Source organism: Chenopodium album, chromosome 8 (genome assembly GCF_948465745.1).
Source record: "Chenopodium album chromosome 8, dcCheAlbu1.1, whole genome shotgun sequence".
NCBI classification, from domain to species: Eukaryota; Viridiplantae; Streptophyta; class Magnoliopsida; order Caryophyllales; family Amaranthaceae; genus Chenopodium; species Chenopodium album.
Window position 1 is genome coordinate 27,331,418 of NC_137841.1, and position 144,179 is coordinate 27,475,596.

At 36.9% G+C, this 144,179-nt stretch overlaps 2 protein-coding genes, 3 long non-coding RNA genes and 2 other non-coding genes across 10 annotated transcripts; 3 read left to right on the top strand and 4 right to left on the bottom strand.

The window, feature by feature from the left end:
* Positions 1 to 22,377: 22,377 nt before the first annotated feature.
* On the top strand, positions 22,378 to 22,484 carry LOC145556835 (small nucleolar RNA R71). The gene has a single exon (XR_014091929.1). It is a non-coding gene; the product is annotated as a small nucleolar RNA R71 (small nucleolar RNA).
* A 7,718-nt stretch (positions 22,485 to 30,202) lies between these two features.
* Positions 30,203 to 30,309, top strand: LOC145556834 (small nucleolar RNA R71). The gene has a single exon (XR_014091928.1). It is a non-coding gene; the product is annotated as a small nucleolar RNA R71 (small nucleolar RNA).
* Positions 30,310 to 37,498: 7,189 nt separating this feature from the next.
* Positions 37,499 to 40,079, bottom strand: LOC145555984 (trans-resveratrol di-O-methyltransferase-like). Its single transcript, XM_081617685.1, has 2 exons — positions 39,284 to 40,079; positions 37,499 to 38,262 (listed from the first exon to the last, which is right to left on the bottom strand). The coding sequence occupies exons 1-2, from the start codon at positions 40,076 to 40,078 to the stop codon at positions 37,957 to 37,959; spliced, it is 1,101 nt and encodes a 366-aa protein (XP_081473811.1). The 5' UTR covers position 40,079; the 3' UTR covers positions 37,499 to 37,956.
* A 10,500-nt stretch (positions 40,080 to 50,579) lies between these two features.
* Positions 50,580 to 51,608, bottom strand: LOC145555985 (uncharacterized). Its single transcript, XR_014091654.1, has 3 exons — positions 51,220 to 51,608; positions 51,010 to 51,089; positions 50,580 to 50,909 (listed from the first exon to the last, which is right to left on the bottom strand). It is a non-coding gene; the product is annotated as an uncharacterized LOC145555985 (long non-coding RNA).
* A 5,333-nt stretch (positions 51,609 to 56,941) lies between these two features.
* Positions 56,942 to 64,442, bottom strand: LOC145555986 (uncharacterized). 4 transcript variants are annotated; one of them, XR_014091658.1, is made up of 7 exons: positions 64,366 to 64,442; positions 64,172 to 64,264; positions 58,918 to 59,083; positions 58,769 to 58,841; positions 58,155 to 58,277; positions 57,550 to 57,728; positions 56,942 to 57,175 (listed from the first exon to the last, which is right to left on the bottom strand). It is a non-coding gene; the product is annotated as an uncharacterized LOC145555986 (long non-coding RNA). The 4 variants fall into 4 exon arrangements; XR_014091655.1 differs by having other exon boundaries at positions 57,550 to 58,277; XR_014091656.1 differs by lacking the exon at positions 64,172 to 64,264 and having other exon boundaries at positions 57,550 to 58,277.
* A 3,979-nt stretch (positions 64,443 to 68,421) lies between these two features.
* On the bottom strand, positions 68,422 to 72,215 carry LOC145555987 (uncharacterized). The gene is made up of 3 exons (XR_014091659.1): positions 72,096 to 72,215; positions 71,502 to 71,994; positions 68,422 to 69,477 (listed from the first exon to the last, which is right to left on the bottom strand). It is a non-coding gene; the product is annotated as an uncharacterized LOC145555987 (long non-coding RNA).
* Positions 72,216 to 116,581: 44,366 nt separating this feature from the next.
* On the top strand, positions 116,582 to 127,136 carry LOC145641794 (granule-bound starch synthase 2, chloroplastic/amyloplastic-like). Its single transcript, XM_081692755.1, has 8 exons — positions 116,582 to 117,311; positions 119,620 to 120,283; positions 121,460 to 121,524; positions 121,980 to 122,057; positions 122,150 to 122,257; positions 122,938 to 122,982; positions 124,653 to 124,826; positions 125,752 to 127,136. The coding sequence occupies exons 1-8, from the start codon at positions 116,964 to 116,966 to the stop codon at positions 126,706 to 126,708; spliced, it is 2,439 nt and encodes an 812-aa protein (XP_081548881.1). The 5' UTR covers positions 116,582 to 116,963; the 3' UTR covers positions 126,709 to 127,136.
* The last annotated feature ends 17,043 nt before the right edge of the window (positions 127,137 to 144,179 follow it).

The window sequence follows — 144,179 nt, forward strand, 5'->3', positions numbered from 1 at the left end:
AAAATATTCAATGACCAATCTACAATAACCAGTTATTCTAGTAACCAGGTTATTGAAAATTTCCCCAAAAAATTTCTCTCTCCTCATTATTTTATTATTATTCCACTTTCTCTCTCTTAATAACCAACTTCAATAACCAATGGCTGGGTATGCTCTAAATAATTAGAGACATTCCTTTTACTCCTACTTTACTCTATACTGAGCATGCCCAATGGTTAACCAATTGGGTTGGTTATTAGGAGAGAGAAACTGAAAAAATATTAAAAAATTGAAGAGAGACAAAAAGTTGGGGGAATTTTTCAATAACCTGGTCATTCTCATAACCGGTTATTTGAGGTTGGTTATGCAATAAAATATTGCAAGTGGGTGGTTTTTATGGCAACTCTTGATGACGTGACACAAGAGGATTGTGACACCTATTTCCTTAACTAATGGCTGAGATTTGCTTTGATTTTTATTATCGTTGTAATTTTGTAACGGGCATAACTTTTCAAATACCATTCTAAAAAAATAAATAAAAAACACCAACGGATTTATTTTAGTTTTCTCTATAAAATGAGCCCAATATTGAGGTATTTTGAAACAATTTTTTTATTGTGAATATTACTCTCTTTATTATCAAATAGTGTAAGAAATGAATATTCCAAAATCTAATAAAAAAAAAAAACCACACAAAATCTCAAAACTCATCACAACCCCTAACCGAGAATCAAGTATTAAAACCGTTTAAGAGAGCGACCCAAAGTTAATAGTTAATAATTTCAACATTTTTAAATAAAACATCCCGTTACAAACCAATAACCGATAAACCAACAGAAAACTGAACGAAAAACCCGAGTGACACTCTTAGTTATTATTATCGTATAAGTGTGACTTCGTTTTACGTGCATTGAGTGAAAAAGTGTCAACTATTCCCTTTTGTATCGTAAAGAAGGAATTCGAAAGGACATTTAATAACTGACGGCTTGTATGCCTGTGCAATTAAACAAATCTACCCTTCATTCCTCTGCAATCAGAAACGCCTTTTCATATCAATCTTCTTCTTCCATTGTTTTTACTTCAAAGCTTCAAACCTCTCCTATGGCAGGAAGCGATCATGAAACCTCGTACAATGATCATTACCGAAAATTCCTTGTAAAAAGAAAAGAAAATGTAAAGGGGCAGTTCATAGCATCCAGTCAAATTCATTTTCAACTAAAGCAAAAGCTTGAAACGCTTATGGAAGAGATGAGAGACATTGATGCTGAAATTGCTAAATGTGATAAGGAAGCGAGAAACAAAAACAAAGAACAGAACTCAAAAACTGTTGAGGATGGCAAAAATAAAGATAAGGATTTAGAAATTGGTAGCGATTTTAAGTCTCCGATTGACCTTGATAGTGATACGGATGAGGAGCCAGTCAGGAAGAGAAGAATTGTGTCTGTCAAAGGAAAGGGATGTGAAAGTAAGGGTGAGTGTAGTAAGTTTACATGACTTTGATTTAGACTATGAAGTTGTGGATTAATATATTCTTTTGTATAATTTTTGTTATTAGTAGTCATTTTCCATTTTGTAGATCTTTAACTTATGTATTATTTGCTTAATTATTTGTTGGTAAACTTGTGACAGTATGTTTTAATTCTTGGTGAATTGTAGGTGAATTGGAGAATTGTTGATTTTATTGCTTATATTTTGTTTGTTTGGTTAACTTGTGAATTGATTGTTGGTAAACTTGTGAATTTAGATTTTATAACATATTTAATTTTGAAATGGTCATATATATCTTTAAAATAACGAATTATTATAGCATTTATAAAGAAATAATCGTGACACAAAATTACAAAATATTTTGATTGGGATTTTGGGATCGGATAGTCATTTCAACTACATAATAGAGATGCATAAGATTGCATTAGATTGCAGTTGAAATCATAAAAGCAATTTCGGCTTAGGACGTAGGTTCTACACTTTTAAACACATGAAAAACAAGTGCAGATAACACCTAAACTAGAACTAGGTCTACATCAAATAAAAACTGATTTGATGTGCTTGACAACGTTATGAAATCACTGTGGGTTATGTGCCGACCACGGTTATGGATTGCTTTTGATGATATATCGAGTTCACTAGGCTTGGGGAAGACTTTGGAAGATTCCGACAGTGATGAGTACGAGTACTTTTAATTTAATTAGATCCAATGGTGTATAACTTCGACCTAAAGGTGATTATGGCTCGACCAAGTTAGTTATGAGCTTGTTGTATGCTTATAGTTGAAGTGGTAGCATAGGTTAATCTTATGGTTATTTCAGTATTGCCACAGTTTATGTATCAAGATGCTGGACAAACTTCGATAGTGCTTTAACCATAAATCCAAAACAGGGAATTAATTAGTAGTTTTATCTTTTTGCGAGAGTAGAGATCTTGATCATGATTGATTATAATAATATAATTTACTACTATTACTAATGTGAATATAGTGCCATAAAATATAATAGCCTTTTATGTAGTTAATCGTAATAAGCTATTTGGAATCAAGATAAGAGAAATCACAAAACAAAAATGGTATTACATGAAGTAGAGGGATGTGTGGTCACCTTCTGTTTCTCCCCTTTTTCTTCCCTTTTTTTTTCTTGAAGGAGGGTTGTATTGGTATTTGTTTAGGGCATAGTCAACAGTACACATATGCTATAGTGGTAGACCAAATAGAGCCTGCTAGCACTTGCATTCAGCTGGGAAGAAGGAAAATGAAATATAGAAAAAGGGTAGCAGGGACTTGTCTCCATCAGCCTCAACCGTCCAATGGATAAAACCATGCTCTACCCTCCTAGTGAGGCATAGACTGCAGCAATGTACTATGACCAATACCCCTATCTAGTACTTATTTTTTTTTTTTTACTTAACATTAATGATATCAAAGCTAGGGTATGTTAAAACTGTGATGTAAAGGCTTAATTTTAGTTGCTAGTCTTGCTACTCTCACTTGGTGATTATTATCCTTAACAAAAAAAATAACATAAAAAAAATTCAAAGACAAAGGACTTGAGTGTAATGTGTTAACTGCAAATGTCGAGATAATTCGATCTCGATTACCATTTACATATCCATATTAATTAAAATGGTGGGTGTAAAATAAAAGTACGTAGTTAAAAATAAAGACCCGATATTTCCCAAAATCCCTCATCATCAAATGCAAACTTAAATAATAACAATTAAGCAGACCTTGATCCTAAAAGTAGGTGTTAATATTCTCGGCATGTTAGTGTACGCATTAAGTTTGATCATTGATTGGAAGTGATATTCAGTTAGGGCAAGTAGTTGGGTCAATCATTGCCAATACATCTTACACTAACATTCACTTAAAGTTAATTGTGAGTTTAGTAAAACTTGATTAGGTTATTGCATATGTATAGCAATGGCAACCCTATTAGGGCACACTCAATACTTATTCCCGCCAAAAGTTTATGTTAGGTGGCAGCTTGGTATTGGGTGAGTATCATCATAAATAGTGGTGGAGGGAAAACTGTTATTTTCCCACCAAACTAGCAGCATCCTTTCTAAAAACCCTAAGCTTGCGAGCTGCTATCCCTTACAAAAGCATGGCAGGTGGTGCTCAAGAGAGGCTGGTGGGACAAATGAGAGCTGGCAAAGCCATGGCTGAGCTACGCCAGGCACTCAACTGCCCACCAGCATCATCCTCTCAGCCAGACCTACCAACAGGTCCTGTTCTTGAACAGGATGTGCGTATTCCTCTTGCAGATCGAAGGCCCTCTTCGGACACTCACACTGTCCTAGTGAAGAGCAGGCAGCGTAATGACTGGGGGGTTGTGTATGAGATGAGGGATGACGAAACCTTTGAAGAGATGTACCAGGATTACGCATCACGTGTGGATCTATTGCCTCATGATATTGTGCTGAAAAAAAATGACATAGTCATCTCACCAACCGATGTGGCTGCAAGCTTGAGGATAACATCTAGTGATGTCCTCGACGCTATTGGGGTGGTATGTAATCTCAATCGTACTTCATTAGTGTTGTTGTTATACTAAACAAGTGTAGTTAATTAGTTGTTTAGACTAATCCTGGGTTAATTTGGCAAATTTTGGTTGGCAGATTCCTAGAAGAAACATGAACACTAGGGTGAAACATTTTACCATGAGAAATACTTGTACTCCATACCACGAGGTCCAGGTGTGTGCAAGGCTTACCACAAAGCTGACTAGGGTATGCCAGAAATGGGGGCAGCAGGTGAACAAGGATCCCCGGAGCATTGTTTTGATGCATCAGGACGTGAGACTGAACAGGCGTCTGAACATTGGGGATGTAGGAATCAAGAACAAGGATTTTGTTTATGCGTTTCCGGAGAATTAAGGTGTGGCCTTTGTGGCTTTATGTTCGTCTAATGTGATGTGCCTTTTGGGATTTAAATGCAAGTAGAAAGTTTCATATGTAGTCACCCTTTTGCTGTAAAATATTGTGTCTGGTGACATTTAATCTCATGAATTTACCTATTTAGTTAATTAAGGTTGGTTTTTGAAGTTTTGATGTAATGGATCGACCAGAATCCTTAGAAACTAATTTTGCATCTAATGAAAATGAATGAAGTAAGTGACGTAGTTACTTACAACAGTGTGTAAGGTATTTGCAACTTACATTTTTATCCCTTCGGACTAGTTTTGTTACCAATGGAATTTGCTACTATGTTTGTGGCCATGGAGGGTCGGGTATGGTATTGTGGGTCTGGTTGGTAGACATTTAGTGAAAGAACCCTTTTGCATGATAATATTGATGGGTCTAAAAACAGGCTACACTTAAAATAGGCCCATATCACATTGGTTATGTTTGTTTTGGAGATTGGGCCAAACATTTTCCAATATTTTAATCAGGCCCATGTTGCAAAATGGTTACATACCAAAATTGTTCAACATTTTTTGTACAGACACCTGATTTGGTCATAGGTTATAGGCCCATATCGTTTTTTTTAACCAAAAGAATAAAAATAATTGCAAATATTTTGATCAAAATCTTAGATGCGGAACTACAAAATGAGGCAAATCAATGCTACGATTACATATAACAAGTAACAGAATGAGTTCTCCGAAACTAGTCAAGTGACCGAAGTTAGCACTTCCAGTACGAATAACACATGATGGTCTTTCCATGCCCTTAATTAAGTTTTAGATTCAACTAATAACTTGTTGAAAATGATTCAGACAAACAAAATCTTCACTTCAAAGTGAAACAAATATTGTCTTGATTGAAAACTTAAAGTCAGTGTCATCATTTGATACTTAAAACCACGACCCCAAGTCATGGTACTTAGTGATCAATCGTTAGGAGACTCGTACCAGTGCTCTGTGAGACCTTCCTCCGTGGCACCCCATGGGTCGAATTCATCACGTTCACCATCATCAGTGGCAGTGTTAAATTCAGCGTATGGGTTCTGTCTTGTTTTACTCTTCCTCTATTGTTACACAAAGCATAGTTAGTTGACTTTTAGTTGCATTACTAGTGAACAGCCTGTAATTGTTACATACTAAAATTACCGGTAACTTTGAAGCTTGTCCTGTGAAATTTCGGGTTGTTTGTCTTGTGACGACTCCGGGTTTTGAGGCCTAATTTTGAAATGGCCACATAACAGGCAATTAAGAGACTGGTAATAGCAAATGAAGACGCGATAGGACAAGTGAGGAGGGTATTTGAGGTTGTTACCTTTGCAGCTTTCAACTTACTGTGATTGTAGCCTAATTCAGCCAGGGTCTTGTGTCTAGATCCCTTAGGACGCCCCCTAGGCCTCTTTGCAGTTACGGGATCATGAATTACACAAGCAGAATTGTCAGTTCCGGTGTCTGGCATTAGTACTTGCTGCGGTGACTCGGTCACATGCTTACTGATCGGTGTGCTGCCTAATTCAGCCAGGGTCTTATTTTTTGAGCCCTTCGGCCGCCCACGACGCCTTTCTTAGCCCACAGGTTCATGAATTACAAATGCAGAGTTCTCGTTTCCTTCACCATGGGTATGGCTTTGAGGAGTTCCGGTGCCTGGCTTTGGTGGTTGATCTGGCTCGTTAACAGGCATGGGTGTGCTCCCTAATTCAGCTGGCCTCTTATTTTTGGAGCCCTTCGGCCGGCCACGATGACGTTTTGGACATAAGGGATTTGTAATCACAGATGTTGAACGTTTGTGATTAGTCCCACTTTCAGGTATCGCTGCCTTGGACACTGACTTTGGTGTACTGCTTGGCCCTGGCTGAGGATTAGATGATCCAATTTCAGAACAAGGGAATGCTGAACACTCAGTTGGAGCATTGGCTGCCAAGTGTTTAGCATGGCGTACCCTTATTTCCACTCGTATCTTTGACACTGCTGTGCGAACTGCCTCAACCGTATCATCATCCACCGCTGATGCCTCGTCGCACATAGCCTCGAGATCGTGAATCAGGTTGTTCCACCGCTTACATTCTTTGGTTTCACTGGGGTCGTGGTAAGCCACCTTAACTCGTGTGTGCCTCCTGGGAATATCCTTCCGCCAACGATCAAGTACATACTTTGATGGAATGTCTTTGACCTTGTTATCATCCCAAACTCTAATGATGTGCTTATAAAGAATATCATCCTTCTCAAACTTGCGACAGTCGCAGGTAGTGTCTTTCGTAATAAGATTGAAAACAAGAGAGTAAAACCTCCGGCGTTCAGTAATGATTTCTTCACTTTCTCCTTCAGGAACGATCCAAACTCTGTCTTCTAGAAGATAGTGTATTTCTGTTTCACTAACAACCCTCTCACCCTTAGGAACAACATAGAGCATCCTTGAACATTCCTTTTGCACTTCTTGAAACTTGGAATCTGTGTAGATTTTTTGGAAAAACTTCTCTGCTCTGAATCCACTGACAAGCCTCCTTATGTATTTAAAATCCCTTGAATCAGCATCTATCTCATCGGAGGTCCTCTTCTTCATAGCTTTGCAATATTTTTCAGGAAACTCACAAAGCTTAGTTTTACGCGTAACAAATCCGTCAAAAAACCTGTTAATACTCTCTACTCTTTGCGTTGTCTTCATACCATCCCAAAAGTACTCTTTCATGTAAGCCGGTATCCACATGTGCCTCTCAATGAACAACTCTTGTAGCCATTCATTATCCTCAAGCTTGTACAGCCTCATTGCATCACACCAACGACTGACAAATTCTTCAACAGTGAAACTTTCATATATTACTTCCTTCAAAGGGTTCTTGAACTTCTTATACCTATGAAACAAAACAAAGATAAAAATTAGGTGTATGGAACAGCAGGTTTTAAATGGGTATAAAACGAAGCTTACGGTAGGCTACTTACAATGCACAGCTTCCAAGTCTCTCAGGGAATTTCCTAAGTATATGCCATATACACCAACGATGACGTGTATTGGGCATAAGTTCAGCTAACGGCTTCCTCATTGCAGCTGCTTGGTCAGTGAGAATAGCATCGGGCGCTCTGTTCCCCATGCAGGCTAACCACTGATGGAATATCCAACGAAAGGTGTCGAAGTCTTCATGTGAAATTAGAGCACAACCTAGTAAAATGGACTGGCCATGGTGATTTACTCCCACAAAATTGGCAAATGGTAGCTCATACTTGTTTGTTAGATATGTGGAATCAAAACACACCACGTCTCCAAACTCCTCATAAGCCACCCGACTCCTTGCATCAACCCACAACACATCCTTCAGACGACCCTTCTTATCCAACCTATGGACATGGTAAAAGTTTTGATTATCAGCCTGCATATAATCAAAGTAATCCATCATTGCCTGTGCATCTCCACCGGCCATCTTCAGGCGCCTATGCTTGTAAACCTCGTGCTGCATATCCTTCACATTCGGCAAATTCTTGTTCTCCGTCCCTAAACACCCACGAATTTTCGAAACACTAACACCCTCCCCATAAAAATTAACTAACCGCTTTCGTACAGTTGAGGTCATTTTCTTCATACGATACTCTTTCACCAAATTAGCCATGCTTGGAGAAAGAATATGAGTATGTTCTAGGTGGACGGTTTTCAAAACCCATATGCCATCACTCGAAACACTGGCGTATATCCTAGCTAAGCAGAAACATTTCTTTGATTTCCTTTTACCACGTGCAAGCTCATCCTCACCAATGTCACCATTCACATTACCAGCAGAGCCACCAATATCCATTAACTTGGCCCTTTTCCTTGCCTCCCTCCTAGCCCTCATGTCTGGCGGGCCCCAACATTCACACTTCCATGTGATCCTGCTAATCGAATTGGAACTGTTAGGAGCAGCTTGCACCCTGCTAACCCCAAATCCACACTGCTCTGAATATGTTTTGTAATACAGCTCAATGTCCTGCCAGGACTTAAAAACCATACCGATTTTTGGAGGGTCAATAGTGGTTATCATACAGAACTCATTCGTTGACACATTAGTCTCAACGGTTTGAATTGTCTCATTTGGGGAGCACTTCTGCACTGGACTGTTAGCCGTATCATTTCTAGTGGGCAAAGGTGAAGTGTTTTCAATGGTCTGTGTAAGAGTGATGTTCTCCAAGGACTGTGTATTCGCGTCTTGACACCCTTCCTGTTCACTGCCATCAAGACCGATTTCAATCAAGTTTCCTACTTCATCACACCCACCTCCCATTGATCTTAATATCTGTGCACTCAAAACTTCACACCCCTCATGTTCACTGTCACTCCCATCTATACCAATTTCAATCAAATTACCCACCCCATCATCACGACCACCTCCCATTGAACTAAGGTTCTCTGAATTCAAAACACAACCTTCGTGTTGACTATATTCTACACTAACTTCCATCAAATTACCCGCCTCAGCACACCCACCTACCAAATTAACATCCATGTCCATCTACAAATACCATCTAATATCAAATACTAAACAGAAATTAACAAAATACATACCCAAGTATAGCAAAATGACAGCAGTAGCAAATTCATAGCAAAATCACAACTGCAAGTACACTAAATTTCGTAATTTTACCAAAATTATACGTCAACCCACAGAAACTCATGATATAGCAGCAAATTGACAAATTTAAGCAAACGCAAAGGAAATTCACATAACAAACTTTCACCAATGCCCTAATTCAACAACAGGCCACACAGATTAATAAAAATTGAACATTAAACCACAGAAATTCGTGATATAACTCCATGAAAAGTGGCGAAAGCAACATCAACAACACGAAAGATTGGGAGCTTAAATTGAGCTTAAATTACCTTAAATTGAGCTTGTCACCTACCACCACCGACACTACCAGGCGATTCGGCCAATGCAGAGCAACAATTGCAGGTTCTCAATTGAAGGTGTGAAGATGAAGATGGGAGCTTCTTCAATTGAAACTCGTGAGAAACTCAGGTGTTTAGTGGTGGAAGACTAACAGTGTGACTTAACGAAATAAATCGTGTGGCTGATGACGTGTAACATCTTTAACTGAAGTTGCCAACTCGTTGCCAACTGGCATGCCAAGTGTTCGTGAGAAACAATTGGGCCTGCTCATTTAAAATTGATTAAAACGAAGTTTTAATTTCTTAATAATATTAAGAAAAGGATTCCGTACAAAGCGCATTTTATCTTTTTATTGTCGCAAAACGACAAGCCTGTCACCAAACGACAGAGCTTGTCGCCATGCGTGATTCCTGTCAAATGGCGACAGGGAATTCCAATCCAAATTCTAATTTTTTTCTATCGTTTTCGGACTATTTTCTTATAAATAGGGGGTTGTATTTCCCCGTTTTTATTCATTCACAATCATCATCTAATCTATATTTTCTCTCTCTAAAAGCTAGAAACTTATTCTCTTTCTATTCTTTTTCTAAACTTCCCCCTCTTTCAAAATTCCAAATTCACAAGTTCTAGACACGCCTAGCCAAGTTTGAAGTTGCCTTCTCCCTGACGTGAAAGGTTGATATTTTCTGAGGGTTTGGTCTCAAATTTCTATTTCAATTATTTGATTTGATTGTTTGTTTTATTATTTTCCTTGAAGTTACTAACGCGTGTATTTTGTTATTAGAAAGAGATATGAGACATCCAAGTAAGTAATTTAATTACTTTTTTATTTATTTGATATAGAAATCATGATTTAATTATATTAATTCCTAGTACCATGTTAGGATGCGTTTATTGCTTTTTAGTATCATGTTTAGGTTGCTTCCTATTTCTAATGTCATGTTAGTATCATATTAGGGTTAAAGCTTTGATCTTTATTGTTTAGTGACATGCTAGGATTTGTTATTAATCTTGTTAGTATCATGCCTAGGATCTTGCCAATATTAGTATGCTTTCATGAGATTGAATATTATTATTATTATGATGATTGTTATTATTATGTTGCTTGATATATATTATTGTTATTGCTTGATCACGCATTTTAAGCATGTTTAAAGGGAATTTGTACTTGTAATCACGCTTAATAAGATAATTAATAATCTTGTTTAGGCTAATATGATTATAATTCAAATGATCGCCAATAATAGATTTGTTTGTGTATTAATATTCAACCAACATAGATTAAACAGGTTTAGGGTTAACCTATTGATTATATGTTAGTCAGAAAGCGCGCATGAATATGAGAAGAATAAAGTATAGGTCTATTATTAGGTCAGGTACAATCTATTTTAGGTTGGATTTGTACCTTCATCCCCGAATATCCTCCAGTCATTGTTCCAGACCACTTTGGAGTAATCTTCACCCTGTAAACGGTTTACAAGTTTCTAAAACCTTTTGGCGACTCTTTTACTCTATCTTCCTTCCCTTTGGATGCCACCATACTTAAGTGAGCATCTAACTCCCCAACATCCCAGCTGCCACCATTAAAATCAATCAGGTCACACACATGAAAAGTCGGATTGTGATTTGGTAGAGGGGTTGGTACATAGTGATGTCCTTTTTTCTATTCATTTCCATATATACATATATATATATATATATATATATATATATATATATATATATATATATATATATATATATATATATATATGTAAAAAAAAAAAAAAAGGTTCTTAAAAAATGTGTGTTACAAGTCTACTCAAATTATTATTATTATTATTATTATTATTATTATTATTATTATAATTTTTTTACAATTTACTCAAATTAATTTATAGCTATAATAAGTTGTAATAAGATTTGATAAATTAAGCTAATTTCAATAAATTTATGGTATATTACTTATGAGTTATGACATACGAAGTGTTTATATAACTTACTTTATATAAATAAGAAATAAGTAGCAATTAAGTGAATAGAACAAACCAACAAGAGTTGGCTCAAGTGGTAAGCAACTTGATGGCGCTTAAGAGAGGTCTCGGGTTCGAGCCTCACCATATGCCCAAACTCTTGTTGGGAGACTCACCCACCATAAGCCAGGTGTGCTACCCAAGTCGGATCTGGATGTAGTCAGGGCTAAGCTTCGGTGAACCGGGTGGGCATCCTAAAAAAAAGTAAATAGAACAAGCACGGCGCCAAGTTAAAGTGTTTATATAACTTTAATTTAGCTTACTTATTATATACACAGTGTTTATATAACTTTATTAATTTAAATTAGTTCACCGTGTGATGCACGGTTTGTTTGAATTTGTAGCAATTAAGTGAATTAGTGAATAGAACATTGCACTAAGTTAAAGTGTTTAATTTACCAGCTCCGCTGGCAAATTACGTTTTTCATGTTTCCAATTATAAACACAGAAAAATTGCAAAAATAAGAACCTCAAAGGGTATTAAGGCCATTGAAGAAAGCCTTGATGAAAGATGAGTTTCCTTCTTTTGTTGAATAATCGTTGTAGTTGGCTTCCAATTCATCATTTTCTAAAATAGGCTGGCTATCCATTGTATTTTCATTCAACTCTTGAGCCATACATATAGAATTTAGTAGTGTTATCTGTCAAAGAGACTTTTTTGTTTGCGTGTGGTGCAATTGAAATGACTTATATTGGTACAAATTCTTAAATGGACCTGGTTCACACTAATTCATTGTGGACCACTAACATTAAAAAACTATGGTTGTTTTATAAATCGAAAAAGGTCACTATAATAAAAAATAAAAAAATAAAAATAAATCACTATGTTGAAATAAAAGTCATTTTGGTAATATATAGGCTATAAGAGGTTAAATTTTTTTAATGAAATATTTTATATACTGCTTAATATGAATAATAAATGTCACTATGTTAAAATTAGGGTCATAACACGTACTTCAAGTTTACAATAATATTAAACGTTATACAAGTTTTAATAAAAGTTACTATGTTAAAATTAAGGTTATTATATTAAAAATAAGGGCCACTTTATTCAATATAATATTAGTTGTGTGTGTGTAAACCTCGGGTCCACAATCAATAATATTATTGTGGACCAGGTCCACGCAAGTCTACGTTAGAGTTTTTTGTAATATAAAATTTATTATTATGAAAAAAATAACCTTTTTAGTACAAAGGGTAACTTTTTTTTTTTTTTTTTGAAAGCTTTTTATTTTTATTTTTTTTTGTTTTCCACCCGGTTCACCCTTTAGGCTAATTCGGATTCGGGGATCAGTTATGGATGGTTAAGTTTCATTCCCCTCCCGATGGTTAAGTTCCATCCCTACTAAGTGTAATCCCAAACTCCTAATCACCACTACACCAACAACCAATTTTGAAAGTGTACAAAGGGTAACATTAAATACTTTTAACATAACTGTAAACCCGTACTACAAAAAAATAATGTACACCTACGGTTTTAGGGCTTGTTTGGCATCAGTTTTAGTCTTTAGTATCCTATTTTTTTTAAAACCAAAAATCAAAAACAGGAAACAAGAAAAAGGTGTTTCCACTTTTCTGTTGTCAGTTTTCAAAATGATCATAATTTTAATAAATTTATATAATTTTTGATTCATTATGGGACTCATATCATATACTTTTAGAAAACAAAAAAACCAAAAAACAGAAAACCACAACAATGTCAAACGAACCCTTAGAGAATTTTTTTTAAAATCTGCCTTCTGGTACAATCAATCAATTAGTACATGAAAAAATATATACAAAGCAATCATTGTATACAATCTGAACCAGGCCATATCCAACGAATTTAATAACAAAACAATTGAAAGAAAGAGATGTCAAATCTTCCATTCATTATTAATTAATCATTTGAAAACTAAACATTTTCCATTAATTGTCATTAAATTTAAAGAAAACTTATTGATTAATTTTAGGAATGACTATTCAATGGCTACAGAAAAATTGTGGCCATTGTAATTATTTTTAATCTTAACCATTTACTTTTAAAGACCAATCTTGTCCATCCATTCAATTGACTAAACATTTATCAAAATATAAGTTATCTTTGCAATTATGGTTTATAACTAACCTACATTCGGGCCGGAATTGAAGCACAATTTTATTTACCTTAATTAATAGGGAAGCTATGCTCGCAAAATACCTAGCCATATCCGAAATCTCTTTTAGTTTGGTCTTATGTCACCAATATAATTATTGACAACATAATGGATAAAATGTATAAATAAATACATCTAGGGGTATAAATGTCAACGTAATATTCTTAAAAATTCCAAAAAATGAACTAATCTCTATATATATTAAAAGTCATGGGAAGAATTGTAATCATTCCACGTGTCATAATTTTGTCACGTGTCGTCATGACTCATGACTTGATAAATTATGTAGGGTCATGTCATATTAAAACATATATCAATGTTTCCTTACAAAAATTCAATGTTCATAAATTCTAAATTTTTAATTGAACTTATATATATACTTCAATATAATCTCATTCTTTCATTTACTCATCCATAATTCATATAGGCTATATGTATTTAAAATATGTAACACAAAAATACATAGCAACATGTGTTTACCTTGAATAAATTTATAATGGTTGATAAAAATTCCTTTAACAAATAAAACAATCTGATATGAATTATAAAATTTAGTTTACTACAAATTTCCTGATGAATTTTAATTTAATAATGTTCAATAATATTTTAAAAAATGATTTCTTAAAAAACATTATAAAACCACCAAAAGATTTCACTTTAATTTATTATAATTTTTTATATACTAAAAATGACCGGGGCATCGCCCGGGCCTAAAACTAGTTACAATTTATAAGGACAAAGCAAATAAGTAAATAAACATTTTATATAATATATAAATGTCCACATACACACGCACTATTCATTAAAAACATATTAATGAGGGTATATATAAGTAAATATACATTTTGAAGGATATAATATGAATCACCTTATTTATAAGAGTAATCTTGCACTTTCCATAAGGTAGGGATTCAAACAATATTCTGTAAAAATAACTTTTATTCAACAAAATTAAGTTCAATTCTGCAAAAAAAAAAAAAAAAAAAAAAAAAAAAAAGAAAATGTTTAGTTAGTAAAAACTAGTTAATTTGAATGTCAAAAAGCTTTAATTAGTAAAAATCAGTAAGTTTAAATAACAACATATATATAGTCATATAGTCATGTTAGAGACTTAGAGGTGATCAAGATGGGTCCAGCCTACTGATCCACATTTTGGGGCGCCAAAGACACAAAAAGTTGGCCTGAAGTTTTGCCCAGCCCAGGCCATCCCGACATTAAATTTTTTGGGCAGGTTATATGATGGACATTCATTTTATACAGTTTTACAAGTTCATATTTTTAGCTTGAGATCGATTCTCATCACTTGCCCTTATGACTCTTTTAATGAAAAAAAATATTTTTAGCCTGGGCCAAAAATCCCACTATGCTCGATCTGAAGTTGGGCAAACGTTTTCATCTCGAACCTTGGCCAAACTTGAATTACGTGGCACATAAACATTCATATATTACTTTAGGGAAATTTTGATTTTTAACACCTTCAAATAACCACTTAATTGAATTTACCACCTCCAAAAAAAAAGATTTACTTTACGGCCACCAAAATTTCCAAAAATTCGATTTTACCACCAACTACCGGATTCCGTCCATGAATCCGTTAGTAGGGCCCACATTTTTGACGTTTCTTCTTCATCTTCCCCGATTTTCCATGTCAACCAACCTGCAACGAAATCAACTACCTCGTTTGGTCGGAATTTCATGTGGGTTTCGCGTCTGGGTGGTGGTGGTTTCGGGTTACGATGGTTTCACGTCTAGGTGGCGTGGTTTCTGGTCTGGGGTTAGGTTGGTTTTGGGGTTAGGTTGGCTGGTGTGGATTGCGGTGGTTTTCCGTCTGGGTGGTGGTGGTTTCGGGTCGTGGTGGTTTCTCGTCTAGATGGCGGTGGTTTCTGGTCTGGGTTTGGATGGTGGTGGGGTTGGTTGTAGCTGTTAGGCGGTGGCTAGGGTTTTGAGGTCGGAAATTGGTGGAAAGGGGTAGAAATCGGTGCGGCTATGGTGTGCGGTGCGGTGGTAGCGATTAGGTGGATGGGTTGGTCGTAGCTATTAGGTGGTGGCTAGGGTTTTGAGGTCGGAAATTAGTGGAAAGGGGGTCGAAATCGACGCGGTTGTGGTGTGCGGTGCAGTGGTAGCGATTAGGTGGTGGGGTTGGTCGTAGCTGTTAGGTTGTGGCTAGAGTTTTGAGGTCGAAATCGGTGCGGTGGATGTGGGTCTCGACGGTGGCTGGTAGCGGTTAGGTGGTGGGGGCTGGTCGTAACGGTTAGGTGGTGGGGCTAGTCGTAGCTGGTCCGGCGGTGGGGGTACTGACGGCGGCAGCAACCACTGGTTGCTTGATGGGGATTTTTTAAATTTTTTTTTGTTTTTTTTTTTTATTTTTTTTAAAAAAACTTACCAAATAATATGGCGACACGTGTGCAAGGTAGGCCCCACTAACAAATTTATGTACGGAATCTGTTAGTTGGAGGTGATTGGTGGTAAAACTGATATTTAATTTTTTTATGAGGTGGTAAAGGAAATGTTTTTTTTTTTTTTGAGGTGGTAAATTCGACAAAGTCATTATTTGAAGGTGGTAAAAATCAAAATTTCCTTACTTTAATACCAAGACAACTTCTTTATATATTCTTGATTAGTTATTGAAGAATTCCTCTTGACCTATCTAAAAACAAACTATATTCATAAAAATTTTCATACAGGGATAGGAATATTGTCGGTACCCTATGCCCTAGCTTTAGAAGGTTGGTTGAGTTTACTCTTGCTTCTTGTTGTTGCAACATCAGCATGTTACACAGGCGTACTGTTAAAGCGTTGCAAGGAAGCTAATTCAACCATTGATCGCGGGATAGATAAGTCGTTAAGCTACTACCCTAACCAAATTAATCATTTATAATACCTAAACCTACACTAAACTAGTTAGTGTCAAGTAAAGGGTCGAACCACTAGGGAAGCACGCTAATTCGACATCAAATATCACTAATGCAATAGTGAAAAGGGGATTGTTTTTGTTGGTTTTGTTGAGTAAGAATACTAAAACTACAAATAAAAAACAAGATGATAATTAAAATCAATAGAAAATGACGCTAGGGATACGGGGGTATCCAATATGATTAGAAAGAGGAGAATAATTTAATGGTGATTATCATGAAACGTATGCCAAAGAACACAAGATTCTACCTAAACAAGTCATTCTCATGCAATAGCCTAGGCAAATCAATGAAAGAGGTCTACACTAATAAGGATCATTCTCATGCATCCTATTAGTTACAATCAAATCAAGAGAATAAAGAAGCACAATCCATAAAAACTCCACTTTAATAACTCATTCTCATGCAATCATTAAAATAGAGGTGATCCTAATCTAGTTCAAATCACTTTCATGCATTTAAACTAGAAAACATCAAATAGAGTGCAACAATAATCCCAAGCTAATAAAAATCATGTCTTTCATCAATATATGGCATAAGTTCAATCCAACCATCATCATTGATCCAATATCAAATCATATCTTCCACCCCCTTCCCCTAGCCAAAAGTTTAGCCTAGAGAAGGGAGATTAAACACAATATCAAAACTAGAAATAAACTCAAGAAACTCAAAACAAAACATAATTAAAATTCATGAAATCAATAACAACTAGATGAACTAATAAGATTAACAAGAATAAACAACAATAAAACAAATACAAAAAATAAAGGAAAGGAGAAGAGATTACTAAAGAAAGGATTAATGAAAGATTAAAACTTGAATTCTTACTTGATTGAAACTTAAACTTGAGCAACATTAAATCTTGGAAGAAAATTGAGCCATAATCTATTTTCTCTCCCTAAAAATTATCTAATCTAACCCTAAGAGAGAGAAGCTCTCCTAAACTAATTCTAATCGATCTAAAATAAAATGTTAATTGAAATTAAGTTAGGAGAAAATAATCCCAAAGGGGGTATTTATAATACAAGTTAAAATAATATAAAAGAAATAAAACTAAACTAAAACAATTAAAATAACTAAACTAAAAACCAAAAAAAAAAAACTAAACTAAAAATAAAATAAAATAAAAGAAAATGAAATGGAAAAAGAAACCCCAAAATTCCCCTCAACCCGTCAAACCCACCAATTCCCCCATTTCGGGGCTACTTTCCTCTTCTTCCTCGAAAATGGCTGCTCCCATTCTCCATATCAACAGCAAACGATCATCATCATCACCACCATAAATCAACATCATCATCAAGCATCATCACATCGCAGCCGTCCGATTTTCATTAAAAGTCACGTGCGAAGCTCGTGAAATGGTTCGGTCGAACTATGGGTTGGTGCGACCAAACTACGGGGTTGGTTCGGTCGAACCATGGGTGTGTTCAACCACACCTCTTCAATTTACAAAACTCTGAAATTTTATGACTCGTACCTCGACCGAACTTTCAACGGTTTGCTCGAACTTGCTGATGCTTGTGCGAATTGATTGATTGGAGCTGCGGGAATTGGAGTTGAGGTGATGGTGCGGATTGGTGGTGGATACGGAGGCTAATGGTGGTTGTTGGCGGTTTGTGAGCTGCGGGTTGCGTGGTGGTTGATTGGAGTTGCGGGTTAGTGAGAAGAGGAGAGGGAAATCAGGGGAGAATTGGTGGTGTGGCGGATTGGTGGTGTTGGTGTTGGTTGATACGGGTTTTGGGTGGCTTCTGTGGGAGCAGGGGAAGAGTGCGTGACTGTTGTTGCGGGTTGTTTGGTGGTGTGGTGAAGGTTGTAGGTTGAGCTGGTGGTTGTTACGGGGGTGATTGGTGGTTCAGGGCGGTGTGGCTGGGTGTAGGTGGTGCTGGTTTGGTTGTGGCTGAAGGTGGTGTGCGGCTGTTGCTGTTGGTGTTGGTGTTGTTGGGCGAAAGCAGGGAGCAGGGCAGTGTGGTGATATTGGTGGGTGGTAGATTACTTAATTCTCGGACCTTGAACCCGATCGACCAAGGATTCGAAAACACCTACAACCAAAAACAACACGAGGGGATGATCGAGAACAAAATAAAAATAAAATAAAGTAAAGTAAAATACTAAAACTAAAAGAAATTAAATAAAATCAAAAGAAAATAAAGAAAATAAAGAAAATAAAGAAAATAAAATAAAGAAAACAAACGTGGGAATAAAATAAAATAAGAAAATGAGAAAAACTAGGAATTATTAACTAAAAATACGAAAATAAACTAAAAACTATTAAAAACTACTAAAATACTCAAAATAAAGATAAAAGACAAGAATAAGCAAATAAAAGAAATAAAGAACAAAATGGGCTAAATTATTGTAAAATAAGCCGGAAAGCGACTTAATAAACACCCTAAAAGTGACATAAAAGTCACTTATCAAAATCCCCCAAGCTAAACTTTTGCTCGTCCTCGAGCAAATTAACATGAAACACGAGAGAAGGAGAAAGATTTATGCAAGCAAATCTAAGACACTAAAGGAGACAAGAATGTACACTAACTTACTTTCGTAGGAATCACGGTCAATTTTAGCAACTAAAGACAAGCCCTTTAAAACCCTAGATCGCCCTAGAGGACGAGTGTGCTCTCGTTAGGGTGTCCTAAGAGTTTAACCCACAACTCTAGAAAAAAACCAAGGCAAAACAAAAAGAAAAAGAAAAGCAAACACAAAAAACAAACACAACCATGACCAACATAACATAGCAAGGTTTAGGAAAACCAATCAAGCTCAAAGGCGGAAAATACTCCATTTGGACTCAAAAAGAAGAGACATGCACCAAAGAATACTCACCTTTCTCAATACAATGAGGGAAAACACGTTCTAAGATGCTCATGGTTGAGAGGGACAAACCTAAGCTAAGCATAGAGAACTAAAGAATTCATTCTCCGCCCTAGCCCCATCTAATACGGTCCACGTTCTCTCCACTAGCTTCAAATCACCCCCTAGTTAGCTCCTCATGATTCCACGAAGGAACCGGAAAAAGATTCAATTTGTTGAATTAGTGGGTCATCCCGACATCTCAACTATGCATACTCTCTCCATAGGGTTTAAATCTATCTCCCTCCACCGGAATTTGGCCTCACCCCTCTAAAGTCTATGGGTCTTAACTAGGGTTGTAACGTAAGGCAAAGGGTTAAGGCGGGGTTAAAATTTGAAAATTTTGGTGATATTTCCTACGTGAAGCAAAAGGGTGATCAAACCTCAAAAACAAACTCAAGAAATCACCAAACATCAAACAAAAATAGCAATAATGTCATCTCCCCCAAGCTTACTCAACACCAACATTCCATAAAAAAAAAAAAAGAAAAAAAAAAGAAGAAAACGAAGTAACGTTCCCCCCCCCCCCCCAAGCTTGAACGAATCATTGTCCTCAATGCTTAACTTAGGGAAGAAAACGAAACCTACTTTATATATATATATATATATATATATATATATATATATATATATATATATATATATATATATATATATATATATATATATATATATATATATATATATATATATATATCCTTGCCTTTTTTAACTAAGGACGGCTTTTTCGGGGATGCATTTTCTTTATTACACACAATATATACAATTTACTTTCTTGCTTGGTACAAAGAGCATAATACTTTCTCATTTTCATTACAACACAAAACAAACTCTCAAACCGAAATGCTTCACAAACTAAGGGTTAGGGAAACAAAAGGCCATAAGGCTTGCATTATGGCTCATAATCAAGAAAGGAAATAGGCTCAAAGGGTTGGCAAGAGGAGCAAATGCAAAATAAAAACAAAATATGTAACAAAACAAAAAGAAGATAAAGAAAAATAAGAAAAGAGTGCCCTTTTCCTCCCCTAGAGCTGCTTGGTCATGATCTTGGGAGTTAGAGGACAACACAAGGATTAAGATATGCATAGTCAAGGATCCTAAGCGCCGCTCAACAAAATTGATGGAGGCTTGAACAATTTAAATCTCACAAGGGATGGGAAGTAAGCAAATACTAACTAAAGAGCTTCAAATCCACTATAGAGAGCAACACCATCTTACCACTTTTCCGTGAACTAAGGGTTCAAACGTCCTCAATAGTTCTTAACCTTGCTACCTTAGCTTAAAATTTGTCTATCTCAACCATAAGCACTCTCAAACCATGTAGGCCATCATCAATTAGGAAGAAAAACATTCTTTAGCACATTATCAAAGCAATCAATTCCAAATGCATGAGCGAATTCCAAAACAAATTCATTTAATCTTTCCGTAGTCATGTTTGCCACGAAAAAAAAAAAAAAACAAAACACAAGAAAGAGGAAGAAATAAAAAAGGTTAACAAACGAGGCATATAAACAAAATAAGTCTCAATCGTCAAACAATTGATCGTTCGATAACAACATCAACGATCCCAGGTTAGAACCAATGCAAACAACCTCGAACCATTCAAATTCTTCCTAAAATAGTCCTAAACTAAGCACTCAAAGAAATATTAAAAGAGTAAAAATAAGAAAGGTCTCACCGGGAGGTTAGCTTAAAATAATTAAGGAGCATAAAATAGAGTTCACCAAATGTCACTCCGCTTCAAACTTTAAAAAATAAACCTACAAGGCAAGACAAGACCCAAAAGAAAATATTAAAAATAACAAAGAAATAAAGCAAAAATAAAAATAAAGGAGGGGGAGAAAAAGGGTTAGAAATCCTCTGGGTTGCCACCCGGAAAGCGCTTTTTAATGGTCTCTAGCTTGACCCTTCACCTCATTCAAGGTGGGTTAAAGAACATCACCCTCATAAACTTGAGAATTGAGTCATAGATGCCCCCAAGCTTGAGAACAAGAACTCCTTGAGGTCTCACATCACCACAAGGAAAAGGAGGGAATGAATCAAGAGCCAATGGTGGCTCATCTTTTCTCTTTCCCTTCTTCTTGTTGATTCTTCTTCTTTTTTCACTCTTCTTTATTTTCCTTCTAAAAGGGGGATCGAGCTTGGAATCCTCAATATTAGGAAGGGAAACCTCACCTTCCTCAAGAGAGCCTTCAAACCAAGCGGGACCTTCAAGGAAGTCATCATACCTCATTGTCACCTTATCATCACGTGGAGGTAAGCTCTCATTAGCCATCACATCATCGACCACATCAACTCTACATACGCTCACCGCCATAGGGCTCTTCAAAACGACATTCTCAACTAGCCTACAAGGAAAGGGAACCGGGCCTTCAAACTTGTTTGGTTAACTAAAATCAAATGGCTCCTCATTTTGTTCTTGAATCTTCTTCTCAACCACATCATCTACAACCTTATCCTCCTTGCAAGTTTCAGGTTGATAAGTATGTGAAGGGTTAGTAGATGATTGTAAGGGGAGTTTTGTGGTTAAATGGAGATAAGAAGTGTTGGCTAGTTGGGAATCAACAACTTCATTGTAAGATTTGATTTCTTAGTATTGTGGAGTAATAGTTTGACGTTTTTGAAGAATTTGGGTTTGTGTGTGGTCGGGTGGGGATTTTTCTTCATACGCTTGAGGACATAGGTCATGATTTTGATCTTGAGAGTTCTCTACTTGGTTAGAAAAGTAGGGAAAGTTTAGGGTTGGCGGATTGAAGAGAGGTCCATCTTGGGGGTAGGAGTTTTCTTACCTTGGAGGTTGTTGAAGTTGTTGGGATTGAGCTTGGGTTACAAACTCTTTCTCCCTCAAAGTCAAAAATTCACCATGCTTGAGATTGAACTCTCTACAATAGGACGCATCATGATCCGTCCCACCACAACGAGCACATGAGAAATCAATGATTTGTGAAGGTTTTGAACACAAACCAACACTTGAGTTCAAATTGGAAAGACCTTCATTCAAGAGCTCAACTATGTGCTTAAGTTGGCCGAGTTTCTCCAACTCATAAAGATCTCCTTGCTTCCCTTGGGACCTTCTTCAGCCTCCCCAAGAATAGCTAGTAGACACTTCTTCAATTGTAGCTTCAACTTAGCTTTGAGGGATCTTAATCAATTGGCCACCGGCACCCGCATCTAGATTGGTCCTTGACATTGGCTCCAAGCCATCATAAAAGAATCTTATGAGCAAATTACGGTTGAATTCATGATGAGGACATGCTCTAATAAAATCCTTAAACCTTTCCCATGCTTCCCCAAGAGTTTCATCTGGTTCTTGCTCAAAGGAAGCTATCTTCCTCCTCATTTTTGCGGTTTGCTCATCGGAAATGAACCTCTAGAGAAAGACCTTTGCAACATCCTTCCATGTGGTGAGAGAGTTGGGCTTCAAAAGATTGAGCCATTTCTTTGCTCTTCCGGTGAGAGATTGCCGAAAGAGATTCATACGAATGTAATCTTGGCTCACTTCATTTGTTTGCATCATTGCACACAACTCAAGGAATCGGTCCAAATGCTCAATGGGGTCTTCACTTACGCCTAGACCTGGCAAATGGGTCATTCGGGTCGGGTATGGGTCGGGTCATTTCAGGTCGGGTCAAGTTCGGGTCAAAAGATTATCGGGTCAAGTTCGGGTTGGGTCGGGTCATTTTGGGTTTCGGGTTGATTTTGGGTAGGCCGATAATCGGGTCGGGTCGAGTATCGGGTCAACATTTCGGGTCGAGTTCAGGTCGGGTATGTTTGGGTCGGGTCAGGTTAATTTTCGGGTCAACTTCGGGTCGGGTAAACTTCAAGTCAAGTCATATTCGGGTGATTCATTGGGTTAAATTCAACTCTGTATATATATTTATTTATTTATTTTTTGACGAAAAACTCAATATATTTATTATGGCTTTTTTTTCATGGATTATAGTAATATTTTGACTTTTACTAACCTCTTTTTTTTCTTTTTTTTTTTTTGCGTGTGTGTGTGTGTTTAGAATTTTAGACTGAGAATCACTTTCAGGATCTCATGAAACTTAGAGGGATGCTCTAACTAATTGAGTTATACCTCACTCTCTTATTAATCTTAGTTTTAATAATTACTCTTATTATCATTGTCATTGTTATAATAATTTCTTTGAATTATTCTTATATCCCCTCCGTCCCAAATTACTCTTAACGATTTGAAATTTTGCACTATTCACACATCTCACTTTGACCATCTTTTTTAGCTGTTATATGAAAGTCAATGTAATCATATAAGATGTTGTTGGGTCTATTTTAATGTATAATTTCCTAATATAAACTTTTTATAACTTATAGAATTATTTACTAAAAGAAGTTAAAGGTCGGGTAATTTTCGGGTCGGGTCAACTACGGGTCGGGTCGTTTTGGGTCTCGGGTCAACTTTGGGTCGGGTCATCTCGGGTCGGTTCGTTTCGGGTTGGGTCATTTCGGGTTTCGGGTCAAGGTCGGGTCATTTCCACTTCGGGTCGGGTATGGGTCAGGTCGTGTTAATTCGGGTTTTGGGTCAATTTTGGGTCACTGGTTTCGGGTCGATTTCGGGTCGATTTCGGGTCATGGGTCGAGTCATTCGGGTTGGGTCATCGGGTCTGGGTCAGAATTTCCAGGTCTACTTACGCCTCCGGAAAATTGCTCAATTCGCACCATCCTAGCATATTGTGGATGAATTTTGAAATTAGTCTCGGTGGTCGGGAAAAGTATACCACTCGTGACCTCATAGATTTTCGGGTTTCCAAACTCCCTAAAAAGAAGGTCATCCTCTTGTCTTGCCATATCTCACTTTGAATACAACAAAGCTAAGAACACGATTAGCAATGACAATTAGGATTTAAAAAGAAAAATAAAAGAAAGGAAAGTAAATAAAATGACTCTAACAATAGCAATACTAGACGCTAAACAAGCCGTTTCCCCGGCAACGGCGCCAAAATTTGATCGCGGGATAGATAGGTCGTTAAGCTACTACCCTAACCAAATTAATCATTTATAATACCTAAACCTACACTAAACTAGTTAGTGGCAAGTAAAGGGTCGAATCACTAGGGAAGCACGCTAATTCAACATCAAATATCACTAATGCAAGAGTGAAAGGGGGGTTGTTTTTGTTGGTTTTGTTGCGTAAGAATACTAAAACTACAAATAAACAAGAAGATGATAATTAAAATCAATAGAAAATGATGCTAGGGATACGGGGGTATCCAATATGATTAGAAAGAGGAGAATAATGGTGATTATCATGAAACGTATGCCAAAGAACACAAGATTCTACCTAAACAACTCATTCTCATGCAATAGTCTAGGCAAATCAATGAAAGAGGTCTACACTAATAAGGATCATTCTCATGCATCCTATTAGTTACAATCAAATCAAGAGAATAAAGAAGCACAATCCATAAAAACTCCACTTTAATAACTCATTCTCATGCAATCATTAAAATAGAGGTGATCCTAATCTAGTTCAAATCACTTTCATGCATTTAAACTAGAAAACATCAAATAGAGTGCAACAATAATCCCAAGTTAATAAAAAGCATGTCTTTCATCAATATATGGCATAAGTTCAATCCAACCATCATCATTGATCCAATATCAAATCATATCTTCCACCCGCTTCCCCTAGCCAAAAGTTTAGCCTAGAGAAGGGAGATTAAACACGATATCAAAGCTAGAAATAAACTCAAGAAACTCAAAACAAAACATAATTAAAATTCATGAAATCAATAACAACTAGATGAACTAATAAGATTAACAAGAATAAACAACAATAAAACAAATAAAAAAATAAAGGAAAGGAGAAGAGATTACTAAAGAAAGGATTAATGAAAGATGAAAACTTGAATTCTTACTTGATTGAATCTTAAACTTGAGCAACATTAAATCTTGGAAGAAAATTGAGCCATAATCTATTTTCTCTCCCTAAAAATTATCTAATCTAACCCTAAGAGAGAGAAGCTCTCCTAAACTAATTCTAATCGATCTAAAATAAAATGTTAAATGAAATTAAGTTAGGAGAAAATAACCCCAAAGGGGGTATTTATAATACAAGTTAAAATAATATAAAAGAAATTAAAAAGAAATAAAACTAAACTAAAACAATTAAAATAACTAAACTAAAAACCAAAAAAAAAACAAAAATAAAAATAAAATAAAAGAAAAGAAAATTAAATGGAAAAAGAAACCCCAAAATTCCCCTCAACCCGTCAGACCCACCAATTCCCCCATTTCGTGGCTGCTTTCCTCTTATTCCTCGAAAATGGCTGCTCCCATTCTCCATATCAACAGAAAACGATCATCATCATCACCACCGTAAATCAACATCATCATCAAGCATCTTCACATCGCAGTCGTCCGATTTTCATTAAAAGTCACGCGCGAAGCTCGTGAAATGGTTCGGTCAAACCATGGGTTGGTGCGGCCGAACTACGGGGTTGGTTCGGTTGAACCATGGGTGTGTTCGACCACACCTCTTCAATTTACAAAACTCTGAAAGTATCTGACTCGTACCTCGACCGAACTTTCAACGGTTTGCTCGAACTTGCTGATGCTTGTGCAAATTAATTGATTGGAGCTGCGGGAATTGGAGTTGAGGTGCTGGTGCGGATTGGTAGTGGATACGGAGGCTAATGGTGGTTGTTGGCAGTTTGTGAGCTGCGGGTAGCGTGGTGGTTGATTTGAGTTGTGGGTCAGTGAGAAGAGGAGAGGGGAATCAGGGGAGAATTGATGGTGATTGCTGGCGGATTGGTGGTGTTGGTGTTGGTTGATACGGGTTTTGGTGGACGGTGGTTTGGGTGGCTACTGTGGGAGCAGGGGAAGAGTGCGTGACTGCTGTTGCGGGTTGTTTGGTGGTGTGGTGAAGGTTGTAGGTGGAGCTGGTGGTTGTTACGGGGGTAATTGGTGGTCTTAGGGCGGTGTGGCTGGGTGTAGGTGGTGCTGGTTTGGTTATGGATGAAGGTGGTGTGCGGCTGTTGCTGTTGCTGTTGGTGTTGTTGGGGGAAAGCAGGGAGCAGGGCAGTCTGGTGATATTGGTGGGTGGTAGATTACTCAATTCTCGGACCTTGAACCCGATCGACCAAAGACTCGAAAACACCTACAACCAAAAACAACACGAGGGGATGATCGAGAACAAAATAAAAATAAAATAAAGATAAAATAAAGTAAAGTAAAATACTAAAACTAAAAGAAATTAAATAAAATCAAAAGAAAATAAAATAAAGAAAACAAACATGGAAATAAAATAAAATAAGAAAATGAGAGAAACTATGAATTATTAACTAAAAATACGAAAATAAACTAAAAACTATTAAAAACTACTAAAATACTCAAAATAAATATAAAAGACAAGAATAAGCAAATAAAAGAAATAAAGAACAAAATGGGCTAAATTTTTGTAAACTAAGCCGAAAAGCGACTTAATAAACACCCTAAAGGTGACATAAATTTCACTTATCAAACTCCCCCAAGCTAAACTTTTGCTCGTCCTCGAGCAAATTAACATGAAACACGAGAGAAGGAGAGTGATTTATGCAAGCAAATCTAAGACACTAAAGGAGACAAGAATGTACACTAACTTACTTTCGTAGGAATCACGGTCAATTTTAGCAATTAAAGACAAGCCCTTTGAACCCCTAGATCGCCCTAGAGGACGAGTGTGCTCTCGTGAGGATGTCCTAAGAGTTTAACCCACAACACTAAAAAAAAAAACCAAGGCAAAACAAAAAGAAAAAGAAAAGCAAACACAAAAAACAAACACAACCATGACCAACATAACATAGCAAGGATTAGGAAAACCAATCAAGCTCAAAGGCGGAAAATAATCCATTTGGACTCAAAAAGAAGAGACATGCACCAAAGAATACTCACCTTTCTCAATACAATGAGGTAAAACACGTTCTAAGATGCTCATGGTTGAGAGGGACAAACCTAAGCTAAGCATAGAGAACTAGAGAATTCATTCTCCGCCCTAGCCCCATCTAAGACGGTCAACGTTCTCTCCACTAGCTTCAAATCACCCCCTAGTTAGCTCCTCATGATTCCACGAAGGAACCGGAAAAAGATTCAATTTGTGGAATTAGTGGGTCATCCCAACATCTCAACTATGCATACTCTCTCCATAGGGTTGAAATCTATCTCCATCCACCGGATTAGACCTCACCCCTCTAAAGTCTAAAGGTCTTATAAACTAGGGTTGTAACGTTAGGCAAAGGGTTAAGGCGGGGTAAAAATTTGAAAATTCTGGTGATATTTCCTAAGTGAAGCAAAAGGGTGATCAAACCTCAAAAACAAACTCAAGAAATCACCAAACATCAAACAAAAATACCAATAATGTCATCTCCCCCAATCTTACTCAACACCAACATTCCATAAAAAAAAAAAAAAAGAAAACGAAGTAACGTTCCCCCCCCCCCCCAAGCTTGAACAAATCAATGCTTAACTTAGAGAAGAAAACAAAACCTACTTTTTGGGACGGCTTATATATATCCTTGCCTTTTTTAACTAAAGACGGCTTTTTCGGGGATGCATTTGCTTTATTACACACAATATATACAATTTACTTTCTTGCTTGGTACAAAGAGCATAATACTTTCTCATTTTCATTACAACACAAAACAAACTCTCAAACCGAAATGTTTCACAAACTAAGGGTTAGGGAAACAAAAGGTCATAAGGCTTGCATTATGGCTCATAATCAAGAAAGGGAATAGGCTCAAAGGGTTGGCTAGAGGAGCAAATGAAAAATAAAAACAAAATATGTAACAAAACAAAAAGAAGATAAAGAAAAATAAGAAAAGAGTGCCCTTTTCCTCCCCTAGAGCTGCTTGGTCACGATCTTGGGAGTTAGAAGAAAACACAAGGATTAAGATATGCATAGTCAAGGATCCTAAGCGCCGCTCAACAAAATTGATGGAGGCTAGAACAATTTAAATCTCACAAGGGATGGGAAGTAAGCAAATACTAACTAAAGAGCTTCAAATCCACTATATAGAGCAACACCATCTTACCACTTTTCCGTGAACTAAGGGTTCAAACGTCCTCAATAGTTCTTAACCTTGCTACCTTAGCTTAAAATTTGTCTATCTCAACCATAAGCACTCTCAAACCATGTAGGTCATCATCAATTAGGAAGAAAAACATTCTTTAGCACATTATCAAAGCAATCAATTCCAAATGCATGAGCGAATTCCAAAACAAATTCATTTAATCTTTCCATAGTCATGTTTGCCACAAAAAAAAAAAAAAAAACAAAACAAAAGAAAGAGGAAGAAATAAAAAAAGGTTAACAAACGAGGCATATAAACCAAATAAGTCCCAATCGTCAAACAATTGATCGTTCGATAACAACATCAACGATCTCAGGTTCCATTGAACCAATGCAAACAACCTCGAACCATTCAACTTCTTCCTAAAATAGTCCTAAACTAAGCACTCAAAGAAAGAGTAAAAGAGTAAAAATAAGAAAGGTCCCACCGGGAGGTTAGCTTAAAATAATTAAGGAGCATAAAATAGAGTTCACCAAATGTCACTCCGCTCCAAACTTCCAAAAAGAAACCTACAAGGCAAGACAAGACACAAAAGAAAATATTAAAAATAACAAAGAAATAAATCAAAAATAAAAATAAAGGAGGGGGAGAAAAAGGGTTAGAAATCCTCCGGGTTGCCACCCGGAAAGCGCTTTTTTATGGTCTCTAGCTTGACCCTTCACCTCATTCAAGGTGGGTTAAAGAACATCACCCTCATCAACTTGAGAATTGAGTCATAGATGCCCCCAAGCTTGAGAACAAGAAGTCCTTGAGGTCTCACATCACCACAAGGAAAAGGAGGGAATGAATCAAGAGCCAATGGTGGCTCATCTTTTCTCTTTCCCTTCTTCTTCTTGATTCTTCTTCTTTTTTCACTCTTCTTTCTTTTCCTTCTAAAAGGGGGATCGAGCTTGGAATCCTCAATATTAGGAAGGGAAACCTCACCTTCCTCAAGAGAGCCTTCAAACTAAGCGGGAACTTCAAGGAAGTCATCATACCTCATTGTCACCTTATCATCACATGGAGGTAAGTTCTCATTAGCCATCACATCATCGACCACATCAACTCTACATACGCTCACCGCCATAGGGCTCTTCAAAACGACATTCTCAACTAGCCTACAAGGAAAGTGAACCGGGCCTTCAAACTTGTTTAGTTCACTAAAATCTAATGGCTCCTCATTTTGTTCTTTAATCTTCTAGCTTCTAAACCACATCATCTACAACCTTGTCCTCCTTGCAAGTTTTGGGTTGATAAGTATGTGAAGGGTTAGTATATGATTGTAAGGGGAGTTTTGTGATTAAAAGGAGAGAAGAAGTGTTGGCTAGTTGGGAATCAACAACTTCATTGTAAGATTTGATTTCTTGGTATTGTGGAGTAATAGTTTGACGTTGTTGAAGAATTTGGGTTTGTGTTTGGTCGGGTGGGGATTTTTCTTCATACGCTTGAGGACATAGGTCATGATTTTGATCTTGGGAGTTCTCTACTTGGTTGGAAAAGTAGGGAAAGTTTTGGGTTGGTGGATTGAAGAGAGGTCCATCTTGGGGGGTAGGAGTTTTCTTGCCTTGGAGGTTGTTGAAGTTGTTGGGATTGAGCTTGGGTTACAAACTCTTTCTCCCTCAAAGTCAAAACTTCACCATGCTTGAGATTGAACTCTCTACAATAGGACGCATCATGATTTGTCCCACCACAGCGAGCACATGAGAAATCAATGATTTGTGAAGGTTTTGAACACAAACCAACACTTGAGTTCAACTTGGAAAGACCTTCATTCAAGAGCTCAACTATGTGCTTAAGTTGGCCGAGTTTCTCCAACTCATAAAGATCTCCTTGCTTCCCTTGGGACCTTCTTCGGCCTCCCTAAGAATAGCTAGTAGCCACTTCTTCAATTGTAGCTTCAACTTGTCTTTGAGGGATCTTAATCAATTGGCCACCGGCACCCACATCTAGATTGGTCCTTGACATTGGCTCCAAGCCATCATAAAAGAATCTTATGAGCAAATTACGGTTGAATTCATGATGAGGACATGCTCTAATAAAATCCTTAAACCTTTCCCATGCTTCCCCAAGAGTTTCATCCGGTTCCTGCTCAAAGGAAGCTATCTTCCTCCTCATTTTTGCGGTTTGCTCATCGGAAATGAACCTCTTGAGAAAGACCTTTGCAACTTCCTTTCATGTGGTGAGAGAGTTGGGCTTCAAAAGCTTAAGCCATTTCTTTGCTCTTCCGGTGAGAGATTGCCGAAAGAGATGCATACGAATGTAATCTTGGCTCACTTCATTTGTTTGCATCATTGCACATAACTCAAGGAATCGGTCCAAATGCTCAATGGGGTCTTCACTTACGCCTAGACTTGCCAAATGGGTCATTCGGGTCGGGTATGGGTCGGGTCATTTCAGGTCGGGTCAAGTTCGGGTCAAAAGATTATCGGGTCAAGTTCGGGTTGGGTCGGGTCATTTTGGGTTTCGGGTTTATTTCGGGTCGGTTATCGGGTCAACATTTCGGGTCGAGTTCGGGTCGGGTCAAGTTTGGGTCGGGTCAGGTTAATTTTCGGGTCGGGTCAACTTCTAGTCAAGTCATATTCGGATGATTCATTAGGTTAAATTCAACTCTCTATATATATTTATTTATTTATTTTTTGACGAAAAACTCACTATATTTATTAAGGCTTTTTTTTCATCTCACTTTGACCATCTTTTTTAGCTATTATATGAAAGTCAATGTAGTCATGTAAGATGTTGTTGGGTCTATTTTAATGTATAATTTCCTAATTTAAACTTTTTATAACTTATAGAATTATTTACTAAAAGAAATTAAAGGTCGGGTAATTTTCGGGTCGGGTCAACTACGGGTCGGGTCGTTTCGGGTCTCGGGTCAACTTTGGGTCGGGTCATCTCGGGTTGGGTCGTTTCGGATTTCGGGTCAAGGTCGGGCCAGTTCCACTTCAGGTCGAGTATGGGTCGGGTCATGTTAATTCGGGTTTTGGGTCAATTTTGGGTCACTGGTTTCGGGTCGATTTCGGGTCATGGGTCGAGTCATTCGGGTTGGGTCATCGGGTCTAGGTCAGAATTGCCATGTCTACTTACGCCTCCGGAAAATTGCTCAATTTGCACCATCCTAGCATATTTTGGATGGATTGTGAAATTAGTCTCGGTGGTCGGGAGAAGTATACCACTCGTGAGCTCATAGATTTCCGGGTTTCCAAACTCCCTAAAAAGAAGGTCATCCTCTTGTCTTGCCATATCTCACTTTGAATACAACAAAGCTAAGCACACGTTTAGCAATTACAAGTAGGATTAAAAAGGCAAAATAGAAGAAAGGAAAGCAAATAAAATGACTCTAACAATAGCAAAACTAGACGCTAACAAGCCGCTTCCCCGGCAACGGCGCCAAAATTTGATCGCGGGATAGATAGGTTGTTAAGCTACTACCCTAACCAAATTAATCATTTATAATACCTAAACCTACACTAAACTAGTTAGTGGCAAGTAAAGGGTCGAACCACTAGGGAAGCACGCTAATTCAACATCAAATATCACTAATGCAAGAGTGAAAGGGGGGTTGTTTTTGTTGGTTTTGTTGAGTAAGAATACTAAAACTACAAATAAACAAGAAGATGATAATTAAAATCAATAGAAAATGACGCTAGGGATACGGGGGTATCCAATATGATTAGAAAGAGGAGAATAATGGTGATTATCATGAAACGTATGCCAAAGAACACAAGATTCTACCTAAACAACTCATTCTCATGCAATAGTCTAGGCAAATCAATGAAAGAGGTCTACACTAATAAGGATCATTCTCATGCATCCTATTAGTTATAATCAAATCAAGAGAATAAAGAAGCACAATCCATAAAAACTCCACTTTAATAACTCATTCTCATGCAATCATTAAAATAGAGGTGATCCTAATCTAGTTCAAATCACTTTCATGCATTTAAACTAGAAAACATCAAATAGAGTGCAACAATAATCCCAAGCTAATAAAAATCATGTCTTTCATCAATATATGGCATAAGTTCAATCCAACCATCATCATTGATCCAATATCAAATCATATCTTCCACCCCCTTCCCCTAGCCAAAAGTTTAGCCTAGAGAAGGGAGATTAAACACAATATCAAAACTAGAAATAAACTCAAGAAACTCAAAACAAAACATAATTAAAATTCATGAAATCAATAACAACTAGATGAACTAATAAGATTAATAACAATAAACAACAATAAAACAAATAAAAAAAATAAAGGAAAGGAGAAGAGATTACTAAAGAAAGTATTAATGAAAGATAAAAACTTGAATTCTTGCTTGATTGAAACTTAAACTTGAGCAAAATTGAATCTTGGAAGAAAATTGAGCCATAATCTATTTTCTCTCCCTAAAAATTATCTAATCTAACCCTAAGAGAGAGAAGCTCTCCTAAACTAATTATAATCCATCTAAAATAAAATGTTAATTGAAAGTTAGGAGAAAATAACCCCAAAGGGGGTATTTATAATACAAGTTAAAATAATATAAAAGAAATTAAAAAGAAATAAAACTAAACTAAAACAATTAAAATAACTAAACTAAAAACCAAAAAAAAAAAAACTAAACTAAAAATAAAATAAAATAAAAGAAAATGAAATGGAAAAAGAAACCCCAAAATTCCCCTCAACCCATCAAACCCACCAATTCCCCCATTTCGTGGCTAATTTCCTCTTCTTCCTCGAAAATGGCTTCTCCCATTCTCCATATCAACAGCAAACGATCATCATCATCACCACCGTAAATCAACATCATCATCAAGCATCATCACATCGCAGCCGTCCGATTTTCATTAAAAGTCACGTGCGAAGCTCGTGAAATGGTTCGGTCGAACTATGGGTTGGTGCGGCCGAACTACGGGGTTGGTTCGGTCGAACCGTGGGTGTGTTCGACCACACCTCTTCAATTTACAAAACTCTGAAAGTTTCTGACTCGTACCTCGACCGAACTTTCAACGGTTTGCTCGAACTTGCTGATGCTTGTGCGAATTGATTGATTGGAGTTGTGGGAATTGGAGTTGAGGTGCTGGTGCGGATTGGTGGTGGATACAGAGGCTAATGGTGGTTGTTGGCGGTTTGTGAGCTGCGGGTTGCGTGGTGGTTGATTGGAGTTGCGGGTCAGTGAGAAGAGGAGAGAGAAATCAAGGGAGAATTGGTGGTGATTGCTGGCGGATTGGTGGTGTTGGTGTTGGTTGATACGGGTTTTGGTGGACGGTGGTTTGGGTAGCTGTTGTGGGAGCAGGGGAAGAGTGCGTGACTGTTGTTGCGGGTTGTTTGGTGGTGTGGTGATGGTTGTAGGTGGAGCTGGTGGTTGTTACGGGGGTGATTGGTGGTTTAGGGCGGTGTGGCTGGGTGTAGGTGGTGCTGGTTTGGTTGTGGCTGAAGGTGGTGTGCGGCTGTTGCTGTTGGTGTTGGTGTTGTTGGGGGAAAGCAGGGAGCAGGGCAGTGTGGTGATATTGGTGGGTGGTAGATTACTCAATTCTCGGACCTTGAACCCGATCGACCAAGGACTCGAAAACACCTACAACAAAAAACAACACGAGGGGATGATCGAGAACAAAATAAAAATAAAATAAAGTAAAATTAAATATTAAAACTAAAAGAAATTAAATAAAATCAAAAGAAAATAAAGAAAATAAAATAAAGAAAACAAACATGGAAATAAAATAAAATAAGAAAATGAGAGAAACTAGGAATTATTAACTAAAAATACGAAAATAAACTAAAAACTATTAAAAACTACTAAAATACTCAAAATAAAGATAAAAGACGAGAATAAGCAAATAAAAGAAGTAAAGAACTAAACGGGCTAAATTATTGTAAAATAAGCCGGAAAGCGACTCAATAAACACCTAAAAGTGACATAAAAGTCACTTATCAACCATTAAAACATTCCCTGATATGGGAGTGTGCATTTGGCAAGATCGGAAGAACAATCATTTCAACTTTCATGTTTGCCAAATTATTATATTTGGTTGTCACAGGCTTTTTGATCTTGGAAGGAGACAATTTGCATAACCTTTTGCCTAATCTCAAATTCGGAACCTATTATGAGTTAAATGTTAGAGGAAAGGAGAGTTTTGTGTTGATTGTTGCGCTTATTATTCTTCCATCGGTTTATTTGGATGATCTAAGTATCCTTTCTTATATCTCTTCTACGGGTGTCCTTGCTTCTATTATCATCATCGACTAATTATTTTATGTGTTGGCGCATTTGTTAGGGTTGGATTTCACGGCGAAGGTGATATCCTAATTTGGTCCGGTATTTCTACCACTGCTAGCTTATATGGTTTTTGTTATTGTGCTCATCCGGTTTCCTTCCTTATACGACTCCGTGAAGAATAAGCGTCAATTTTCAAAGGATTTATAATACTTCCTTAGCTTATATGGTTCGTTCTTTCACTTTTCCTAATTATGTTTATATCCAATAATCATTTAGCATTCATTCGTCAATTGTAGGTACAATTTTTGTGTTTCATTTGCTCAACAATTGGTTATGGTTCAATGGCAATTATAGGGTATTTGATGTATGGTTCAAAAGTAAAATCTCAAATAACTTTGAACCTTCCATCTAACAAACTTAGTGCGAAGATTGCAATCTATACAACATTGGTGAATCCGTTATCTAAATATGCACTAATGTTAGAACCTATTGTGAATTCTATTGAGGGTTGGTTCACAAATTACAACAAGAAAAAATGGTTCAAATTCTTGCTAAGGACAAGTTTGGTTGCTACGCAAGCCACTATAGCATTAGTTGTTCCCTTCTTTGGATATCTCGTGTCTCTTGTAGGAGCACTTCTAAGCATTACTACGTCAATCACACTTCCTTGCTTATGCTATTTGAAGATCTCAAACAGTCGCTTAAGAAGAAAAACGATAGTAGTGGTAAGCACGATATATAAGTATAGTGATTACAATATCTGGTACCTACATTTATTTGGTTGATCTATCCAAGAAATTGTTGTAGGTAATTTATTTATTATTTAATTATCATACACCATTGTATTATGTTATGAGGAGCTTTGATTGTTCATCAAATCTTTTATATCTATTTTGTTATTAGTATATATGAGATGATGAATTTGATTGTACATTTTACTATAACCATACTAATAATAACTTAGACGAACTACAACAACATGAGGTGGATTATAATGAGTTTTATTACAACTAATTTTGTGGAATTATAAACAAAAGCGTAAAAGAACTTACAAATTAAAAAGGAAAATTAGAAAAAATAATCTCAACTTTTATCTATTTTGGTTGAATAATCTCAACTTTGAATTATACTAGAATAATCTGAACTATAGGGGTTATTCTTTTTCTTCAATCCCTAATCAGTCAACCAAAGTCAATGACCTAGTAAAAAAAATTAAAAAAGAAACTAGCAGCCTCCTCTTCCACCATCCGTACACCGCCTTGGCCACCCCTTCCCCCACCATCCATACACTTCCTTCGCCGGACCTTTGCATCTACCCTCCCTCCCCGGACCGCCAGTTTCCCCCTCCCCAATACCCCTCCCATTCCCCCACGAAACCACCAATGAAACCCCTCCCCACTTTCAAAAATCCCAAATGGCTCCTCCCACCACCCCAAAACTCTTGCGACTAGGGTTTTCAATGGTGGGGGAGGCTTTGTGGTGGTTTTCTAGATTAGGGGAGGTGGCTTTAAGGGGTTTCGAGTGGAGGAAGAGGTTTCAATGGTTTTCGAGTAGGGGTTTTGAGTGGTCGCCGGAAAATGAGAAAAGGAAGGAAGGGGAATCAGCGCCGATGGGGGAGGGGGAATCAACAACGCAAGGGGAAGGGGGAATCAGCGGCGTAGGGGGAATCAACAGCGCAGGAGGTGGTTGTTGGGGTTCTGCTGGTGACAGGAATCGGGAGGGGTTTTGGGCGGTCTTTTTTTTTTTGGTTTTTTTATAAATTTTTTTAACCACTCAATTTGTGACACGTGTTGTTGTCAAAAAAAATTTGTGACACATGTCACTTTAACACACAAAAAAAAAAAAAAAAATAAATAAATAAAAAAACTCATTCAACTGGTAAACGCTATTTGGGATTGAAGAAAAAGAACAACCCCCAAAGTTATAATTATTCCAGAATAATCCAAATTTGAAATTATTTTAGCAAAATCCATGAAAGTTGAGTTTATTTTTTCTAATTTTTACAATTAAAAACACAGTCAGATTGACGCGGAAATCTTTCAATGCCCATTTGGAAGTAAAAGATCTCAACCTTGTAGGGATTTTTCTTAAAACCTAACTCCTTGAAAAAGATTAATAGAAAATATTTTTTGGAAATAGTCCCCACAACAAAAGTGAACCCAACGATTTCTTGGGATAAAATTTTTCAGCTCAATTAGGGTCTTTGTGCAAGGTCAAACTAACTTGCTATCGCCGCTTTATTATATTGAACATAACTTCCATAATTAATAACACCTGTAATGGAGAGGATTTCACGGATGCGCGGGAGCAGGCTTTGGTTTAGCAACTTCAGCCTTGCATTCAGAGGCACAACCATGTCTTGAAGCTCTAAAATGGTGTACTACAAAGGGGTTTTCTAAAATTCTTCTCTACTCGGACTCAATGAATTTGGTCAGTCTCTTACGTAAGACGGACATAAATGATATAAGTATCTTCTGGACCATATAGGATATTAAAAATTTGGGATTGAAATTTCAGTGTTGTAATATCCTAAAAGTTGACAGAGACAAGGTACAACGGCCACATCTTCTAGCCAACTATAGTCGGACTAGTTTAATTAGCTTTACTTTAAACTTGTAATTTATTTAAGTTATGTTGATGTCAAAAAAATAAAAAATAACAAACATGATAAAATTATGCATATAATAAACAATATTTATAAATACACATCATAATTTAAAGACAAAATTCAAAGAACAATTATCAATAAACAATGAACATTAAGTCACAAATAATAGTACATCACACTGACAATTAAAAAACATCAAATATGTTAGTCAACTCAACTCCTTTTTTTTAGTGCAAATATGTATTTTCTTTTCACTTTAAATATATGTTCATTATATTTTAATATTATATTTTAATAATATGTTCCTTTGACTATAGCTATATGTTAATTATTTTTCTATAATATGTTCTTTTCGCTTTTTTTAATGTCTATACGATGCACATTGTGGTTGTAGGAATCACACATTGATAATAAAAGTTCAGATTATCTAGCAAGGATAGATGCACTAGTGTCATGCTATTGACACCTATATTATTTTGTATGTGTGCTCTGCAAACTATGTGTCACACACGGGACCATGATACACATCATACTCTACAAAAAACTTAAAATAATTAAGCAAAAAAGAGTACAAGTTAAAACACACAAAGATATCCCATATTTATTCCATTAGCCATTATTAAGTAAAAAGAACTTCGTTCAAAAAAAAAAAAAAAAAAAAAGTAAAAAGAACTTACAAATTTAAACCCAAACAAACATTTGGAAATAAGTTTTGATAATTAAAAATGCGAAAGAAAGAACATTCAGGGTAACAACGACGACTTTACATACGTCGCCTAATAAACCTTGATGCACTGCACACCTATAAAACTTAGTACTATCTCCGTTAACGAACTTTTATTTGCAACTTTGGGGTATTATTTGTGAGACATAAAACATTTTAAAGTTGCAAATAAAAATTAACGGAGGTAGTATAATATGTGACACGAAATAGCACCACAGACATACATAACTCCGTAAAGGTTATTATGCAGGATAAACCTCAATAATAGACCTCGACCCTAAAATTGGTAATATGTTATAGTCACAAAAACCAGCTTTATCGAAGAGAGATTTAAATTGTTGTTCAGTCCTTTCTTTTTCTCCAAAAATGTACAGCATATGAACATCCGCTAGTAATTGGGATTCATAGTGATTTATATTGTCACTAGGAATCCCAATTACCATATCTATAATCAGCAACTTTCCTCCTTTCTCTCTACTTGGAATTGCTTCTTTACATTTTTTAAGTATTTTTATGCAATTTTCATTGCTCCAGTTATGCAATATCCACTGCAAAAAATATTTCAAGTTTGGTTACTGACTGACACATCTTCCATTAAAAATTTACTAGTAGGTGATTAAAGTAATATAGTTCATATTATTGTTATTAATCTATCAAGTTTGACTTTTGACTAGTATATACCTTTTTTTTTATTATTAATAAAAAAGCCAGTATATAATTATATACAATTATACATCCTCCGTTTCTTTATAGTTGCAACATTTCCTAAAATAAAAATGTCAAAATAATTGTAACACACTATAAAAGAAAGGCTTCGTTGGTGAAAAATTGTTCTATTGGCTAAAGTTCATGACCCATTGGATTATACTCCTAACAAACTATTGACCCCATTTTCTAGTGTATTATATCATTTGAGATCCACTTTTCTTAAATAACACAATAAAGTGTATGCTGGTTCACTTGGCTTGTTTGACTAGCTAAAATGTTTGGCTGTTTATAATGGCTTTTGAAATTGGTTGTTTAAGTTGGCTGTTTATAAAGTGTTTGGTAAATTAATTGTTGTTTGTTGGTTGTTTATTAGATAATTTGTGGGCCAACAAGCCAAAAGCCAACTAAGTCACTCAAACCAGCTTTTTCATTTTTGGCTTAAAAGCCAGCTTTTTTGCTATTTAAAAGCCAATTACTAAACAAATTTTTTGGCTGTTTGACTACATAAAAAAGCCAAAAGCTAACCAAAAAGCCATCAAAAAAGCCATTTACCAAATATGACAGATAACTAGATATAGGTGGGGTGGAGTTGGGTGGGCTGGTGGTGGGCTGGTGGCTCATATGAATGGGCAATGGATGGAGGAAGGAAAGATAAGTTAAAGTAAGGGTATTATTGTCTATCTCACTTCTCCTAAATATGTGTGCCTAAATTAAACGTGTCAACTAAATAGAAACGGAGGATTTATATTATTTCAATAATTATAACAACCTTGATAAAATCCGAGTGAAAGTTGAATAGAATTGCAAATTTATACTATAAAATAAATAATGAAAATCAGAAAATGGATGCATAGTTACTACCTTGAGTAAGATGACTTGAGCACTAGGAATAGCTTCAAACATGTCACCTGCAAGGTATGTCAAGTTTGTTGTTTCATTTACTTGTAAGTCGTTCACTACATGTGGTTGATCAAACACGATACAATTCAACTTAGGATAGGCCTTAGCAATGGCCTTAGCCATGGTGCCATTCCCTCCACCAACATCGAGGAGTGACTCAACACAGTGGATTAAACCTTCAAATTCATCACTAGCCAGCAACAAGCTCGCGATCAATTGAGAATCACTTGCCATGGCTTGGTTAAATATGTCATTAGCTTTGGTATCATTAGGTATGCCTTTGTATACGTGCATTCCTTGAGCAATTTGGAATGGAGACTCACAAGATTGGTCTTGGTTTCGGAACCACAAAGCTAAATGATGTGATGGCTCAATTGAAAGTGGACTTACCCCTATACGGTTTAAGGGTGCAAGGGTTAGAGGGTGATCATTTAAAAGAAGATCGGAGTTTAGGGTGAGATCATATGCATCTTCTCCACTCGCTATAATATGGATAGCATAAAATTTGGAGTGAACAAGAAGGCGCATCAATTGGTGTAGGGATGAAGCCTTGTTTGGATGGATCAAAAGAGAATTAGCTAGCTCATTAAGAGTCATGGGTTTACCATGATTTTTAATAGCATCTGAGATGCCTAGTTCAACGGCACACTTTAGAGCCATGGAATTTATGAAAGATAAACCATATTTCCATACATGTGATACTGCATCTAACAACTCTTTCTTTGCTTGTTGATTGGAATTTTTTATTGCTTCCATTCTAAATTTTGGTGTAAGAGAAATGTTTGTTTACACATATACAACTGATATATTTATACTACCTCAGACCCTCAGTTGTATGTCTCCACACCTACATGTAGAAATTAAATATATTATCTTTGAGTATTTTCCATGAAAATTGCTTAAATAACCATGCAAATTTCTATAATTAATCTATTTTTGATTTTTTTTTAAAAATCCCTACACATCGTCCACGCCAACAAGAGACTAGGCAATTTTCAAAATTATCTTAGTAGCTATGGATTTGTTTGTAATTTCAAAAGTTCCCTAGCTACTAGCTTGACCATTAGAGCTAGAAAACTCAATTAGTTTGGCTAAGCAAACAAGCTAATTTGCTTGAGAATTAAACTTGCCAAAATAAAATGCTCATTGTTAGGGCCTAGGGGTGTGCATAAATGGACCTGGTCATTTGGACCGGAAAACCGGCCGGAGTCGGACCGGACCGGGGGATTCCGGGTTGGTCTTCGGTCCTCACAAATTGGCGATTCCGGGTTTCTGATCCGATTCGGGTAAAAACCGGAATATTCTGGTCCAGACCGAAATGGACCAGGAAATGTATTTTTGTAATATTTTGGGTAAAAATATTAAATTTAATGTTGTTTTTCTAAAAAATTTAGATACAAAACTTGTAATTTATAAATTCATATATTTATATATATATATATATATATATATATATATATATATATATATTATGATACTAAAATGCAAAAAAAAGAATATAACTGGTCCATTCCGGTTCAAAACCGAACCGGACCGGAATAAACAGGTCTGGACCGGAACCCGAACCGGTTGATTACAGTCCGGTCCCCAAAAAAAGTCGATTTTCGGTTCCGGTCCATTCTGGTCCAGATCCGATTTTGGACCGGTGCACAGCCCTACTCATTGCACCAATTAAGCTCTTTTCATTATTTTCTATCCAACAACTACTACTAAGCTACTCCCTCTGTTTTTAAATATTTGCTTCACTTTCCTTTTCCGGTCGTTTTTAAATACTTGTTCCATTTCCTTATTTGGAAAGCTTTTACAATATTTAATTCATTTCTCTGATCTAGTGAACCCAACATAAATTATATTTTATTAATTTCATATTCTCTCTCCTCCAATACTCTATAGTAAACTAGTTTTGTTTTTTACAAAAAAAATTTCTACTTACTCCACTACCTCCATATTTTATTACTTTCTCTAATTTCTCCTAAAACTCCACACATAGAGAAATGAAGCAAATATTTAAAAACGGAGGGAGTAATAGCTATCCATTGAAGTAAAAAGTAGCTAAAATAATAATTAGCTTAAAAACTTATGTGCCATGGCAAGCTAATTGCCATTGGTTATTACGGAGTAATAAATTAGCAATTTATACTAAACAAGTGTAAAACTATAGAAATTAATTTATTAATTTAATAAATTAACAGATGGTATGTTGGGAATTTTTTTATCAAAAACATTGTGATTGTGGAATTTTAATTTGTTTAATCATTTTTCTTGGAAATTACTAACGGAGTATTATCTTTATCTTCTATTTAAATGTGCTTTGGTTGGTTGCTTCTTTATTTAAATAGTCAAGTGCAACCTATGATATCATTGATAGCACTTGACTTTTCTGGTGTACGACGTTAACCCTGAGTTGGTGCTCCTAATGTAGACCTTATCCATTGCCAAAGAAAAAAAATTAAGTAGACCTTTAAAATAAATCAAGTAAACCTTTAAAAAAAAACCAAGTAGACCAAGAAAATAAATTAAGTAGACCATTAAAATAAATCGAGTAGACCTTTAAAAAAAATCAAGTAGACCAAGTAGACCATGAAATTCAATTAAGTAGACCTTTAAAAAAAATCAAGTAGGCCTTTAAAATAAATCAAGTAGACCATGAAAATAAATTAAATAGACCTTGAGAATAACTTTGAACTTTCCATCCCATAATTCCGTTTGGTTGGTGGTATTCATCAAAGGGAATGGGAATCAACTTCCCTCATTTCCTTTGTTATCGTTTGTTAGGTCTTTTTTCTCATTCTCTTTACCCTCTTCATTCCCCCAAATTCCTCTAAATTGATTCCCCACCCCCTAGTTATTTCCATTCCCATTCCTTAGCAACCACCACACCACCACCCTAAACACTACTTACACCACCGGAAAACCAGCCACTGCACCACCGTCCCTTCCCCACCTTTTGCCGCCCTTCCCCCAACCCTCGCCGCCCCCAAAACCTTCCCCCACCCCTGCAAAAACCTAAAAAAATCCTTTTTCTCCCCATAAAACACCCAGCCGGACACCCTAGGCGTAAGATTCCCCACCACCTAGCCACCCTACCGCAACCCCTCGGCGCACTACTTTATCCCGAAACACCTCTCCAATCTCTGCTTTCCTCACTCTTCTACTTCCCAGAATTAAACATGGATTCAACTCAAAACCATGAAACTCACCCAAAAATTCAATCTGAAACTCTCAAAAATCAACAACAACAACAAGATGACCATTCACCAACTCTTAGTCCCTCAGTGGGATTAATGAGAAAGATAAGATAGAGCAAATTGAGTCACAAGTGGTTAACTTTACCAAATAAGGTTCCCCGTAGAGTAAAGTTCATTGTTCTAAGAAGCAAAGTAATACTATTTGTATCCCGCCAAATTTTCATCGATCTTCCATAAAAGGGGTCATGCAAATCAAGGTGCCAACAAGCTCCTTTTTAACTTCTAAATATCATATTTTAAAATGGAGTCCATGCTAGGCCCACTGGTGTGCCTCTCGTGCCATGAGCCATTGGAATGTTCTCGTGCCATGATACTCCCTCCATCCCTTTTTTATTGCCCCATATAGCAAAGTTTAGTTTTTTAAAAGAAAAGTAAAACTGTGCACATGGGTTGCAAGTGGGATTGATGAGGGGAAACATAAGAGAGAGCAAGTGGAGTCACAAGTGGTTAACTTTACCAAATAAGCTTCCCCATAGAGCAAAGTTCACTGTTTTAAGAAGCAAAGTAAAAGTATGCACATGGGTTACGTGTGGGATTAATGAGGATAGAGGTAGAGAGAGCAAGTGAAGTTACAACAGGTAAAATTTATCAAATATAGTAACAAAGCAATTTCAAAAGGTCATTTCAAAAAGAAATATATGATAAACAAAAAAGGGACAAAGACAGTATGTTCTATGCTATAATTTGTTCTAAGCACAAAGGACCCAAACCATTATTGGTAAAATACCTATCGATTCCAACGATAATAGAGAGGATGAAAGGGAAAATACTTGATTGAAGATCTCAAACTCACAGTCGCGCTATGGAACATAATCCACTGCCTTAGAAGCGAAATACGCCACCACGGGTACATGTTTTCTGATGTCGCACGCCCCCCAAGTTTAATGCAACTCTCTCCGTAATCCGTGCACCCGAATCCGAAGAGTGGAATTGCTCAAGAACTGTTCAGATCTCAAAGGGTAGGTTTATGTTTGAGGTTTTTTAATGTGAATGATGAAGATAGAAAAGGCAATGCTCGTATTTATATGTGTCCCGAAATTAGGAGACAAATAAACAAACCGACCTAAGGATAAAAAGGCGGGCCCGATCGGGCAACCAGCCGCCCGATAGGGCGCGAGATGAAATTTCCCAAACCTAGTGTCGCGCCCGGTGTCGTGCCCGTCAAAACTCGACTCCGCCGCCCGGTCGAGCGCGAGAGCCCTCCTTTTTCCTTAGCCAATTCTGCCCGGTCAGGCGAACCACCGCCCAATCGGGCGCGAGAATCTTCCGTTTGCATTACCATTTCCAACAATCCCCCACTAATGCAAGCGGATTATTGACATGAAATCTGAACATTAAATGAAAGTCTTAGTACTTAAATGCTAGTATCCAAAGGTTTGAACTAACACATTAGTGCACAAGGTTTTCAACACTTCCCTAGTGAGTATCCTAAGATTTGAACTCCTAGGAGCGAGGAAGGGACCTTGTATACGCATACCTTGACTTTAGAGCTTAAGCAACTCCGCCAATCTTGGCCAACACCTTGGGCTCTCATGAGTACTTCAGGAAAACTACACCACAATTTTCTCTTGAAGGAGGACACCCCTCGTACTCACGTAGGTGTTTAGTTTGTGCATTACTTACACATTCCCAGCATATCTAGGGTCTTTCCATGCAGGCTTAAAACACATTCAAGCACCTTGCAAACCCAAGATTCTCTATGCAATGGAATAAGAACATTAAGAACATAAAATTCAACCCTATCATCTCGACGGTGCATCTATCAATCCACTGCTCAACAAGCTCTTAGGCTAGATGAATTAAGGGATACTCCCAACCTCAGTCATTCGGTACCAGTATCGTTCCCTACTCGAGTAGTATCAGGACTAGTGATTCTAATTCATTTAAGGATCACTATCGTTCCCTACTCTTAAGCAACTAGGCTAGTAGTATTAAGAGCAAGCAATGCTCAACCTTCCACCTTCGGTGTCATTATCAATCCTACTTTAAGAGCCACTGGGCTAATGTTCTTAAATCCACTTAGGAACCATTATCAATCCCTGCTCAAAGAATAACTGGACAAATGACATTTAGAGCCACGCTCAACCTTATTGCTGAATCTATCTACCTGGTCAACAAACCACAAAAAGAGTTTTAGATTCAATAAACATAAATGGTGTAAATCTAGCAATGAGTCAACCAAAACAAGGCTCTAGACCCATTCAGAACAAAAGTTCAACAAATTAAAACACTTCGGTGTGTCCATGTAAGATGTCTCAATTGACCACCCAACCTGGGTTATGGACATATTAAGAGCACTTAAAGCTCAACCTGTAAGCATCAAGCAACAAGTCTACCAAAGCATCTCATAACCATATAAATTAGAGGGTTATCAAGCCAGATCACTTCAGGATGTAGACTCAATTTTTAAACTTCGTCACTAGAATAATTTAAAATGCCCCACATGATCTTAAATATATTCTCTTAGACAATCAAGCACTTACCTGTGCTTCATCCTTGTATAAGAACCTTCTTTATTCTTCTTTGCTTTCACGTACTATAACATGAGTATCACCTCCACAAGATCTGTCTAACTTTGTCACTACATCTGTAGCTCCTGACAACATACCTAGACACTTGTGAAAAATAATGTAGAGAACACGAGGATCAACTTACCCCCACAATGGACGAACTTCCAGAGACTAAATTTTGCAACAATTATCTTCTTGACACACTTCATCCAATCTATTGAACCTTTACTTCATTATGAATAGTGTATACCAATTTGTTTTGTAGCTCACTAGAAACAGAGCACCACCCTTCATCATGTAAAACCATACACTGAAGAGATTCAACTAATCATCGTTGTTCATTCAATCATCGTCTCTTAGAACTTACTGGACAGGTACTTGAGAAACTTTCTCACTTTAACCTTCATCCCTGTACTAATCGAAACTCAAATAATAATTGAGTAATTCTCTCTTGATAAACAGAATGAACAATATAGTTCACAACAAAACCACTTCACGTCTAGAATAATTTGTTCATCATTTAGATTGCAAAACATTAGCACATTTGAATCAAACATCAAGGCAAAATCATAAAAATAACTCTAGCTTAAGCATGGTAAATGTAATTTACCAAAACACTTTCTCTACATCACAAAAATGAGATTGATGCGTACCTTTGTTAGTTCATTGGCTTACTGCCTAGAACCATTCTGCTTATCTCATTATCTTGTACTTGTTTCTTGGCTTTGAGACACATATACATCTTTATCTCAATAAACAACATGCATGTGAAGTTAACAACTTATGATCATTCTAGCATATGAACTCTATCAATGCGAACTATAGTAACATCACACATGCATCAAGAAATTCAACACACATGCCAAGAAAAACTTAACATAACAAGTTAGGGTACTCAAATCTAACCCCCACTCACCATTCATATCACAAAGGATATAACATCATGAGCAAAAAATACCTCATCTTCTAAGTTGTCACCTGTGCATGCGTTTTAAATACACACCCTTGATTTACAATCAATCATGCTAGGAAGCTTAAGCAACCTTGCTGCAAAACAGACAAACTTAGAACAAACAAGGTGAGTCATAAAAGTGGGTCAGCACCAAACTTACAGAATAAATCCTAATATCACAGTATCTTACCTTCAGCTCATTTCCAATCAGCCACCTTTCAACTCACCTTGAAAGATACTTACAACAGATGGATTTCTAATAGCAAGGCAAGATATACTCTTCTTAAACATATCAGACTCAAAGAGAGTGCACAACTCGCGTTAACATGCTTCTTTCCACAACTAGTCAATCAAGGTTTATTCATATGGTTCAGGATTTTTTCATCCACCACTACTTGAATACATACCACACAACTAACCTCTACATGCACCTTTCGATCAAGAAAGTCAACCCAAGATGATACACAACTAGTTCAAGCTTTAAAACAATACACCTTAGATCGATGATGAACTCATCAACTTTACTGGCACAATAAAGCTTAGGAAGCAAGAACAAATTCTATGAACGAGCAAAACTAACATGTCATGTCATAGGAAAACATATACTTGAGATATTTCACATGATTTAACATATCAAGGTCATACATGATAAACGTAGCAGATATTCAGCATACACATCACCCACAGTCCCACAAGCCTTCAAGCTTTACGTGAAACACCATATAAAATCAATTCTATTTATCGTTTGGAACCCAAACATTACACATACCACATGAGAATAATCATGACCTAGGTAACAAAAGTAGGGAGTAACATCCAAATTCTTGGGTGAATTACTGATTTAAACAATTAAATAACTGAAACATATATGCAATCCCCACAAGCCAAATATTCACGGAATATTAATAAACTTTGAAGACATAGACACTTAATTTCTATTCTAACCGCATGTGGAGTTCACCATATTTAGACTTGTACAACCTTACTAGTCCTTGTCAAACAATATCTTTCATTTCTGCTCTCAAGCATGGAGGAAAAACCGATCATACCTAGACCTTCAACAAAAGGTTAAATGCTAGTCCTCTAGCAGTTAAACACAATTCAAGTTCAAAGATAAGATAAACAAACCACAAGAATTAATAACAATAATTCTAAATCCCCTTTTCAAATTAAAAGGGAAAATCACAAGCTTATCACATACTCCATGCTCAACAAATGTTATTCCAAGGTTAGGGAAATAGTTCAACATAATACTATCAAAAGATAGAACAAATAACATCCCTAATCAACTAGGAAAAATAACAATACCCATAATCATACATTATTAAAACAAGGCATAAAACTAACAAATAGCCATAGATAAAAGAATAACTCATGGAAATCTTCCTCCTCAACAATACTCACAAACATCATAAAACCAACTTACTAGTTAGTCACAAAATCTAACTCAAATCACCCCCACATTGCTACACAATACATCATAAAAATTAAATTATGCATACTTGGGGCACATATAATAAACATATTATATAAAGTTGAGAAGGAACTTAGCTTGTTCAACCCTTATGGGCTACGGCATCTATGTGACATTGATCACTCTTGACTGGTGTCCGCTACTCGCATAGCCGTATAGCTCAAACTTTTTGCTACACATACACTCTACCAAACTTGGCACGAGCTACCCGCAAACTTCATCAGGATAACCCATTGCCGCTGCTAACTGGCACACGAACCCGCGTCCAAGAGTCAAACAACATCACCAAAAATTGATAAAGAAAGGTTACAGAGTATGATCAAATGATGATTGCGTGAACACCTCGACACCTCTGACCACCATTACAGTTGACTAAAGCACACTAACCACACGCATAATACCACTTAAGGCTTGAAATTTTTGTGGCGTTAGTCCCTTGTAAATCTAAGAATTCATACTCTGCTAGAATAAAAAAGTGTAACCGATTAACAAATACACATGATTCCCACCAAAAACAATCTAAAATCAAGAATGATCTTTTATCATAGATCAGCCAAGAAATCAAGGGCTAGGTTGACACTTGTCATGAGTATCGATGTATGCATTTAATCATGAACTTAAATATCCAAGCAGCACCTCTTTGATCAAAAAGCTTCCGAAATATATCATGTTTTTGGGACAGATTTAATCGTAGTGCCTAGTTTATGTCACATAAAATAATTTAATTCGGTAACTCAATTGCATCACCATGACGTAAAATCGCCCAAATCGGTATCCGAAATTTGACAATCAACTTGACTGTCCCCAATAAATAACAACTTTGTCGATTTCTTCGTCAATTACACCTCTAATAAGTCATAACTTTTTTTTTTTCAATTTTCTTGATACAAAAACTTCGTCCGAATAATACTTTTCCAAAATTGTTTAGGAATCAACAGTATAATAAATTAATACTATTTCGCTTCTAAATTGTTGGTAAAATACCTGTCGATTCTAATGACAAAATAGAGAAGATGAAAAGGAAAAATACTTGATTGAAGATCTCAAACTCACAGTCGCGCCGTGGAACATAATCCACTGCCTAAGAAGCGAAATACGCCACCACGGGTACATGTTTCCTGATGACGCACGCCCCCCCCCCCCCCCCCAAGTTTAACGCAACTCTCTCCGTAATCCGTGCATACGAATCCGAAGAGTGGAATTGCCCAAGAACTGTTCAGATCTCAAAGGGTAGGTTTGTGTTTGAGGTTTTTTAATGTGAATGATGAAGATAGAAAAGGCAATGCATGCTTGTATTTATATGTGTCCCGAAATTAGGAGACAAATAAACAAACCGACTTAAGGAAAAAAGGCGGGCCCAATCGGGTAATCAGCCACCTGATCGGGCGCGAGATGAAATTTCCCTGGTGTCGCGCTCAGTGTCACGCCCGGTCAGGCCACACCCGCCCGTTGTCGCGCCCGGTTGGGCCACACCTGCCCGGTCGGGCTTGTCAAAACTCGACTCCGTCGCCCGGTCGGGCAAACTACCGCACAGTCGGGCGCGAGAGCCCTCCTTTTTCCTTAGCCAATTCCGCCTGGTCAGGCGAACCACCGCCCAATCGGGCGCGAGAATCTTCCGTTTGCATTACCATTTCCAACAACCATAATAATGAGGAAATTTCCAAATCTAGGAGAATAATGCCATCGAAAAACAAAGCTGCAACCTACACTTGGACACCAACGCATGTGATATAATCCTTTCCTGAACTTAAAGATATGCGTTCCAAACTTCGTTCAAAACTATGTCGCCATATCCTCCTAAGAAAATAAATAACAGCAAATCATCTATGAAACATGTGTGTCTTGGTTACATCACATCAGTCCATATTATAAGCTACACATATCTCTAATATGAGGGCCACGAGAAAAAAAATTGGCCTAGCTTGGCTCAAATGTTGCACATCGAATTTTAAAGTAATGAGTTTGTGGTCCATAATAACCTAGGAATAATGTAAAAAATAAATTAAATTTTAAAAAAAAAAAAAAAAAAAACAACAGTAATACGAAAAGTCAAAACTTACCAAGATATTATATTATACTTAATTAAAAAGTGCATGCTAAGAAAATCACCCTACCTCAGAGTGAAAAATTAAATCTTGCGTAAATTATAAGCTATTTTTGAAAAGTTACAATTTGTTAAGTTACACCACCATCATTTATTGGTTAAAAAGTTCCCAAACTATGTAACAAATTGAATAAACAAAAATGGAATGAAATGAAACCAAACCTGGCACTGATCTAGAAAATCAACATCACGTTCCAAGTTGTCATCAAAAGATTCACCCAAAAGTGCAAGTGAATGAAGGATCCAATAGCAAAGTCATGGTAGACTGCACAACAAAGGTATTATCTTTTAAAACTTTCCATAAATGGGGCCATTGGATGAGATTGTGGGATGTGGAAGAAGGATGATGAAGGTTTGAGTTAGTTCTCATAGATAGATTTAGTAGAAACTACCAAAAAAAAAAAAATTATCAAAAGAGCGGTATTAAATGTAGATGTAAGTTTAAATATGCTAGGTGAAAAACTTTTAAAATAATAATGTTGATGTGTTTAATATAGTGTGCATTTGCAGCTGTCAATAGTTGGCAAAATTATTAACAGGTTAATTAAGTGTGGTTAAATCTCGTAATGACAATACGTAATACCTAATATAACCATTTAATTAATTAAAGTGGAGGAAAGTTGTTTAAAAGATAATCATTGTTTTAAACAAAAATTAGTACATGACTAATTTTTTATTTGGAGAATTTGTTTTGATAATTGCGTTAATAAATTTGATATATAAATTGTGTACTCATTGATCGGTAAAACGTGAACTAATATAAAAAATATTAGGAATAAGGCTAATTGACAAATACAAAAATATTGAATAAATAATTACAATATTTAGTAGGTTACATGTGTTTAGATAGAGTAAATTATCAACAAAAAAAAGTGGAATAGTAGAAAAAATTAATCAAGGTTTCTGAAATGGGAGTATTAAATACCGCCAGCAAAAATGATCAAAATCACCGACAACCATGCACTTAGAACTTCACCATTATATCCCTTCTTGCCACCAATCACAAACATCTTGACACCACCACTTGACATCAATTATGTACAACCAGATTTATGTAGGAACATTTGGCATCAATTAAGTGGCGTATAGACGTGCCCCCATACCCGTGTTCAAATATCGGACATATTTCCCGTGTCTTAAAATTTTGGAACTTGCTGGATCGGACACTTGGACATGTCTCTATGTCCGACACCCGTTCACGAGTCCATGTTTTAGTTAGACGTTGAAGAGCTTCTCTGTCATTCCGAAGATCAATACCCTCATTCTTCTTCAAAGTTTCTGCTAGCCATCTACCATTCTCTGCAGTAGCAATTACAAAAATTGTATCATTTCATTGCAAAACAGTAAAGAACCGATTCAAGCCAACACATCATTAGGCACACCGATTCCTTGTTCCTACCTCATCGAAGTCGTCACCTCTTAAATGAGTGTCACCTGATGTAGATAACACCTCGAAAACTCCGTCTCCAACCTCAAGAACTGCAAAAGGCAGAAAAAGCTGCAATGTAAGATAATCTGATGTACTGCATCAAAAAGTAGATTGTACTAATGCTGAATGCTGATAAATGCATAGAATTTCAATTGGAGTCTTTCTTTCTGATGAACTCACCCGAAACATCAAAAGTACCAACTCCAAGATCAAAAACCAAAATCGTCTCGTTATTCTTCTTCTCAAACCCATATGCTAATGAAGCAACAGTAGGGAAGCATTCAATCTACCCCATTAAATAAATCTAACAATTTAGCATTCTAAAGAGTGTAAATTCAATCTCATAAACAGTTGGATGCCTGAGATGCTAGTCTTTGAGTCAGCTACTCGATAATTTGTTAGTATATTCAACAACAAATGTCTTTTCAGAAGCATGTTTTACTTCCTACAGCCTATATCCAGAGAAACTTATCCTACAGACCTACAAATAAATGAAGAATGTCAGTCTCACAGCTCATATACCTGCAAAGCAATGTATAGAAGACCAAATGAACATTCAAACACTTGAATTTAAGAGAAACTCATAAGCTACTGAAATCACTCATTTGGTGATATGAGATCTTATATTGCATTAATCAAACAACACATTGTAGGGAATATTTCAAGCATTACCCCTAGCTTGAACCCCACTGTGATCATACACTTAAGTACGGTGGCGTCCAAAGGGAAAGAAGATAGAGCAAAAGAGTCGCCAACAAGTTTTAGGAACTTGTAAACCATTCACGAGGTGAAGGTTACACCCCTTAACGATCCAAGAGATCGTCAACTCCAATAGGTCTGGAAACATGACTGGTAGTTCGGGGATGAAGGTAGAAATCCAACCTAAAAGAGATTGAACCTGCCCTAATAATAGGCCTCTACTTTATTCTGATCGTATTCATGTGTGCTTTCTGACTAACATGCAAGCAATAGGTTTACCCTAAACCTGTTTAATCTATGTTGGTTGAATATTAATGCACAAATAAATCTATTATTGGCGATCACTTGAATTATAATCAAATTAACCCTAAACAAGATTATTAATTATCTTATTAAGCGTGATTACAAGTACAAATTCCCTTTAAACATGTATAAAAGGTGTGATCAAGAAATAACAATAAATATATTCAAGCAACATAATAATAATCATCACAATCATAATTAAAATAATCATGTTCATGTTAAAGCATTATAATAGCAAGATCCTAGGCATGATACTAACAAGATTAATAACAAGCCCTAGCATGTCACTAAGCAATAAAAATCAAATCTTTAACCCTAACATGATACTAGCATGAATATTAGGAAAAGCAATAAAAGGCATCATAGAAATCATAATTGATTTATAAAACTTATTCTTTAACCTAGACGTGATACTAGGTACTTATTGTTGTCACCCTAAACATCAAATTAAGAAAACCATCCTAACATGATACTAGGAATCAAAATAGGAACCTAAACATGATTTCTATATCATAATATCAATAAAACAATTAAAGCACTTACTTGGATGCCTCGTATCTCTTTCTAATAACAAAATACACGCGTTAGTAACTTCAAGGAAAACAATAAACAACAACTAAATTAAATAATTGAAAGAGAGATTTGGGACCAAACCCTCAGAAATTAAAACCTTTCACATCTAGGGTGAAGGCAACTTCGAATAATACTAAGTGTATTTAGGTCTTGTGAGTGCGGAATTATGTTTGAAGGGTGGTAGGTTTAGAAAAGAGAGAAAGAAAGCTTCTAGCTTAGAGAGAGAAAGAATTAGAAAGTTGATGATTCTAGATGATTGAAAATGGAGTTTTTAGAAGTCTATTTATAGAGAAAATCAGCCAAAAAGACAGAAAATCGAACCAGAGTTCTGACGCGAAAAAACAAAGTTAGCGCCAGACGCTGACATTAGCGCCAGACGCTAATGCTAGCGCCAGGCGCTAGTGTCTAGCGTTAGACGCTAACCATATTTTTGACGCTTTTTCTAAAATCAGATAAAATTTAACCGTACAGGAAGATAAAATTGTATTTTCCTCAAAAACACTCTTTTATTCTGATTAAAATTCTAAAAAGTCAACAAAAATCAATTTATCAATGCTAATTGAATTAGGAATGAAAAGAACCTTCTAGAAGAATCTAGAAGACTAAAACCATTCCTAATTGCATTAGGAATGATAAATCCGTATTAGGCCCTCCCCTAGATCATTGGGCCGCATATAAGGTTCAATCCGGGCCCAGTTTAGTAAATTGGTCATAACTTCCTCATTATTCATCGGAATTGGGCTTATAATATATCGTTGGAAAACGCTTTTCAAGCCCTATCCAACTACACTATTAAAGGACCTATATCATGGACCAAACCAACTGGATTGGCTGTTTTCTTAAAATAGATTTCTAAAAACAGAGAGAAAAGAAAAGAAATTAAAACTATCCGCAACAACACTAGACTTTCCACACTTTCACTTCATTCGATTATGATTCGACGTGAAAGGCACTCATCACCGGGTTTGGTTTTGGGGAGACACAAATGGGTGTCTACACACATTATCTTAGTTGAATTATGAAAATACATAGTGAGCTGAAAGGGATCTATTGACAAGTACAGAAATCTTGTTAGAACATACAAGTTTTGACAGGGATAAGAATGTTCTTTGAGTTGTATTCTTACTATAGATGATTCTGTAGATGACGATCATTCTCTCTCTAATAATCACTTTGGTTGTTTCAAGTATTTTTTTTCTCCAACCAATTTCTCAGTATATTGTATGACAACCATAATCTTCATTTTCTTTTATCTTTATAATAATACAATACAAGACTCATAATATAATAAATTATAAAATCACTCGTGTAATTAATCAAAACTTCACCATTATAACTATTTTCCTATCTCCCTCTACCCCTTCCATTCCCTCATCCGATTCCTATGCCTTACTCCCAATTAATTGCTCCCTATTCTTCACTCCCTTTCACTGTTCTATTTATGGTCTTGAAAATTTAGTTCGCCCCACTTGCTCCCTCACCCCTTCTTAAATCCTTATTTCTATCCCAGCTCTCATTTATCTTATTTGTTCATGCATAATTAAGAAAGTCTCTTTCTAATTGCCTATACTTTTATCATGTCATTAAAAGCTAAAAATTATTATATTCTATAATGGCCTCCTAAAGAAAGATGTAATCTTCTAGCCTCTTATCTGCCTTGCATCATTGATCTTTGCCTATCATCTTAGCCTCGCCTAATCACCCTTTTCACCCCTTTTCCATATTCCCCTCTCATTCCGTCATTTTATCCCTTTCTCTTCTCCGTATTATTCTCTCCATACCTCCTTTTGTTGGTGGTTTTAACCTTTTTAGTAAACCTCATCCTACTTACCCCACCTTCTAAATATCTCTCATCTTCACGTCATATTATCTCTCTGAACCTCCACCCCCCCCCCCCCTTTGCATTTCCTCGGTCCCATTCTCTCCGTTGTCACTTCATGCTCCTTATTCTTCTCTCCTCACTTTTTTTATGGTTTTGGAAATTTAAGTAAGCCTAGTCCTACTTTCTTCACCATCTCTATCTCACTCATTTTCATCCTTTTTACCTCCTCCACCCCTTCACATTTCATAGAGAGGCTTTAATAAGAAGCTTATATACTACATACTTCCTCCGTTTTATTAATATTACACCACTTGCCTTTTAAGGAAGTTTTACAAATATTGCACCATTTTCATTTTAGGACAAATATTATCTTTGTTCACACTACAAAAACCCAACATACCCTTACTTTTTGACCTTTATTCTTTAGTTTATGTTTACATCACATGGACACTTTTGTATTTTTACATTTCTCTCTCTTCCTTTTCCCACAACAATGGTTAAAAATGCCCAACTTGTATGGTGCAATAATAAAAAACAGAGGAAGTATATTTTATGGCGTATTGTTAAATTTTGGCAAGGAAGGAAATTGTATTATATACAATATTTATAAATGCGTAGGTTAAATTTGAAGGCATGTAAATTGGATTAAATTTACCATAAGCTTTTAAAATGAGTGCCCTAAGCATTGAAATTAACACGCATTTTGGCTCTGTTCTTCACAAAGGAAGTGAAAGAATGTTTCTGGGTTTAAAGCTTGATTTTCACTTCCTTATTTTTATCCATGCGTTCATTTATCTTAGTTTGTCTCCACATAAAATGCTACTAAGCCAGAAAAATCAAAGTCGAAGCTTTATTTACCTAGTCAGGCCTGTTCTAATAAAGTCGAGGCATTTCGAATTGTTTTATGATACATGAAAAGTCAGGGGGAGCTACCAGCCTTTTGCACTCCTGATCTTCAAAATCTCAACAAATAAATAGAGTTTCTCTTATTAACATAATTATACAGATCTTCAGCATCTTAAAGAACAATATGTAATAGAGGCAAACAAGTTTACCGGTCACTGAAAAGTTTAAGTGGGCCTGAGATCAAAATACGAGCATTGTTTCTTGCCTTACCAGAAAGATCAAATGAAAAACAACCATCAATATTCATGACAAATTTTTGAGCATGGCCTTGCAGTAACTATCCTTTACTTATATACTTTATCTATTAAAAAAATCAGAAGAAACAAAACAATACCGCACATTGGTTTTTAAAGGTGCTTAAAAAATACTTCCTCCGTTTTCTTTTAGATGCAACAAACACTTTTTCACGGTATTTAAGAAATATGAGATTCACATGATATAATACATTTTAAAATGGGATGAGTGGTTGTTAGGAGTGTAATTTAGTGGACCATGTGCTTTAAATAAGGGAAATAGTATAGTTTTTCCCTAAATTAACTTTCCTTTTATAGTGTGTTGCAAGTATAGTGACATTTCCTTTTTAGGGAAGTGTTGCAAGTAAAAGAAAACGGAGGAAGTAGAAATTAAGGAAAGAGAGAGGTTGTGGTTTATGGCCCTATTTGGTAGTAAGCTTATTGGGGGTATATTAGCTTATTTGACTAACTTTAGCTGATTGACTAGTCAAACAAGCTAATACAAGTGTTTGGTAGTAAGCTTATTGAAAGAGCTTATTCCACTAAATAAGCTCTGTTTGAAAAAGCTCACTTTAGGAGCTTTTTCAATTAGCTTATTCATTAATTATTGTGAAATGACATTTATAACCTCATTTAATTTAAAATCCTATCTAAACTACCTACCCCACAATTAGCTTATTGGTCATTTCACATACTCAATCACCTTTAAGCTATCAGCTATTTACCAAACACTTTTATATAATCAGTTAATACAATAAGTTAGTCAAATCAGTTAATAAAATCAGCTAGTCAAAATTAGCTAACTCAATCAGCTTCAGCTTTCAGCTTTCTCCCAAACGGGGCCTATGGTTTGGTTTAATTGGTTTGACTAGAAATAGCTCCTTAGTTTGGTTAACTAGTGATGAACAGATGTAGACATTCAATAAATCAAAGACTAACTTAGGATTTTTTCATTTGTTTTCAAGTTTAAACCAACATTTGTTGTTTTGAAATAAAAGCAAAATAAGAATTTTACACAGAAAAATTGTGGTCATCACTTCCTTTCCTTTTTTGCTCTACTATATTCCCAAACTTTTAATCTTAACACATGGCCTCTATGCTCATTGCTCACATTAATTAAAATTGTAAGCTAGTTTTCTATAATAAAACAAGACAAATAGATAGTCAACCAATTAGATTACCACAAGCAAAGACTTATTCGAGGACCAATAATAACTGCGACTACAGATTGTTGTTTAGTAGTTAAGTTTTCTTCAGTGCAGATTGTGCTACCTGCAAATGGGGAAGAAAGAAAATAATAAGCAAATTACCATGATACCAAAAAGCAATAACAAATCAACAGGGTCGAAAACAGAGGAAGGCAAACTAAAGGTAGCAATATATTGTTACTTATATTAGCAACCAAGAAGTAAATCTATATACAGAAGTACATTCAATACAACTTCAGTACATTTAAATCTACTAAGCACATACCCATTAGGTCACAAATTGAACACCATTGCAAACTTGCACAAACTTCCAATAATCGCCCTTCAATGAATGCACCAGCTTGTTACTTTTATATATACTACTTCCCTATCATCATTCACTTAGATAAACCCTGGTATACACAAAAGAAATTGTTCTATTATTGGCAATGTAGCACCCTTAGGGCTTTCAAATACACTCTTTCAGCCAACATTCTAATATAGAGTGCCAATTCCCAACAACTCTTAAACCAAGTAATCAAATTGATAGCTCATGATCTACAATTTTACACAAATAGGGAAAGAATCACATGATACAGAGTACTAATTTTACATATAATAGCTAAAAGACAAATGTACTAAACAAATCAAATATTTGTTTCTTAATTTTAACTATTTCAATTGTATAATTGAAATATCCATATTCACATAGTACACTCAACAAGAAAAATATAAAGCGAACAAAACATTTCAACCATCAAAATAATCAGTGAAATAGCAATTGTACCTGAGATAAAATTACTTGACCAAGAATTTCTCCATTGCCTCTCACCTGAAACCCCAACAATCAATTAAATTGGATCTCACCTTCGCAAACTTCTCCACCAGCTACCCTTTCACTAAAGAACTAAGATAGCGACGCTCCAAAAACTTCACGGCTTCACCAGTTCACCATTACAATGTGCTCTATATTTTAGTAAGAAATTAAACAGTCCTTATCCTTTTATAAAGTATAAATCGTAACCTCAAAAAAATTCAAATTTCCATTTTAAAACCCAAAAAATCCAAATTTCATTTTTAAAAACCCTAACATAAGAAATAGAACAGAAAAATCCAAATTTCACTAAGGGTCCTACCCCTCCAACCTTCTGCTATCCCTATATCCTTCCTTGCCCTTCATTATGTGCATGCAGTTGCAATTTTCTATCTCCTCTATCCACTCTCCATAGCAATAGTATTCACTTTAGTAATATAAGAAGAGATGAAGTTCTTAGATACTTCCATTCTAATAGTAACCTATTTCTAAACAGAATATATCCTATCCATCCCTAAGCAATATTTTATATTCTACTACAATCAACAACAAAAAAAGCATAATATCTATAAATGTACCCATGGCATTATAATTGATTAAATTCTCAAGAAGACTTGATAGTGATCACCATGACCTGCTTGTATGATATTTACAAGACGAACTATTCTCACACTACACCTCTTGCAAAGAGCATCAATTATCTGCAATTTCAAAAGTGGGAAAACATTTAAAATTTTATGGAAACAATAACGTATAACAAAACTAAAGAGGAAAGTTCAATAATTATTAAGCATTAATAACACCAATTAACATGTGATTTGTATTATATTCTGAAACTTGTAAAATTTTAAAAACCCACATTAGACAACAGCCAGAGTTTCATTACCAAAGAATTATCACATCATGTTTGTTCTGATCTGAACGCTTGGAATTGAAATAGATCAAACAAGAGTTAATTAAAAGAAACGCTAAAGGCTTATTAGACACTTAAATTCAACCTACTTACCAACATTCATATAATGAAAGAGTTAAAGAAAAAGACAATGAGCAGAGTAAACTAGCCAATAAACTACACATGCAGAATTAAAAAAAGGGAAGCATGGTGAAGACTGCAACTAAGATACATCATAATATATTGTAGTCTTCTATCACACACTAAAAAATGTACAGGCAAATATATTAAAGGGCTCACCGAAGCTCTTTTGGGCAATGTAGTAAATATTCCTACATCTTGCCACCACGTCTCTATCTCAACTACACCACTCCTACACCACATATAAGACATGTCATTGAATAACATGACCTGAAAAACCCCAACAGTAATAGAAAAAGTAAACATACCAAGCTATATATCAGTATATCTCAATGTGCATGCACACAATCACCCATATGAGATGAAGCTTTCTTTATTTTTAAAGACAATGAGATGAAGCTTTCTCATGGTAGGGATTGTTGCAAATCCACCAGTTGAGAATCCAACACTTAATGCATGGTTGCACCCCACTTCCTACATTACAAAGATCCCTTTTAACATTAAAATAGAATAAAATATAGTTTTCATAAAGTGAATCCCCTAAGAGAACATATCTCCTAACACCACTAATACAATAGTTATTTCCAAATTGATACCAGTATCACGTATCTACGGATAATAGAAGATGTCAGGAAATGAAAAGGAAGAATCAGTTCATGGAAGATGCATAAAGGATTACCAGCACAATCTTACACAATGAATGTAACACAGATTAAATAATAATCATAGACATGATCAAATGAGTCTTAATTCAAAATTTGGCATTTACATAGTACAAATTTTCAAAGGTTCAGGTTCAGTATCTCTTGATACTACGAGTCACAACGATCTTGTCATTTGTTCCTTGAAATATAAAATGTCTAAGCTCTTGGAGTAACAGAAATAAGATGTTATTGCATGCTTCTGTGAACCATAATCACACTCACAGCCATTGACAAGAACAAAAAGTAATAACTTAAACGTCCTTGCAAATGACATCACTACAAAGAATCAACTGGAAAACCATACATTAGAAACTTTATAATCAATCTTATTTTAACTGTTGTCACCAAAATTCCAACAAAACTGTCATTTATGAAATAAAATCTCCTCTAAAGGATAAACTGCCATATTCAAGTCCTCGAGGCTCAAATCTAATGCATAAAACAGCCTTACATCAAAATCATAAACCAAGATGGTTGGTCCATATGATAAATTAATCTTAAATTTGAGAGATTTCCAACATCTATCACTAGTACATAATTGAGCTTATGTAACACCTTTTGGTAACACTTTATAAAATGCAAGATTATTAGATTTATAAGTAACACTTAAGTAACACTTTTTAAGAATGTAACACTCAATGTAACACTTTAACATAGGTAACATTTCAAAGTAACACTTTTAAAATTGGTAACATTTAAAGGTAACACTAAGAGGTGTTACCTTATTTTTATAGCATATTTATATTTATATTTATATTTAACCTCTAAAAGCCACAACCGTCAACTATGGGATGACAAAATCAGGATTCCTTATGAAAACTAACTAGTCTTAAACCCGTGCGATTGCACAAGTGTTTATTGTATTGTCATTTTTTATATTTAAACATAAATTCAATTAAATAATATGCAATATATATACCAGTAATTCTGTTTTTTTTTTTTTCACCTTAAATTTTTTTTCTTGAATAGACATTTTTAAGGGATGGGCTGGAAGAGGGGTGCCTTTTTTTTAAAACAAAAAAATAAAAAATAAAATTTATGATAAAACATGAAAAATTAGGAGAAGGACAAGTGTCCCTCCAACTTTTTGTTTTAAAATAATACTAGTTTAGTTCCCGTGCGATGCACGATTTTAAACAAACATACTATGATATTTAATTTGTTTATAATGGGAGAAAGAAAGTTTTGCACTTCATTAATTTTTTATATACATGGTAAGTAATTTCTACTGTTGCATAATATGTGTGTGTGTGTGTGTGTGTGTGTATATATATATATATATATATATATATATATATATATATATATATATATATATATATATATATATATATATATATATATTGAAATAAAAAATCACAATGAACAGTTTTGAACATTGAAATATTAATTAATATACTTTTGGAGTTGATAGGGACAAAGAATAAAACATATGAAAAAATAAAAATTAAATAAAAATTAATGACATCATCAAAGCAAATTGGCGGGAAAATTTTTTATGTGAGGGTGACATGTGTACAATTTGAGAAATGCATGATTTCAGCAAACTTTTGTTTTAGTATTAGTTAATAGATAGATTATTGATAGTAATGATTTAACAATTTCAATTACAATTCCACAAAAAAAAAATAAATAAATAAATAAATTAAAAAAAAAAACTTATGGTTGAACCGCTGTAATTAGTCTTCTTCCTAAGATTCCTAACCTAACTCTCAACCTATTTCCATTATCTCTTCTTCTCTTTCCTCTATTTGATAGCCTTCTTAACTAGCCACTGTTATCTTATTTCTTCTTTTCTCTATTTAAACTCAAAGTTCATGTCTTTCGTTGTACAGTGGAGTGACTGCAGCGGGGAGTTGGGATGTGGCGGAGAAATGCTCGCTTTGATTTATAAAGTCAGTTAGTCGGGGCTTCAATAATGATGATACAACAACAACCTTGAGTTTCGGGTATGTATGAATTGAAAAAGAACATAGGTAAATTGGGGAATTCATGCTTCAATTTACATTATCTTGGGTTTTAATTTCTAGGGTTTATCCTCTTGACCAATATGATTATATGATTTACAGGTTCATTTCTTGGTTTGATTTATTCATTTAATTCTTGTTTTGTAGTTGTCTTGTTAGATTTTTTCTGTTTATTTTTCCTTCAGATTTTGTCTTCATAACGGACATGGAACTATGGAAGGATTAGATACTCGCAAATTCGGACATTCGTTGCAACAACAAACAAAATGCAGAAAAAAATCGTTTTTTTAGAATTGGTACTTTCCCACTCCCTTTTTTCCAGTTTCTGTATATATAATTGACAATTGGATTACTATATCTTGAAATAATTAGTTTGGTTCATGGAATATTAGTACTCATTTTTGAGTAATCGTACTCTGAATTCCACCATTCATCTTTAATGAGAACAACCCACACATTCTACTTATTAATTTAGTGTTATGTAATCAACTGAATTTGCTGTAGATTTATTGATGTTTTATTTACAATCCAGTCTAACATGGTTCCTTACATTGTCCATACCACCCTGTGGCTGGTAAGACTAACAGCTTCTAGGCCCTCTCTTTATAGGTGGAGGACATTGTTTGATATTGCATAACTCCCTTTGTTCTCTTAGTTCTTGGGATAGGTAGTGCCCTAATTTTTACATTAAGATTTAGACTTTTATCGATGTAACACTGTCTTTTAATATATTAAAAAATTCAGAGGTCTACTTATGGAAAGCCCTCCAAACTATTTCCTGATGACATCCTTGCTTGAAGATGGCCACACTCTTACTGACTACAACGTCCTGCAAGGCAAAAAAGTGCAACTCTTAAAGATTTTCAGATGTTTTTAGTTGATTATTTGCCTTGCTTTGTTTTATTTAGTGGGTTTTATGATACTCCGTATTTGTTAATTAATTTATTTGAGTATGTTTATAGATTAATTTGCATTGATTTAGGACATTAAATTTACCATCTCGGCAATCACACCGTGCTAATAAAATGTCTTTTTTCTATGTATTACAGGTTGAGGTTGTAGTTGTGGTCTACCTTGGGAATGTACTAACATTGCAAATGACAAAACCTGAAAATTTCAGAAACTCAACTTCCTTTTTGTCTAAATTTTAGATTGTTTCTATTCAAAAAAAAATATATATAAATATATATTATTAGATTGTTTAGCAAAACAAAAGAAAATGGTGTTTATGGATTTTTTTTTAAGAAAATATGAAATTATATTAGTTCAAATTATTGTCTATTGTATATTGTATATTTTAATTTCACATTCGTAGTTGTTGTACATGTTAATATTATTTTTATATATTGAAAAAAAAAAAAAGAAAAAAGTTGGTATTTTAAATAATCATAATATTAGTAGTAGTTGTAAAAAAAAGTTACCTAATAATTAATAAGATGTTACATTAGTTTGCAGAATGTGATACATAATGTTGAATATAGTGATACTAAACGTCAAAAGATGATTGAAAATGTTACCTAATAATTAACAAGGTGTTACATTAATTCGCAAAAGTGATACCCAATGTATGATAAAGTGTTACTATATGAATGAAAAATGTTACTAAAGATTAGTAAGTGTTACATAAAAATTGAATAGTAACACTTTAAAAATGATACATATAATATAAAAAAGTGTTACAAAAGAGAGTTTATAGTATCACTTTTAAAAGTGTTATCATATGTTACCCAAAGTGTTACATAAGACCTTAGGTAACATGGGCGGATGTATCACCCATTAAAGTGTTACCTATTATCTATAATAACACTTTTATCATTTTATGTAACACTTTTTGGGTGTTACTTAATGTTAATTATGTACTAGTGTATGAATCCTGATTGATACCTAAACAACAAATAACTGACACTAATTCATACTCCGAATCGCTAAAACTTTGTAATTCAAATTCAACAATTACCACAAATAATTTTAACAACCCACAATACAAATTTACCAATAAACATGTAAAAATCCAAAATTTAGACAAACTCATTAATCTAGTTTCTACTACAATTCGTAAACCAAAACTTCATCAAATCCAAAATTCAACATATTACCACTCATAAACTTGATCAAACCCATAATGCAAAAATTATCAATTATCCATGGACCAACCAAAATCAAATATGCTTCATTATTCCAAATTCACAACTCAAAGGCCAAAATTAACCAAACCCATACTTCCAATTCACCAAATTACTACTCCAAACCCAAATTTAACTGTATACATTTCTAAATTCACCGAAAACAAACCATTGGGACCAATCTTAACACCCCATTTTATCATTTAGCCCTTCTTCACCATTTCATTACTAAACTAAACAATTTAGTGACATAAGATAATGTTAATTCTATAGTACTTCATAACAACATGCTCAATAAAACAGAAGAACAAAACAAAACCAAATAATTTGATGAAAATTTTCAAAAGACAAATAAATTTTACCTTCTCAAGCATCATTAAACTCTCCTCCCATGAGAGTATTACCCCTAGCCGATCTCTGACCACCGTAATATAATTTCTTTACAATAATAGCATTAAAGAACTCATTGTTCAAAATAATCAAGGAAAATACAACATAAAGTATATAACACAGTAAAATCACATTAAGTAAATTGTATAAAAAAAGATGACAATAATCAGTCAGATTTAGAATATAAGCAATCCATCATTACTTTCTCCAAATTCAATTGCCCAAACATAAAACAACAAAATCATCAGACAAAACTAACATAAATTTACAAAGCATAATTACTAACAAGGATATATCTGGAATCAACCCACGAACAGAGCAAAATTCTAGCTGAATAATATAGGTAAAACTAATAAAACCATGAATTGAGGTTCTCACTTTGTTCTGGATAGAAAAATTGATGAAATTGGTATCAACTATAACCCGATAAGGCGTCCCAAAACGGTAAATAAGGCGGATGATACATTAGGCCTAATTCACACCCACAAAAACAACAATAAAATTATCATGAAATTCGTTTATACCCAATAATTATAACTGCTTAAATAAAATGAAGAATTTAGGAAGCTTACACATTTCCAGGAAGAATAGCGGATTCAAGGTCTTTCTTGTAGGGGTTTAATACGTCTTGCTTATGCCTGAATTTGAATAAAACAATAGACAATTGAAGAGTGAGTACCTGTTAATTAATGTAAATAAAGAAATAGAGAGGAAGAGAGAGAATTAGTACCTATTTTTGAAGTGAAGAGCTTCTTCCTGACGCCAAATTTGGGGCTTTTTTTTTAGCTTTTCCCATTAATTCGTCATCAAATTTTGCCTCAATTGAAACATTTTCTCCTGAATGACTTCTTCTATGCCCCCCATCTAAATCAACAGCAGCCTCCGTTGCTAAGTTCTGGTCGGAGAGGCTCTTAAATAGTCGCAAGTATACCTAGCCTACTATGTGCTATGAAAGATGAGATGAGAAAGGAAACTTACGCAAACACGAGTTGCGATGAAGAAGAAGATCTGGAGATGTTGATGCTTTTTCGATTGAATTTTCAGTAAGTTGAAGAATGGGTAAGCTCTAGAAAATTGTTGGAGAGGAGAAGCTAGGAGAGTGAAACTGAGAAGACTGTAATTCAGAGCAAAAGAAAAAATAACAAGAAAAAAATGAAAGGTAGTGAGGAAAAGTAGGAGAAAGAAAGGACATGGGTAGACATCAGTCCAGGAGCTCACATAGCAACTTAATTTCGTGGCAAGGGGTAGTTTGGGCATAACACTGTAGATAAGCTACAGTAGCACTTCCCACTTTTTAAAGGGTTTTAGATTCGTGCTTCCTCTAAAGGTAGGTAGCGATCCCCATATGCGGGTTTGTTTAGGTGTGTTGGTAAGTTCTTTTAGGTTGTAATAGTGCGTTTATTTATATAGTTCTCTTTGTCAAAAAAAAAAAAAAAAAAAAAATGCCATTTAGGCCTTAGTCTTTTAAATTAGCAGTTGTGGTTTTTTTAAGCTATTAGAGTAGGTTATACTAGTTGTGACTGTTAGCTATAAAACAGGCATTCAAAATATGAGTGTTTGGAATATTAGAAGTTAAATTTATGTACTTCGTAATATATGTAGGTTATTTTACCATCATATGTTAACTTTCATCCTCCTTGTATTTTGACATATAAACTAGTTATTGGTCCGGGCGATACCCTGGTATAACGTAAATTTATAAATTTTATCAAAATTAATTAAAATAAGGTTAATATTGAACAATTATAATTGAGTAAGTAAAAATATAATAATTTAAACTATTTTTTTTCATTAATATTTATATTTTAAATGTAAAATATAAATATGAAGGTTATACATATGAATAGTTTTTGAAGTAAATAAATCATTAATATAGAGAATTAAAATTATACTAATGAAGAGTTTTTAAATTAATTACACATCATTGCATTTCAATGCGGTGAGAAATGAGTGTTACACATAGGATGACACATGGCGCACATGTGGCACCAAATAATAATAATGGTACACATGGCGTTAGCATGTTAATTCCATGAGTTTTAATAATAATATATAAAGGGAGGCAACTTATGAGAAGGACCAATTTTTCAAGTCGATTTTTATACTACAGATATTATTTTCAAGCAACATTGCCACTTCAACAATAACAACAAAAGTTTAAAAGTTTGTGAAGAGCTAGTCAAACACTACTTGTACGCCTAACCAGTAACCACCACCTTAGACACTATGGAGTACTTAGCCAAACAGTCATATTTCTAACTAGTATATTGAATTATTGATGATCATGTCAAACCTCAAACCGTTACTTTAAAAACAATTGCCAAACAAGGCCATATCCTTAATTATTAGCACAATTAATCAATTCTTACTCCGTACTTATCTAAATTTAAAAATGCGAAAGTATCAAAGGGGAAAAAGAAAACACACTTGGCATCAAGAACAAAAAACGAAGCAGGAAGCCATTTGAGGCCATTGGTGAGAAACTCGACATGGTTATCACTCGCAATTTCCATCATGAACACAAAGGCAATAAGCGATTGAGAATCAGAACAAAAAATTATACTTTATACGAAAATATAGAAACTGATAGAATATGTTAAATATTCTCGATATTATTTTGTATAGAAGGATATAGTTTGATAATATTCTGTAATTATCTTGTGAGATCTCCTAACGTGTTTAGGGATCACTCTTGTAACCCTATATATATTTGATCAATGGAATCACTCCAATCTGAGGAGTTTTACACAAAATCTAACATGGTATCACAACACAGGTTTTGATCAAACCTCGTTTCCGCAAAAAAAAAAAATTATCTTCCTCATACTAGCCGACCACCTCCCTATACACTGTAGCTTCCCCTAGCCGCCCACCATGACCAAGGAAGACGGTGATAATTCATCTTCCTCTGACTATCTCTTGCCTTTGGAGTGAATAAAATCAAGAATGTAATCCCCATGATTCTTGATCGTGACAAGGTCCAATATTCAAATTGGGTTGAACTCTTTGAATGTCGTGCTCATGCTTACAACGTTTTAGATCATAATGACCCAAAAACTTCACGGCCTACAGGTTTATCGGATGATATATGGAAGAGACTTGATTCAATTGTTATAAACTGGATTTATGGCACAATCTCTCGTGATTTGCTTGAAACAATTTTGTGCAAGGGAGCCACGGCTTAAGAAATTTGGGATAAGCTCAAGGCGATTTTTCAAGATAATAAAACTACTAGGGCGGTATATCTTGAAAATCAATTCAATGCTTTACATCTCTCCAATTTTAATGGCATCTCTTCTTAGTGTCATGAGTTGAAGAACTTGAAGGATCAATTGGCCAGTGTTGATCAAGCGGTGTCGGAGCAAAAGATGGTGATTAGGTTGGTCTCGGGTCTTGTAGGTACTGATTTTGACACCGTTGCTGCCATTATCCAACAATCAGACCCGCTGCCATCTTTTGAAACTGCTCGATCTCGTCTTCTTCTTGAGGAGTCGAGGCGTGCCAATGATAATAGTGCTTCCGCGTCGTCCTTTGTAGCCCAATCAAGCAATTCGAGCTCTGCTAGCACCACCACCGTGCCACCGCAACAGCAGCAGCAGCCGGCCGGTAGGGGTGGCGGCATAGGTGGACGCGACAGGGGACGTGGCTGTGAACGGGGCAAGGGTCGTGGCCGTGGACAACCGCAACAGCAGCAACAACCCCCACCCCAGCAGCAAGGTGCGCCTATGTGGGGGGTGCTCCGCAACAACAGTGGGAAGGGTCAGCAGGCCCCGCAATGGGGCTACGCTCCCTATCCGCACCCACAACAGTGGGCAGCCCCGAAACTCGCCTTCCCACAGCAGCTGCAGCATTTTAAGTAGCAGCAAGCCCACTTCACAGGCCCCTTGTCGCAGCAACAACAATATTAAGGTCAAAATTCACAGTACGGTGCTACAATGACTCTGACCGAGCTAGGCAACGCCTTTGCAACTATGAGCTTGCCAAATTACGACCCATCTTGGTACATGGACTCCGGAGCCATTTCCCACTTGACCAATCAATCCGGTAATCTCTTAACCCTCTTTAATTTAAGCACTCATAATTATATTCAAGTGGGTAACGGTCAACGCATTCCAATAACGGGTTAACACTACTAAAAAACCAGTGAATTGCGACCGCCAGTGCCGGTCGCAAATTATGAGGAAATCGGTCGTTATTTGGAATTGCGACCGTCACCGGTCGCAAAGGCGCTGTCGTCATTTAATTGGTCGCAAAAACAAAAAATTGCGTCCACTTGGCGATCGCAGATCAAATTGCGACCGTTTTTCGTATTTTCAACGACCGTTTTTTAAGCTGACGTAATTGGTTATTTGCGACAGGCAAAGCGGTCGCAATTATTGAAAATTACGACCGCCTAAGACGGTCGCAAAATCCTGCGATCTGCAACAGGTCGTGACGGTCGCAATAGTCAGAAAATTACGACCGCCTAAGACGGTCGCAAAAACGTGGGATCTGCGACAGGGTACTAGCGGTCGCAATATTTAGAAAATTACGACAGGCAGCTAAACGGTCGCAATTTCTCAGAGAATTGCGACTGTGCAGGGCGGTCGCAATTTATTAAGTCTAGGACAGGTATAGACGGTCGCAATTGATTAAGTCTGCGACAGGTATAGACGGTCGCAATTTATTAAATCTGCGACAGGTATAGACGGTCGCAAATATGATATTATTATAATGCAATTTTCATATCATTACAATTTGCATTATCGATGTCATCCTAACCTAAACCTATAACTTGTTATCATGTGAATTAATTTTAAAATTAATATAAAATAAAAATAAAATGCATAATTCATATAGATAATAATATTAATAATTAAAAAGTCCAACTTCGAACAATACATACAATAACAATGTTCAAGTTAATAATAATAGTAATTAGTTAGTAATAGTTTTATAAGCTTAACTTTAAAACTAAGTTAGGCCTATATGAATAATTAATGGCCTATGTTCCTTCAAAAAACAGATAAGGCCAACATGTGACAATATAATACCAATTTCAGGCCTATATTCTCCAAATAAATAACGAAATGGCCTATATCCCCCCCAAAAAAAAAACCTAAGGCCTATATTCCCCAAAAAAAACCTAAGGCCTATATTCCCCAAAAAAAAAATACTAAGGCCTATATCAACAATACTAATGTAAGAGCTTTATGAACAAAAACTACGACACCGGAGTCTGGTGACCAAGCCCACCACCAGTCATGTCCGGGTCATCTTCCCTACGAAACTGAAATGGAGGACCACCTCGACAGTTAGAGAACAAGTTCTGCAACATTGTCTCCATCATTCGCTTACTCTCAATTGCCGCCTCCTCCCGCTCTTTCTTCAATGCCTCCTGCAATTGCGTAGCAAACTGTGCCTCCATCTGTGCCTGCATTTGCACTTTTGCCTCCTCTATTCGCTCGGCAACCTCGGCTTGCACACGTTCCTCCAACTGTGAAGGCGTGAAGCTATAGAAGGATTGTACGATTGCGAGCCTTTCTTGGAAGAGGGGCTGTAAATTAAAACAAACTATCACTTGCATCTAGGCCCTTCACTACACCCTTTTTCCTACAACCAACGGCCTCCCAGTATAGCTGGTTAGGGCCTGGTTGTGACCCTTCTTGAGTGGAAGACTCGTCAAGCTTCTTTTGGTAGGCTTCCTGAAATCAAAGAAATCAAATTTTTCATATTAAACATGTTTATAGGTTCAAATTGCTAAAACATACACATTTTCAAGCATTTACAAGGCTATAGGTTTACAACTTGGCTAAAATGGCTTAAATGGCCTTCTAACTTACCCACTTTTTTTTTATATATTCTAAGATTTTATCAATCAAATAACTCATATTTAGCTTACAAAACATATTTATAGGTTCAAATTGGTTAATAATAGAGATTTTCATGCAGATTCAAGGCTATAGGTTCATGATTAGGCTAAAATGGCATAAATGACCTTCTAACTTACCCATTTTCTTTGTTTATGCTATATTCTAAGATTTTATCAATCAAAAAAATCAAATTTATCATAAAAAACATGTTTATAGGTTCAAATTGGTTAATCATAGGCATTTTCAAGCATTTACAAGGCTATAGGTTCACAACTTGGCTAAAATGGCTTAAATGGCCTTCTAACTTAACCATTTTCTTTGTGTTTGATATATTCTAAGATTTTATCAATCAAACAACTCATATTTAGCATACAAAACATGTTTATAGGTTCAAATTGGTTAATCATAGAGATTTTCATGCATATTCAAGGCTATAGGTTCATGACTAGGCTAAAATGGCATAAATGACCTTCTAACTTACCCATTTTTTTTGTTTATGCTATATTCTAAGATTTTATCAATCAAATAACTCATATTTAGCATACAAAACATGTTTATAGGTTCAAATTGGTTAATCATAGACATTTTCAAGCATTTACAAGGCTATAGGTTCACAACTTGGCTAAAATGGCTTAAATGGCCTTCTAACTTACCCATTTTCTTTGTGTTTAACATATTCTACGATTTTATCAATCAAGCAACTCATATTTAGCATACAAAACATGTTTATAGGTTCAAATTGGTTAATCATAGAGATTTTCATGCATATTCAAGGCTATAGGTTCATGACTAGACTAAAATGGCATAAATGACCTTCTAACTTCCCCGTTTTCTTTGTTTATGCTATATTCTAAGATTTTATCAATAAAAAAACTCATATTTAGCATATTAAACATGTTTATAGGTTCAAATTGGAAAAAACTTACACATTTTCATGCATATTCATGGCTATAGGTTCATAACTAGGCTAAAATGGCATAAATGGCATTCTAACTTAGCCATTTTCTTTGTTTTTGCTATATTTTAAGATTTTATCAATCAAACAACTCATATTTATCATATTAAACATGTTTATAGGTTCAAATTGCAAAAACATACACATTTTCATGCATATTCATGGCTATAGGTTCATGACTAGGCTAAAATAGCATAAATGGCATTCTAACTTAGCCATTTTCTTTTTTTTTTTTTTTTTGCTATATTTTAAGATTTTATCAATCAAACAACTCATATTTAGCATATTAAACATGTTTATGTGTTCAAATTGCAAAAAATTACACATTATCATTCATATTCATGGCTATAGGTTCATGACTAGGCTAAAATGGCATAAATGGCATTCTAACTTAGCCATTTTCTTTGTTTTTGCTATATTTTAAGATTTTATCAATCAAACAACTCATATTAGCATATTAAACATGTTTATAGGTTCCAATTGCAAAAACTTACACATTTTCATGCATATTCATGGCTATAGGTTCATGACTAGGCTAAAATGGCATAAATGACATTCTAACTTAGCCATTTTCTTTGTTTTTGCTATATTTTAAGATTTTATCAATCAAACAACTCATATTTAGAATACAAAATATGTTTATAGGCATAAATTGCTAAAACATACACATTTTCAAGCATATACAAGGCTATAGGTTTATAACTATGCTAAAATGGCTTAAATGGTCTTGTAACTTACCCATTTTATTTGTTTTTGATATATTCTAAGAGTTTGTCATTCAAACAACACATTAGTTTCCAAATTTAGGTGCCTTAAATTTCAAATCACAAGTATAAGTGCCTATGTTATGCTTGCTTCCTTAAAAAATAATTTCATTAGTTTCCAAAGTTAGATGTGTTACCGAGATTTGTTGTGCCCTCTTGTTAGCCGCAACTTTTCCTTTTCTTGGAACTTCCTTGAAATGTGTCTTTAGGAACACCTCAGAGGCAGTTGGAAGCACTTCATCGGCTTTCTGAACCTGCACAAATCAAATAACTCCTTAAATGCTTAGTGTATGTAACTACTAAAATTTATCATTATCATTATATAACATTAAGTATTACCATTTTCTTTGCATGCTTTGAGGCAGAGATAGAACCTTGGAAGTGTGACATCTCAATTGGATTATACAGGGAGCCGCCCCTCCTGTTCTTCTTCGCTTTTTCAGACCTCTCCAGAAAAACCGGATCCTTTCTTTTCTCCATAATTCGCTCAAACATACACTCTCCCATCCATTTGGGAACTGACTTGTTTCTGACCGAAACATTGTATGTAATCTCTTTCAGCCTCTTATGTGCCTTCTTTTCATACTCCTTCACGAGGGCATCAAGATCAGCATTCCAAAGGTATTGTTTCTGAAAACAAGAAAAATAAAATGTATAATAATTAATTGTAATAAGTAACCAACAAACAACAAAGTTAGATGAGTAAATTAAACTTGGGGGTTTTATAATACCGTAAACGAGTTCCACCAATGGGTCTTAGTAACCTTGTCAACCATTTCATAGTTAAGCCATGGTTTGCGCCAATGTGCTTGAAAAATATTTGTAATGGAGGTGCTCACGGTGTTATCATCGAACCTTTGTACCAATAAGCAAACAAATGAAGTCATTACATACAAATCTAACCAAGATTGTTCTAGTTGGAATGCAAATTAAGATAACCATGAGTAACTTACCATAACCCCGTCGGGTGCAAAGTCCTTCTCGCAACGGGGGTTAGGTACCTCACCCATGGGAGAGTTACCGTCTTGCGTCTGAGGAACCTGAGTAGATGTCCTAGAACCACCTACATATGACTCAGGGGATGGGGTAACTTCCGGAGAAGTTTCCGTATTTGCATGGCTTGTCGACGGAAACAATTCTCTCGGGGTGGCATGTCCCAGCTTCCGACGACCACCACCGGTCATGACAACCTACAATAAGAAAAACATTATGAACATCGGTAAAAATCATATAGCCATGTTATATCACGATCTATAAGCTATTGTCACACATAACCTTGGCTTTGCAAAATATAAATAATAACATATTTACACAAGTATATCACATTGAAACTAGGATGGTCTTTTAAAATAAATTGAAATCCATTAAGATTACATAATTAAAAAGTCAAAACAAGGTTACAATCAATCTCCTAAATCTTAGTTGAATCGTCCTCCCCATCAGCACTAAGATCATCATCGATATCATCATCCCAAAATCTGTCATCCTCATCCTCGTCCGCACTATCAGTAGATTCGAAACTAGACTCATCTGGAGGGGCATCAGGCAACACTTCATTTTCAGTATCCGAATCTCCAAATCCATCTTCATCACCTTCATAGTCCGGAATGTCATCCGGAGCACAAAGAGTTGGAATGTCAGCACTGGTTTCTTGTAGAAAGTCTTCGTCAACTGGTGCATCAACAACAGACCTCGCCTTTGTCCTGAACACTTCCCACCTTTGAGCCTTGTCTCTTTTCAGACTTGGGTAAGGTGCATAGTAGACTTGGTTTGCTTGGTAAGAAAGCACAAATGGATCGTACTTGGGGTATTTTTTGGTATGATTGACTTCTACAAGCTTGTATTGATCAATGTTCATACCCCTAGTGGAATCCATTCAACTGCACTTGAAAAGAACAGTCTTATAAGTCTGTAGGGCACTAGTGAACTCCAACTCGATGATATCCTCTAGAAACCCAAAATAATCACCACCATCTTCATTGGATACACTTACTCCATAATTCATTGTTGACTTATGTTTTCCATGGCCATAAGTTTGGAATTTGTATCCATTCACATAGAATTGGCTCCAAGTACGCACTCGCTTAGATGGGCCCATAGCCAAAGCAAACAATATTTCATCATTTGGCTTTTCTTGAATCACATGCTCATATGGCATAATTATATTAATAAATTGATATTAGTCGTGAAGTTATAGAAACAAAGTAAGAAAACGTGTTGATGTCAAATGCGTATCATACTCATTTTCAACCTAAACCACTCGAGGAATTCAGCTTCATGTTTAATCCACACATCTTCTTTGCGAATAGTGGGTTGCATTAAACAATGTGGTCCTCAAACCCCCTTCCATATAACCAGAGAAAGAGTATTAATGAAGGTGGTCGACATTGGATACGATGTAAAATTCAATGAAATCTTAGTGAGTGTGATAATTTACAAATTTAATACCTCTCATATGGTTCCAGAATACCGCTATTTCCCAAAACATATAAATGAGCACGTTGTAGTTCTTTTTCATCCAAATAGCGACGAACTCCACTAGTAGAAGCATGTCCATGATCAACCCTAAACAGTTCTGGAACACTATCATCCAAAGTGCTTTCAACATCATCATGAACATTTCACATTCTTTATTAAGAGATTTAAACATATGTTATGTCACATGCTTCTAACTTGATAAATACTTATAATTTTAACAACATGTTTTCTAAAATACTTATTATTTATAATTTACAATATTGATTAAATTATTTATAACTTACACTAAAAAATTATATTTATACCATTTCAAAGTAAATTGATGTAACATTAATAAAATAAAAGAAGCAATATGATTTGTATAGTTAACAAAGATGGGAGTTTGATAACAAAAATCAAAATATAAAAATATTAAAAAAAAACAACCACATGTAACCTTTCATGAAAAAACAAAATAATTTACAAAATACATTATAGAACCATAATACAAATTAATGTTCAAAAGATTATCATAACCCCTTAAACATACATATTTCTAATAAAGCCATTGTAATTCAATAAGAATCATTTTTTTAAAAACGAAAACTAAAATTATCCAACACGTGAGTTCATACCATCCAATAGTCCTACATTGGACATAAAGCAAAATAAATTTCTATTCTAATCAAAACACATCCAAGTTCTAGCCTACGCACAATAAAGCGTAAAAAAATCCAACAATGAACCAAGCTATCAATAGCAAACCTCTTGCTAATACTAAACTGGCCATATAAGAATCACTAGGAAAATCCGCTTAAACAAGTAGCATATTGACAAAGTAAAGCAATGATAATAAACTGAAATCAAAATGCATCTAATAAGGATGTTTTTAAAAAAAAAAATTAGATCACAACTCCATAAACAACTAACATAAATATGAATCATATTGCACAAGTAAAAGAAGTAGTTAAATAAGAAGGGAAGAAAAACACACAGCGGAGGAATTGACCAGAAAAGCAGAGGCGGCGACGAAGGTGGTCCTGGTATATGGTGGTGTTACACTTTTAGGCAGGGTATTTATAAAAAAATTTAAAATGAAAAAAATAAATAACTACACACGACTTACCTGGTGGTGGCGATGGAAAAAGACAAAAAAAGGAGGAGGGACGGGCGGAAGAGGAATCCGGCGACGATGGAGCTGCAAAGGGGGTTAATTTGCGACTCACAATTAGCTATTTCAGATTAAATAACGAAATTAAAAAAAAAAATCAACCAAAAGGTCAAGACTGAGAACATAGCTTTAATCAAAAGTTCAAGAGTTAAATTTCACCATATTTAACCAAAAATTAGCCGAAAAGGCTATTTATACTATTTAAAGAAAATATTCAACTATGTAGCCTGATATTAAAGTAATTACAATGAGATAAACTCATGTATTAATACACATTTACGATAAGGTAGCTTATTTGGAATGCACATTTACCATGTCTAATTCTTAACTAGTCATTATGAATCTTGTATATTAGATAAAATGATCATGTACAAGTTCAACAGTAAATCTCAAAGCAAACAAAGTTACATGGCTTATTTAATCGATTCAAGATAGAAAAATTTCATTACATTCAAACTTAATCTCAAAAATAATGAACTAATATAATGGCTGCCCTGTTTTTCCATCTTAAATTACCTAATTTATGCATTTTGAATTGCTTTAAAATGTTTTTGGTTGGATTTTACTTTCTTCTTTGGTTGGTTTCCTAACATACTTTCAAATTGTAATTTGCTCAGGTTTACAGAATATGCTTACACAATACGGGTGACACTGGGGGGAAATGTTTACAGTTTTGGGACATATTCTGCTAGAGCTGCTAATAGGAAAGCAGGCCTATAGATTAATTAATGATAGTCAAATTACAGCCAAAGAGCCAAGTATTCAGCTCACCATTGCCCATAAGAAAGTTCAAACTACTACTACTAAGGAAATTAAACATAATATTCAGGTTCATAACCTGAATATTCATCAGTCATTCATGATTATGCAATGCTATTATATGGGATATTGTTCAAATATCAATCAATGTCAATAGTTTACTGCCAAGTTTTGCACAACATTATTGAGACAATACAATAAATGTACTAATCAATGTCCGATAACAGGAGAAAAAGACCAACATGTTCAAAATCAAGGTCTTGAAAAGATTTGTGTTTTTCAGACCAACAAATCGTGTTTCCCTACCATTACAATTTCACAAATTTGATGAAACATATATCATTAACATCATGATTATTTGAAACTAAAAGCATAAAAATCAGGTATCAGCAAGTAACAATCGCAAATTCACAATTCCACAAGCATTTAAGTAATAAACTGCTTCATTAATAAATCCACAATTGCTCATTCAAAGAATGAAATAAGGTAATTAGTTCATCTAGGAAAAGAAAGAAAGAGAGAGAGAGAAGGCCATAAACACCCAAAAGGACCCTACAAGTCTGATTTTGACAAGACCAAAGTTAGTTGTTTTGAAAGAGCATACTCAACAAAATATCAACATTAACGACTTGAAGTGAATTACTGAATAAAGTGTACAAGTGACTATTAACAAACCGGCAAGAAGTATATTTATATTCGTATATTATTCTTCGATTCGAGTTGTAATTGTGTATAGATCAACAAGAGAAGAAGAATCTTAATCTAACATAAACCCAAGATTAAAAGCAAAGTACTAAAACCAACAATGAAATAAGCATGGTCTATGACCAAGAAAAATAAAACGACAAAGAATTCAAGCATTAGAAAGATTCACCAATAAAATCCATTTTTATATCACCAAAGGAAAAATAATTCATCTGTATGGGAAAAAGTTAAGTATGATGTGCCCAGATTTATTTCATAAAATAAAATTAGATAAACCTTTAATTCAAATAGTGGATCCTGAAATCAACAGGAAGCACTTTAATTGAACCAGATTTCCAGCAAAAATTAGCAAACATACAATTAAATTACCATCGTAATAAACAAAAACAGTAAGTAATCTAACATGCTAAATTTCCATGTTCATTTTGATCGGGCATGTGAGATCTGTTGTATTGTCTATCTCTTTTGCAAGCCTTTTTTGCTTTATACTATGAATTACATATGTATTTTCAAATTGTTTATTCTCAATCTCTTAAATATTGGAATGCAATATATGGGAGCACTCTACTATCAATATTACTTGTCAAAGCTAGACGATTGTTTATATACCATTCCTGATGGACTTAATTGTAGTCAAGTGCATAAAGAATGTGTTGCCAAACAGGATGAAATTAAGAATGGGATGCTTTCTGATGCGTTTGCTAATGAAATTGGCTTAAAGAGCTTCATTCAGAAAGTGATCTACTGCTTTGTTTGGAATACACTCGACAGAAAATACACTCAACAGAAAATAAATTTTTAAAAAATATAATAAATTAAAAAAAAAAACCCAATTGCATGACTTACCTGATTATACTCGACGGGAGACGGAAGAGGCTAAGATAGAAGGAGGAAATCGGCGATGGTAGCCATGCGAACGTTGATTTGTGACCCGAGTTTAGGGTTTTCGCCCAAATTAACAAAAATTCATAACAAAATAATAATACCATCGACTTACCTGGATACCATCGTCGGAAAACAAAGGAGGGACGACCTGGAGGGGAATCCGGCGACGGTGGTCTGCGTGGGGGGTTGAATTGAGACCCAAAGTTAGGGTTTTCGCACAAATTAACTAAACTAATAAAATAAAAAAAATAAAAAATAAAACGGCATACCTGTGTGTAGCGTCGCTGGCCGGAGACAGGTCGTCGGTGGGAACAACGGCGGAGTAGCGATCGTCCTTGCTGTTCTCCCTCTTCCCCCTTCTTCTCTGATTCAAACTTCCTTTTCCCCTTCTGAAAATATGAAATCCCGATTTCGTTTTAATTTGTGTTTTAAAATATTACGACCGGTTAGACCGGTCGTAATTATTTTTTTTAAAAATTAAATCAAATAATTTTAACGACCGTTAAAACGGCCGCAATTTATTAAAAAACGGTCGCAATTAATTAAAATTATGACAGGCTACGAAACGGTCGTAAATAATACTAATTGCGACCGTTTTTTGGATAGTCGCAAGAAAACAGTCGTAAAATCACCGAATTTTAGTAGTGTATGGTCATTACACTATTGCTAATAAATCCCTTGCTTTACGTGATGTTTATTTAGCTCCACAAATTATCAAAAATTTAATTTCTGTTTGAAAATTTACTTCTGATAATTCTATGTCCAAAGAGTTTGACCCTAGTGGTTTTTCTGTGAAGGATCTTCGAACGGGGAGTCTGATAACCAGATGCAATAGTACGGGGGGATCTCTATCCTGTGACCACCGCTCCATCAACTTGTCTAGCCACTTCTCTCACAGCCTTGTCTCCTTCCACATGGCACAACCGTCTAAGACATCCCGGGGCCCCTACCTTAGATTTTCTTAAGAGTAGAAATTTGATTGTTTGTAATGAGGTGCATAACTCTAGTACTTGTGTTGGTTGTCAATTGGAAAACATATACGCTTGCCTTTTTATCATTCTAATAGCACTGCTCATTCTGCTTTTGACATAATTCATGCCAATTTGTGGACTTCTCCTATTTGTAGTGACAAAGGTCACAAATATTATCTAGTGCTTTTAGATGATTTCACTCATTATGTTTGGACTATTCCACTTTCTTATAAATCTCAAGTATTTCAAACCTTTCTTAATTTTTGACAATATGTTCTCACACAATTTGAACATATTAAATCCTTTCAAAGCGATCATGGTCGCGAATTTGATAATTGTCCGTTAAAACTTTTTTGTGTCAAAAATGGATTGGTTTTACGTTTCTCTTGTCCAAACACATCCTCACAAAATGGCAAAAACCGAAAGAATGATCCGTACAATTAACAACGTTAAGCGTCCTCTTCTATTCCATGCTTCCCTTCCACCTTCTATGTGGCACTAGGGTTGTTCATAACCGGATACCCGGCTCTTCGGGTACCCGCTTTTGTGAGTAGTTAAATGTTCGGCCCATGACCTGACCCGCGAAATTCGGGTACCCGGTTAACGGGTACCCAAAATTACCGGGTCAAATCTTAGGGTACCCGAATTAAAAAAAATTAAAATTAAACTTGCAATTGAATAAAGCCATACATTGTACAACAACAATGAAATTAATTCGCATATACTAATCAAAGAGAATAAAAGTCAACCACCAATTTGCAAGAAATTGAGTAACAAACATAGAAAAATTATATGCAAAGCGACATTTATCAGTTTTCTCCGTATCATCTTGACCATTCATCTCACTTAAACTTGATATTGTGTTATCTCGACTATTGATCTCCGGGAACAGTCGAGACACACATTTAGAACTTTGAACGCACCGTTGCACCGTACTGTATACGCAGGAGAAGGCGACGATGGAAGCATTACGTTCATCAAAGATTCATTTTCAGTTTCTATATATCCTCGTCGGTAACGATTAATGTGTGTTCACGTTGTTTGGGGCTTTGAGGGAAATAAAGGTCGCCGGAGGACTAGATAATGCAGGTTTGTGGTGGATTAAGCGGTAAAAATTTGTAATTTTGATAGTTTGAGTTTTTGACGGGGTGAGATGAGAGCAAAGAGAGTGAGCGGCGCAAAGAGATAAATGATTGAGCATTAAAGTCGGCAAAACCTAGAGTAAAAATAATTATTCGGGTAATTGTTAGGTACCCATTTACTCAACATCCGGCCCATGACCCTACCCGGAACAAGAGTATTTTAGCGGGTCGGGTACCCAACCCAGAAAAATGTAAAAAATTATTAAATTATCCGTCGGATATTTTGCGGGTCAGCGGGTTATCGAGTCGGGTTTTTTGAACACCCCTATGTGGCACCATGCTTTTGAAACTGCAACATATTTGCTTAATATCTTTCCTACTAAAACACTCAATCAAATAACTCCGGCTCAATCTCTATTTGGGGTAGTTCCTTCCTATGATCATCTTCGGGTATTTGGGTGTCTTTGCTTTCCGAACTTGTCGGCCACTATGCCTCATAAACTAGCACCTTGTTCCACTCCTTGCGTGTTTTTGGGTTACCCCTCCGATCATCGAGGTTATAGGTGTTTAGATCTCAATACAAATAAAATCTTCATCTCTCGTCATATCACATTTGATGAGAACACTCTTCCATTATCGCAGCATCTCTTTGTTTCGCCAAGTCGATTATGATTTTTTGTCTTCCGATGATCCATCACCCTATTTTTTACATCACACCGCTTTGCGTTCGATGCCCCAAAATCACCCAAACACACCCCACACCCATGAACAGCCTAGTCCGCAGGCAGGCCACAACACTCAGCCTCACACCGCAGCCACCCTGCGGACCATCCTGCCTGACCCTGCTGCTCAGCACCCATCACACGCTGGAAACCCAGCAGGCCAGGTAGTGCTGTCAGGCACCCAGCCGCAACAGCAGGTAGTGCTGCCAGGCATCCTGGCGCACCACAGCCCAACACAAGACCACGCAATGCAGCCTGGCAGCCCAGCCACACCCCGTGCTGGCTCAAGCAGTGCTACTCTAAGCCCAGCCTCGCACCATTCCAGCTCGGGCTCCCCTGCCTACACACCCCATCCTCTTCGTGGTCACCCCCCCATCACACTAACTCGTCCACCTCCTTCTCCAAAAATGCAAACTCGTTCCAAACACGGCATATTTAAACCGAACCCAAAATTCGGTCTTGCCATTACCACCCCGAGTCAACCAATAAACCGATCCCCTCTTCCCAAAAATCATAAACAAGCCCTTTCCGACCCAAATTGGAATGCTGCGATACGTGATGAATATAGTACTTTAATTAAAACGGGGACGTGGGAATTGGTCCCTAGACCTACGCGGGTGAATATTGTTAACTGTATGTGGCTTTTTTGTCATAAATTGAATTCTAATGGTGATTTGGAATGACATAAAGCTCGTCTTGTTTGTAATGGTAAATCACAGGTTGAAGGTGTGGATTGTGACGAAACATTTAGTCCGGTTGTGAAACTGACTGCTATTCGCACGGTGCTGAGCTTGGCTTTGACTCATAAGTGGTCTATTATTCAACTTGATGTTAAAAATGCATTTTTACATGGTGATTTGAATGAGTGTGTGTATATGCATTAACCCCCGATTTTGTTGACAAGAGATCTCTAGGCTATGTTCGTAGACTCCATAAGGCTCTATATGGTCTAAAATAGGCTCCAAGGGCTTGGTATCAACAATTTGCTAACTTTCTATTGCAGATGGGGTTTGTCATTACTAAAAGTGACAACTCTTTATTCATTTTCAGACACGGGAATTATATGGCATACCTTCTTTTATATGTTGATGATATTGTGTTGGTTACATCTTCAGATCTGTTACGTGAGCGCATCATCTCTCACTTATGTATAAGGTTTCCAATGAATGATATAGGTCCTCTGAATTTTTTTCTGGGCATTGTTGTCACTCGTACTCCATCATACTTCTTTCTGTCTCAGCAAAAATATGTACAGGAAATATTAGAGTGCGTAAGTATGGCTAGCTGTAAACCTGCGACAACTCCAGTGGATACTCAATCCAAGCTTAGTGCGGAGTCAGGGCCGAAATGTCATGATCGAACACTTTATCGCAGTCTTGCAGGTGCACTTCAGTACATGACATTCACTCGCCCAGATATAGCTTATGCAGTTCAGCAGGTTTGTTTATTCATGCATGACCCCAGAGAGGCTCACTTTGATGCATGCATTGAAACGCATCCTGCAGTACATTCAGGGTTCCATTGATCACGGGTTACACTTATCCTTCATCATCTTCGCAATTGATTACATATACTGATGCAGATTGGGGTGGGTGTCCTAACACTTGTCGGTCGACCTTAGAGTATTGTTGTTTTCTAGGAGACAATCTCATTTCCTGGTCGTCCACGCAACAACCTACTCTTTCTAAATCAAGTGCAGAGGCTGAATATCGTGGCGTCGCAAATGTTGTTGCCGAGGCATGTTGACTTCGTAATCTTCTTTTGGAGTTAATGTGTCCACTTAGAAAGGCCACTGTTGTTTATTGTAATAATGCTAGTGCCATTTATTTATATCATAACCCTGTACAACACCAACGCACCAAGCACATCAAAATGGACATTCGTTTCGTGCGAGAAAAGGTGGAGTTGGGGCATGTACGGGTCTTGCACGTTCCTTCACATTATCAGTTTGCTGACATCTTCACGAAAGGCCTACCTCGACAACTATTTTTGGAGTTCCGTTTCAGTCCTAGCGTACGTCCTCCTCCCGCTGTGACTACGGGGGTGTGATAGAATATGTTAAATATTCTTGATATTATTTTGTATAGAAGGATATAGTTGATATAATATTCTGTAATTATCTTGTGAGATCTCCTAATGTGTTTAGCGATCACTCTTGTAACCCTATATATATTTGATCAATGGAATCACTCCAATCTAAGGAGTTTTATACAAAATCTAACATAAACAAATAAATAAATAAACAAAGAATTAAAGAATACATGACGGTTTGAGCTCTCCTAGGGAGATTATTGAAATGTTTGTAGATGCTAAACACTTTAGACTCGACCATCCCTTCCTCTCTCATTGTCACCGTGACGTTCGCTTGTGGTGCCGCCTCCATTTCTATAAGTGAAAAACATATTACCTCGCAAGTTGCTTTTCAAAAGCTTTGATTTTTTTTTCTCTGATTTTTTTCTCAAAAGCTATGGCAATCAGACTGGGTATTTAAGTGAGAAAACATACGACAGAGAAAAAGGAGAGATAGGGTAAGAAGGATTGGTTCAAAAAAGAGAGATAAAGCAATTGAATGGTGGAGCAGGAAAAGGGGAAAGAGCAAGACTGAAGGTTGGACCAAAGTCAATCGGGAAATAAGAATAAGAAAAAAAAATGGAGGCGGTATAAACGTCACTACACTATAGATTTAAAATAGTAACACTATAACCATGGTACACTCGGGATTGAAACTGTCATTTTACTTCTATTTTTTTTTAACAAAAATTGAATTGATTATTAAATAAATAGTCATACAAAATCTACAAAGAGATTTATATCAAACATGTACATGACAATTGAATCAAATAAAACATCCTTTCAGCAAATCTACCATCGTTGTTGCAAATGGTACAATTTTATACCCTCTTTCACAACATGTGATTTACAGCCTTCATCGACGAGGAATCTATCGATATGTTATAGATGTGAAGATAATTTTTGTTTGATTTGTCTGGTGGTAATTGAAAGATTAATTAACAAGACTAAAAAGGTTAGATTGAAGTCAATCGGGAAATAAGAATAAGAAAAAAAAATAGAGGGTATAAACGTCACTACACTATAGATTTGAAATCTATATCTATATATATACTATACTAAAACAGGCTACACTAGCTCCATAGCTGTCACGTGTCCCTATCTTAGTTTTTTTTTTAATAATTAAAAATCATACTAATAATCAGTTTATTATGGTAAGATTTATTATCAAATAATATTATTCATATTCTATTCTTAAATTATATAGTTTTAGCAAAGTTTATGTAATGAATATTCTTCTTTCCTAAAACAATAAATTTACTATCCTCCCACTTTGGACATAACATCAAAGTATTTACCTTATATTCTTATATAGTTTTATGTTTAAATTTCTTAACAAAATTGATGTTAATAATTATTATTCATATAATATTCTTATATAGTTTAGCAAAGTATATGTAAAGAATATTCTTCTAAAACAATAAATTTACTATCCGCCCACTTTGGACATAGCATCAAAGTATTTATTTTATATTCTAATATATTTTTAGGTTTAAATTGCTTAACAAAATTGATCATCAAATAATATTGTCATGAAATCATGTATGTGTATGTCCAAAAGAGTCATAGTATAGTACCCATGCAACTACCTACTCAATATATAAATATTTGAAAATATATTTTCTCTTACTAATAAGCTAATAGTACATATGTATCTTGTAAGTATAGTATGAATTTTCTGAAGATATAATTAAAATATTTACCATGTATGACGTTTAACATAATTAATGTTTAAATACCATTATATATACGCACATAATTCACTAAAAGAAAGTTGGAAAATTAGGGTCAGGATTGTGAGACTCTGGCATAAACCTGATTACTATAAGCCAAACATAACTAAAGCAATTGAGTTAGTTTGGTTGATGAAAAGGTAAATTCATGTAGTAAAGATTTATATTGAATTTATCTTAAATTAGCATCAACAACTTCCTTTGTAACTTCTATATACTTACGTGTATTAATTTTATATTATAGGGTGACAAAATTCAAGCCAATATCAAGATGTCTTTCATAAAGCGATTTAAAAGTCTTGTGAAAGAGGATTTCACATGTGTTATTTCTAACTTTGGAGTGGTAGACAATGTTGGTAAATGGTATTATTAGAGTTACTAACCATACCTTTAAGATTGATTTTATTTTATTTTTAATATAACTTCTGTTAAAGATTGTGAAGATGCACGACTCTCGCTATATGGACTTTTTTGGGGGGATATTCCCATTGATACACTCCAGGTTTTGACTTTTCTCAATGGTACCACATTTTTTTTTGACATCCTGCTGATACACCCAAGGTTTTGACTTTATAATTCACGTACTTAAGTCTGTTAATCAGACGTTAATAACTTGATAAATTAACATCTTAGGCTTAGTAAAAGATGAAATGACTAATATACCCCTTTTAAATCCATTCCCTCCAAATTTTCCCCCTTAAACTGTCTGTTATATCCCTCCAACTTCTCAAACCCTATTCCCTCCCTAAAAAAAAGCCACTTTCCCCTCTTCTATTCTCCAATAAAGTTCTCCTCCATTGCTGCAAACTTATCTCATCTCCATTAAAGTTCTCCTCCATTGCTGCAAACTTATCTTCTCTTCTGACATTGCTGCAAACTTATCATTGACTGTGTATGTTTAATGTGTTTAATGCTCTTTGATAAGTTACCATTGAGATCAACTAAAATAGACAAAGTAACTAAAATGTGGGACAAATTGAAATAGAAAAATGGCATCAGTTGCCAACATTCATTAATATATCCAGGTTATTTGGGAACATTGCAAAAATCCAAATTTCAATAGTAAAGTTGTCTACTAAATTACCAAATAACAATAGCAAAAATCATCCCAAATGACCAAAAAACAGAGTTAACTACAAGCTTTGACTTTCTATCAAATTATCAAAATGCATATGCCACTATACTGCAGAACAAAAGACTTAGGAGCATGGAGAATTTGAGTTTCATTGAGACATAGGCACTGGTTGGCTAGGCAACTATGAAGCTATCAGTACTGTTGCTTGCTCAACTGAGGGTCTGCCCTTCTTTCCCTTTGCTTGTTTAGATGAAGCTGCAGACTGAGATCCAACTTCTTCAAATTTCTTTGCTGCCTTAGTTGCCTTTGCTGCATTTCTTTGGTCTCTGACCCTAGGATTTTTTATGACAACAGGCTCATTTGACTTCAGTTCTTTCCCAGTTAAGCATCCCTTACAAGTTATCTTATTATGGCTAAAGCAACCACATTTGCTACATTTGACTGTTTTGGACCTTTTTCCAGGTTGCTCTTTACCTTCCTCCCTCTTTCTATTCCTACTTGTTCTTCCAATTCCCCTCTTCATCTTAGGAGGCATGATGATTATACCTGACTCATCTGCAGGCCATTACTGTGTGTCAGGAATTGGGTTAATGCAGAAACTATAAGCTTGCTTGTAAGTCTTCACAGAATACCAGGAACTGACAAAGTCATGTGGGTCAAGCTTTGCATCAATGCAGGCCCTAATGACATACCTATATGGCACACCTGTCAGTTTCCATGCCCCACAGGAACAAATCTTCTTGTTTAAGCTCAGAGGAAGCTGTGATCTTCCTTCATGAATTTCATATTCTCCTGGCTGGACTTGAAAGCTCTGCATTTTGAGGTAGCTTTACCTATTTCTTTCACTGGCTTCACAATTTTAGGAGTAATGTCTTCATCTTTCCAAGACCTTGCATTCTCCATCCTTGTTGCAATTCTCACCATACAAACCCTTCTTATTCCTACATTCATTATCATAATTAGATGTATTACCAAACCAGTTTGAAATAACAATGATATCATATCAAGTGAACAATTAATACCTTCTAGCAAAGTCAAAATAGGCCTACACCTATTCACCCCAAGTGTAGAGTTGAAGCTGTTTACAAAATTAGAGGTATTGGAGTCATTGCAAACATTTGGGTCAAATGCATGCTTATTCCATTTAGATTGCTCTCCCAAGTCTACAAACCAAGTCATGACATCATCACCTCCTACTTTCTGCAACTTCTCCATAGCTTTCCTAAATGTGAAAGCTGAAGATGCATTGCAAGCTCTCCAAAAGAGAACATACATCATAGGGCCTGGAAAAAGTTTCTTGAAGATTCTACTAAGATGCCTACAACAAAACCTCCTATCAGCTTTAGGCCAGACTTGTTCTAATGCAAGTTCAACTCCCTGATACAATGTATACACAATAAGCATGTTTAGGGATAGACTCATATCAGAGCAAATTAATCAAAAAATTGAAACACAAAGAGGGAAGTACTTGCCTTTTGCCTATCAGAAATAATGGTCCAATGCTCCCTTGATGAGTCTTTCATAATGTTCAACAAATGTCAAAAGAAGTATGTCCATGATTGCTTGTCTTCTTGGCCAATACAGCATATGCAATGGGGAAGATCTCATTATTTCCATCTACTCCCACAACAGAGAGCAATACCCCCCCCCCCATAGTTACCTTTGAGATGGGTCCCATCTACACCAATTAAAGGTCTAACACCTCTTAACTGACCTTTCCATTGTCCAGTGAAGGAGATAAAGATGCTTGTAAATTGCAGCTGTTTAGGGATAGACTCAGTTTCATTCCATGCACAAAAAGCTTTTGACTCTGGGTTTGTTTCTATGCATATCTTAGCATATTGTGGCAGCAATCTATATGACTCATCATGTCCTCCAAACAACTGCTCAATCACATAGCTCTTTAACCTGTACAAGGTTGACTGCCTCATGTAGATGCCATATCTCTGAAAAAGAAGTTCATTAAGTGCTTTCCCAGGAATGTCTGGGTTAGCCCTGATGTCTTCCATGACTTTTTGTGATGCTCATTTTGCATTGCATATGGGGTTGTAAGTCTCTAAGCCCCTGCAAGTGTGTACATTAGGCCATATTTTCTTGATTGCCCAAGTTCTGCCATCTGACAGTCTACTGGCATGCAATCTCCAATCACAATATTCAGATTGACAAACTGCACTGTACCTTTTGTTGTCAGCATACTCTACATCGATGGAAAATCTTTCTTGAACAACAAAATCCTTCAAAGTGTCCTTAAAGTGAGCTTTGTTAGTAAAAATCATCCAAGGCCTGAGTGTTATTTTACTAAAATCAGCATCCTCATACATTTCTCCATTCTTGTACAATCTCTGAAAATAATCTTCATCATCTTCATCATTAAAGAAGTCAAACCATTTTGTTGGTTTCCAGGTGTCCTTCACTTTTGGTATCCTATTAAGCTGCTCTTGCTCATCTTCTGAAATATCACCTGTTGGTGCAACTTTTCCATCAGAGTCTTCTTCAACTTCATTATAACCACCTGATCTCTCAGTCTCCATAGACTCATAGCTTAGGACAACAAATTGCATCTTTCTTCTCGGCCCAGAACCATAACTTCCCTGCACCTGACTCATATTCACCCCTGAAGAACTGCCATGCACCTAACTCAAATTCACCGCTGAAGAACTGCCCTGCACTTGACTCAAATTCACCCCTGAAGAACTGCCCTCAGTCACAGTCACATTCACCCTAGAAGCTTATCCATGAATCTGACTCACAGTGTCACCAACACCTAGCATCCTTCTCTCACTCACAGTTGAACCTATCCTTAAACCCTTTCTTATAGCTGTGGACCTAGGAATATTTCTTCTAAATACAGAGGTCTGAGCTAATGGTTCAACATCAAAAGTTTTAGGTGTCTCAGTGACTGCCAAAGGTGAGAATCCAGGATTCCTTCTTAGTGCTAAACCCTTGAAAACAGTAGTTGGTAACCTAGGAGATGGTGGTTGCATTGGGGTTGTTTTGGTGGTACTACTCTTTTTATTCTTTGTAGCCTTAACCTTCTTAGACTTTTGTATCATGTCCATAGATTTCTCAAACTCTATTCTACCCTTGGTATACTCAGAAGCAGATTGAGGATTATTTGTTTCTTCTTGGGGTGAATCATAACCCTCAGTATACCTAGGTGGAGAGGACTCATTATTTAGGATTATCTCATCAATAGAAGGTTGTTTTTCAATTTGGGAAGGGTCAAATTGGAATGGTTCTATTTGGGTTGTTTCATTTTGAGTGGGTTGATCTGTTTGGAGTGCTTCATTCTGAGGGGGTGGATCAGTTGGTGGTACAGTTTGGGAAGGTTCATCATTATGGGGTGGTACAGTTTGGGAAGGTGCAGCAATTGGTTGTGCAGATTTGGATTTGTTCCTTAACCTGTTGATCATTCTATTCAAGGCACTTGGTTTCTTGGCAAACCCAACCCAAATGTGATACATCTCATTGTCACCTAGGGTATGAATCATCTTTAAAAAATCAGCATCATCTAGTAAAGGGTGATTCTTTTCATTGTGACCATAACCAAAGGTAGGGTTTATTAAGTGTAGACACCTAAAAATGTCTCCCCAAAACCAAACCCGATGATGAACAACCTTTCACCGCCACTATTGGTCGGGTTCAGTATTTAATCCCAAGAGTGCTTAAAAAATCGTATTTGATTAAATTCATATTTTTGAATAGTCCATGGATTAGTCTCGATGTTTGGTAAAAGCATAGTTTTAATTTCAGCCCAAACCTTTTTTTTATTTATTGTTTTATTATTTAATTTTAGCCCAAACCTTTATTTATTTTATATAATTATTTTCTTATTTTAGCCCAAATAATATTAAGTCAGAAAAGGCCCGAAATTATCAATCGGCACTTAAAATGCCGAATGAAATTAGGGTTAAAAATGTATTTAGACGGAAAAGCGGGCTGGGAATTCCCGCGCCACGGCAGACACCCACCGTGTCACGGAAATAATTCCCGTCTGACGGTGGAATTCCCCGTGACACGGGAAATCTGCCGTGACACGGGAAATTCCGTGTCTTTTCCGCGTAAACCCTTAACGCGTTTTCTTCCCCGTTTACTGAAAATTTCCCGCGTCACACTAAAAATGCACCGTGTCACGGGAATGTTTCCCGTGTCACGGTACAGTTTTCCGTGTCGCGGGATATTTTTTTAAGGTTTTTATCATTTTAGGGTTCCGTGTGCTCCCTCAGCACATTTTCTCTATAAATACCCCCTCATTTCTGATGTACGGGGCATCAATTAATTCTCTAGTTGATTTTTCTCTCTTCTATGCTCTAGCCTAAACACTAGCCTACCCTTTTTCTTTCAAAATTCCTTCTTCAAGTACTCCAAAGAGTCCATACTTTACTCGTAGTTCTGTCCTTAAGCCAAGGCGTGAAAGGTAGAACTGTTTGAGGGTTTGACCCCAAATCAACTCTACTTTATTTAATTTAATTTAATTATTGTTTTATTATTATTTCCTTGAAGTTACTAACTCGTTCATTATTTTGTAGTTGCAAACAAACAGAATCAAAGTAAGAATTATGTTCCTTCAATTTCTATTATTTTTCTAACGATTTTATATTGTTGGAATTATTGCTAAATTGCTTCCAATATTAATGTTTATTCTATTTTTATTTTTATGATCACCATATTGCATGTTTAAAGGGAATATGTAATTGAAAATCACGCCTAATAAGATAATTTGGACAACCGGTTTAGGTTCCTTTTAATCTTGTTGCTTAATTCAAGTGATCACAATATTTTAGAATTATGTGTTGCATTAATATTAAACCAATTTAGCATAATAATAGTTTGGAGCAAATTGAATTTTTGTTTGTATGCCTTTGAGATCGCAGGAATCATTTTTCACTATAAGAATCGAGTAGAGGCCAATACGGGCGAATGTGACTCCATGACTCACTTCGTACCATCATCCCCGATCCTCCTTTCGTGGTTCCGAACCATATGGAGTTAGTAATCTCATGGATTATGAATGGGGTGTAACCTTCACGGGTCAATCATTGTTGCTTTCGTTGTCCCTTTATCGTGGTTGCCTTTAATGATCCGTGAACGGTTTACAAGTTCCTTAAAAACTTGTTGGCGGCTCCCTACTTTCCTTGTCCCTAATCGTATACGTCAATTCCCACTTCCTATGAGTGCCAAGCATATTCACACATGCTTTAACGTAGGCGCACTTCGAACGACGCCTACAATTTGGCGACTCCACTGGGGAGGATTCTTGGTTATTTATCGATTTGAGTGATCGGTATTTAATTAAGATGAGTGGATGAGACTTGAAAGATTCTTGAAAAAATATTTCTATGATTAATTTGGCATTTTTGCATAGACGTTTTAACGTCGCATTTAGGTCTGTCCCGTAGGAGAAATCGAATAACTTGGTTGCGCACGAAGGAAAACAGGGCACCAGTCAGATCTTCTGACTGTCGTGCCACGGCAAAATCTGCCGTGTCACGGTACAGTGCACCGTCTGACGGTGCACAGTACCGTGGCACGGGAATTTTTGTCGTGTCACGGCAGACCTAAAATCAGTCTGGTGGCTTATTTTCTCTTCTCACAGTCAACTTCCTTCGATTTTTCTGAAAAAACGTATGTGTTCTACATGCGTCTTAGCCTCGGGGGATTTAAGCTCTATCAACCCAAAAACGCTCATGGCAATAAGGGTTCATCCGAGTTATTAAATCCACCCAAACCATGGAGTCGAGTTCGATTTCATCACGAACTCGCGGAGCCGCCCGTTGGCATACACCCTCAAGGGAGGCTGCCTTGCTAACGCGTCCAAACTCTTAACCATGGTACCCTTTTGACGCCCAAAGCTTGACCAATAGTTGAACATAGATCTTGACTCTAGGTTGCGAACATTTTTTTACATCATCGTGACTAAATGCTATGTGGTTGTTTGGTGCTAACCTTCATTGTTTTACTCTTTTGTTTAACCCATGACCGAGGGTTTTTATTTTCACATAGTAATTAGTACGGACCTAAAATCGATTAAAATCTGGAAAAATCACAAAATTGACCTGGAACTGCGCACCGTATCACGACATATTCTGCCACGCCACGGTGAACAGTGCCGTGACACGGGGCTTTCTACCGTCTGACGGTAGAATGCACCGTGTCACGACAGTCAGCACCGTGACACGGTGCCCAGGAAAAGTGTCCTGTCAGTCTTTTTTCGGTTTTGTGCGTACGTATGTGGTTGCTGTGTCCAGTTCGGTGTCATGTCTAGCTATACGGTCAAAACACGCGTCCATAACCTCACTTAATCACTCACATATCGTGTTCACACACTTTTTTCCCTTAGTCATGCACTACTTTTTGACCGTATTTTAGGGTAGTCTTGTTTTTTTGTGTCGTTTTTTTTTTCGGAGTAAGTCGGATAGTATCCTTCCATATTTTTAAAATAATAAAAAAAAATAAACAAATAGAACTTCAAAATTATAGATTTTTTTTTTAAAAAAAAAAATCTTTTTTAATCCGGATGGGTTAAGGTTAAGTTTGGTCATTAAAGGTGTGTTTGTTTCGGTGTCACAGCACTTGGTCAAGAAGTAGGGGTAGATTGTTACGGTTCGAGTCAATACCTCAACAACCTCTTATACCAAAGAGGCGTACAAGGAAACCACCTCAATCATCTCCACAAGATCCATCTCCAGTCTACTTTCAACCAATGGCTACTAAGGAAGACATCGAGAACCTCAACAAGACAATTGAAAAGTTGTCTAACATGATGCAGACACTCACCACTAGAGTCAGCACGGTAGAGCAAGACAATCAAAATAATGTCACTACCACTGCAATGGACAAGATTAAGGAACAGATGAGCAAAATTTTTGAAGAATTCACTTATGTGGAACAGCCTGTCACCTCTTCGTCCATAAGGGACAAGCTTCCTGAGAAGTTTTCCACTGCTGACATTCCCAAATTCAAGCCTACTGATAATCCGCTTTTCCATTTGAATGCTTTTTCTGCAACCATGGCTCTTAAGGGAGTAGATGTGACACTCTTCCCTACAGTGTTCCCTCTTTCCTTGGAGCATGCCTGTCAACAGTGGTTCTACTCTTTGGAATCCAAGCATGTCGCGACCTGGGAGGATGTTGCTGAAAGCTTTATGAATCGTTACAAGTGTAACATTCAGGCCAAGACTTCTGAACGTGAACTCTCCATTCTCAAACAGAAAGAGAATGAAGGCTTCACCACTTACTTAAGCAGGTGGAGGGAAACAACCGCACTCTTAGTGGATCCCCCCAAAGAAAAAGAGATGGTTCGCTTGTTCATTGCCAATCTGACTCATAAGTACAAACAACACTTGAAGTTTATGCCTCTGAGTACCTTTGAAGCTGTATACGATATTGGAATCAATATCGAGGACGAACTAATGAAGACTGCTGGTAGCAACAATAATAACAGCACTTGGAAAAACAAGAAGAACGACACTCCTTCTTCTTCGTCTTCCAAGCCCAATAATGCTACCAACAATATCAATATCAATGATGTGCTGGCCCTTAATGCTCCTCCTCAAAGATTCCAAAGGCAAAGGAGAGTTTACACGCCTTTGGGAATGACTTATGATGCTGCTTATGACCGTTTGCATGGTCAAGGACTGATTATGCCAATTGAACCATTTCCAGAACCTCGACCAGAGAATAGGACCGCTAGTTATGACCCAAATGCTTATTTCAAGTTTAATCAAGGCAAGGGTCATAATACTAAGAAGTGTTGGAGGTTGAAGGATGCAATCCAAGACCTAATTGATGCTAATCAACTTCCTGTCCCTTCAGGGGGCAAGAAGCCTAACATTCAAACAAATCCTCTTTCTGATGCTTTGGCTATCATGGGAGATGAAGTCTCCTTTTATCCGTCAATACTCATTCAACCTGTAAATGAACCTCTGCCGGAAGTTGTATTTGTCTCGAGTCCTGAAGAAGTGAATGGAATTTGGGATAGTGACGATAAAGACATCTATCTCAAGGATATAGCCGGTTCATCTCTTGGCACAAGTGAAGATGTTTGGGGAGACTTTGAGGTTAAGGTTCTCACCAGAAGTGGACGGTTTCAACAACCTAGTCCACCTCCACCTCCGCCACAATCACATCCGATAGTTGATCCCATCGACCCCGTGAACAGTGATGTGGTCAAACAATTGCAAAAGACCAAGGTGGAGATGAATGTATGGAAGCTTTTAGCCACCTCCCACGAGCATCGAAAGGATGTGATGAATGCTCTAGTGAAAATAGGAGTTGATGATGACATGACTCCTCAAGGACTGGTCAACTTTCTCACTACTGAATTGTCAAGTACTAGCAATCTGATTTCGTTTTCTGACAAGGATCTGCCCCCGGAAGGGGACCAACATAATAAGGCCTTACACCTCACTGTGGTGTGTAGGCAGATGAATGTTCCTATGAGCCTAGTTGATAATGGCTCTGCAATCAATGTGTGCCCACTCCGTACTGCAAAGAAGTTGGGCATAAAGAATGAAGAACTGACTCCCTCCACTCAAGGGATTCGCGCTTATGATAATACTCGTCGTCAAGCCGTGGGTACTATCATACTGAACATAACTACTGGGGCCATTGAACGTCGCACTAAGTTTCAGGTGGTAGACATTAAGGCCTCCTTCAATCTGTTGTTAGGACGCCCATGGCTTCATGAGCTAAAGGCGATTCCATCATCGCTGCACCAAAAAGTGAAAGCCATAGTTGGAGGGGTTCCAATTACCATTGATCCCTCTCCTATGCGCATTCAAGTTATCGACACTCCTATCATCCATGTCGAACATGACGAAGAAGACGAAGATCTTTGGGGGTTTTCACTCGATGATGTTCTCGTAATTGAAGAAGAGGAAAAGTGTCATCTTGACTTTGATCCCTATTCAAACACCAACATTAATGCCATTATGAAGAAGCAATGACATTTCCCTAGAATGACCCTCGGACTCAAAAGGAAAATGGCTGAATTTTGGGGCCATCCTGGTGCACTCAAGAAGGATACTTTTGGCTTGGGATTCAAACCAACAAAAGAAGATGTGAAACAAGCCCTCTTGAAGATGAAGGCTCGCAACAACGCTCGAATCATGAAGACGGAAATGGCCATGGATCCATATCCATTAACCCTCAATGGCCAGTACATCAAAGAAGGGGAAGACTTCCCATGCTATGAATTCCCCGAGCCATTCGTCTACGATGGGAAGCGTGAACCAGGATTCGAGATGTTCCTCGATTGTGACTTTCTTGATGAAGACGAAGAGCTCTTCACAACTGAGAAACCAGCTAGCTCGAAATCTGATGATCTAGGCATCAACCTGCTTTTTGGAATGGAGAAGAATGAGTCTAAGACTGTCTACAATGATAATTCCGAGCTCGTTCAAGCTGTTATAGAAAACAAGGATTTTGACCCTTCCGAGTTAATCGTCCAAGCTGATAATATTTCAAGGGGATGGCGCAAGACATTGAGGATCGCTACGCCAAGTGGAGAGAAGTTGGAAATAACCGCTGGCGAAGGTCCTATGTTTGATGAGTCTGAGTCGTCTGGGTCCGAGTCCGAGTTTGAGTCTAAGTTTGTAGACGAGTCCTTAGAGTCTGAGGCCGACCCTCTTTCTGCTATAGAGTTCAATCCCGAGTCTCTTGTTGAGTCATCTCTTTCTAGTCCCGGTGAGGTCGCAGCTGACCTTGCCCCTCTCGATGTATTAGCCAATGAATTCAATAAAATGAGTACCTTTGCTTACGATGCGTGTCATTCCCCTAACCCTGATCAATATTGCTTTGCTAATGATAAAAATGACAAAGAAATAATAAAAGCAATGGAATAACAAGAAAATAAAATAGCAGTTATTGAAGATACAGAAACAGTTAACACTTCCAATGATACGACTGTTAAAGAAGTAAAAATTGGATTAACACTAAGTCAATATGAACGCAAAGAGCTAATTAACTTGCTTAGTGAATTTGTTGATGTATTTGCTTGGTCATACCAAGATATGCCAGGAATTGACAGGGATATAGCTCAGCATACGATACCACTCATTCCAGGTATGAAGCCTGTCAAACAAAAGCTACGCCGTATGAAACCGGATGTGGCTCTCAAAATCAAAGAAGAAATCAGAAAGCAGTTGGCCGCAGGTTTCATCAAAGTATCCAAGTATCCAGAATGGATAGAAAATGTGGTTCCAGTTCCAAAGAAGGATGGAAGGGTCAGAATGTGTGTTGATTACAGGGACCTCAATAAAGCAAGCCCGAAAGATGGGTTCCCTCTACCTCACATCGACATTCTGGTCAATAACACAGCAAACCATGCACTCCTATCATTCATGGACGGTTACGCTGGATATAATCAAGTGTTGATGGCTGAAGAAGACATGGAGAAAACCACATTCATCACACAATGAGGTACATATTGCTATACGGTAATGCCATTCGAGTTGAAAAACGCGGGTGCCACCTACCAAAGAGCAGAACAGCATTGTTACATGACATGATTCACAAAGAGGTGGAGGTCTATGTCGATGATATGATCGTTAAGTCTAAAGATCGCCCAGGTCACATCGTTGCACTTCGCAAGTTCTTTGAAAGACTCCGCAAGTACAACATGAGATTAAATCCAGCGAAGTGTGCATTCGGAGTCACGTCAGGCAAATTAATCGGATATGTGATCAGTTCTCGAGGGATTGAAATAGATCCCACAAAAGTAAAAGCGATCATGGCCATGCCACCGCCCAAGAATGAGAAGGAGATTCGAGGTTTCATTGGAAGGCTGTAGTATATAAGTAGGTTCATATCAAAGCTCACAGCGATATGTGAACCTATATTCAAGAAGCTCAAGAAAAATGTCCCAGTTACATGGGATGACGATTGCCTAAAAGCTTTCGACAAAATCAAAGAATACCTGGCAAACCCACCCGTGTTAGCGCCAGCAATACCTGACTTTCCTCTTCGACTCTACCTTACGGTCACAAGAGAAACGATGGGGGCAATGCTAGCACAAGAGATTGAAAGCAATGAGAATGCAATCTACTACTTGAGTAAGAAGCTTCAAGGATACGAGACGCGATACACACCACTTGAAAAGTTGTGTCTCGCACTTGTGTGGGCCGCACAGAAACTAAGACATTACATGCTCACTCATACAGTGCATGTCGTGTCCAAGATGGATCCTCTCAAATACTTGTTCGAAAAAGCAACACTCAATGGTAGATTATCAAGGTGGATAGTAAATCTTGCTCAGTTTGACTTGAAATTTGTACCACAAAAAGCCATCAAAGGTTCTGCGGTCTCTGACTTCTTAGCAGACTTTCCGCTAGAAGAAGTTGAGAAAGAAGAAGATGAGTACGATTTCCCTGACAAAGATTTACTCATGACCGAAGATGATAGCTGGACGCTCTATTTTGATGGAGCTTCAAACCAAAAAGGATGTGGTGTAGGAGTTTTGCTTGTATCACCCAATGAAGAGCACATCCCAATTTCCATGAAGCTTGACTTTGATGTCACCAACAATGCCGCAGAATATGAAGCATGTATTTTGGGGTTAGAAACAGCTGCCGCCTTGGGAATTAAGAAACTCATAATCTACGGTGATTCTTCACTAATCATTAACCAAATCTCCAAGAGATGGAAAGTGAGAAGTGAAAGTCTGGCTACGTATCAAGCTCATTTAGAAACTCTCACGGAGCAACTAGATGAAGTGGAATATACGTATTTGCCGAGAGAAGAAAACCAATTCGCCGATGCACTAGCTAAATTAGCATCAATGGTGCGAATTCCAACGGATACAATCAGAATGTCGTTAACCATAAAAAGAAGATATGAGCCGGCTTATGTTCACGCACTCGACGATGAACAAGAATCACAAGAAGAAGATGAAGAGCCATGGTATACAGATATCCTTAACTATGTGGCAAGAGAAGAATACCCTCCCAATACTGATAAAAGGGCACGCCGTGCTTTGAGGCTCCTGGCCTCACAGTATGTGCTCATCAGGGGAGAAATCCACAAGAGAACTGCAATAGGGAGAAATCTCTTATGCATAGCCAAGAAAGAAGCACACAAAACCATGGAAAACCTCCATGCCGGTATATGTGGAACACACATGAATGCAAAGATGTTAGTCCAAAAGATTCAACGACAAGGTTATTATTGGACTACTATGGAGAGAGATTGTCACAAATACGTCAAGAAATGTATGAAGTGTCAAGTTTACGCAAATTTACAGCATGTTCCACCTTCGCTTCTCTACACATATACTTCTCCATGGCCTTTCTCCACTTGGGGCATCGACATCATTGAAAAGATAACACCACCAGGACAAGGGGGGCATGAATTCATCCTTGTAGCGATCGACTATTTCACCAAATGGGTCGAAGCTGCCTCATATGCTAAGCTGACGGCGAAGCACGTAGCTCAATTCATTGAGAAAAATATCATATGCCGCTATGGGGTACCACATAAGATGATCAGCGATAATGGAACGCACTTCCAAGCCGAATGCGCAGAATTATTAGAGAAATATCATATCAAGCATCACAGATCATCACCTTACAGACCACAAACAAATGGTGCGGTCGAATCGGCCAACAAAAATGTGAAAACTATCATCGAAAAGATGACAGAAAATTACAAGGATTGGCCAAGTAAGCTACATTTCGCCCTTTGGGGTTATCGAACCTCTGTTCGTACATCAACAGGGGCTACCCCTTTTTCTCTGGTTTATGGAGTTGAAGTCGTACAACCAATAGAACTCGAAATCCCGTCTCTTCGAATCGCATTGGAAAGTCAACTAGATGAAGTCGACTGGATTAGAGCAAGATATGATGAACTAGTCTTACTTGATGAAAAACGCTTGGCAGCTTTGCATCATGTCCAAACCTACCAACAGCGTATGGCGCGACATTTTAATAAAAAAATCAAGACTAGGAACATCAAAGAGGGTGACCTGGTGCTTAAGGCACTTCGTAAAAATGTGTTAGATCCAAGAGGAAAATTCAGACCGAATTGGTCAGGTTCGTACATTGTTAAAGCCATCTTGTCTGGCGGAGCGGCACAATTGGTAGACATGGACGGTAACGGTTTCCACAATTTAATCAACTTGGATCAACTCAAGAAATTCTATGCCTAGTCGCATGGGTTCATGACCCAATAGAGCTACGTTTGGCCTGATTCCTTTTTAAGGATACGTAGGCAACCCCTCAAGGGGGCCCGGCCACTTTTAAAAAAATAAAATCCTCCCTCTGTCGATCAAGTATACGCATCAGTTCAGCATTGCGTCACGACAAAAAAAAATAGGGGGGGTTTGCCGCGACACGGGACAGTCCACCGTGGCACGGTGGACCTGGAAAAAAAAACGCCGTGACACGGGAATTTCCAACGTGCCACGGGATTTTTCACCGTGGCACGATGGAATTTCAGTTTTCCGTTTTTTAAGTGACGCATTCTTTGCGAATTCATTATTTATTCGAGGTTTTTATTTTCATTCTTCCATTGCGTCCGACTCCTTGACTCGGATAAAAAAAAAAAAGTCATTGTAATTTTTTATTTAAGGCTAAAATAAATATGCTATTATTATTGAAATAAATATGACTACAATTATTGGCATCATACGCCTTATTTTAAATAAAAAATTATAAATCATAAAAGCAAAGCAATACTGATCTAATCCCTCTTCACCTTAGGAACCTCATTCTCTTTTTCAACCAGGTCGGCCTTCACCATTAATGTGTCTTTTGTAGCCCGAACCGTCACACCCCTAGTCGAACTTTCACCCCTTTCACCTTTCTTAAAATTCTTCAGTTGTTTCTCTCTATAGACCATCTTCTCTTTACCCTTCCCTTTCACATAATTCTTCCTTTTCGGCATTATAGGAGTCTTAAACTCAATCCCTTGTGTTCTTGGATCTAGACGATCTTTAGGAGGTGCTTTCTTATTGCCAAGACAACTCTTCACATCAGATTTGCGTGATCCGAATCGTTCCCTCCTACTTCTAGGGTTCAACCATGCCTTGTATGCACTAGATAAAGGAGGAGGAGCTTGGTCACTTGTAGAAACGGTCCACAAAGGTCTTCCAATCCAATAAGTCTCGTACTTGTGAACGTTACTTTCATGCAACGATACTTCACGAGGACTATCGTTATAGCGTGGAACTACTTGTTCAAGTCCATACTGCCGCATCAGTCGAGAAGGACAATAAAAAGTCAGTTTAGAGATACTAGGAACACAACAATATGGAGTATCGTTCGTACCAACCATCCTAGTAAGACTCTACCAAGGCACTACCCAACGAATGGAAAATTCCCTCTTTGCAAAGAAATTTTTCCAGTCTTCATACGACATGTTCACAGAGTAATTCTTTTTCCTGCGGACTAGATCGTTAGGGCCATATTTTTCAACATCGTCGGGGGGTTCAAATAGTTCTAAACGCTCCATCAACCAAATTTGCAAAAAAAAAAAAAAAATCAGCCGTTGATAAAAAAAAAAAAAGTGCAGATTCCCGTGACACGGCCGATTTCACCGTGTCATGGCAGAGAGCCACCGTGACACGGTGCCTGTTTCTTGTCACGGGAGCTACTCGGAGCATATTTTTACCTGCAGCAGTACCAGAGAGCCCTTCCTGATGGCTTTCCGGTCAGCTTTTGCTTCGTCAAGGCCACGAAATGTTTCTCCAAGGCACGTAGGCATAGGATATCTCCCAGATTCGACATGTTCAAGCACAGACGCTAGACAAGCATGTCCTACCCTACTGTTTGCAAATAAAAGCTTTCTAAACATGCAAAAAATATATGCCCTTCTACGATACACATGATAAGACTCAGAGATAGGGCGATTAAAATATAAATTTGCAAGTTTTTCTAAATCTACCTCATTACCACACACAATTCTATTTAAATCTGGATCTGTTAGATTCAGATGGCGTTCAAAATCTTGGTAATAATATTCACGTAGGGTAGGCATGGCAATAAGATTTCTAGCAGGAAATCCAAAGATTGCACCGAATTCCTCCGGCAGGGGACAGATTTCATCAGAATCAAATTTAAAACAATGTGTTTCTGGACTATAATAATCTAATGCTGCCCTAAGAAAATCATGTTCAATCGCTACATGCCGCAGGGCTAGTAAACCCCTGACATGAAACAATTCTAACTCTCTTTTGTCAGCATTGGTCAAAGAATAAGACCAGTCGCGCAATGTATTATCAAAATTCTGAGACATTATTATTGAAATATGAAATTCTAATTATTTTGTGTTTCGTAATTATGCATATCATGAATATACTGGTCCTATTTTATAGCAAAAGCGCTCGGAACTACTCAGAAATTATCTTTCCATACGCGTAAACCACACCGTTGTATAATACGCGTACCGTGACACGAGAAATCCCACCGTATCACAGGAATTCTTGCCGCGACACGGCAGTTCTTGCCGTGTCATGGTGTACAGTGCCGTGTCGCGGCACCCCACGCGTTTTCTTTTTTTATCTTTTCCCTTATCTATTCGGATTTTTTTTAGTAATTTATCTTCACTGTTTATTTTTCAGTTTTTTGGGAGTTTCATTCCTAATAAAATTCTCAACTTTTTTTTTTATCATTTCTTTTTTATTATTTATTTTTATTTATTTATTTATTCATTACTTTAGTATTTCATCCTTTTTATTTCTATTTTCTCTTTATCATTTATATATTTACTTATTTATTCTATTTATTTTTTCTTGTCTTTTTATTTCTCTTTCTTTTGGGGAAGGTCGGTATCCTCCACTTACTCCACTTACGTTTTTTGTCGCGTCATTAATAAATACACGATTACACACAATGAGTCTCAAGCACACACTAACACACACTAATAAATACATAAACTGTGAATAATGTACAAAATGAGTCATAATAAATAAACAGCGTCAAGTGTCATCACAGCATGTACAAATAAAGACCCTCGGTCAAAAGTCTGCAGAACCAGAATCTGTATCATCTCCAGCCTGTGAATACGGGAACGATGAGCCAAAGAGTCCCGCCATCATCCGAGTACAGGGAGTAGTGTCCCTACTAGTCCCTGTGACTCCAGCAGCAGTCAAACTCAAAGTAGGACCCGTCCAACTGGCAAAAGGTGTAGACTGACTCAAAGACACGGGAATCGTCGGCGGAGGCATCGTCCCATACATTAGAACTGAGAACAAGCCCGACACCGGTGGAGGAATCCCAGAAGATGGAGCTGAAAATAAACCAGGATCCACGGGAGTCAAAACAAGCCTAAAATCATGCTGTGAAGGCTGTGAAAACGACTGCCGCTGCCCCTGACCTTGGCCCTGAAAGCGCTGGGAAGACTGAGGCTGCTGCCACTGAGCCTCCTAAAACGGCTGAGTAATCTGAGGCTCTCGCTGAGATTAAGAATGCCGATGAACCACAGGAGATCGTCTACCACGACCAAGCTCCTGCTCGTCCGAGCCTCTATGCCCCGAGCGCGAGCGGGACCTCCGTTGCTCCTAAAAGATACAAAATCAAAAGGCGTCAACAAATGCAAAATAAAACAAATGGTAGAAGTGGAAAAAATGAGAATACCTCAAGAACATCGCTAGAACTGCTCCGACAACTCGCACCACGCCGAAGCTTGATGATGCAGTACTTCAGACCGTCAACCAGCTTCATGAATCCCATCATCTCCGAGCGGTTAGGCTGAGAACAAAACAAAGAAAAATCAATAACAAGTGGTGTTAAAAGGATGAATAATGCATCAAAAACTTACCGGCTCAAAAACCTCGGGCAGAGACTCCTGCGCCTGTCTGTAACCCTCCGGCGCATCAGCAATATGGTCCTCAGTAATACCAATCGGCTCTGGGTAGCGGACAGACTGAGGCGGAATCTCGATCCTCCCCACAGGGCAAACAGTCGTCTGAAATACAATTGAATAATCAAGTTATTCGACTATTTAAACAGAGACTAGTAACAAAAATCCTCAAAAGAAATCATACCTCAGGAAGGCGGGGTGGAGGATCCAAAGAGGGAAGCAAGTCCTGCGCGTAATCACCCTCCATGTGCACAAGCTCCTGCCAAGGAAAAGTGTAGCGCTCTCCCCTGTTTATCAACTCCCTAAGCAGGCGCGAGTCCAGCATCGACTCCGATGGAGATGAGGGCACCACAAAGCGATCACCGCTATGCTGACGAACGACACGCTCCCCCAAATAACAGACAAAGTGCCCGGTACCAACCAAAATGGTGCGGTGCGCTAACAGATGCAAGGCCTCGGGAAGATTAGTCATCCCGGCCCAAGGACGATACTGGACATCAATGGCAACCTGAAAACCATAAAAAGTTGGCATGAAACACCGGAAATAACGTCAGAGAGAAAATCACAGGCAACAAAACTAATTTTTACGCCAACAGAAGAGGTGTCTCGGCGTAGCAACCTGCGCAGTGCAGAGACAGACTCCACCCGTGACTCTCCTCGGTCACGCCAGCTGGCCCCAACAGGGAAATCATGAACCGCTCCACGACGCTGTCGAGAAGCCAAGCCTGGGAAGTACTCGTAGAACTATAGCTGCAATGAAAAGTAATCTTTGAGCACATGAGTCGAACAAATTAAAATAAAACAAGAAGAGGAAAGGATCATCACCTCTACGACTCTCCACATACCGTAGACAGTGATGGGAGACTCGTCATTCGGCTGCCGACAGCCATGACGTAACGACAAGAGAAGGTCGGCGTATCCGAGGCTGGCCCAGCTAAAGGATCCTATCTCACTGATCCTGACTAAAGAAGGGAGGTAGCAAAGGAGTGCGCATGAACTCCTATCAAGAGAAAGAGTCATGGAGATCAGAATCAGAACGAAGATCCGCACTCACTGCTCAGCCGATGTCTCCTCCATGTCGAAGCCACGAGCTAAAACTGAAGCCAGCTCCAATCGCCCGCTCCTAGGACCACCTCGAGACACTGGTCGGGTCCTGATATGCTGAACGATCGGACCTAACAAATCGACTGCCTCAGCCGCTCCCCAAGAAAGATCAGACATCTGAGCTACGGGCCGGTCAGTGAAGCGCAACCCGCTAATCATGCTAAAGTCCAGAGGGGTCACTATCATCTCCCCCCAAGCACAGTGAAAGGTGTTGGTAGTATCCCAAAAATACTCCAACAATGCGCGAACAACCATTGCACCGCAACCCCGGGGGCTGCGAAACCCTACGACCGCCGAATAAAAATCCACTAAACCAGCCGATTCCCATAAGGCGTTCGTAGCAGGATCCCTCGTGATAATCTGGTGAAGTCGAGGAATCAAATCTCCGGCTCCAAAACCGTGGTGGCGAAGCGTGCCGTCAACTATGCCGGCAAGTGGGCGATGAGAAACGTGGTTCTCACGACAGAAAACCAACTGGTCTGGAGTCCATAGAGGTGGAACCCACCTACCTCTACTCGTAGAAGCCCGAGGCTCGGACTCTAAGACATCGTCGTCCATACCCTCGGGAATAGTGGGAGTGTCCTCCCGAAAAGCCTGACGCCGGCCATGGGTGGAAAGATCGCGATCTCGTCGCCTAGGCATGCTATTATAAAAATAAAAATCTAAATGCTTAGCATCATTTCCTAAGACATTTGGTTCGAGTTGCATTTTGATAAAAAATCTAAATGCTTAGCATCACTTCCTAAGTTATTTAGTTATTTATCGCATTATACGCTAAATTTTTACCTCAAGGCTAAAAATTGGCAAAATAATGGAATTATCTATAGTATTTAGTTTCTCCATGACGAACTAATACTATGTTCCCCTAATTGCATGATACTATGTTCTCCATGACAATGTAGTACATACGCAATACAAAACATGTCTCAAAGTTGCACAAAAACAGTAGATCGACGCATTATAGCATATTTTACAAGATTTACGACCAACATGTCATCAATCCAAGTGCAAAAGAACAACATGAACAACAAGGAACACCATTTACCACAAGTAGTATCAAAAATGGTGATTTTGCTCAATTCTTCACCAAATCATGCAATTTTTGTCTCAAATCGCTCACAAACACGCATACGTACATATGTAAGCAAATTCATGGCAATAATTGTGACATATAACCTCAAAATTAAAAATCCCCAATTTGATTTTTCAAGGTTTTCACATGAAATTTGAGGCAAATTCAAGACAAAATTAAGAGGAACTTACATAGATCCTTGTAGAGGTTCAAATATGAGGAGTATAGCAAAAAAAATTGGAGTGAATTTGGTGAAAAATCAAGCAACAAAAGCTCAAAAATAACTCCGGCAACCCAGCTTACTCACCGCGGCACGGGAAGAAACGCCGTGACACGGTGGATGTCGTTCGTGTCACGGATCCTCTGAGACGATGACAGAGCTCCAGCGGCAGCAGTGGAGTGCAAGCAGTGGAAGCAGTCGACCTCAAGCAGCAGCAGCAACAGTACACCGCAGCTAGAACGAAGCAGACAGGCGAAGAAATCCGCCGTGTCACGGTTTCTGGTCCCATGTCACAGTGACGCCTGATGAGCGCCGGTGCTTTTAACTGTGGCGCGGTGATCTGTGTGAGCAAGAAAATGAAAAATGGAGAAGAGAGAGAGAGGTGATGAATAAAGAAAATGGCGAAAATGGTGAAGCAGAAGCTTGATTTTAAAGCCAAAATATGACCGTTACCCAACCCCGTTCTCATGCCACGGTACTCGTTACCGTTTAACGGTACTTTGATGATGTGGCACGCTGAAATTTGCGGGTCAAAAGCATAAAAATCCACGCCGTTGACCAATTCAAACAGCAAAAAAAGCCCCGTGACACGGGGTTATATCCCGTCTGACGGGGGATGATACCGTGTCACGGCATAATGCCACGTGGCACGGTGGTTCTGCGTGTTGTCAGCGAATATTCCTGGCGTTTTTTACCAGTTTGAATGATTTTTCGAGGCTTTTGGGCAGTTATTTTTTCGTTGGAGTTACGCGGAAAATTCTAACTGATACTTAAAGGGGACTAAAATTACCCTTTTACCCCTAGCAAGCATCAAAATCTATTTTTCGACATTTTAAACACCTAATAAGGTCGGACAATCGACTTGAAGGTGTGAATCATCTGCGGCCCACGTTCGGGGACAATCGAACCACTATTATTCCAGCGCAAAGTTCTCGATACACAGAGGCTTGTAATTTCAATAGAAAAATTTTTCTTCAAGCATGGAAAATTGTCGGTCGTTATCACCTCTCAGCACGAAGAAGTCAGCGATTATATCGTTCATCGACTTTCCTCAGGCGTGGAAAGTATTCATTCATTGACTTTCCTCAAGCATGGAAAGTTTTTATCTATCGACTTTCCTCAAGCATGGAAAGTATTCATCAGTCGGCTTTCCTCAAACATGGAAAGCATTATTGGTGGATTTCTTCAAGCATAGAAACCGCCAAAATCATCTGTTGATTTTCCTCAAGCATGGAAAATGTTATCCGGTAGATTTCTTCAAGCATAGAAAGCTACCAAATTCATCAGTCGGCTTTCCTCAGGCATGGAAAGCATTTCAACGAAACATCATCCGGTGGATTCCTTCAAGCATAGGAAGATACCAAGCATCATTTGTCACCGATACACTGGTGTCAGATACGTATTCTATCCCTTTACTCTTTTATCTGTAGAACTAACATTTTTCTGCAAGTATCGGCGTATACAGAGTGATTTAGGATCGCAGAACGTCTTAAATCATTCTCCGTCCCTATCGACTACGTTGACTATTGTTTTCGAAACTTACGTTTCTACAAATTCAGTCAAAGTGGGGGCTTCTGTAGACACCTAAAAATGTCTCCCCAAAACCAAACCCGATGATGAACAACCTTTCACCGCCACTATTGGTCGGGTTCAGTATTTAATCCCGAGAGTGCTTAAAAAATCGTATTTGATTAAATTCATATTTTTGAATAGTCCATGGATTAGTCTCGATGTTTGGTAAAAGCATAGTTTTAATTTTAGCCCAAACTTATTTCTAGCCCAAACCTTTTTTTTATTTATTGTTTTATTATTTAATTTTAGCCCAAACCTTTTATTTATTTTATTTAATTATTTTCTTATTTTAGCCAAAATAATAATAAGTCAGAAAAGGCCCGAAATTATCAATCGGCACTTAAAATGCCGAATGAAATTAGGGTTAAAAATGTATTTAGACGGAAAAGCGGGCTGGGAATTCCCGCGCCACGGCAGATACCCACCGTGTCACGGGAATCATTCCCGTCTGACGGTGGAATTCCCCGTGACACGGGAAATCTGCCGTGACACGGGAAATTCCGTGTCTTTTTCGCGTAAACCCTTAACGTGTTTTCTTCCCCGTTTACTGAAAATTTCCCGCGTCACACTAAAAATGCATCGTGTCACGGGAATGTTTCCCGTCTGACGGTGGGACTTCCCGTGTCACGGTACAGTTTGCCGTGTCGCGGGATATTTTTTTTAGGGTTTTTATCATTTTAGGGTTCCGTGTGCTCCCTCAGCATATTTTCTCTATAAATACCCCCTCATTTCCGATGTACGGGGCATCAATTAATTCTCTAGTTGATTTTTCTCTCTTTTATGCTATAGCCTAAACACTAGCCTACCCTTTTTCTTTCGAAATTCCTTCTTCAAGTACTCCAAGGAGTCCACACTTTACTCATGGTTCTGTCCTTAAGCCAAGGCGTGAAAGGTAGAATTGTTTGAGGGTTAGGCCCCAAATCAACTCTACTTAATTTAATTTAATTTAATTATTGTTTTATTATTATTTCCTTGAAGTTACTAACTCGTTTATTATTTTGTAGTTGCAAACAAACAGAATCAAAGTAAGAATTATGTTCCTTCTATTTCTATTATTTTTCTAACGATTTTATATTGTTGGAATTATTGATAAATTGCTTCCAATATTAATGTTTATTCTATTTTTATTTTTATGATCACCATATTGCATGTTTAAAGGGAATATGTAATTGAAAATCACGCCTAATAAGATAATTTGGACAACCGGTTTAGGTTCCTTTTAATCTTGTTGCTTAATTCAAGTGATCACAGTATTTTAGAATTATGTGTTGCATTAACATTAAGGAAAATTTGTAAATTACCACCCATAAAGGGGTCCTATTTTGAAATTACCACCCATTAAAACTTTTATTTTAAATAACCACCCATTAAATTAAAAAAACATTTCAGATTACCACCTTTTTTGGAATTCCGGTGGAAAATCCGGTTGAGGGCCCCACCTTATTAACTTTCCTCCCTTTTTTTCATTTCCCTCGACCTAACCTTCTTATTGAAACATTAAACTCAAAAAAAAAAAAAAACATCTTCTCTCATCAATTTCTTCAATTAATTCATCCAAAAGAATCAATCTTTCCCCTTTTTCTTCCTTTAATTCTCTATCAAATTTGCAACTACCCCTTAAGGGTTGAATCATAACCCTAACCTTTTTTTTCTGTAAATTGGGACCCTATTTGTACTTGCATTTGCTGTTGAAGTCGCCATCTTGGTGTGTTTTCTGGGGACCAAAAGCGTGTAGGTAAAACTCCTGTCAAATGGTGAAGTCAATGGCGACGCCTGAGGTAAGCAATTGGGAACCTTTACAATTTCACACATGTAGCCTAATTGCAAAAAAACCCCAATTTTAAAGCCCCAAGAACCCTAATTCCAAAATTTCAAAAAACCCCCAATTTTATTGCCCTAAGAACCCTAATTCCAAAATTTAAGACATTTACCAGCTGCAATTTGAGGAAATTTGGATGAAATTTGGGGAAAAAGTTGTGAATTGATGATGTATAATTTATAAAGAAAAAAAAATCGAGGAGGGAAACATTCAAAAGAGTCAAATTTGCCGTTTTTAGCCGATATGTGGGGCCCTCAAACGGATTTACCACCGAAATTACAAAAAAAAGTGGTAATCTGAAAACCTTTTTAATTTAATGGGTGGTTATTTAAAATAAAAGTTTTAATGGGTGGTAATTTCAAAACAGGACCCCTTTTGGGTGGTAATTTACAAATTTTCCTAATATTAAACCAATTTAGCATAATAATAGTTTGGAGCAAATTGAATTTTTGTTTGAATGCCTTTGAGATCGCAGGAATCATTTTTCACTATAAGAATCGAGTAGAGGCCAATACGGGCGAATGTGACTCCATGACTCACTTCGTACCATCATCCCCGATCCTCCTTTCGTGGTTCCGAACCATATGGAGTTAGTAATCTCATGGATTATGAATGGGGTGTAACCTTCACGGGTCAATCGTTGTTGCCTTCGTTGTCCCTTTATCGTGGTTGCCTTTAATGATCCGTGAGCGGTTTACAAGTTCCTTAAAAACTTGTTAGCGGCTCCCTACTTTCCTTGTCCCTAATCGTATACGTCAATTCCCACTTCCTATGAGTGCCAAGCATATTCACACATGCTTTAACGTAGACGCACTTCGAACGACGCCTACATTAAGGGATACTCAGTGTCTAATGTAGTAGTGTCCTCAAATTCCATAATTAAGTCCATCAAATTACATCTATCTAAGTCAACATCAATATCAACATGTTTATCCCAATAACGAAACCTTATCACAACATCACCCATTCTGCAAAATAAGGTAAACAATGCACACACTTACAACATGCAAATTAATTCCAATTCAATTATCCTACAATCAATCAAACATGATCATGGCATTTCATTCAATTTAATTCCATATTCTAAACCAATAATTGAACAAACATAAGCCCCCACCTAATATACATGAAAGAACCCTAAAATCGCACAAATATGCATCATTAAAATCATGAATTAAACCTAAAATCGCATAGAAAAACAGAACATCAAACAAATGCACCAAATCATGCATAAATGAACAGTAGTAGTGCTAAAGTACCTGAATTATGCAAGATTTCCCTCTAATGGCTTTGTATACCAACGAAATTAGCAAATTTTCCCTTGCAAACCCTTCGTGAATTCAACAGAGAGCAGAGGAGGGAGAAATGAAATTTGAAAGTGAGTTTGGTTTATGTCAAATCGACATAATTGGAAGGGGAAGGGGTTTTGATCGTTGGAGGGAAGGGTTTAAAAGGGGGTAAATTAGGGCATGTTCTCTTACGTTGAAATTCAGTTCAGTTCAGTTTAGTTCAGTTCAGTTCAGCTCAGCTCAGCTCAATTCAGTTCAGTTCAGTTCAGTTCAGTTCAGTTTAGTTCAGTTCAGTTCAGCTCAGCTCCTAATTTCCTTCTCTTATAAAATATTCATTTCAGTTCATTTCAGTTCAGTTCAGTTCAGTTCAGCTCAATTCAATTCAGTTCAGTTCAGTTCAACTGAGTTCAGTCGATGAGAACATGCCCTTAGTCTTTTTCATTTTTATTTACCAAATTATATTTTAACCTAGATTTACTAACTTATTAACGTCTGATTAATAGACTTAATCACGTGAGTTAGTAAGTCAAAAACTTGGGTGTATCATTAGGAAGTCCAAAAAAAATGTGGTACCGCTGGGAAAAGTCAGAACCTGGAGTGTATCAATGGGAATTTCCCCTTTTTTTTTTAACGAACTTTGAGATTGTTGTTTTTCTTCAATAAAAAAAAAAATTAAGCATAAAATAATTTGAGTTAAGCAAAAATAATTTTATTTCGGTTTAAATAATTTCATTTCAGCAAATATAAGGTGAAGTGAACAGGGTCTTAGAAGTTACTCTTTCAATATAATAGGAGTTAGTTTGTTACTTTTATAGGGGTTACTCCTTTTTTTACAAGCACACGGTGTGACCAACCGCACATAAATTAAAATATGTTGTAGATTTTGTATATGTCGCCACGGGTGATATGTAATAATGATATGCATTTTTTTGCTTCACTTATATGCTTGTATATTTAATTTTTTATTTACTATTATATATATGCAATAAAAAATATTAAATGATTACATATAATTTTTATAAAAAATAGACAATCAAACAATTGACAAGCCTAATAAACATCATTCCGAGGTTAAAATTTTAGAAAAAAAAATAAAAAATTATATATTTTTTTTACTAAGCTTTAAGTTAGTGACTTTGTAGATTTTTGACGGGTAAATTTTTGGTTGTAAAAGGTGCGATAGGGTGTGGTGATGATCAGGTGAATTCTATCAAGTAATAAAATTAAAGTAGTAAGTGATGGGATCAAAAAATCCTATTTTAAAAGTTTCATGTTAAATTTTAAGTGTGTTTAGAGGCCATAGAGGAGAAAAAAGATACGAAATGATTTGTAATATACAAAATACAATATACAATGATCATGTTGTTATTATAATGGTAAACTTTTCCAAAAATTTATCGAGTTAGAGGACGGAGATAGTCATTTAAAAGGCAAATATTTATATGTGGCTAGTCACACCGTGTGAGAGGGGTTACTCGAGTTAATCGATCAATGGCTACATAATGGGTTTGCTCAGGGGTTATTTAGTCATGAGTTACTTGAGGGGTTCGATCAGGGGTTAGTTACGTAAGGGGTTACTCGGTCATGGGTTACTTGAGAGGTTCGGTTAGGGGTTAGTTATTTGGTCATGAGTTACTCGAGTCACTCTGTTAGGGTTTAATTTGGGGGGTTACTTGAGGGGTTCGGACATGGGTTACTCAGTCATGGGATACTTGCGAGGTTACTTGAAAGCTTCGGTTAGGGGTTACTTGGTCATGGATTACTTGAGGGGTTACTTTGCAAGGATTACTCGAGGGGTTACTCGGTTAGGGGTTATTAAATGGGTTTGGTAAGGGGTTACGAGTTACTTGGTCTAGGGTTACTTTGGGGTACTTGGTCAGGAGTAACTCGAGTAAACCCGGACACACGATGTGACCAAGCACACTAAAAAATCCCCCTAAACCATTTGAAAATGAGGTGACCAGTGGCTCAAGTAAAAACGAGGGAAAAAATATGACTTAATGTGGGTATTGATTGTAAGTTCATTGAGTTGAATTATTTTTCAAATCTTTCCATATAATTTAAGAATTAAAAAAAAAATTAATTTCAAGTAGTACTTCGTATATCAATATTTTGAGGGTTAAAATATATGATTAAGACATATTATCAGTAAATTTATTATTACTCATTAAATCATTTTGTTTTAAATTTTTATGAAATGAATATGAGTATCAAGATTTGTAAGACGTGCATCGCACGGGTCTTTTACTAGTAGTAACATTATAACCCTGGTACACTCGGAGTGAAAACTGTCATTTTACTTATGATTTTTTTTTAACAAAAATTGAATTGATTCATAAATAAAAGTCATACGAAATCTACAAATGAATTTATATATATCAAACATACACATGACAATTGAATCAAATAAAAACATCCTTTCGGAAAATCTACCATAGTAGTTGCAAATCGTACATTTTTATACCCTCTTTCACATCATGTGATTTACATCCTTCTTTGACGAGGGTCTATCGATCTATTGTAGCTGTGAAGAAAATTTTTGTCTGATTTGTCTTGTTGTAATTGAAATATTAACCTCTTTTTCGATCCTGCATAAATCTTTGCCCATGAAAGAACTCTACACCTATCCATGAAACAAAAAAATCAAATCCTTCATAAAAAGAAAGAAGAAAAAAAATTTCTTTCAAAGGAGAACAATCCTCCTAAACAAGAAGAAAAGCCCTTTCTTTCGAGGGAGAAACGTTCTTCTAAAAGAGGAAGAGTTATTATAAATCTAAAACAAACAAAAAACAAAGAGAAAAAGCACACAAAAAAACAAAGTTTGGGGTTTTCCACCGATAAATCCGATTAAAGCCCCTCCAAAATTCAATAATAGAGACTAGGGTTTTTAGAGGAGGAAAGCCCTACCTGCACGCGATATTTTCAAGGTTTCATCATTTTTATAAAATTCTTCCTTTCTTCTGTCTCTCTCTTCCTTTCTTCTTTCTATGTCTTTAGTATGCAAAATTGTTCATCTACATTTTTTATTTTATGCTTCAAATACCGTTTACTATCTTCATTTTCTCTTTTTTGCTTCGAATTCTGTTTAATTGCAACAATGGTGAAACATAGGTAAATTTTCTCTCTTTATTTTCGATTTTTGTTTGTATTTTTGGTTGCAATATTTATGTGCTAAAATTTGTTATATATTTAGATAAAATTCCTAAGATCAGAATATAATATTATATATTTAATTAATTTAAATTGGAAAATCTCATTCGCCAATTTTACTTATGTGTCGTTTAAATTATTTAATTCTAAAATAAATTCATAATCTCGTATTTAATTGGCTACCACTAAAATTTATTATTTTACATGGCGCGCTAAAAAAAATTGAATCTTACGTGGCTCTCTAAACACTAGTGAGATTTTCATGCCTGAATTTGTCTTTTTTTTTTTATTTTACATTGAATTAATTTTGATTATTCAATTATTATCGTTGATTTCTTAATGCACACTAGGCATTTGACAAAATGCCTCAATTAATCCTATTATTTAATCAATATATATATATATATATATATATATATATATATGGGAGGCTCTCGTGAGAAATTTTCTTATGTGAGAATTTTTCTTATGTGAGAACACTCTTTATGTTCTAAATTTTTACTTGTATGTTCTTTATTTTTAAATCTGATGTTCTAAATTAAATTTTTCCTTAGGTGTTCTAAATTAAATCAAATGTTCTAATTTAGTATTCATATGTTCTAAACCATAAATTAGTTAAGTTTAATATCATAAATTTTAAATAACTTGTTCCAAAATTTTAACTTATATATTCTAAATTTTAAAATGTGTATTCTAAGATTTTTAATTATATGTTCCAGATTTTAAAGCGTATGTTCTATATTTTTACTCGTATGTTCTAAATTTTTTACTCACACTTTCTATATTCTATATTTGTTTGTTCTAAATTTTTATTCACATGTTCATAATCTTAAATCAAATGTTCTAAATTGTACTCATATGTTTAAAATTTCATAAAGCAGATTTTATAAATTTTTAATCACTTGTTCTAATTCTTAAATCAAATGTTCTAAACATATTACTCACTTAGATGTTCTAAATTATTACTCAGACGTTCTAAATTTTAATTTCAGACGCATGTTCTAAATTTTTACTCGTATGTTCTAAACTTTTACTCACATGTTCTAAATTTAAAATCAGTTCTCATATAAGTATGAATTCTCACATATGAACCTATTCTCACCGAATCCCTCCCCTATATATATATATATATATATATATATATATATATATATATATATATATATATATAATCCTTTTTTGGATGTGGCAGGTGCAATTTTGTTTCTTATGGTGACAAGAAATCACATAGGGATTAGTGGTTTGAGGTTAATAACTAAATAATCAATGTCCTCTTCTCACTTATGTATCTTACTCTAGGTCTTTACACTTTGCTTTATTTTCCAATCAGGTAAGAGCAAATATTATCCCTCTGTGAGCTTGTTTTGGTGGCTGGTTTAAAGATTCACAAGCCTAGTTGCTAATTTAGGCTATTCACTTCTTACTTCACGTACAATAATGTTCTTGTGCTGGGTCTCGTACCATTGCGAGGGACATTCCGTCAAAAATTGATTTTTTTGACGGATTTCAACGACAAATTAAATTTTACGACGGAAAATATGGTCCGTCAGAAGAAGTCCGTCGGAAATAAGCCTTTTTCTAGTAGTGAAAGTAGATAGATAATAAGTAAAAGTAAATCAATTATATGGTAAAGTAAATCGAAAAACTAACATTATGACGCTTATGAATTTGAGCTGCTTATTTAAACTTGTCGAGATAATTTTACGCTCATTTTTTGAGATATTTTGTAAGTTTGAGTATAAATTTAAGTGAATAATTAAGTGACATTGTAAATGAATGTTAAATTAAAATTTTGGCCTGTGAAGGATCTTAACAGAATTCCTAGTGCTAACAAGCTTGTCATATGTTTGACTTGATACGTGGGGATGGATATGGAAGATCTTAAGGTATGTGTACATCTCATCAAGTATCCCTTGCTTCCTTGCTAATGGTTACTCATTTTGTTTATGTCATTGATAATAGATTATGGGTTACTTCCATCCTTTTTGACCGTATTACTATATTTCTTTGATTTCTTCTTAGATCGATGATGGTGCAATTAATGGGAGCATGATTATCTAAACCACTAGTGGTGACTTGTGAGCAGAGTTGCTCATCTGATATGCTACAAATATGAAGGTTAGTAATTGCCTTTTCAGTCTTCCTCCCCTCCTCCTTGTGTTCTAGTCAATGGAGTCAATAAAGCTTTTACTTTCTAATTTTTTATTATACAAGTCATTATTTTGCAATCGATGTTGTTTGCATCTTGATGCTGATTCTTTCTTTTGAACTTAATTATCAAGTAGCTTGTGCATCAAATGTGTTGTCAAATTAAAATCCTTTGATGGCTTGTTTGGAAACATGGAATTCATTTGAAACGATGGAATTGGGCTAAATGACATGTTTGGGTAATCTAGGAATTTGGATTTGTATTTGGCCCAAATCCAGGTCTTATAAAAATTGAGTCATGTTGAAGGAATTTGAAATCCAATGTAAAATGGTATAATTTCAAATTCTTGAAAACTGAAAAACCTAGCTAGCCTCCTTTTACTGCTATCATATTGCTCTCCCCTCCCCTCCCCTCCCCTCTATCTGCCTAGCCGCCATTAATGGAGTTGTGGAAGCTTTAATTCATGGTAAATTTCAATGTTATGTTAAATAATCATGGACAATTATGCGGAATTGGTTTTCTTTGCTCTCCTACAGCTGTCTCCTTTCTCTCTCTTACTTCTCCCATCTTAAATGATATTATCTTTCCTCTATCCTCCATTAAAGCTTTGAAGCTGAAGAATTCATCAATGTTGATCAAGTATGATATTATAAAAATGATCTTCTTCATTGTTACCATCTTTATACAATATTGACATTGATTACAAAGTCGCTGAAATTGACAAGAGGTAATAAGTTAGAGCAATACGAGGACGGAGAAATTAAATTGAATTATAAATCAAATTTGGTGTTGAAGAATTAACACCACGTAACTGCAGCAATTAAATTAATTTGATACTAAAAAATCATTTTGATTTTAATGATTTCATACTTGATTATGGAACTGTAAATAAAAAATAATAATAATAAAAAAAAAAATTAAAAGTTCTCAATTCTTGATTTGAAGTACTCCTTATCATCTATTTCACTATTTCCCAAACGAGGGTCGAGGGGAATTGAAAATTTGAAATTCTTGAACTTGAATTTTACTATTTTCCAAACATGATATTTGGAATTGAAATTCCAGATTTCAGAATCCATAATTTGAATTCTTTCATTTCAAATGAATTCATGGTTTCCAAACACAACCTGAAGGAAGATAGATCCCAACTATCCCAGCTAGGAGATTCACCAAAAGGAGACAAACAAATAATTAAGTGACATTATTTTCTTATGTTCACAGTTCTATTATATCAACATTGATCTCATGATGAGAAATAAATCAGCTATACCTAAAAGTAAATAAAAATGAATATAACGTTAATAAAACAAACTATAAATTAAACCTATTAGTTTAAATGGTAGAGCATTATGCGGATGCATAGAGGTGTAGGTTCGATTCCTACACAGGTCATCTCTAAAAGTAAATATAAAACACTCTAAAGTTATTCAAAATAACACAAAAGTAATAAAAAAAGTAAATCAACTTAGCTTAAAAGTGTACTGAAAATTAATTGGCTTTTGATTTGTTTTGTCATCATTTAACTTGATTTGTTTTAGGTTCAGTGATTCAAATAATAATCTGATATTAGAGACTATATAAATTTGGAAAACCTTAAAAAAATTATTAAAAAAACAACAACAATAATAGAAATTAATAACAAGATTTTTAAGTGTACTTTCTGGCAATTTAACATGAACAACAACAAAAATTTAAAAGCAAAACAATACAATAACATTAAAAAAAAAAAAAAAAATCAAAATCAGCAAACTACAATAAAAATTGATGAAGGTTATGTAAAACTAGCAACTTGAAACTTGATGTTCATGAAGGAGAAGAAGACATGAAGGAGGAACACTTGCAACTTGCAAAGGGTTTTAGGAATTGATTTCTTGAGAGTTGAAGAGAGAGAAAAAATGAAATATGAGCTGATGAGTGATGAGAGGAGTAGAGTTTGAAAGAATTTAGGGTTTTAGTTTTAATATGGATATATATGGCTATATATGGGCTTGGGGTGATTTTATTAGCTTTCTTTTAGGTTTTTTTAAAAAAAAATTACTTATCAATGTTTGATTATCATGACCCAAAAATATTTTCGGATTAAGTGGGTCATTTTCGGGTTGGAATTTTCAACTTTTACCTAACCCATTTATTTATCAGGCCGGGTTCGTGTCAACCCATTAACTTTTTAGGTCAAAAATCTCAACCCTAACCCACTATTTTAAGGTCGGGTTCATATCGGGTCAACTTTTGTAAGCCCTACTACTACCAGTATTAGTTTTACATGAATTGTAAACAATCATATTGGGCTACCTCACAACATCATCATTGGGCTGGCTATACCTAGATTCATTAGTATTCCTTTATATGGACCCACAATGACTGTGATAGTGAGAGAGTGAGAGTGTTGAAAATTCATTTTTCTTCTTCACTTGTTCCTCAATCACACAGTACATTTTTTCAATTTTTCTGTTTCTCTTTTTTCACAAATTATAAAAAAATCAATGTACTTTTTTTCTTCCTGCAAAAATCGACCTCATAAATTCCCAGGTTTTTCATGATCTTCTAATGTTGTGGGTCCTCCTTTCTTAACCAACGTGTTCGTGACTGCTGAGTTAACTCGTTCTTCTTCTTGGTTTCTGCAATTCACTGTTCCCAATATCACCCACTTTCTCTCTCCTCCCTTCTACATCAAATTCCACTTCCAATCGAAATTTCAATTTCTGGGTTTACTTCCATTTCCATTTTTCTGAACTGGGTCACTGTGATTTAACCCAAAGCCCTGAACTTTTCATTCACGCATTTCGTCGAACAATTAGATGGCGTCTCTAAATTCGTTTCCTTTTACCATTGAGACGAGGTGTTTGCGCCATAACTCAATTGGGTCTCACCCTTTGGCTTATCAACGGCGAAAGCCTTTGGACTGCGGTGGTTTTCTGAAGTTTTTGGATCATAATGGTGATTATGCTCATGGGAGGTCATCCTTGTGCTGTATGAAATCAGTGAATGGGTGTAGGAGAGGAGATTCATGGGGTTTTAATCGGTTAAAGGCGGTTTCGAATGATTCAGGTGAAGGGGAAGATAGCAATGAGACTGATGATGCTGTCCAAGCTACAATTGAGAAGAGCAATAAGGTTCTAGCTATGCAGAAAGAGCTACTTCAACAGGTATAAGTTATTGTTGCTTTGTTCACATTTCTATTGTTATTGAAGTAGGTTTTGGTGCCTAGTTTTAGACTTTTATACCTCGTTTACTAAAGCTAGTGAATCCTCGTTGAAGTAGGTTTTGTTCTAGTCTTGTGCTATCTTGATGGTGATGAGGGAGTGAGTACCTAATAATGAGGTTTTTACATATGTTATTGTAAGATTAGGTAGCGTAAAGGTTATATCGTATGGATTTGCGGTAGTGGAACTTGTTTTCTGTGTGACTGATTATTGATAATGGTTACTACATCCGTTACATATTATGTGCAACTTTTGAATTTTTATATCTTACAAATACTATTCAATAATGCGCATATATACTACGTAACAAAGGTAGTACAATGTTGGTAACCTGATTTGTCATGACCTATGAATGCCTCCTATCACACCGTTGAAGGGGTGTGAGACTAAAAAACATGGTTTGGAAAAATATACTGTGATATCCATGAGATAAGAAAGACCATTTGGTGAATGAACTTTGTTTGCAGCTATGCGGCTTAGTTGGTTAATAACTGGTTTTATGCTATAATCCTAGTGTAAGAGTGAAATTAGTTAGTACTATTCTATGTAATCTAATTTTAAGTAAAAGTGATCTAGGTTACTAGCTACTACACCTTAAACAAAATTGTTTTCTTATCCAATTGGTTTGAATGCCTTAATGTTAGAATTCCTGCCCTTGGAATTTGTTTCTCAACCATCCATTCTTGTGTGAAGTTGAACACCACTCTCATTCGGAAACCCATCTCTTAAAATTCCAACCTGTACTCCTAGTTTAACACGGAGAGTGGGCTCAGATTCTGAGTTGAGAAGATTCTTGGAATATTGAAGTTATTTTGGTATGCTAGTGCATTCCTTCTGACACTCACCTATCTAGTTCTTGAAGGTATTAGCTGAGCCATGATGATTATGTTGCATAGTGGCGAATTCAGGATTTCTAACTAGGGGTAGCACTACGCATTAGATAATTAAAAAAAAAACTTAAATAGCTAAAAACTCATTATAAATTATTTAGCTAGGTTATCGCATCATATAGCTATCAACTGAACAAATTGGGTTAATTTTTTTATAATGCCTAAGTACGAGCATTGGAAAACATGTTATGAAAATGAGAAGAAATTTTATTGTAAAAGGTGTTGTGAAAATGTTAAATTTTGAGAGAATACAAAATGGACCTGTACAACCCAAATCAGGAGGAGGAGAGTTTGGTCCATAAACAAGGCTAAGGAGATTCCATACTAAAACCAATTGGTGATAGTAGGAGTAATCCTCTACCTTATAAAATGGAACCATCTCTCCTCTTTCTCCAATGTGGGACACTCACAAAGCGGGTTTCCAATGGGTTTCAACTGAAAACATGAATTATAATGCATAAGGGAGTATTCTAAATTAATAAGCTAGTTTTCTTTTTTAAAGTGTGGAAATGAATGACTATATAAAAAGGTTTCTTAAAAAGAAAAAAAACTAAACTTGTAGCCTAAAGGTGAACCCCTGACCTGCACACATACAACAACTAGTGTCATACTTCCCACTCCACCAGAGCGACGCTGTTTATGTTTAATAATAAGTTGTATTTATGTAGAATCTGTACTGCAGTATGTTTCAACGTATTATTTTTTTGAGGGGTAGCCCCAATGTAGGTCCTTCACTGACCACGCGTTTCTGGTATGAGGGAATATGGCCATTTGTTTCCATTACACTGTGGCTTAGTAATTTGTATTTTCAATTAGTGGACTAAGCTGCTCTTATCTAATACAGCTGTATTTCTAGATATTGCTGATTTACATATATCTATTTTGATCTTAACCTTAACGGGTCAAATTTTCAAATAAAGATTTCATGTGTGAAGGTTGAAATAAAAGGAAATAATAATTGTATTTGACCTATTTGAAACACCACTATGGGTGTAGAACGTCTCACAAGTTCAGGATTTGTCAAACATGACTCCACAAGCAACTCAATCCACCCTTGGAACTCAAACCACTCCTGAATAATCTGCATGCAACCATGAACAAAAGACGAAAATCTGTTACAAACTAGACATTGATGGCTTAAGCTGGAAGCCTTGAACTAAAATTTTGTTCTTTGATTGGTATATCTGTAATACTGCAAAAATACTGAAGGAACTTATTTTTAGCCTCAGGTATTGTCGATTGGCATGTATATTTACTTTTTCTAATGTGCATGACTGTTTAACTAATATATCCTTCATCCCTTTAAAATTTGTTAACGTAATAGGATGAGTATATCACTATATTGTCCTTCTAATGTGCAGATTGCTGAAAGGAAGAAGCTAGTTTCTTCTATCAAAAGTACTATGATCAACCATGATGGAGAACCCTTCACCAAAAATAGTGACAACTCTTCTCCAAAGGTTGATGATGATAGCAAAAGTCAAATGCATGTCAATAATGAGAATAACAGCAGCACTGTTTCGAGCAAGGTTAGTAAAGACCAACTGCCAACTCCTGTTAATTTGCGTGAAGATAGAAAAGAACAGGGAAAATCCCCATCAAACATGGGTTCCTCCATACGAAAAGAAGTCTTGACTAGGGCACCAGAAAATTCTCCATCTAAGTCTGATGGAAGCTCAAGTTTTGGTAAAGTGGATACTCAAGTCTTGACTAGGACACCAGAAAAATCTCCCTCTGTAAGCTCACGTTTTGGTAAAAGGGAAACCACTGAAAGCTCATCACGTGAAAGAACTTCAAATGGTTTGAATACATTAAAGAAATCTGAAGAAAACTCTATGCAGCCAAATTATTTGTCAAGGAGTTTCATTCCTTCTAGTGTTAAGGATGAGAAGGAAAAACAGTTAGAAAATAATGAGCAAATGTATCATCCTGTTGGGGAAGAAACCAAGCCACCCCCTCTTGCCGGAGCAAATGTGATGAATGTGATCTTGGTTGCTGCAGAATGTGCGCCTTGGTGTAAAACAGGTTTTTATTTCCCTTGAGAACTTAAGCTAAAAGTACTTGTACATTATTGCATCTGGCACAAGCCTATATAAATTGCAAATGGAGGTCTCTATAATTTTACATGGAATGTAGTATGTGAGTGCCCGTGAGCTTGTGTAGCCTCAACCAAGTATACTTAATTTTATTGTGCACCGAACTCTTGGTAGTATTGAGAATCATCTAGAAGACTAGAACATCTGAAATTTAAAATAGGGGAGCGAACAAGTGAGAATAGGTCTGAGAACCCATACTTCTGTATATTTAGTTTTTTTAATGGGCATGACTAATATTTGTTGATGTAATAGGATGAGTATATACACACACACACACACACACACACACACACACACACACACACAATCCCATAATATAGTTCCCGTTTATGTTTTTTCATAGTATTTAAGAAATAGGAGGAGATTGTAGATAAAGTACATTAATAAAAGTGAAAAGTACAAATATAGACAGAATTTAGAGAGGGAAAGGTGGAGAAAAGTACTAGGCATGTGCAAAATTCAAGGGTAATGAAGGAAGTAGAATGAATAAAGTTAAAAAAGTGAGGGTATAATGGCCTTTACATATTATCAAAAAATAGAAATAGGAACAACATTTTGGCTCTCCAAAATAGGAAAACAAGAAATATATTATGGGATGGAGGGAGTATATATATATATACGCACACCCTCCATTCCATAACATAGTTCTCGTTTGTGTAATTTCACGAAAAGTATACATGAAGTACATGAAATAAGGAGAAAAGTACAAGACATGTGAGTTGGACAAATAATAAATACATAAATGAAGAGAGTACATAAAAGTAGGTGAGGGCACAAATAATAATAAGAAATGTGAGGGTTTTTTGGGTAGTTTATTGAATAAAGACTATTATAATAAGGGTATTATAGATATTTCGTAGTGTCTAAAAAAGGGGAAAAAAAAGTGAAATAGGAACAACATTTTGGGGCACCCAAAAAGGAAGACAATAACTATATTATGGGACAGAGGGAGTATAAATATATGCTTGGTTTATATCTTTTAATAGTAATAAGTGTTGCTGAATTTCTTTGTAATCAGTTTCACAAATATTCTTGTTTTCACGTTCACATGCTTGTGTGTGCATGTTTTTTGGCTGCATAAAGTAATTGCAATGAGTTCTCATAGGTGGTCTTGGAGATGTTGCTGGGTCCTTGCCAAAAGCTTTGGCTAGGCGTGGGCATCGAGTAATGGTGAGACAATCCTCCTTCTCTGACTCGTAAAATGTATTGGATGTTTCATTGAAACTAATTCTAATTCTATAAATTTGTGCTGAAGTTTTAGGACTATGTTCAGTTGATGAAGAAGATTCTTTTCTCTAACCTTAAATTCTCAATCCCAGAAGTTACTGTAGAGTGTATACTATTCTAGACTCGACTCTTTTCAGTTCTATAGATTGATTTAATGAGCTATGACCTTTCATACATTCTATCAAGCGGGGGTACTTTTTCTCATGTTTTGGTCTTAAAGAAGCTCCATTCAGACTTGGAAATTCAACAAGTTATACTCCATAATGGCATGTCTGGGTCTGTGGAAGTGTAAATTTTGTAGAAAATTACATATCTCGGATATTATTTTTCATTCCTTTTTTTTATTTTATTTTTTATTTATTTATACTTCTGTTAAAGTTTTTTATTTTACTTTTCAGGTTGTGACACCTCGATATGGTGACTATGCTGATACTCACCATACGGGAGTGATGAGAAGATATCGGGTGGATGGCCAGGTAGAAATATGGATAAGCTTTAGCCTGCCCTTCAGAAACTATGGCAATCAGTTCTTATGCTGTTTCAACTCAATTGAGTATGGTTTTTGCAGGACATAGAAGTAAATTACTTCCAGACATACATTGATGGTGTGGACTTTGTATTTATTGAAGCCCCAATGTTTCGTCATCTGAATGATATATATGGGGGTAGTAGACAGGTAAATAAATTGATGCTGTTTCAGACAATCATGAAATTTTACTTTCTAGTGTTTGGTGTGTACTTTTAAGGTTTTTAAGAGATGGATTCTATTATGTATTTTATTTCATCCTCTGCATTAATGCCCTCTAATTCAATTTCACGACAGCTGTTTAATTGCTTACTGATCCATACAACCATGCAAAATATTTTAAGATAAAGAATATGAACACTATAAGAAGGTTTTACTTCAGTAAACAATTGGACATGCATGTTTGAGTCAGTTTATAAACAACGACATATAGTTCCCCAAAGTGATATTTTCCCAGTATGTCTTTAAGTCAATCAATTATCTCATGCAGCTTTTGTTTTAGCACATAGGAATGTTTATAAACAACGACATATAGTTCCCCAAAGTGATATTTTTCAATTATGTCTCTAAGTCAATCAATTATCTCATGCAGCTTTTATTTCAGTACATAGAAATGTTTTCAAGTAGACAGTTACTGGATATTCTTTGCAGAAATTTCACGTATGGAACTTAATGTGTTCTGTTTAGTGGTTAATTAGAGTAATTGGACCCTGTTTTCCAATTACTTGAATGTTAGAATAATCATTTCTGATATTTGTGTTGAATTTATATTATTTTCCTGCTTTGTTATATGATGTTCCTGATTTTCATTCATATCACTGTATTTGTAGGACATTTTGAAACGTATGGCTTTATTTTGCAAGGCTGCCGTTGAGGTATAATTCAATAGCCTTGTTTACACTTTTCATTTTCTGCTGTTCCTGTTTTGGCTGTAATGAAGGATACGCATATTTGTGAACTGGACCTTATATATAGCAATAGTTGGAGGTGCAAGTAATTTATCTAATTTAATATGAAATTTTCTTTTAACATTGCAGTTATTTTCACTTAGCAATACTAATGATCCATGATCTCACTAAGCGGTTTTTCCATTACTCCGCTTAAGCTGTTTTTATTGTCTATTTTCCAAATATTCTCTTTTCTCTTTGAACTAAATTTTGTCAAAACTCAGCTTTACAAACACTGTGAAGTGAATGGAATCTAACTAAACTATGGCAACACTATCTTTTCTGTCTGGAGTCTGGAGAAAAAATTTGTGCTCTATGTATTTATTTCTGTAAGTCATTTTTATTTTTATTTCTGTAAGACTGAATATTTGGTATGTCGTTTTGGCACTCAGAGGGGGACAAGCAATGAAGTGGTGAGTTTGGATGGAAAGGATCTGACCATGAGTGAATGTTTTAAGTACCTAGGGTCGATCATCCAGAAGAATGGTGACATTGATCAAGACGTGACCCACAGGATTAAGTCAGGGTGGCTTAAATGGAGAGCGGCCACGGGAGTGTTATGCGACCGCAGCATTCCCTTAAAGTTGAAGGGAAAATTCTACAGGACTGCCATAAGACCAGTGTTGCTCTATGGTACAGAATGTTGGGCTTCTAAGAAAGAGCATATTAAAAAGATGGAGGTTACGGAAATGCGCATGTTAAGGTGGATGTGTGGAAACACTTTAAGAGATAGAATCAGAAATGAGGTTATTCGCAAGAAAGTAGGTGTGGCGGGCATTGTAGATAAATTAAGGGAAAATCGTCTGCGTTGGTTTGGACATGTAAGACGGAGACCCGAGGGTGCACCGGTGCGAAGAGTGGAAGAGTGGGACCATGGAGGGATTAAACGAGGAAGAGGGAGACCAAAGATGACTTGGTTGGAAGGAGTGAGGAAGGATATGAAGTGCATGGATTTACGTGAGGATGAAGTTTTGGATCGTAAGGGATGGAGGAGAAAGATTTATGTTGATGACTACACGGAATAATCAAATTTGGTTCATGTTAGCCGACCCCACTTTTGGGATTAAGGCTTTGATTGATTGATTGATTGATTGATTGTGTGTGCACGTATATTATGGATCTTTGTGCCGTTGGTTTTAAGAGTGCAACTTTTGTGGAAAGCATGCTTGTTTATTATTTATACAAAGAAAAGACAGTGCTAATATTTACCAAGAATGGAAAGATTCAAGAAGGATAGAATTTGATAGAATGGCTTAAAACAAAAGTGGGTACATGTAGAATAGAGGTAGTTTGTGTGTGTATTAGTGATTATTGAGGGATGAATAGAGTATTATTTACTGCCAATCCTATCCTAGCTTAAATTTGAGCTTGAAACTCACTATTTATGCTTAAAAATGTGTCGACACGTGATAGCTATTTAGCCTACCACTAATGTATCACACTATTACCTAAGGCAGCTACAGCGTACAAGTGAAGATTTTCTTGTTGGTAGGTCTAGTAACATCAATGTATACATAACCTCTCCTAGAACTGATTGATCCACAGAGATTGCCTTTGATTGTATATAACTCTGATGAGCAGAGTCTTGATTTTTCCAGGTTCCTTGGCATGTCCCTTGTGGAGGTGTGTGCTACGGTGATGGCAATTTGGTTTTTATTGCAAATGATTGGCATACCGCACTGCTACCAGTGTATTTGAAAGCATACTATCGTGACAATGGCCTGATGATGTACACACGATCAGTCCTTGTCATCCACAACATAGCACATCAGGTATGCTGTAATTGATGGGCTTGAATTTTAACTAATTTTTTGAAGTTTGATTATTACAGCTGCACCCATAATTGTAATATTGTATACATCTGCTTGTCAATACATTGTTGCTACCCTCTTTCAATATTTGTAATTCTGTCAATCTTAAAACAGTCGTAATGTTTGCATAGTGATGTTTATTCCAGAGAATTTAAAGCCTATTACATAGTGTAAAATAATGCTGCATAATATATGGCTTCTGAAGTTTATTTGCACATTCTGGGAAGCATTTCAAAATCTTTATTTGATACTTCCTCTGTTTTTAAGATAAAATTACTTTAATTATTACACTATTTAAACACTCTGCTTCTTTCATTCTATCATTGTACAATATCAAGATATCAATTTTTTTAAAATATTCTTTTACTTAAAAATATTCTTTTACTTATAGATTATTAAAGATATTAATGGTTGAAAACATGCATTGGCAAACTTGAAAAGAGGAGTAATAATCCAAATAAAATAAGAAGTTAAAAAAAAAAAAAAAAAAAAAAAGAAAAAAGAAAGGCCTTCTGCTTCCTTAACTATTCCATGATCCATATATGCATTTAGAAGCGTCTGTATTGTAACTTAATCGGTTTCTCCAATTCTCATATCTAAGCTGGATGCAACATATTCGTGTTCTTCACGATGATTGCTGAGCAGCATCTTATTTTTGTGGAAACATGAAGTTTTCCGTATGAATCATTATGTGAGTGGCTCCTTCCTTTTGGCCCAAATGTGCTGCAACCCAACCCTAGACATGTCATCATCTTCTAACTTTGTGCGTCATGATGAACAAGGTCCACTTATAAACAATGCTAAACATTACTCTTTCCATGCTAGACGAGTTAAGATCTGATTTTTTATTGACTTCTGAGTTATTTAACCAATTGTTCACTGTCAGGGTCGTGGTCCCGTAGATGATTTCTCCTGCGTGGATCTTCCACCACACTACATTGACTACTTCAAGATGTATGATCCAGTTGGCGGAGAGCATTTCAATATCTTTGCTGCTGGTCTCAAGGCTGCTGATCGCATAGTGACTGTAAGTCATGGATATGCATGGGAGCTGAAAACTCAGGAAGGCGGTTGGGGTTTAGATGGGATTATCAGCGAGAATGATTGGAAATTAAGAGGCATAGTGAATGGGATCGATGTGAATGAATGGAACCCACAATTGGATGTTCATCTACAATCTGACGGGTACATTAACTATTCCCTTGAAACTCTGAAACCTGGCAAATCACAGTGTAAGGCAGCTCTGCAAAAGGAGCTCGGTTTGCCTGTTCGAGATGATGTTCCATTGCTTGGTTTTATTGGAAGGCTGGATAACCAGAAAGGTGTTGATATCATAGCAGAATCAATTCCTTGGTTAATGGGCTTAGACGTGCAGCTAGTCATGTTAGGCACAGGGAGGCAGGATCTGGAACAGATGCTCAAGCAATTTGAAAGCCAATACCCAGATAAAGTAAGAGGATGGGTTGGGTTTTCTGTGAAGACGGCTCACAGGATCACTGCTGGAGCAGATATATTACTTATGCCTTCGAGGTTTGAGCCTTGTGGGCTTAATCAGCTATATGCAATGAAGTATGGAACTATTCCTGTTGTTCATGCTGTTGGTGGACTGAAAGATACTGTCCAACCTTTTGATCCATATAGCAACTCTGGTCTTGGCTGGACATTTGATCGGGCCGAGGCACACCGCCTGATTCATGCTTTAGGCAACTGTTTATTGACATTCCGTCAGTATAAAGACAGTTGGGAAGGTATCCAAACACGAGGGATGACACAAGATCTTAGTTGGGACCATGCTGCTGAGATTTATGAGGAAGTCCTTGTTGCAGCCAAGTACCACTGGTAAACTGTTGGGTTACTATAGGAGTACACCTTTGGTTCAGTCCAGGTGCTCTGTCAACACTATTTCAGAGTGAAAGGCGGTTGTTTCTGATCATGGAGGAACTTGAATATATGGAGTTTTAGGTAAATATTTTTCTGGTTAATATACAAGTTCAACGCCACGTATCTGGTTGCAATCTTTTATTCTGAGAGTATTCAGATCTTTAGAGACTGAAAATTACAAATGGGAGTGGCTAACAGCGGTGTAATGTGCTCACTAGTCTATTGTAGAACTAACATCATATAGCAGACATTAAATACAGTTGAATAAGTCTAGTGCTTGCCCTTGTCAGTTGATCCCATTGTTCTATAAATAAATTGTAATACTTGTATAAATCAATGTTAAGACCTTCAGTCTTGACATCAATTAATCCCCTACTGGTGTTATTTTTCGTTTCTTTTGTATCAAATTGGCTCCGAGGAAGTGGAAGGTAACTGAAAGAATAGTGACGTGAGGTGGTGGAGCGATGGGAAGCACTATGAGTAGATGGGAGACGACAGTTTTCCGTTTTTGGTTGCTAATGATTCTTATCTGGGCCATGGTATGATGATAATTCTAATACTAGTGACTTAGTGAGTAGTGACATTATGATTTTCTATTTTATAATTTAACATTTCACCACAATGCTCCAAAACTCTATTACTAATTTTTTTTCCTCAATTTTTTTTATTTTCTCTTTTATTTTTTATATACTTGTGTAAGAACCTACCAAACCTATCCCACTACTTTCCTAAAAGTTTTTTTCAAAAGACGTGAATAACTACTCACCTGATAAAAAAAAATTTATTACTGGATTAAATATGGAATGAGACTACTAATAAAAAAATATTTTCCCACATTTTCTCTCTACTCACCTACCCTACTTCCACCCCCAACGTCCCAACTATTATGGGACGGGGGGAGTAACATTTTACATTGTGTTGTTTTCTTACGCGAATAACATATCTCGTGCATTAACATGTAGGGGCGAACAAAAATTATGGGTACCCGGAATTGAAATCAAAATCGGTAAGGATCTGGCGGGTTTAGAACCGGAATTGGACTCAATGGTTCAAATTTCGGGTAATAAATTAAGAAACTAGTTGCAACTGGTGTTCCAATTCTCAAATTTTTGGATTTGGAATCGCTTGGGTGCCCAGTTATTCTATATATTAAATTAAATATATCTTTAAAAGCAAAAAAATGTTGAATGTATCTAACAAAATGAAATAGCTTCATGCATATTGTTAGGAAATAGATGAGGATAGATTGATTTAGGTTATGTGATTGATATGTGCAGAACATAGACAACAATATATAAAGCATAAATTTGATAAATAAAGTAGAAAAAAGATGAGATAAACACATAGATATACGTGGTTCGGTCAATAAGACCTACATCCACAGGGTAAGGGATAGTATACTCTTATTAACTTTCATGGAGGATAAACAAGAGAAATAACAAAAGGAGATACAACACTCTCAATCACACAAAATCTCTCAAAAGTGGAGTTACATAACGGCTTGAAGTGGCTAGGCTAATTATTCAATATTTAGCACTTCTAATTGTCCACCCAACAGCTCCTTATATAATATAATAAAACCCTAAAGGAACCCTAAATTATTCCCCAAGGAATATAATTTGTAGTCGTCATAAACAAACCCTAAAATAGGAAGCAAAAACGTCTCATTTGACTAGGCATGGGCGTGCTACGCAGGGCAATCCTTTTCCCAGCTTCGACAGTCTTTCGTAAACGGCCATAAATGTTTCTTTTCTTGGAAAGATCTTGAAACAAGCTATCACCTCCGACTTGAATCACCTTAAGATAACTTCTGGATTGAGAGATATGCGCATTTGAAATTGACCCTTTGCCATTGAACTAGATTTCAAGTCTTATTTAAGACATATATAAATATAAGTATTAAATGATAAAATGAAAATGGATTATAATAAGTAGTATAATTTACTACCTCCGTTAACAGTTATCTGCAACAAAGGGGGTAGCACGAACTCCTAGGCAAAACTTTTAAAGTATGATTAATGAAAAATAAGGGCACTTAGTTAAGTATATATCCTACTTAAAAAAAAAAACAAAACAAATTAAACAAAAACCCATAACCATCGACACCTGGAACCACTAAACCCAAAACAACCGACAACCACCGGAACAACCAAACCCACCGACAGTTTGAACCCAAAACCACCACTGACATCCGACCACGAACCCAACAAAAACCACCGAAATCTGACCACAAACCCAATAAACCACCCACGAACCCAACCAAAACCAAGAAAACTACCAACGAACCCAACCAAACCCAGCAAATCCACCCAAAACCGACGAAACGCCACCCACAAACCACCGAAATCCACCCAAGAATCACCGAAACCCACCCACAAACCACCGAAATCCACCCAAGAATCACCGAAACCCACCCACAAACCACTGAAATCGACCCACAAACCACCGAAATCCACCCTAGAATCACCGAACCGCCACCCACAAACCACCGAAATCCACCCAGGAATCACCGAAACCCACCCACGAACCACAAAAACTACCCACAAACAACAACTACCACCAGATCTACCGAATCCACCCACAAACCACCAACATACATCCACCCACAAACCACTACCATCCACCCACAGACTGAGATGAGAGATGACGATGGAGAAGAAGATGAGAGATAAAGAAGGAAGAAGGAAGAAGATGAGAGATAAGAGATGAAGGTCTAATCAGAAGGTCGAAGAAGATGAGAGATGATGATGAACTAGAGATGATGATGATGATGATGAAATGGAGATGAAGATGGAGGAGAGAGATGGTGGGGAGATGAAATTAGGATTAATCTGAATTTTGGGGGAAAAAAGCTTAGATGATTAAGTTAGATTAGGGTCATAATAATTTGTAATTATGTATGATAATATGGGTTTAAAAATTTTAAATGAGGGTATTTTTGTCATTTTACCAGAAAAAAGTTACTATATTAGGAAATAAATAGTTTTGTTGCAAATAATAGGTAGCACCCTTTTTGAATAAATGTTGCAGATGTTAACGGAGGTACTCCGTAGTATATTAAATTTTAACAATTATGTACATAAGTGGGTACTTGGAACTTGAACTGGTACCCGACGATTCCAATTTCAATACCTAAATTTTAGGATTGGTTGACATAGTTCCAATTCCAATTTCAAATTTTAAACTCGATCCCAACCAATTCCGGATCCGATTCCTAAAATTTTGATCGGGTACCCGATTTGCTCACCGCTATTTACTCTATTAGCATGGTGTAGGGAATAATTTCAAGCCTTTAAAATCCCACTAGCTTGAACCCCACTGTGATCATACACTAAAGTACGGTGGCGTCCAAAAGGGAAGAAGATAGAGCAAAAGAGTCGCCAACAAGTTTTTTAAGGAACTTGTAAACCGTTCATAGGATGAAGGTTACACCCCTTAACGATCCAAGAGATCGTCAACTCTATAAGTTCATGAACCAAATAAGGGTTCGGGGATGATGGTACAAATCCAACCTAAAAGAGATTGAACCTGCCCTAATAATAGGCCTCTACTTTATTCTGATCGTATTCATGTGCGCTTTCCGACTAACATACAATCAATAGGATTAACCCTAAACCTGTTTAATCTATGTTGGTTGAATATTAATGCACAAATAAATCTATTATTGGCGATCACTTGAAATTATAATCACAATTAACCCTAACAAGATTATTAATTATCTTATTAAGCGTGGTTACAAGTACAAATTCCCTTTAAACATGCAATAAAAGGTGATCAAGCAATAACAATAAAAAATATACCAAGCAACATAATAAATAATCAACATCACTAATAATAATAATATCAATAACAATCATGTTAAAGCATAGCAAGATCCTAGGCATGATACTAACAAGATTAATAACAAACCCTAGCATGTCACTAAGCAATAGAAATCAAATCTTTAATCCTAACATGATACTAACATGAATAAATATTAGGAAGAGAATAAAAGGCATCGTACTTTTAATCATACTTGATATTAAAGTTACCCTAGACATGATACTAGGAATCATAATAACAATATAAACATGATATCTACATCATAATATCAATTAATCAATTAAAGCACTTACTTGTATGTCTCGTACCTCTTTCTAATAACAAAATACACGCATTAGTAACTTCAAGGAAAATAATAATCAAAACAATTAAATTAAATAATTTAAATAGAGATTTGGGACCAAACCCTCAGAAATTAAAACCTTTCACGTCTAGGGCGAAGGCAACTTCGAATATGGCTAGGTGTATCAAGATCTTGCGAATGCGGAATTTTGTATTAAAAGCAAAGTTTAGAAAAAAAAAGAATGGAATGTTAAAGAAAGAATGCTTGATGAATGAATGCTAATTAAAACTAATTGTTGATGAGAATTCGTGAATGAAGAAAGTTGATGATTGAAAACGGAATTTATTAAAACTTAAGAATAAAGAGAATTGGGTGAATCTTCGTCCTTGAAAACGGAGTTTTAGATACGATATTTATAGAGAAAATCATCCAAAAAAGATAATTTATCAAAACAGAGTTTGAAGACCACAAAAACACCTTGGCGCCAGACCTGGCTAATTGGCGCCAGAACCAGTGGCTAGCGCCAGGCGCCAATGCTGGCGTCTGGCGCCAATCCTGGTTCCAGGCGCCAAGGCCTGGGGTTGGACGCCAAACTGACTTTTAACACGTTTTCGAAAATCTGATAAATTTCTCGTACTGGAAGATAAAATAATATAATTCCCATCGAAAATGCTATTTGATCTAATTAAAACTCTGAAGAGTCCTAATTGAATTAGGAATGAAAAGAACCTTCTAGAATGTTCTAGAAGACTAAAACCATTCCTAATTGCATTAGGAATGATAAATTATATTAGGCCCTCCCCTAGATCATTAGGCCGTACTTAAAGCTCAAACCGGGCCCAGTTTAGTAAATTGGCCATAAATTGCTCAATATTCATCGGAATTGGGCTCATAATATATCGTTGGAAAGGTCTTTGAAAGCCCCATCCAACTATACCATTATTGGACCCATATCATGGACCAACCAAACTGGATTGACTGTTTTCTTAAAATAAAGTTTTCAAAAACAGAGAGAAGAGAAAAGAAATAAAACTTTGCGCAACACTAGACCTTTCCACACTTTCGTTTCATTCGATTATGATTCGACGTGAAAGGTACTCATCATCGGGTTTGGTTTTGGGGAGACACAAATGGGTGTCTACAGAAGCCCCCACTTTGACTGAGTTTGGAGAAACGCAAGTTTCGAAAACGAAAGTCAAAGTAGCGATAGGGACGGAGAATGATTCTGAACGTTCTGCGATCCTAAATCAATCTTATAACGCCGATACCTGCAAAACTAGAATTAGTTAAACATATAAAAGATTTAAGAAACGCGTATCTTGCACCGTCGAGCACACGTCTCTGAAAGTAACCGATTTGCCGCTTTACTGTTGTTTTGATGACCTCCTGCAAGCTAGAGAATGACATCCCGCTTGAAAACCGCTACGCCTTGTAACTGCTTCCAAATTAGAAGATTGCTTCGCCTGAAACTATCCTCCCCGCTATGATAATATTCAACATCCAAGGGAATATCATCGAAAATTATTTCTCTTGAAATAATTCTCATCCGCATTATGATCATCTTCCATGCCTCAGGAACTATGATCGAAGACAATTTCGCCCGAAATTACCTTCAGCTGTTCATGACAACTTTCCGCAAGCCAGGGAATGATGCCAAAGACATCTTCTCTTGAAGTCATCCTCATTTGATGCGATAATTTCCCAAAGGAAAATACCGAAGATCCACGCCTGTCGATCCTTAAAAGTTCGCCTGAACTTTGCTCGTGTTATGCCTGTACGTCGGCGCTCTTTTGCTTTGAACCTGTACGTCGGTGCCCTTTGCTCTTGAACCTATATGTCGGTGCCTTTTGCTCTTGAACCTATATGTCGGTGCCTTTTGCTCTTGAACCTATATGTCGGTGCCTTTTGCTAATGAGCCAATGCTTAGGCGCTTTAAGCTAAGTGAGACGATCTTTTTATCAGGTCGATCACTTTACGTAATCAAGCCGATTACCTAATCATGTCAAATTGCTTAGAGGGGCTAACTGGCGTACCAAGGAACCCAGAATATATTGCAGAAGGCTAGCACAACCCCAACAGGTGGCTGGCTGCTTTGGCGTCGCTGAAAAACAATCAGCGTCAGCCATATGGCATTAGCGCCATGCGCTGGCATTGGCGTCTGGCGCCAAGCACAGAATGTGACGCCAATGCCTAGGGACTGGCGCCAGCACGAATTTTTCTTTAAATTCAGTTTTCCGTTTCATTTCTTACTCTGTTCGTCGCGAAACAGCCCGAGAGAAGTCCGAAAACTTCAATTGATCGTTGCTAATTCGTTTCTCAACCGAATTTGCTCAAATTTGTTGCAAATCAAAGCTCTTCTCATCCATATTCCCGATCTATGTAAGTTTTCCTCCAACTCACACCGGTTTTTTTGAATTTTTGGCATGTTCATTCACGAATTTCATGAAAATTCGAACCTTACAATGCTCAATTTGCTTTGTTTATCAAGTTTTATGCCATGAAATTGCTTGTTTATGTTTGTATATTGCCTTGGGAGTAATTTGAGACTTGTTTGACTCAATTTGGTGAACAAACGAGCAATCCGCCATTGTTGGACCTCTTAAGGTCGTGAAGAACAATATGACCCGTTCTTGATGTTTTTGCTAGCAATTCTTGTTCAATTTGTCACAATAATCACTATAGTGTTGCAAGAAATTGTTTGATTGCTTGAAAAAATGCTGACATGCTCAATTTGAATTTGTGCTCTGTTTTAGTACTACGTACTCTGTTTTTGCGAACATAGTATCATACAGCTAGGCGAACCTTTAGATACTATAGAACCTTAATTTATGATGATTCTTCACAATGTAGCATGGCTAGACAAAGAGGCTCAGGTTCACGGTCCCGAAACACTAGACGGGAGCATGAGCCCGTGGAGGACGACACTACACCGTCCACTTCGCTTGGTCAGTTCCCAGAGTGGGATGAGCAGACCTTGTTGTTTGCCCCTGTCCACCACATTTCCAAGAGGGTGAGACGAGGAACCGAGCCGGGGAGGACACGACATCACGGCTCTGGTTCCGATGGTCTAGGCGATTTGTATAGGATGCACATCGCCAGAGATCGAGAGACGAGACTCCTATGGGAGTCTTGCGGACTGGTTGCCCTGTTCGAGACCTCCGAGGCTATGGTTGCCTCCAGCGGGGGTCACCATGTAGTACGCGCTCTGGTGGAGTTCTTCTGGGACACCACCAACACTTTTCATTTTCCATGGGGTGAGATGATGGTCACTCCTACAGACTTCAGTCTCATCACAGGACTGGAGTTCACTTCTGTGCCGCTGCCGTTCGACGGTGGTATCGACGTCTTTTCTCCAGAGGTCGAGGAGCTGTTGGGGCCGATTACTGTTCGGGCCCGAGCTGAGGTCAAGACGACTCAGTTCAGTGCTAGGGGGATTCGCCGCTCAACGCTGGCAATGGCTCTTGACGACGATGCGACCACCCGAGAGCAACGGGTGCGCATCTTTGTACTGATGTTGTTGTCAGGGACATTCTACCCTGACAGGGGTAGTAGGGCGTTGCTTTACTACCTCCCTGCTGTTCGCGATCTCCAGCGGATCGGGACTTATGATTGGGCCAGCTTGGCCTACACTGACTTCGTTCGCGCGCTGAGGGACTCGTGTCGCCACCGGTCCTTTAGGACGAACATTGCTTTGTCTTCTTTCTGAAAGGTCGTAGAGGTAACCATTATTCCTTATAAAGTTTAGCCCTACATGTTAGTTAGCATTTACTCACGCGTTTAATTTCTTGTAGATCTGGTTCTACGAGTACTTTCCTTCCATTGCGCCGGCGAGACCATCGTCGAGGGGGTATCCGGTGAGCGCCTCTTGGGGCGGCCACCATGTGGACCTGTCTACTGCACGCGTCCGGAGTCGGATTATCTCGGTACGACTTTTAGTGTTTGCCTTGCTCTTCTGCGATGTTTTGGACATGTTCTTACCCGATTGGTATTTTTATAGGGACCTGAGGTAGTATACCGTCCATGGGGTGGTTGGAAAGTCCCTGGATTAGCCGCACAGTACTCTGCTGAGCGCCGCTACTTTCTGAGGACCTACGGAGCGGTTGTGTACTTAGGAGAGAGAGTTGCTAGACAACACTCTTCCGATGTTTTTGTTGTTCCTGCTCATCCACCACGTCACATGTTCGACGAGAGAGAGTTGTCGAGCATGGCTGAGGAGTCTGGTTCCCTCTGGCGGTCCCATGTGATCCTTGGGCGGAGTTATGCTGAGGAGCTACTTCCTTTGTTGGCTCCAGCCCCTGTACCGGCCGAGGATGTGAGGGTAAGATCCTTAACTTTTTGTTTTTTTCACTGAGTAGCCCCCAAGTAATACCTTACTGATTTCTTTCTGTTTTATCAGGATGGTCCCACTGAGTTTGTGCCACCCCGTATGTCCATCCACTACCAGGGGATGTACGGGCCGATCGAGGAGATGATTTCTCCGGCTCCTGAGGGCGAGCGCTTTGTGGAGCGGTCGATTCCTCGTCACCAGACCAGGGTAAGTCTAGTTCTAATTCAGAATCTTGTATTCAGTTATCATGCATTTTTACTGACTTAACTTTCCTTGATAGTTCTCACGCGAGGTGGTTTCGGCTATGGCACGATGCATAGATGCCTTCCGGAGTCAACTCGTTCGGATGAGGAATGCGGCTACCTGTCGTCGAGACGACACTGTCCGAGAGGTAACTTTTTTTTACTTATTATTTCTGCACTACGCTTGTTTTACCTTATTTCTGATTTAATTCTTTTTGCAGGGTCAGCCGATTGCTTCTCACACCCGTACGAGGCCTGAGGGGCGGAGAGAGCCGACGAGGTCTAGCTCGAGACGTCGTCACACTTCGTCTGGAGGTAGAGGTGGTCGTTCTGAGTCTGCTCGAGCCGATGTTGCTGAGGGCTCAGGGTCTTCTTCTGAGGGTGCCTCCGCGGTAGGAGAGGCTACCTCGGCTTTCAGAGGTGGTGGGATGTACGAGGTTGGCTCGTCATCGCAGCAGCCTCTTGACCTTGGCTGGAGCGGTCCTGTTTTGAGTTTCCCTCCTCCTACGGAGACTGGAGCTGGTGCTGAGGCCGGAGCTGGCGGAGAGGTGACTCCTCGGACGGCGCAGTTTTATGGCATGATGGGCCTACGTCCTCCGGCGCCGTAGTTTGCTTCTGTATATATTTTTTATTTTGACTTTTTATAGAACTTTGCCTTTGACTTATTATTTAGACACTTTGTACTTTATGTTATGTTATTTATCTATTATCTATTATGTTAGTGTATGTTAGTGTGTGTAAGTGTGATAACAATTTTGCGCAAAAATTCCGTCATTTTTATTATTGATGGAGGGTATTATCCGACTCTATCCCTCAAAAAAGAATAAAAAGGAAAAATAAAACGGAGAAAAAAGCTGATTTTTGAAAATTAATATAAAATTCAAAAGAAGAAATAAAAATAAAAATTAACTAAAAAATAATTGTTAAATAAAAAAGATAGAAAAATATTTAGAAAAATAAAAACGAGGCCATAAAATCATTAAATCGACTCCAGTTTAATATCAAAACGCAACTGAGCACGCGCGGCTTTTCTGCTAATGTGGCGCCAGCTGGCGCCAGCCTGTGGCGCGTGGCACCAGGCGCTACACTTAGCGTGTGGCGCCAATGGCTGATGGGTGACGCCATTTTCGGGTGTGTGACGCCAATTGACGCTGACTTCGTATTCCAGTCAGGTTGAAATTCCTCGTAATTTGTGCATAAATGGCCCCCTTGCTCAGCTGATTATTCACAAAATTCCAGCGAAAAAATTATTCTTCTCTTTAGAAAAAATAATAATCATGGCTTTAGCCACTAAAACCTTCACCCAATATTCTCATGAATGGTGTCGATCTCTTAATGCTAGAGAAAGAAAAGAATTGGATTTATTTCACTTGGGGGGAATTTATGGCATTAAAGGGGTAGATCTAGACATAGACTTCATACGTACCGCTTTGGAATATTGGAACATTGATACACATTGTTTTAGAATAGGGTATGATGAAATTAGCCCTTTGCCAGAGGAATTTGGTGCTATTTTAGGCTTCCCTGCAATAGACCTGATAGTAATCCCTAGAGTAGATGCATATTACTATAAGGATTTTGAGCGCTTCTTTAACTTGAAGGAAAGGGATTTATCAAAGATAGTAGATAGCAATGTAGTGAACTTGAAAGAATTCACACGCTATTATTTTGATAAACCGCTTTCTAAATCTTTTCACATATATAGAAGAAGGGCGTTCTTATTCTGCATGCTTAATCAATATTGTCTTAGTAGTGGTAAAATTAACGAGGGTCAATCAATTATAACCACTGTTCTAGAACAAATTGAATCAGGGAGAAATCCAATGCCATTAATAGTTGGAGAGACTATGATTAGTCTAGATGAATTGAAAAGGGACCCAAAAGCACCTCTTCGCGGTTCTCCAATTTTATTACAGGTAGAAAAAATAATATTTTTAATTACAGGAATCAAAAAATATATTCTTGTATTGTAATATTAATTTATTTGCATTGCAATATTTTTCACAGATGTGGTTAATGGAGAGGCTAGGATTAATTAGCCCTCCGGACGACATTGAAAATTATACGCCCACTTGCTTTGTGAGAAGAAATAAGCGCATCCCTAAAATTGGGCGCCATGGGTGGAAGAAAGTCTTTGAATCACGTGATTTTGCTATCAAGTGGGTCGTCCCATGGTGGAAAATAAAAGGGATGGTTGGTGTTAACAAGCAACCTTTCTGCCGTCTCCCAAGCTTGTCTCGCATGACATATTATTATCCCTGCAGAGTAAATAGACAATATGGCTTGCTTCAAAATATTCCTTCCGGGGATCTTCGTCCTCCCTATGAGTATCCCATATCTCGAGAAGTAGATAAATTTGACACGTACTGGAGCGCTAGACCTTTATGGGAAGTGATTACCCAAAAGGTTCCCCCTTCTTTACCTAATGATGTAAAGAAGTGGTTGTTGAAGAAGTCTTCAATTGATCAGGGTAGGACCGATGTGAAGAATCGTCTAGGTGACAGGGTGACACCGGCCAAAGAACGCTTAGGTGCAAGAATTGAGTTCAAAACACCTACAATGCCTAAGAAGAAGAATACTACTAAAGACAAGGGGAAAAGGAAAGCTATAGATAAAAAGGTTTGGGTGGAAAAGAAGCATGGGGTGTTAGCTGAAAGGGAAACAATCTATTCTAAAATTGAATGTAGGTCCTCTAAAGGATGCCTACTAGCTAAAGTAATGGATGAAGAGGAGGAAACAGAAAAGAATTGGAAAAGAGCAAAGAAGGAAAAGAAAGACTAGAACATTGCTTAGCTTTAGATTTATTAGATTGTTAATTTAAAAGTTAATTTATTTCAGCCTTATTTAAATTCCATTAACGATGTAATTTTGTTTTATTAATGAAATTTCAGCTTTCAATTAAATTGTCACTTTAAATTTATTTTATTAAAGCAATGAAAAACCGAAAAAATTAATTTTCCAGAAATTCTTCGAGTACGGGAGTCGAAAATTTTCCGAAAAACACCGAAATTCGCCCAGATTTTATTTCCGATCTGGCGCCGGAAATTGCAGATGGGCGCCAGCTAATGAGGTCTAGCGCCAGGCGCCAATACCATCGTCTGGCGCTAACGACCTATTTCTGGCGCCAGGATCTGTTCTGCGACACCAGTAGCTTTTCCGAATTTTGTTGACTTCTAGTTGATTCTGGAATGCGGAGATGTCGAATAATAAAGTGGTCGCACTCGTAATGGATTTCCTACGTATCCTTTCCTAAGGAATCAGGCCGAACTTAGCTCTCTTGAGTGTCCTAATCAAGTAATTATGGGTAGTATTTTTTAAGTTGGTCAAGATTGGTCATGTTTGAGAATTCATTGCCATCCATATCAGTTAATTTTGCTGCACCACCTGACAGGATTGTTTTGACAATGTAGGGGCTAGACCAATTAGGTCTAAACTTTCCCCTTGGATCTAAAACATTTTTCCTTAACGCTTTTAATACCAAATCTCCTACTTTGATATTTCTTGTCTTGACCTTCTTATTAAAATGTCTAGCCATACGAGTTTGATAGCACTGGGTGTGATGTAGAGCTTCTAATCGTTTTTCGTCGAGTAGGATCAATTCTTCATATCGTGCCCTAGTCCATTCGACTTCATCGAGTCTACTCTCTAGCGCAATACGTAGAGATGGTATTTCTAGTTCGACAGGTTGTACGGCATCCATTCCATATACCAAAGAAAATGGTGTATTTCCTGTTGACGTACGGGTTGAGGTGCGATAACCCCACAATGCAAAGTGAAGTTTGTCAGGCCAATCCTTATAATTTTCTGTCATTTTCTCGATGATAGTCTTTAAATTCTTATTAGCTGCTTCGACTGCTCCGTTTGCTTGAGGTCTATAAGGGGATGAATGATGATGTTGGATACCATATTTATGTAGCAATTCTTCACATTCGGCTTGAAAGTGAGTTCCATTGTCACTTATCATTTCATGTGGGACTCCATATCGACAAATGATATTTCTCTCGATAAAGAGCGCTACATGTTTTGCAGTGAGTTTAGCATATGATTGCGCTTCAACCCACTTCGTAAAGTAATCAATTGCTACTAGAATAAATTCGTGGCCTCATGTCCCTGGAGGAGTGATCTTGCCGATTATGTCAATTCCCCATGTAGAGAATGGCCATGGTGATGTGTAGGTGTAGAGTAAAGATGGAGGAACGTGTTGTAAATTGGCATAAATTTGACACTTAGGGCATCTTTTCACATATTGATGGCAGTCCCTATTCACGGTAGTCCAATAATACCCTTCTCGCATTATTTTCTGGACTAACATTTTGCCATTTATATGAGTTCCACAGATTCCTTCGTGGACCATTCTCATTATTCTTTGTGCATCCACCTTCCCTACACATAGGAGAGCTCGACCTTTAGGTACCCTTTTATGTAGCTCGTTGTCTATGAGTACATATTGAGAAGCCAATAGTCTCAAGGCTCGTTTTGTTCTTTTGTCAGCATGAGGAGGGTATTCTCCATTGGTGACGTAGTTGAGAATGTCTGTGTACCATGGTTCTTCTTCTTGTTCTTCATCTTCGTCTTGGACTGGGTCATCGTCTTCTACAGTCTGTATATATGCCGGTTTGTGCCTTTTTTCGATAGTTAGAGGCATTTGCTCAATATCCGTGGGAATCCTAACCATTGAGGCTAATCTTGCCAAGGCATTAGCAAATTGGTTTTCTTCTCTAGGTAGATATGTGTATTCCACCTTCTCTAACTGATCGGTAAGAGTTTCCAGATAAGTTTGGTAAGGGGCTAGGCTTTCACTCCTTACTTTCCACCTTTTAGATATTTGATTGATGATTAGAGAGGAGTCTCCGAATATCCTTAACTTCTTTACTCCCAATGCCAGAGCTGTTTCAAGGCCTACCACGCATGCTTCATATTCAGCAGCATTGTTGGTAACGTCGAAATCAAGCTTTATTGAGATTGGGACATGTTCTTCCTTAGGTGATACTAGTAGCACTCCGACACCACATCCCTTTTGGTTTGAGGCTCCGTCGAAATACAAGGTCCAAGTATCATCTTCGGTGACCATCAAATCTTCATCTGGAAATTCATTGTCCTGTATTGGTGTCGAGTCTTCTATTGGAAAATCTGCCGGAAAGTCTGACACCACAGATCCTTTAATGGCTTTTTGTGGCATAAACCGCACATCGAACTGGGCTAAGTTGACTATCCATCTTGAAATACGTCCATTGAGCGTTGATTTCTTGAACAAGTATTTGAGTGGATCCAACCGGGATACCACGAAAACGGTATGCACCAACATGTAATGTCTCAACTTAGTTGTGGCCCACACCAAAGCGAGGCACAATTTCTCGAGTGGTGTATAGCGTGTTTCGTATTCGAGCATCTTCTTACTTAAGTAATAGATTGCATTCTCTTTGTTTTCTACCTCTTGTGCTAGCATGGCTCCCATTGTCTCCTTGGTAACCGTCAAATATAACCTTAGAGGTATTCCGGGAAGTGTTGGCGCTAATACGGGAGGATTTGCGAGATAGGCTTTGATCCGGTCAAAGGCTTTTTGACATTCGTCATCCCATGTTACTGGTACGTTCTTCTTGAGCTTTTTGAAGATTGGTTCACATATCGTTGTCAGTTTGGATATGAACCCACTTATGTATTGCAACCGGCCAATGAATCCTCGAATCTGTTTCTCGGTCTTGGGCGGTGGCATCGACGTGATTGCTTTAATCTTGGTTGGATCTATCTCTATTCCTCTAGAGCTTATGACGTACCCCAAGAGCTTGCCTGAGGTGACTCCAAAAGCACATTTTGATGGATTCAACCTCATATTGTATTTTCTTAACCTTTCGAAAAATTTCCTTAAGGCTACTTGATGGCCTGGACGGTCCTTTGATTTCACAATCATGTCGTCGACATATACTTCAACTTCTTTGTGCATCATGTCATGGAGTAAGGCAGTTGTTGCACGTTGGTAAGTAGCACCTGCATTTTTCAACCCAAATGGCATTACCGTGTAACAGTAAGTGCCCCATGGTGTGATGAAAGTTGTCTTCTCCATGTCTTCTTCCGCCATGAGAATCTGATTGTACCCTGCGTATCCGTCCATGAATGAGAGAAGCACGTGATTTGCTGTGTTGTCTACTAGAATATCGATGTGTGGCAAAGGGAAGTCGTCCTTTGGACTTGCCTTATTTAGATCTCGATAGTCGACACACATCCTTACCCTTCCGTCTTTCTTTGGAACTGGGACAATGTTGGCGACCCATTCGGGGTATTTGGATACCTTGATGAAACCTGTAGTTATTTGTTTTTGAACTTCTTCTTTTATTTTCAGTGCTACGTCGGGTTTCATTCGACGCAACTTTTGTTTTACAGGTTTCATTCCTGGTATTAATGGTATAGTGTGTTGAGCTATTTCTTTGTTAATGCCTGGCATATCTTCATATGACCAAGCAAATACATCGATAAATTCTTTAAGCAAGTTAATTAAATTGGTTCTTTCTTGTTTATTCAATGTTAGTCCGATTTTAACTTCTCTTTTATGAGTTTAATCATTTGAGATGTCAACTGTTTCAGTCTCTTCAATTATCGGTGTTTTCTTTTCAAGTGTTTCCATTGCTTTAATAAATTCTTTATCTTTTTCATCGTTAGCTAAGCAATGTTCGTCATCTTGGGTTAGGGAAGAACACGAGAAGTAAGAAGAATGAGCGATATTATTATACTCTGAGATCATTACATCAAAGAGCGATATGTTCTCAGGGACTTGATCACTCACTATCCTAGGAGAAGAGATAGGAAGGGGAGGCGTTATAGCTAAAGATTTAGAAGACTCTATAGGGAAAGACTCTAACTCAGACTCTGACTCTAACTCCGACGATTCTTCAAATATCGGCCCTTGCCCTGTCGTGATCGATATCTTCCTTCCACTCGGAGTAGTCACCTTGATAGTCTTGCGCCACCCTTGCAGCGATCCTTCGGCTGGAGTAATCAGTTTTGAAGGGTCGAAGTTTTCGCTTTGTAGGACCGTTTGAATGAGTGAAGAGTTGTCTTCCTCATAAACTGACTCATCCTTTTCTCGCCCAAACAGTAATCCCATGACGTTAAAGTCAAAGCATGGGGGTGCTTTCTCCTTATGGACGGGAGTTGGGATTTCATCAGTGAAGTAGCAATCCAAGAAAATCTCGAATCCTGGTTGTCGTATGCCATTTACAACAAATGGTTCAGGAAATTCATAGCATGGATAGTCCTCTCCTTCCTTTATAAACTGACCATTAAGCGTAAGAGGGTACTGATCCATGGGAATTGCTTTCTTTTGAATGCGAGCGTCCCTACGTGCTTTCAATTTGTCCTGGGCTCGCTTGAGATCTTTCCGAGTTGGTTCGAAACCAAGTTCGAAAGTATCTAGTTTAGGGAAGCCAGGTGACTCTATCGATTTTGCTATCCCCTTCTTTTTTCCTAAGGTCATCCCAGGGAAGTGTCCTTGTTTCTTCAGCATAGTGTTGATAATCATGTTGGAATGGGGGTCGTGGTAAAGAGATGTCCTTTCATCCTCTTGGATTAAGGAGACTTCTTCGTTAAAGCCCCATAGGTCTTCATCATCTTCATCGTGCTCCACGTTGATGATTGGATTCTCTATTGATTTGATCCTCATTGGCGAAGCATCAATAGTGATGGGGATTCCTCCAACTATGGCTTTCACTTGTTGGTGGAGAGATGAAGGGACGACCTTTAGATCATGGAGCCAAGGGCGTCCTAACAACAGATTGAATGAGGCTTTGATGTCTACCACTTGAAAAGTAGTAGCATGTTCTATTGCTCCTGCCGTCACATTTAGGGTTATTTTGCCAAGAGCTTGACGTCGAGTATTATCGTAAGCTCTTATTCCTTGTGTGGACGGAGTTAAATCCTCATCTCTTATGCCAAGCATCCTTGCATTCCTAAGTGGACAGACATTAATAGCCGATCCATTGTCTACAAGAGTCATGGGAACATTCATCCTTTTGCAGACTACCGTGAGGTTTAATGCCTTGTAGTGCTTGTCACCTTCCGGGGGTAAATCTTTATCAGAGAAAGTGATTAGATTAATCGGACTAGGGAGGTTACTCGTGAGGAAGTTAGCTAGTCCCTTAGGAGTGGTGTCAGAATCTATCCCGATTTTATCCAAAGCATTCATCACAGCCAACCTGTGTTCTCGAGATGTTGCCAGAAGCTTCCATACATTCATCTCAACTTTTGTCTTCTTGAATTGTTTAACGATGTCATTGTCTTCGATGATAGGTATGGGAACTTGTTGTACAGTAGGCATACGTTGTGTTGAAACGAGAGGTTGTATTCTCCCGGATCTTGTGAGGACGTCTATTGATGAATCTTCTTCAGCCCAAATGTCGTCCGTGGTGTATGATACAGAAGGTGAAGGTCCTAATATGTCTTTTAGATAGACATCTTCTTCATCACTGTCCCATACTCCATTAACATTTATGTCCTCTTCTTGCTGAACTTGGACTAATTCCTTTCTATCAATCATTTTCTGCACCAAATCCTTGAACTTGAAGCAGTTTTCTAGGGTGTGTCCTCCTGACTGATGGTATTGACAGTAATATCTATCTGTCCTTTTTAATGATTCAAATGGTCTCGGCTCGAGAGGTTTGACCTTGCCACTCTCGGAGAGCATTTCAAACATTTGTGCATACGGGATCCCAATTGGAGTATAAACTTTATTGCTCTTCTTGGATCTTTCGGTGACTTGTAAGGGAAAG

Bases quoted from the DNA above. Each gene is read 5' to 3' on its own strand.
- LOC145555984 (XM_081617685.1), bottom strand. From the start codon at position 40,078: ATGGAAGCAATAAAAAATTCCAATCAACAAGCAAAGAAAGAGTTGTTA. The intron at 38,263-39,283 runs GTAGTAACTATG...TATTTTTTGCAG, and splicing joins CTCAAGTCATCTTACTCAAG to TGGATATTGCATAACTGGAG.
- LOC145641794 (XM_081692755.1), top strand. From the start codon at position 116,964: ATGGCGTCTCTAAATTCGTTTCCTTTTACCATTGAGACGAGGTGTTTG. The intron at 117,312-119,619 runs GTATAAGTTATT...TCTAATGTGCAG, and splicing joins AGAAAGAGCTACTTCAACAG to ATTGCTGAAAGGAAGAAGCT. The intron at 120,284-121,459 runs GTTTTTATTTCC...GAGTTCTCATAG, and splicing joins TGCGCCTTGGTGTAAAACAG to GTGGTCTTGGAGATGTTGCT.